The sequence below is a fragment of the Coturnix japonica genome, unplaced genomic scaffold (genome assembly GCF_054131305.1).
Source record: "Coturnix japonica strain WE unplaced genomic scaffold, WE-NBRP24 Scf045, whole genome shotgun sequence".
NCBI classification, from domain to species: domain Eukaryota; kingdom Metazoa; phylum Chordata; class Aves; order Galliformes; family Phasianidae; genus Coturnix; species Coturnix japonica.
This window is the reverse complement of record NW_028188948.1, coordinates 1,609,235-1,753,413: the sequence shown is the minus strand read 5'-3', so window position 1 is coordinate 1,753,413 and position 144,179 is coordinate 1,609,235. Positions and strand designations below refer to the sequence as shown.

Sequence of the window (144,179 nt, the reverse complement as noted above, 5' to 3'; positions counted from 1 at the left end):
TAGAGGATTCTAAGCCAAGCATTGAGTTTTCTAATCTTTGAGGTTTCTAAGCATTAAGGCCTCTATGCATTGAGGTTTGTAAGCATTTGGGATGCTAAGCAATGAGGTTTCAAACAATAAAATTTCTCAGCATTGAGGTTTGTAAGCATTGAGGATTCTAAGCATTGAGGATTCTAAGCTAAGCATAGAGCATACTAGGGATTGAGGATGCTAAGCATTGAGTATTCTAAGCATTGAGGATTCTAAGTTATGCATTGAGGATTCTAAACATTGAGGATGTTAAGCATTGAGGATTCTAAGCATTGAGGATTCTAAGCATTGAGTTTTCTAAGCTAAGCATTGAGGATGCTAAGCATTGAGGATTCTAAGCATTGAGGATTCTAAGCATTGAGGATTCTAAGCATTGAGGATTCTAATCTAGGCATTGAGGATTCTAAGCATTGAGGATTCTAAGCATTGAGGATTCTAAGCATTGAGGTTTCTAAGCTAAGCATGGAGGATTCTAAGCATTGAGGATGCTAAGTAATGAGGATGCAAAGCATTGAGGATGCTAAGCATTGAGGATGCTAAGCATTGAGGATTCTAAGCATTGAGGATTCTAAGCATTGAGGATTCTAAGCATTGAGGTTACTATGCAAAGCATTGAGGATTCTAAGCATTGAGGATGCTAAGCATTGAGGATGCTAAGCATTGAGGATGCTAAGCATTGAGGATGCTAAGCATTGAGGATGCTAAGCATTGAGGATTCTAAGACAAGCATTGAGTTTTCTAATCTTTGTTGTTTCTAAACATTAAGGCCTCTATGCAATGAGGTTTGTAAGCATTAGAATTGCTAAGCATTGAGATTTCAGAGCAATAAAATTTCTAAGCAATGAGGATTCTGCGCATTGAGGTTTCTAAGCAATGCATGGAGGATGCTAAGCATTGAGGTTCCTAAGCAGTGAGGATTCTGAGCTTTGAGGATTCTAAGCTAAGCAATGAGGATGCTAAGCAATGAGGATGCTAAGCAATGAGGATGCTAAGCATTGAGGATGGTAAGCATTGAGGATTCTAAGCATTCAGGTTTCTAAGCATTGAGGATTCTAACTATTGAGGATTCTAAGCAATGCATGGAGGATGCTAAGCATTGAGGATTCTAAGCATTGAGGATTCCAAGCTATGCATGGAGGATTCTAAGCATTGAGGATTCTAAGCATTGAGGATTCTAAGCCAAGCATTTAGTTTTCTAATCTTTGAGGTTTCTAAGCATTAAGGCCTCTATGCATTGAGGTTTGCAAGCATTTGGGATGCTAAGCAATGAGGTTTCAAACAATAAAATTTCTCAGCATTGAGGTTTGTAAGCATTGAGGATTCTAAGCATTGAGGATTCTAAGCTAAGCATAGAGCATACTAAGGATTGAGGATGCTAAGCATTGCGGATTCTAAGCATTGAGGATTCTAAGCTATGCATTGAGGATTCTAAGCATTGAGGATTCTAAGCATTGAGGATTCTAAGCATTGAGGATTCTAATCTAGGCATTGAGGATTCTAAGCATTGAGGTTTCTAAGCTAAGCATGGAGGATTCTAAGCATTGAGGATGCTAAGCATTGAGGATGCTAAGCATTGAGGATGCTAAGCATTGAGGATTCTAAGCATTGAGGATTCTAAGCATTGAGGATTCTAAGCTAGGCATTGAGGATTCTAAGCATTGAGGATTCTAAGCTTTGAGGTTTCTAAGCTAAGCATGGAGGATTCTAAGCATTGAGGATGCTAAGTATTGAGGATGCTAAGCACTGAGGATGCTAAGCATTGAGGATTCTTAGCATTGAGGATTCTAAGCATTGAGGATTCTAAGCATTGAGGATTCTAAGCATTTAGGATTCTAATCTAGGCATTGAGGATTCTAAGCATTGAGGATTCTAAGCCTTGAGGATTCTAAGCATTGAGGTTTCTATGCTGAGCATGGAGGATTCTAAGTATTGAGGATGCTAAGCATTGAGGATGCTAAGCATTGAGGATGCTAAGCATTGAGGATTCTAAGCATTGAGGATTCTAAGCATTGAGGATTCTAAGTATTGAGGATTCTAAGCTAGGCATTGAGGATTCTAAGCATTGAGGTTTCTAAGCAAAGCATTCAGGTTTCTAAGCATTGAGGATGCTAAGAATTGAGGATGCTAAGCATTGAGGATGCTAAGCATTGAGGATGCTAAGCAATGAGGATGCTATGCATTGAGGATGCTAAGCATTGAGGATTCTAAGCATTGAGGTTTCTAAACTAAGCATTGAGGATGCGAGGCAGTGAGGATTCTAACTATTGAGGATTCTAAGCAATGCATGGAGGATGCTAAGCATTGAGGATTCTAAGCATTGAGGATTCTAAGCTATGCATGGAAGATTCTAAGCATTGAGGATTCTAAGCATAGAGGATTCTAAGCCAAGCATTGAGTTTTCTAATCTTTGAGGTTTCTAAGCATTAAGGCCTCTATGTATTGAGGTTTGTAAGCATTTGGGATGCTAAGCAATGACGTTTCAAACAATAAAATTTCTCAGCATTGAGGTTTGTAAGCATTGAGGATTCTAAGCATTGAGGATTCTAAACTAAGCATAGAGCATACTAAGGATTGAGGATGCTAAGCATTGAGGATTCTAAGCATTGAGGATGCTAAGCATTGAGGATTCTAAGCATTGAGGATTCTAAGCATTGAGGATTCGAAGTTTTGAGGATTCTAAGCTAGGCATTGAGGATTCTAAGCATTGAGGTTTCTAAGCAAAGCATTCAGGTTTCTAAGCATTGAGGATGCTAAGCATTGAGGATGCTAAGCATTGAGGATGCTAAGCAATGAGGATTCTAAGCATTGAGGATTCTAAGCATTGAGGATTCTAAGTATTGAGGATTCTAAGCTAGGCATTGAGGATTCTAAGCGTTGAGGTTTCTAAGCAAAGCATTCAGGTTTCTAAGCATTGAGGATGCTAAGCATTGAGGATGCTAAGCATTGAGGATGCTAAGCATTGAGGATGCTAAGCAATGAGGATGCTATGCATTGAGGATGCTAAGCATTGAGGATTCTAAGCATTGAGGTTTCTAAACTAAGCATTGAGGATGTGAGGCAGTGTGGATTCTAACTATTGAGGATTCTAAGCAATGCATGGAGGATGCTAAGCATTGAGGATTCTAAGCATTGAGGATTCTAAGCTATGCATGGAAGATTCTAAGCATTGAGGATTCTAAGCATAGAGGATTCTAAGCCAAGCATTGAGTTTTCTAATCTTTGAGGTTTCTAAGCATTAAGGCCTCTATGTATTGAGGTTTGTAAGCATTTGGGATGCTAAGCAATGACGTTTCAAACAATAAAATTTCTCAGCATTGAGGTTTGTAAGCATTGAGGATTCTAAGCATTGAGGATTCTAAACTAAGCATAGAGCATACTAAGGATTGAGGATGCTAAGCATTGAGGATTCTAAGCATTGAGGATTCTAAGCTATGCATTGAGGATTCTAAACATTGAGGATGTTAAGCATTCAGGATTCTAAGGATTGAGTTTTCTAAGCTAAGCATTGAGGATGCTAAGCATTGAGGATTCTAAGCATTGAGGATTCTAAGCATTGAGGATTCTAAGCATTGCGGATTCTAAGCATTGAGGTTTCTAAGCTAAGCATGGAGGATTCTAAGCATTGTGGATGCTAAGTATTGAGAATGCTAAGCATTGAGGATGCTAAGCATTGAGGATGCTAAGCATTGAGGATTCTAAGCATTGAGGATTCTAAGCACTGAGGATTCTAAGCTAGGCATTGAGGATTCTAAGCATTGTGGATTCTAAGCATTGAGGTTTCTAAGCAAAGCATTGAGGATGCTAAGCATTGAGGATGCTAAGCATTGAGGATGCTAAGCATTGAGGATTCTAAGCATTGAGGATGCTAAGCATTGAGGATGCTAAGCATTGAGGATGGTAAGCATTGAGGATTCTAAGCTTTGAGGATGCTAAGCATTCAGGATGCTAAGCATTGAGGATGCTAAGCATTGAGGATGCTAAGCATTGAGGATTCTAAGCATTGAGGATTCTAAGCTATGTAATGAGGATGCTAAGCATTGAGGATTCTAAGTATTGAGTTTTCTATGCTAAGCATTGAGGATGCGAAGCATTGAGGATTCTAACTATTGAGGATTCTAAGCAATGCATGGAGGATTCTAAGCATTGAGGATTCTAGGCATTGAGGATTCTAAGCATTGAGGATTCTAAGCATTGAGGATGCTAAGCATTGAGGATGCTAAGCATTGAGGATGGTAAGCATTGAGGATGCTAAGCATTGAGGATTCTAAGCATAGAGCATACTAAGCATTGAGGATGCTAAGCATTGAGGATGCTAAGCATTGAGGATTCTAAGCATTGAGGATTCTAGGCATTGAAGATGCTAAGCATTGTAGATGCTAAGCATTGAGGATGCTAAGCATTGAGGATGCTAAGCATTGAGGATGCTAAGCATTGAGTATTCTAAGCCAAGCATTGAGTTTTCTAATCTTTGTTGTTTCTAAACATTAAGGCCTCTATGCAATGAGGTTTGTAAGCATTAGTGTTGCTAAGCATTGATGTTTCAGAGCAATAAAATTTCTAAGCAATGAGGATTCTGCGCATTGAGTTTTCTAAGCAATGCATGGTGGATGCTAAGCATTGAGGTTCCTAAGCAGTGAGGATTCTGAGCTTTGAGGATTCTAAGCTAAGCAATGAGGATGCTAAGCATTGAGGATGCTAAGCATTGAGGATGCTAAGCATTGAGGATGGTAAGCATTGAGGATTCTAAGCATAGAGCATACTAAGCATTGAGGATGCTAAGCATTGAGGATGCTAAGCATTGAGGATGCTAAGCAATGAGGATGCTAAGCATTGAGGATTCTAAGCATTGAGGATTCTAAGCATTGAGGATTCTAAGCTATGCATGGAGGATTCTAAGCATTGAGGATTCAAAGCATAGAGGATTCTAAGCCAAGCATTGAGTTTTCTAATCTTTGAGGTTTCTAAGCATTAAGGCCTCTATGCATTGAGGTTTGAAAGCATTTGGGATGCTAAGCAATGAGGTTTCAAACAATAAAATTTCTCAGCATTGAGGTTTGTAAGCATTGAGGATTGTAAGCATTGAGGATTCTAAGCTAAGCATAGAGCATACTAGGGATTGAGGATGCTAAGCATTGAGGATTCTAAGCATTGAGGATTCTAAGCTATGCATTGAGGATTCTAAACATTGAGGATGTTAAGCATTGAGGATTCTAAGCATTGAGGATTCTAAGCTAAGCATTGAGGATGCTAAGCATTGAGGATTCTAAGCATTGAGGATTCTAAGCATTGAGTTTTCTAAGCTAAGCATTGAGGATTCTAAGCATTGAGGATTCTAAGCATTGAGGATTCTAAGCTAGGCATTGAGGATTCTAAGCATTGAGGATTCTAAGCATTGAGGATTCTAAGCATTGAGGATTCTAATCTAAGCACTGAGGATTCTGAGCATTGAAGATTCTAAGCATTGAGGATTCTAAGCATTGAGGTTTCTAAGCTAAGCATGGAGGATTCTAAGCATTGAGGATGCTATGTAATGAGGATGCAAAGCATTGAGGATGCTAAGCATTGAGGATGCTAAGCATTGAGGATTCTAAGCATTGAGGATTCTAAGCATTGAGGATTATAAGCATTGAGGATTCTAAGCATTGAGGTTTCGAAGCAAAGCATTGAGGATTCTAAGCATTGAGGATGCTAAGCATTGAGGATGCTAAGCATTGAGGATGCTAAGCATTGAGGATTCTAAGCATTGAGGATGCTAAGCATTGAGGATTCTAAGCCAAGCATTGAGTTTTCTAATCTTTGTTGTTTCTAAACATTAAGGCCTCTATGCAATGAGGTTTGTAAGCATTAGGGTTGCTAAGCATTGAGGTTTCAGAGCAATAAAATTTCTAAGCAATGAGGATTCTGCGCATTGAGGTTTCTAAGCAATGAGGATGCTAAGCATTGAGGATGCTAAGCATTGAGGATGCTAAGCAATGAGGATGCTAAGCATTGAGGATGCTAAGCATTGAGGATTCTAAGTTATGCATGGAGGATTCTAAGCATTGAGGATTCTAAGCATAGAGTATTCTAAGCCAAGCATTGAGTTTTCTAATCTTTGAGGTTTCTAAGCATTAAGGCCTCTATGCATTGAGGTTTGTAAGCATTTGGGATGCTAAGCAATGAGGTTTCAAACAATAAAATTTCTCAGCATTGAGGTTTGTAAGCATTGAGGATTCTAAGCATTGAGGATTCTAAGCTAAGCATAGAGCATACTAGGGATTGAGGATGCTAAGCATTGAGGATTCTAAGCATTGAGGATTCTAAGCTATGCATTGAGGATTCTAAACATTGAGGATGTTAAGCATTGAGGATTCTAAGCATTGAGGATTCTAAGCATTGAGTTTTCTAAGCTAAGCATTGAGGATGCTAAGCATTGAGGATTCTAAGCATTGAGGATTCTAAGCATTGAGGATTCTAAGCATTGAGGATTCTAATCTAGGCATTGAGGATTCTAATCTAGGCATTGAGGATTCTAAGCATTGAGGATTCTAAGCATTGAGGTTTCTAAGCTAAGCATGGAGGATTCTAAGCATTGAGGATGCTAAGTAATGAGGATGCAAAGCATTGAGGATGCTAAGCATTGAGGATGCTAAGCATTGAGGATTCTAAGCATTGAGGATTCTAAGCATTGAGGATTATAAGCATTGAGGATTCTAAGCATTGAGGTTTCGAAGCAAAGCATTGACGATTCTAAGCATTGAGGATGCTAAGCATTGAGGATGCTAAGCATTGAGGATGCTAAGCATTGAGGATTCTAAGCATTGAGGATGCTAAGCATTGAGGATTCTAAGCCAAGCATTGAGTTTTCTAATCTTTGTTGTTTCTAAACATTAAGGCCTCTATGCAATGAGGTTTGTAAGCATTAGGGTTGCTAAGCATTGAGGTTTCAGAGCAATAAAATTTCTAAGCAATGAGGATTCTGCGCATTGAGGTTTCTAAGCAATGCATGGAGGATGCTAAGCATTGAGGTTCCTAAGCAGTGAGGATTCTGAGCTTTGAGGATTCTAAGCTAAGCAATGAGGATGCTAAGCAATGAGGATGCTAAGCAATGAGGATGCTAAGCATTGAGGATGCTAAGCATTGAGGATTCTAAGCATTGAGGTTTCTAAGCTAAGCATTGAGGATGCGAAGCATTGAGGATTCTAACTATTGAGGATTCTAAGCAATGCATGGAGGATGCTAAGCATTGAGGATTCTAAGGATTGAGGATTCTAAGCTATGCATGGAGGATTCTAAGCATTGAGGATTCTAAGCATTGAGGATTCGAAGCCAAGCATTGAGTTTTCTAATCTTTGAGGTTTCTAAGCATTAAGGCCTATATGCATTGAGGTTTGCAAGCATTTGGGATGCTAAGCAATGAGGTTTCAAACAATAAAATTTCTCAGCATTGAGGTTTGTAAGCATTGAGGATTCAAAGCATTGAGGATTGTAAGCTAAGCATAGAGCATACTAAGGATTGAGGATTCTAAGCATTGACGATTCTAAGCATTGAGGATTCTAAGCATTGAGGATTCTAATCTAGGCATTGAGGATTCTAAGCACTGAGGATTCTGAGCATTGAAGATTCTAAGCATTGAGGATTCTAATCATTGAGGTTTCTAAGCTAAGCATGGAGGATTCTAAGCATTGAGGATGCTAAGTATTGAGGATGCTAAGCATTGAGGATGCTAAGCATTGAGAATTCTAAGCATTGAGGATTCTAAGCATTGAGGATGCTAAGCTAGGCATTGAGGATTCTAAGCATTGAGGATTCTAAGCATTGAGGATTCTAAGCAAAGCATTGAGGTTTCTAAGCATTGAGGATGCTAAACATTGAGGATGCTAAGCATTGAGGATTCTAAGCACTGAGGATGCTAAGCATTGAGGATGCTAAGCATTGAGTATTCTAAGCTTTGAGGATGCTAAGCATTGAGGATGCTAAGCATTGAGGATTCTAAGCATTGAGGATTCTAAGCTATGTAATGAGGATGCTAAGCATTGAGGATTCTAAGTATTGAGATTTCTATGCTAAGCATTGAGGATGGTAAGCATTGAGGATTCTAACTATTGAGTATTCTAAGCAATGCATGGAGGATTCTAAGCATTGAGGATTCTAAGCATTGAGGATTCTAAGCATTGAGGATGCTAAGCATTGAGGATGCTAAGCATTGAGGATGGTAAGCATTGAGGATTCTAAGCATAGAGCATACTAAGCATTGAGGATGCTAAGCATTGAGGATGCTAAGCATTGAGGATGCTAAGCATTGAGGATGGTAAGCATTGAGTATTCTAAGCTTTGAGGATGCTAAGCATTGAGGATGCTAAGCATTGAGGATGCTAAGCATTGAGGATTCTAAGCATTGAGGATTCTAAGCTATGTAATGCGGATGCTAAGCATTGAGGATTCTATGTATTGAGGTTTCTATGCTAAGCATTGTGGATGGTAAGCATTGAGGATTCTAACTATTGAGGATTCTAAGCAATGCATGGAGGATTCTAAGCATTGAGGATTCTAAGCATTGAGGATTCTAAGCATTGAGGATTCTAAGCATTGAGGATGCTAAGCATTGAGGATGCTAAGCATTGAGGATGGTAAGCATTGAGGATTCTAAGCATAGAGCATACTAAGCATTGAGGATGCTAAGCATTGAGGATGCTAAGCATTGAGGATGCTATGCATTGAGGATTCTAAGATTTGAGGATGCTAAGCATTGAGGATTCTAAACATTGAGGATGCTAAGCATTGAGGATTCTAAGTATTGAGGTTTCTATGCTAAGCATTGAGGATGCGAAGCATTGAGGATTCTAACTATTGAAGATTCTAAGCAATGCAAGGAGGATTCTAAGCATTGAGGATTCTAAGCATTGAGGATTCTAAGCATTGAGGTTTCTAAGCTAATCATTGAGGATTCTAAGAATTGAGGATTCTAAGCGTTCAGGTTTCTAAGCAGTGAGGATTCTAAGCTAAGAACTTAGGATGCTAAGTATTGAGGTTTCTAAGCATTAAGGATTCTGTGCATTGAGGTTTCTAAGCATTGAGGATTCTAAGCATTGAGTTTTCTAAGCTAAGCATTGAGGATGCTAAGCACTTAGGATGCTAAGTATTGAGGTTTCTAAGCATTAAGGATTCTGTGCATTGAGGTTTCTAAGCATTGAGGATTCTAAGCATTGAGTTTTCTAAGCTAAGCATTGAGGATGCTAAGCATTGAGGATTCTAAGCATTGAGGATTCTAAGCATTGAGGATTCTAAGCATTGAGGATTCTAAACATTGAGGATTCTAATCAAGGCATTGAGGATTCTAAGCATTGAGGATTCTAAGCAGTGTGGATTCTAAGCATTGAGGTTTCTAAGCATTGAGGATTCTAAGCTATGCATTGAGGATTCTAAGCATTGAGGATTCTAAGCATTCAGGTTTCTAAGCAGTGAGGATTCTAAGCTAAGCACTGAGGATGCTAAGTATTGAGGTTTCAAGGACTCTGTGCATTGAGGTTTCTAAGCATTGAGGATTCTAAGCATTGAGGATTCTATGCTAGGCATTGAGGATTCTAAGCATTGAGGATTCTAAGCCAAGCATTGAGTTTTCTAATCTTTGTTGTTTCTAAACATTAAGGCCTCTATGCAATGAGGTTTGTAAGCATTAGGGTTGCTAAGCATTGAGGTTTCCGAGCAATAAAATTTCTAAGCAATGAGGATTCTGCGCATTGAGGTTTCTAAGCAATGCATGGAGGATGCTAAGCATTGAGGTTCCTAAGCAGTGAGGATTCTGAGCTTTGAGGATTCTAAGCTAAGCAATGAGCATGCTAAGCAATGAGGATGCTAAGCATGGAGGATTCTAAGAGAGGCATGGAGGATGCTAAGCATTGAGGATTCTAAGCATTGAGGATTCTAAGCAAAGCATTCAGGATGCTAAGCATTGAGGATGCTAAGCATTGAGGATGCTAACCATTAAGGATTCTAAGCATTGAGGATGCTAAGCATTGAGGATGCTAGGCATTGAGGATGCTAAGCGTTGAGGATGCTAAGCATTGAGCATTATAAGCATTGAGGATTATAAGCTTTGAGGATGCTAAGCACTGAGGATTCTAAGCATTGAGGATGCTAAGCATTGAGGATGCTAAGCATTGAGGATTCTAAGCATTGAGGATGCTAAGCATTGAGGATGCTAAGCATTGAGGTTTCTAAGCACCGAGGATTCTAAGCTAAGCAATGAGGATGCTAAGCATTGAGGATGCTAAGCATTGAGGATGCTAAGCATTGAGGATTCTAAGCATTGAGGATTCTAAGCTATGTAATGAGGATGCTAAGCATTGAGGATTCTAACTATTGAGGATTCTAAGCAATGAATGGAGGATTCTAAGCTTTGAGGATTCTAAGCATTGAGGATGCTAAGCATTGATGATGCTAAGCATTGAGGATTCTAAGCATTGAGGATGCTAAGCATTGAGGATGCTAAGCATTGAGGTTTCTAAGCACCGAGGATTCTAAGCTAAGCATTGATGATGCTAAGCATTGAGGATGCTAAGCATTGAGGATGCTAAGCATTGAGGATTCTAAGCATGGAGGATTCTAAGCTATGTAATGAGGATGCTAAGCATTGAGGATTCTAAGTATTGAGGTTTCTAAGCTAAGCACTGAGGATGCGAAGCATTGAGGATTCTAAGCTATGTAATGAGGATGCTAAGCATTGAGGATTCTAAGTATTGAGGTTTCTAAGCTAAGCATTGAGGATGCGAAGCATTTAGGATTCTAACTATTGAGGATTCTAAGCAATGCATGGAGGATGCTAAGCATTGAGGATTCTAAGCACTGAGGATTCTAAGCTATGCATGGAGGATTCTAAGCATTGAGGATTCTAAGCATTGAGGATTCTAAGATATGTAATGAGGATGCTAAGCATTGAGGATTCTAATCATTGAGGATTCTAAGCATTGAGGATGGTAAGCACCGAAGATTCTAATCTAAGCAATGAGGATGCTAAGCATTGAGGATTCTAAGCATTGAGGATTCTAAGCTATGTAATGAAGATGCGAAGCATTGAGGATTCTAACTATTGAGGATTCTAATCTAGGCATTGAGGATTCTAAGCATTGAGGATTCTAAGCATTGAGGATTCTAAGCCAAGCATTGAATTTTCTAATCTTTGAGGTTAATAAGCATTAAGGACTCTATGCATTGAGGTTTGTAAGCATTGAGGATTCTAAGCAATGAGGTTTCAAACAATGAAATTTCTGAGCATTGACGTTTGTAAGCATTGAGGATTCTAAGCATTGAGGATTCTTAGCTAAGCATAGAGCATACTAAGGATTGAGTATGCTAAGCATTGAGGTTTCTAAGCATTGGAAATTCTACGCGTTGAGGATGCTAAGCATTGAGGATTCTAAGCATTGAGGTTTCTAAGCAGTGAGGATTCTAAGCTAAGCACTGAGGATTCTAAGCATTGATGATGCTAAGCATTGAGGATGCTAAGCATTGAGGATTCTAAGCATTGAGGATTCTAAGCTATGCATTGAGGATTCTAAACATTGAGGATGTTAAGCATTGAGGATTCTAAGCATTGAGGTTTCTAAGCTTTCAGGTTTCTAAGCAGTGAGGATTCTAAGCTAAGCACTGAGGATACTAAGTATTGAGGTTTCTAAGCATTAAGGACTTTGTGCATTGAGGATTCTAAGCATTGAGGATTCTAAGCATTGAGGATTCTAAGCGTTGCGGATTCTAAGCATTGAGGATTCTAATCATTGAGGATGCTAAACATTGAGGTTTCTATGCACCGAGGATTCTGAGCTTTGAGGATTCTAAGCTAAGCAATGAGGATTCTAAGCAATGAGGATGCTAAGCATTGAGGATGGAAGCATTGAGGATTCTAAGCATTGAGGGTTCTAAGCATTCAGGTTTCTAAGCAGTGAGGATTCTAAGCTAAGCACTGAGGATACTAAGTATTGAGGTTTCTAAGCATTAAGGACTCTGTGCATTGACGTTTCTAAGCATTGAGGATCCTCAGCTTTGAGGATTCTAAGCTAAGCATTGAGGATGCTAAGCATTGAGGATTCTAAGCATTGAGGATGCTAAGCATTGAGGATTCTAAGCATTGAGGATTCTAAGCATTGAGGATTCTAAGAATTGAGGATTCTAAGCTATGCATTGAGGATTCTAAGCATTGAGGATGTTAAGCATTGAAAATTCTAAGCATTGAGGTTTCTAAGCTAAGCATTGAGGATTCTAAGCATTGAGGATTCTAAGCATTCAGGTTTCTAAGCAGTGAGGATTCTAAGCTAAGCAATGATGATGCTAAGTATTGAGGTTTCTAAGCATTATGACTCTGTGCATTGAGGTTTCTAAGCATTGAGGATTCTAAGCTTTGAGGATTCTAAGCATTGAGGATTCTAAGCATTGAGGATTCTAAGCCAAGCATTGAGTTTCCTAATCTTTGAGGTTTCTAAACATTAAGGCCTCTATGCACTGAGGTTTGTAAGCTTTAGGGATGCTAAGCATTGAGGTTTCAGAGCAATAAAATTTCTAAGCAATGGGGATTCTACGCATTGAGGTTTCTAAGCAATGCATGGAGGATGCTAAGCATTGAGGTTCCTAAGCAGTGAGGATTCTGAGCTTTGAGGATTCTAAGCTAAGTAATGAGGATGCTAAGCAATGAGTATGCTAAGCATTGAGGATGCTAAGCATTGAGGATTCTAAGCATTGAGGATTCTAAGCATTGAGGATTCTAAGCATTGAGGATTCTAAGCTAGGCATTGAGGATTCTAAGCATTGAGGATTCTAAGCATTGAGGATTCTAAGCATTGAGGTTTCTAAGCAAAGCATTGAGGATGCTAAGCATTGAGGATGCTAAGCATTGAGGATTCTAAGCATTGAGGATTCTAAGCATTGAGGATTCTAAGCTAAGCAATGAGGGTGCTAAGCAATGAGGATACTAAGCAATGAGGATGCTAAGCATTGAGGATGCTAAGCATTGAGGATTCTAAGCAATGCATGGAGGATGCTAAGCATTGAGGTTCCACAGCAGTGAGGATTCTGAGCTTTGAGGATTCTAAGCTAAGCAATGAGGATGCTAAGCATTGAGGATGCTAAGCATTGAGGATTCTAAGCATTGAGGATTCTAAGCATTGAGGATTCTAAGCTAGGCATTGAGGATTCTAAGCATTGAGGATTCTAAGCATTGAGGATTCTAAGCAAAGAAATAAGGATGCTAAGCATTGAGGATGCTAAGCATTGAGGATGCTAAGCATTGAGGATTCTAAGCATTTAGGATTCTAATATATGTAATGAGGATGCTAAGCATTGAGGATGCTAAGCATTGAGGAATCTAAGCATTGAGGATGCTAAGCATTGAGGATGCTAAGCATTGAGGTTTCTAAGCACCGAGGATTCTAAGCAAAGCAATGAGGATGCTAAGCATTGAGGATGCTAAGCATTGAGGATGCTAAGCATTGAGGATTCTAAGCATTGAGGATTCTAAGCTATGTAATGAGGATGCGAAGCATTGAGGATTCTAAGCATTGGGGATTCTACGCGTTGAGGATGCTAAGCACTGAGGATTTTAAGCATTGAGGTTTCTAAGCAGTGAGGATTCTAAGCTAAGCACTGAGGATGCTAACTATTGACGTTTCTAAGCATTAAGGACTCTATGCATTGACGTTTCTAAGCATTCAGGATCCTGAGCTTTGAGGATTCTAAGCTAAGCATTGAGGATTCTAAGCATTGAGGATTCTAAGCATTGAGGATTCTAAGCATTGAGGATTCTAAGCATTGAGGATTCAAAGCTATGCATTGAGGATTCTAAGCATTTAGGACTTTAAGCATTGAAGTTTCTAAGCAATAATGTTTCTCTGCATTGAGGATTCTAGGAAATGACCATTCTACACATTGAAGATTTTACGCGTTGAGGTTTCTAAGCTAAGCATTGAGGATGTGAAGCATTGAGGATTCTAACTATTGAGGATTCTAAGCAGTGAGGATTCTAAGCATTGAGGAGTCTAAGCATTGAAGATTCTAAGCTATGCATTGAGGATTCTAAGCATTTAGTACTTTAAGCATTCAGGTTTCTACGCAATAAGGTTTCTCAGCATTGATGATTCTAAGAAATGAGCATTCTACACATTGAAGATTTTACGCATTGAGGTTTCTAAGCATTGAGGATTCTAAGTTATGCATTGAGGATGCTACGCAATGAGGATGCTAAATATTGTGGTTTCTATGTATTGAGGATTCTAAGCATTAAAGACTCTATGCATTGAGGTTTCTAAGCATTGAGGATTCTAAGCCAAGCATTGAGTTTTCTAATCTTTGAGGTTTCTAAGCATTAAGGACTCTATGCATTGAGGTTTGTAAGCATTAGGGATGCTAAGCATTGAGGTTTCCAAGGAATAAAATTTCTCAGCGTTGAGGATTCTAAGCTATCAGGATTCTAGGCATTGAGGTTTCTAAGCATTGAGGATTCTAAGCTAAGCATAGAGCATACTAAGGTTTGAGGATGCTAAGCATTGAGGTTTCTAAGCATTGGGGATTCTACGCATTGAGGATACTAAGCACTGAGGATTATAAGCGTTGAGGTTTCTATGCAGTGAGGATTCTAAGCTAAGCTCTGAGGATGTTAAGTATTGAGGTTTATAAGCATTAAGGATTCTAAGCATCGAGGATTCTAAGCATTGAGGATTCTAAGCATTGAGGATTCTAAGCAGTGAGGATTCTAAGCATCGAGGATTCTAAGCATTGAGGATTCTAAGCATTGAGGATTCTAATCATTAAGGATTCTAAGCATTGAGGTTTCTAAGCGAAGCATTGAGGATGCTAAGCATTGAGGATGCTAAGCATTGAGGATGCTAAGCATTGAGGATTCTAAGCATTGAGGATTCTCAGCTATGCATTGAGGATTCTAAACATTGAGGGTGTTAAGCATTGAGGATTCTAAGCATTGAGTTTTCTAAGCTAAGCATTGAGGATGCTAAGCATTGAGGATGCTAAGCATTGAGGATGCTAAGCATTGAGGATTCTAACTATTGAGGATTCTAAGCAATGCATGGAGGATGCTAAGCATTGAGGATTCTAAGCTATGCATGGAGGATTCTAAGCATTGAGGATTCTATGCCAAGCATTGAGTTTTCTAATCTTTGAAGATTCTAAGCATTAAGGCCTCTATGCATTGAGGTTTGTAAGCATTTGGGATGCTAAGAAATGAGGTTTCAAACAATAAAATTTCTCAGCATTGAGGTTTGTAAGCATTGAGGATTCTAAGCATTGAGGATTCTAAGCTAAGCACTGAGGATGCTAAGTATTGAGGTTTGTAAGCATTAAGGACTCTGTGCATTGAGGTTTCTAAGCATTGAGGATTCTAAGCATTGAGGATTCTAAGCATTGAGGATTCTAAGCATTGAGGATTCTAAGCATTGAGGTTTCTAAGCTAAGCATTGAGGATTCTAAGCATTGAGGATTCTAAGCATTGAGGATTCTAAGCATTGAGGATTCTAAGCATTGAGGATTCTAAGCTAAGCATTGAGGATTCTAAGCATTGAGGATTGTTAGCATTGAGGATTCTAAGCATTGAGGATTCTAAGCATTGAGGATTCTAAGCATTGTGGATTCTAAGCTAGGCATTGAGGATTCTAAGCATTGAGGATGCTAAGCATTGAGGATTCTAAGCATTGAGGATTCTAAGCATTGAGGATTCTAAGCATTGAGGTTTCTAAGCTAAGCTTTGAGGATTCTAAGCATTGAGGATGCTAAGCATTGAGGATTCTAAGCATTGAGGATTCTAAGCATTGAGGATTCTAAGCTAAGCATTGAGCATTCTAAGCATTGAGGATTCTAAGCATTGAGGATTCTAAGCTAGGCATTGAGGATTCTAAGCATTGAGGATTCTAAGCATTGAGGATTCTAAGCATTGAGGATTCTAGGCAGTGAGGATTCTAAGCTAAGCATTGAGGATTCTAAGCATTGAGGATTGTTAGCATTGAGGATTCTAAGAATTGAGGATTCTAAGCATTGAGGATTCTAAGCTTTGAGGATTCTAAGCATTGAGGATTCTAAGCATTGAGGATTCTAAGCTAGGCATTGAGGATTCTAAGCATTGAGGTTTCTAAGCTAAGCATTGAGGATGCTAAGCATTGAGGATGCTAAGTATTGACGATTCTAAGCATTGAGGATGCTAAGCACTGAGGATTCTAAGCATTGAGGATTCTAAGCAATGAGGATTCTAAGCATTGAGGTTTCTAAGCTAAGCTTTGAGGGTGCTAAGCATTGAGGATTCTAAGCATTGCGGATTCTAAGCATTGAGGATTCTAAGCATTGAGGATTCTAAGCATTGAGGATGCTAAGCATTGAGGATTCTAAGCATTGAGGATTCTAAGCATTGAGGATTCTAAGCATTGAGGATTCTAAGCATTGAGGATTGTTAGCATTGAGGATGCTAAGTATTGAGGATGCTAAGCATTCAGGATTCTAAGCATTGAGGATTCTAAGCATTGAGGATGCTAAGCATTGAGGATGCTAAACATTGAGGATGCTAAGCATTGAGGATTCTAAGCTATGTAATGAGGATGATAAGCATTGAGGATGCTAAGCGTTGAGGATTCTATGCATTGAGGTTTCTAAGCATTGAGGATTCTAAGCATTGAGGATTCTAAGCATTGAGGATTCTAAGCATTGTGGATGCTCAGAAATGAGGATGCTAAGCATTGAGGATGCTAAGCATTGAGGATTCTAAGCATTGAGGATTCTAAGCACTGAGGTTTCTAAGCTAAGCATTGAGGATGCGAAGCATTTAGGATTCTAACTATTGAGGATTCTAAGCAATGCATGGAGGATGCTAAGCATTGAGGATTCTAAGCACTGAGGATTCTAAGCTATGCATGGAGGATTCTAAGCATTGAGGATTCTAAGCATTGAGGATTCTAAGCCAAGCATTGAGTTTTCTAATCTTTGAGGTTTCTAAACATTAAGGCCTCTATGCACTGAGGTTTGTAAGCATTAGGGATGCTAAGCATTGAGGTTTCAGAGCAATATAATTTCTAAGCAATGAGGATTCTACGCATTGAGGTTTCTATGCATGCATGGAGGATGCTAAGCATTGAGGTTCCTAAGCAGTGAGGATTCTGAGCTTTGAGGATTCTAAGCTAAGCAATGAGGATGCTAAGCAATGAGGATTCTAAGCATTGAGGATTCTAAGCCAAGCATTGAGTTTTCTAATCTTTGAGGTTTCTAAACATTAAGGCCTCTATGCATTGAGGTTTGTAAGCATTAGGGATGCTAAGCATTGAGGTTTCAGAGCAATAAAATTTATAAGCAATGAGGATTCTGCGCATTGAGGTTTCTAAGCAATTGATGGAGGATGCTAAGCATTAACGATTCTAAGCACTGAGGATTCTAAGCTATGTAATGAGGATGCTAAGCATTGAGGATGCTAAGCATTGAGGATTCTATCTATTGAAGATTCTAAGCAATGCACGGAGGATTCTAAGCATTGAGGATTCTAAGCTATGCATGGAGGATTCTAAGCATTGAGGATTCTAAGCATTGAGGTTTCTAAGCAGTGAGGATTCTAAGCTAAGCACTGAGGATGCTAAGTATTGAGGTTTCTAAGCATTAAGGACTCGGTTCATTGAGTTTTCTAAGCATTGAGGATCCTGTGCTTTGAGGATTCTAAGCATTGAGGATTCTAAGCATTGAGGATTCTAAGCTATGCATTGAGGATGCTAAGCATTGAGGATGCGAAGCATTGAGGTTTCTAAGCTAAGCATTGAGGATGCTAAGCTTTGAGGATTCTAAGCATTGAGGATTCTATGCATTCAGGTTTCTAAGCAGGGAGGATTCTAAGCTAAGCACTGAGGATGCTAAGTATTGAGGTTTCTAAGCATTAAGGACTCTGTGCATTGAGGTTTCTAAGCATTGAGGATCCTGAGCTTTGAGGACTCTAAGATATGCATTGAGGATGCTAAGCATTGAGGATGCTAAGCATTGAGGATTCTAAGCTATGCATTGAGGATTCTAAACATTGAGGATGTTAAGCATTGAGGATTCTTAGCATTGAGGTTTCTAAGCTAAGCACTGAGGATTCTAAGCATTGAGGATTCTAAGCATTGAGGATTCTAAGCATTGAGGTTTCTAAGCATTGAGGATTCTATGCATTGAGGATTCTAAGCTAAGCATAGGGCATACTAAGGATTGAGGATTCTAAGCATTGAGGATTCTATGCTATGCATTCAGGATTCTAAGCATTGAGGATTCTAAGAATTGAGGATTCTAAGCATTGAGGATTCTAAGCACTGAGGATTCTAAGCATTGAGGATTCTAAGCATTGAGGATTCTAAGCTAGGCATTGAGGATTCTAAGCATTGAGGATGCTAAGCATTGAGGATTCTAAGCATTGAGGATTCTAAGCATTGAGGTTTCTAAGCTAAGCATTGAGGATGCTAAGCATTGAGGATGCTAAGCATTGACGATTCTAAGCATTGAGGATGCTAAGCATTGAGGATTCTAAGCATTGAGGATTCTAAGCAATGAGGATTCTAAGCATTGAGGTTTCTAAGCTAAGCTTTGAGGATTCTAAGCATTGGGGATTCTAAGCTAAGCATAGAGCATACTAAGGTTTGAGGATGCTAAGCATTGAGGTTTCTAAGCATTGGGGATTCTACGCATTGAGGATACTAAGCACTGAGGATTATAAGCGTTGAGGTTTCTATGCAGTGAGGATTCTAAGCTAAGCTCTGAGGATGTTAAGTATTGAGGTTTCTAAGCATTAAGGACTCTGTGCATTGAGGATTCTAAGCATTGAGGATTCTAAGCATTGAGGATTCTAAGCAGTGAGGATTCTAAGCAGTGAGGATTCTAAGCAATGAGGATTCTAAGCATTGAGGATTCTAATAATTGAGGATTCTAAGCATTGAGGTTTCTAAGCGAAGCATTGAGGATGCTAAGCATTGAGGATGCTAAGCATTGAGGATGCTAAGCATTGAGGATTCTAAGCATTGAGGATTCTCAGCTATGCATTGAGGATTCTAAACATTGAGGATGTTAAGCATTGAGGATTCTAAGCATTGAGTTTTCTAAGCTAAGCATTGAGGATGCTAAGCATTGAGGATGTTAAGCATTGAGGATGCTAAGCATTGAGGATTCTAACTATTGAGGATTCTAAGCAATGCATGGAGGATGCTAAGCATTGAGGATTCTAAGCTATGCATGGAGGATTCTAAGCATTGAGGATTCTAAGCCAAGCATTGAGTTTTCTAATCTTCGAAGATTCTAAGCATTAAGGCCTCTATGCATTGAGGTTTGTAAGCATTTGGGATGCTAAGAAATGAGGTTTCAAACAATAAAATTTCTCAGCATTGAGGTTTGTAAGCATTGAGGATTCTAAGCATTGAGGATTCTAAGCTAAGCATAGAGCATACTAAGGATTGAGGATGCTAAGCATTGAGGTTTCTAAGCAGTGAGGATTCTAAGCTAAGCACTGAGGATGCTAAGTATTGAGGTTTGTAAGCATTAAGGACACTGTGCATTGAGGTTTCTAAGCATTGAGGATTCTAAGCATTGAGGATTCTAAGCATTGAGGATTCTAAGCATTGAGGATTCTAAGCATTGAGGTTTCTCAGCTAAGCATTGAGGATTCTAAGCATTGAGGATTCTAAGAATTGAGGATTCTAAGCATTGAGGATTCTAAGCTAAGCATTGAGGATTCTAAGCATTGAGGATTGTTAGCATTGAGGATTCTAAGCATTGAGGATTCTAAGCATTGAGGATTCTAAGCATTGAGGATTCTAAGCATTGAGGTTTCTAAGCTAAGCTTTGAGGATTCTAAGCATTGAGGATGCTAAGCATTGAGGATTCTAAGCATTGAGGATTCTAAGCATTGAGGATTCTAAGCTAAGCATTGAGGATTCTAAGCATTGAGGATTCTAAGCATTGAGGATTCTAAGCTAGGCATTGAGGATTCTAAGCATTGAGGATTCTAAGCATTGAGGATTCTAAGCATTGAGGATTCTAGGCAGTGAGGATTCTAAGCTAAGCATTGAGGATTCTAAGCATTGAGGATTGTTAGCATTGAGGATTCTAACAATTGAGGATTCTAAGCATTGAGGATTCTAAGCTTTGAGGATTCTAAGCATTGAGGATTCTAAGCATTGAGGATTCTAAGCTAGGCATTGAGGATTCTAAGCATTGAGGTTTCTAAGCTAAGCATTGAGGATGCTAAGCATTGAGGATGCTAAGTATTGACGATTCTAAGCATTGAGGATGCTAAGTACTGAGGATTCTAAGCATTGAGGATTCTAAGCAATGAGGATTCTAAGCATTGAGGTTTCTAAGCTAAGCTTTGAGGGTGCTAAGCATTGAGGATTCTAAGCATTGCGGATTCTAAGCATTGAGGATTCTAAGCATTGAGGATTCTAAGCATTGAGGATGCTAAGCATTGAGGATTCTAAGCATTGAGGATTCTAAGCATTGAGGATTCTAAGCATTGAGGATTCTAAGCATTGAGGATTGTTAGCATTGAGGATGCTAAGCATTGAGGATTCTAAGCATTGAGGATTCTAAGCATTGAGGTTTCTAAGCAAAGCATTGAGGATGCTAAGCATTGAGGATGCTAAGCATTGAGGATGCTAAGCTTTGAGGATTCTAAGCATTGCGTATTCTAAGCATTGCGGATTCTAAGCATTGAGGATTCTAAGCATTGAGGATTCTAAGCATTGAGGATTCTAAGCATTGAGGATGCTAAGCATTGAGGATGCTAAACATTGAGGATGCTAAGCATTGAGGATTCTAAGCTATGTAATGAGGATGATAAGCATTGAGGATGCTAAGCGTTGAGGATTCTATGCATTGAGGTTTCTAAGCATTGAGGATTCTAAGCATTGAGGATTCTAAGCATTGAGGATTCTAAGCATTGAGGATTCTAAGCTAAGCATTGAGGATTCTAAGCATTGAGGATTCTAAGCATTGAGGATGCTAAGAAATGAGGATGCTAAGCATTGAGGATGCTAAGCATTGAGGATTCTAAGCACTGAGGTTTCTAAGCTAAGCATTGAGGATGCGAAGCATTTAGGATTCTAACTATTGAGGATTCTAAGCAATGCATGGAGGATGCTAAGCATTGAGGATTCTAAGCACTGAGGATTCTAAGCTATGCATGGAGGATTCTAAGCATTGAGGATTCTAAGCATTGAGGATTCTAAGCCAAGCATTGAGTTTTCTAATCTTTGAGGTTTCTAAACATTAAGGCCTCTATGCACTGAGGTTTGTAAGCATTAGGGATGCTAAGCATTGAGGTTTCAGAGCAATATAATTTCTAAGCAATGAGGATTCTACGCATTGAGGTTTCTATGCATGCATGGAGGATGCTAAGCATTGAGGTTCCTAAGCAGTGAGGATTCTGAGCTTTGAGGATTCTAAGCTAAGCAATGAGGATGCTAAGCAATGAGGATTCTAAGCATTGAGGATTCTAAGCTAAGCATAGAGCATACTAAGGATTGAGGATGCTAAGCATTGAGGATTCTAAGCATTGAGGATTCTAAGCCAAGCATTGAGTTTTCTAATCTTTGAGGTTTCTAAACATTAAGGCCTCTATGCATTGAGGTTTGTAAGCATTAGGGATGCTAAGCATTGAGGTTTCAGAGCAATAAAATTTATAAGCAATGAGGATTCTGCGCATTGAGGTTTCTAAGCAATTGATGGAGGATGCTAAGCATTAACGATTCTAAGCACTGAGGATTCTAAGCTATGTAATGAGTATGCTAAGCATTGAGGATGCTAAGCATTGAGGATTCTATCTATTGAAGATTCTAAGCAATGCACGGAGGATTCTAAGCATTGAGGATTCTAAGCTATGCATGGAGGATTCTAAGCATTGAGGATTCTAAGCATTGAGGTTTCTAAGCAGTGAGGATTCTAAGCTAAGCACTGAGGATGCTAAGTATTGAGGTTTCTAAGCATTAAGGACTCGGTTCATTGAGTTTTCTAAGCATTGAGGATCCTGAGCTTTGAGGATTCTAAGCTAAGCATTGAGGATGCTAAGCATTGAGGATTCTAAGCATTGAGGATTCTAAGCATTGAGGATTCTAAGCTATGCATTGAGGATGCTAAGCATTGAGGATGCGAAGCATTGAGGTTTCTAAGCTAAGCATTGAGGATGCTAAGCTTTGAGGATTCTAAGCATTGAGGATTCTATGCATTCAGGTTTCTAAGCAGGGAGGATTCTAAGCTAAGCACTGAGGATGCTAAGTATTGAGGTTTCTAAGCATTAAGGACTCTGTGCATTGAGGTTTCTAAGCATTGAGGATCCTGAGCTTTGAGGACTCTAAGATATGCATTGAGGATGCTAAGCATTGAGGATGCTAAGCATTGAGGATTCTAAGCTATGCATTGAGGATTCTAAACATTGAGGATGTTAAGCATTGAGGATTCTTAGCATTGAGGTTTCTAAGCTAAGCACTGAGGATTCTAAGCATTGAGGATTCTAAGCATTGAGGATTCTAAGCATTGAGGTTTCTAAGCATTGAGGATTCTATGCATTGAGGATTCTAAGCTAAGCAATGAGCATACTAAGGATTGAGGATTCTAAGCATTGAGGATTCTATGCTATGCATTCAGGATTCTAAGCATTGAGGATTCTAAGCATTGAGGATTCCAAGCATTGAGGATTCTAACTATTGAGGATTCTAAGCTAAGCATTGAGGATTCTAAGCATTGAGGTTGCTAAGCATTGAGGATGCTAAGCATTGAGGATTCTAAGCATTGAGGATTCTAAGCTATGCATTGAGTATTCTAAACATTGAGCATGTTAAGCATATAGGATTCTAAGCATTGAGGTTTCTAAGCTATGCATTGAGGATTCTAAGCATTGAGGATTCTAATCATTCAGGTTTCTAAGCAGTGAGGATTCTAAGCTAAGCACTGAGGATGCTAAGTATTGAGGTTTCTAAGCATTAAGGACTCTGTGCATTGAGGTTTCTAAGCAATGAGGATCGTGAGCTTTGAGGATTCTAAGCTAAGCATTGAGGATTCTAAGCATTGAGGATTCTAAGCATTGAGGATTCTAAGTATTGAGGATTCTAATCATTGAGAATTCTATGTATTGAGGATTCTAAGCATTAAGGACTCTAAGCATTGAGGTTTCTAAGCCTTAAGGTCTCTATGCATTGGTGTTTCTAAGCATTGAGGATTCTAAGCCTAGCATTGAGTTTTCTAATCTTTGAGGTTTCTAAGCATTAAGGCCTTTATGAATTGAGGTTTGTAAGCATTAGGGATGCTAAGCATTGAGGTTTCAATGCAATAAAATTTCTCAGCGTTGAGGATTCTAATCAATGATGATTCTACGCATTGAGGTTTCTAAGCATTGCATGGAAGATGCTAAGCATTGAGGATTCTAAGCATTGAGGATTCTAAGCTAAGCATAGAGCATACTAAGGATTGAGGATGCTAAGCATTGAGGTTTCTAAGCATTGGGGATACTATGCATTGAGGATGCTAAGCACTGAGGATTCTAAGCATTGAGGTTTCTAAGCAGTGAGGATTCTAAGCTAAGCACTGAGGATGCTAAGTATTGAGGTTTGTAAGCATTAAGGACTCTGTGCATTGAGGTTTCTAAGCATTGAGGATCCTGAGCTTTGAGGATTCTAAGCATTGAGAATGCTAAGCATTGAGGATTCTAAGCATTGAGGATTCTGAGCATTGAGGATTCTAAGCATTGAAGATTCTAAGCTATGCATTGAGGATTCTAAGCATTGAAAATGCTAAGCATTGAGGATTCTAAGCATTGAGGATTCTAGGTATTGAGGATTCTAAGCTAGGCATTGAGGATTCTAAGCATTGAGGATTCTAAGCATTGAGGATTCTAAGCATTAAGGTTTCTAAGCTAAGCATTGAGGATTGTAAGCATTGAGGATTGTAAGCATTTATGATTCTTAGCATTGAGGATTCTAAGCATTGAGGATTCTAAGCATTCAGGTTTCTAAGCAGTGAGGATGCTAAGCATTGATGATGCTAAGCATTGAGGATGCTAAGCATTGAGGATGCTAAGCATTGAGGATTCTAAGCCAAGCATTGAGTTTTCTAATCTTTGAGGTTTCTAAACATTAAGGACTCTATGCCTTGAGATTTGTAAGCATTAGGGATGCTAAGCATTGAGGTTTCAGAGCAATAAAATTTCTAAGCAATGAGGATTCTGCGCATTGAGGTTTCTAAGCAATGCATGGAGGATGCTAAGCATTGAGGTTCCTAAGCAGTGAGGATTCTGAGTTTTGAGGATTCTAAGCTAAGCAGTGAGGATTCTAATCATTGAGGATGTTAAGCATTGAGGATTCTAAGCATTGTGGTTTCTAAGCTAAGCATTGCGGATTCTAAGCATTGAGGATTCTAACCATTCAGGTTTCTAAGCAGTGAGGATTCTAAGCAGTGAGGATTCTAAGCATTGAGGATTCTAAGCATTGAGGATTCTAAGCATTGAGGATTCTAAGTATTGAGGATTCTATGCCAAGCATTGAGTATTCTAATTTTTGAGTTTTCTAAACATTAAGGCCTCTATGCACTGAGGATTCTAGGCATTGGGGATGCCAAGCATTGAGGTTTCAGAGCAATAAAATTTCTAAGCAATGAGGATTCTGCGCATTGAGGTTTCTAAGCAATGCATGGAGGATGCTAAGCATTGAGGATTCTAAGCAGTGAGGATTCTGAGCTTTGAGAATTCGAAGCTAAGCAATGAGGATGCTAAGCAATGAGGATGCTAAGCAATGAGGATGCTAAGAATTGAGGATGCTAAGCATTGAGGATTCTAAGCATTGAGGATTCTATGCTATGTAATTAGGATGCTAAGCATTGAGGATGCTAAGCATTGAGGATGCTAAGCATTGAGGATTCTAAGCATTGAGGTTGCTAAGCATTGAGGATGCTAAGCATTGAGGATTCTAAGCATTGAGGTTTCTAAGCTAAGCACTGAGGATGCGAAGCATTGAGGATTCTAACCATTGAGGATTCTAAGCTATGCATTGAGGATTCTAAGCATTGAGGATTCTAAGCATTGAGAATTCTAAGCATTGAGGATTCTAAGCATTGAGGATTCTATGTATTGAGGATTCTAAGCATTAAGGACTCTAAGCATTGAGGTTTCTAAGCCTTAAGGTCTCTATGCATTGAGGTTCCTAAGCATTGAGGATTCTAAGCCTAGCATTGAGTTTTCTAATCTTTGACGTTTCTAAGCATTAAGGCCTTTATGCATTGAGGTTTGTAAGCATTAGGGATGCTAAGCAATGAGGTTTCTAAGCATTGGGGATTCTATGCATTGAGGATGCTAAGCACTGAGGATTCTAAGCATTGATGTTTCTAAGCAGTGAGGATTCTAAGCTAAGCACTGAGAATGCTAAGTATTGAGGTTTCTAAGCATTCAGGACTCTGTGCATTGAGGTTTCTAAACATTGAGGATGCTAAGCATTGAGGATTCTAAGCATTGAGGATTCTAAGCATTGAGGATTCTAAGCATTGAGTATTATAAGCATTGAGGATGCTAAGCATTGAGGATTCTAAGCACTGAGGATTCTAAGCATTGAGTATTATAAGCATTGAGGATGCTAAGCATTGAGGATTCTAAGCATTGAGGATTCTAAGCTAAGCATAGAGCATACTAAGGATTGAGGATGCTAAGCATTGAGTTTTCTAAGCATTGGGGATTCTACGCTTTGAGGATGCTAAGCACTGAGGATTCTAAGCATTCAGGTTTCTAAGCAGTGAGGATTCTAAGCTAAGCACTCAGGATGCTATGTATTGAGGTTTCTAAGCATTGGGGATTCTACACTTTGAGGATGCTAAGCAGTGAGGATTCTAAGGATTGAGGATTCTAAGCATTGAGGATTCTAAGCATTGAGGATTCTAAGCATTGAGGATTCTAAGCTAGGCATTGAGGATTCTAAGCATTGAGGGTTTTATGCATTGAGGAATCTAAGCATGGAGGATTCTAAGCTATGTAATGAGGATGCTAAGCATTGAGGATTCTATGTATTGAGGATTCTAAGCATTAAGGACTCTAAGCATTGAGGTTTCTAAGCTTTAAGGTCTCTATGCATTGAGGTTTCTAAGCATTGAGGATTCTAAGCCAAGCATTGAGTTTTCTAATCTTTGAGGTTTCTAAGCATTAAGGCCTTTATGCATTGAGGTTTGTAAGCATTAGGGATGTTAAGCATTGAGGTTTCAATGCAATAAAATTTCTCAGCGTTGAGGATTCTAAGCAATGAGGATTCTACGCATTGAGGTTTTCTAAGCAATGCATGGAGGATGCTAAGCATTGTGGATTCTAAGAATTGAGGATTCTAAGCTAAGCATAGAGCATACTAAGGAGTGAGGATTCTAAGCATTGAGGTTTCTAAGCAGTGAGGATTCTAAGCTAAGCACTGAGGATGCTAAGTATTGAGGTTTCTAAGCATTAAGGACTCTGTGCATTGAGGTTTCTAAGCATTGAGGATTCTAAGCATTGAGGATTCTAAGCATTGAGGATTCTAAGCATTGAGGATTCTAAGCATTGAGGATTCTAAGCATTGAGGTTTCTAAGCTAAGCATTAAGGATTCTAAGCATTGAGGATTCTAAGCATTGAGGATTCTAAGCATTGAGGATTCTAAGCAATGAGGATTCTAAGTATTGACGATTCTAAGCTCTGATGTGAGGATGCAACACGTTGAGGTTTCTAAGCATTTAGGGCTCTTATCATTGAGGATTCTAAGCATTGAAGATTCTACGTTGAGCATTCAGGTTTCTAAGCAATGAGGTTTCTAAGCATCGAGGATTCCAAGCATTGAGGTTTCTAAGCTTGGCATTGAGTATTCTAAGTATTGAGGTTTCTCAGTGTTGTGGATTCTAAGCAATGAGGATTGTATGCATTGAGGATTTTATGCATTTAGGGTTCTAAACTAAGCACTGAGGATTCTGAGCATTGAGGGTGCAAAGCGTTGAGGTTTGTAAGCATTGAGGTTACTAAAAATTAAGGTCTCTAAGCTATAAAGTTTCTAATCATTGAGGATACTAAGCATTGAGGTTACTAAAAATTAAGGACTCTATGCATTGAGTTTTTTATGCATTGTGGATGCTAAGCATTGAGGATTCTAAGCTTTGGGTATTATAAGCATTGTGGATTCTAAGCATCGAGGAATCTAAGCTAAGCATTGAGGATGCTAAGGATTGAGGTTTCTAAGCATTGAGTGTTCTAAGGTTTGAGGATTTCAAGCTAAGCATTGCGGTTGGTAAGCATTGAGGTTTCTAGGCATTGAGGATTCTTAGCATTGAGGATGCTAAGCATTGAGGATTCTAAGCATTGAGGATTCTAAGCATTGAGGATTCTAAGCTAGGCATTGAGGATTCTAAGCATTGAGGATGCTAATCATTGAGGATTCCCAGCATTGAGGATTCTAAGCTAAGCATGTAGGATTCTAAGTATTGAGGTTTCTCAGTGTTGAGGATTCTAAGCAATGAGGATTCTATGCATTGAGGATTTTATGCATTGAGGGTTCTAAACTAAGCACTGAGGATGCTGAGCATTGAGAGTGCAAAGCACTGAGGTTTCTAAGCATTTAGGTTACTAAAAATTAAGGTCTCTAAGCTATGAGGTTTCTAATCATTGAGGATACTAAGCATTGAGGTTTCTACGCATTAAGGACTCCATGCATTGAGTATTTTATGCATTGAGGATGCTAAGGATTGAGGTTTCTAAGCATTGAGTGTTCTAAGCTTTGAGGACTTTAAGCTAAGCATTGCGGTTGGTAAGCATTGAGGTTTCTAGGCATTGAGGATTCTATGCTTTGAGGATTCTTAGCATTGAGGATGCTATGCATTGAGGTTTCTGAGTATTTCAGATTCTGAGCATTGAGGATTCTAAGCTAAGCATTGAGGGTGCTAAGCAATGAGGATTCTCAGCATTGAGGATGCTAAGCACTGAGGATTCTCATCATTGAGGATTCTCAGCATTGAGGTTTCTAAGCATTAAGAACTTTAAGCATTGAGGATTCTAAGCATTGATCATTCTAAGCATTAAGGACTCTATGCATTGAGGTTTCTAAGCTTTAAGGGTGCTAAGCATTGAGGTTTCAAAGCAATAAGGTTTCTCAGCATTGAGGATTCTAAGCAATGAGGATTCTAAGCATTGAGGATTCTGCGCATTGAGGTTTCTAAGCTAAACATTGAGGATGCTGAGCATTGAGGATGCAAAGCATTGAGGATTCTAAGCATTGAAGTTTCTAAGCACTGAGGACTCTATGCTTTGAGGTTTCTAAGCATCGAGGTTTCTAAGCATTGAGGATTCTAAGCATTAAGGACTCTATGCATTGAGGTTTCTAAGCACTAAGGACTCTATGCTTTGAGGTTTCTAAGCATTTAGGTTTCAAAGCATTGAGGATTCTAATCATTGAGGATGCTAAGCTAAGCATTGAGGATGCTAAGCATTGAGGATTCTAGGCACTGAGGATTCTAAGCATTGGGGATACGAAGCTACGCAGTGAGGGTGATAAGCATTGAGGTTTCTAAGCATTAAGGACTCTATGCATTGAGATTTTTAAGCATTGATGATGCTAAGCATTGAGGATTTTATGCTTTGAGAATGCAAAGCAATGAGCTCTCTAAGCATTGAGGATTCTAAGCATTGACGATTCTAAGCACTGAGGATTCTAAGCATTGAAGATTCTAAACTAAGCATTGAGGTTTCTAAGCAATGGGGATTCTACGCGTTGAGGATGCTATGCACTGAGGATTCTAAGCATTGAGGTTTCTAAGCATTGAGGATTCTAAGCTAAGCACTGAGGATGCTAAGTATTGAGGTTTCTAAGCATTAAGGACTCTGTGCATTGAGGTTTCTAAGCATTGAGGTTTCTAAGCATTGAGGATTCTAAGCTAAGCATTGAGGATTCTAAGCATTGAGGATTCTAAGCTATGCATTGAGGATTCTAAGCATTGAGGATTCTATGCATTAAGGACTCTAAGCATTGAGGTTTCTAAGCTTTAAGGTCTCTATGCATTGAGGTTTCTAAGCATTGAGGATTCTAAGCCAAGTATTGAGTTTTCTAATCTTTGAGGTTTCTAAGCATTAAGGCCTCTATGCATTGAGGTTTCTAAGCATTAGGGATGCTAAGCATTGGGGTTTCAAAGCAATAAAATTTCTCAGCGTTGAGGATTCTATGCTATGAGGATTCTAGGCATTGAGGTTTCTAAGCAGTGCATGGAGGATGCTAAGCATTGAGGATTCTAAGCATTGAGGATTCTAAGCTAAGCATAGAGCATACTAAGGATTGAGGATGCTAAGCATTGAGGTTTCTAAGCATTGGGGATTCTACGCATTGAGGATGCTAAGCACTGAGGATTATAAGCGTTGAGGTTTCTAAGCAGTGAGGATTCTAAGCTAAGCTCTGAGGATGCTTAGTATTGAGGTGTCTAAGCATTAAGGACTCTATGCATAGAGTTTTCTAAGCATTGAGGATTCTAAGCTGTGCATTGAGGATGCTAAGCATTGATGTTTCTAAGCATTGAGGTTTCTAAGCATTGAGGTTTCTAAGCATTGAGGATTCTCTGTTAAGCATTGGAATTCTAAGCATTGAGGATTCTATGCATTGATTGTTCTAAGCCATTGAGGGATCTAAACATTGAGTGTTCTAAGCATTGAGGATTCTAAGTAAAGCATTGAGGCTTCTCATCATTGAGGATTCTTTGCAGACTTGTTTCCCTATCCTTCGCTATAGGTATGCTTTTGTTTCATCAGGTATTAGTTCACTTGGTTGTTTTTTAGTTGCATCATATGGAATATTAGTCAAATGTTTGTAGAATTTCCATCTGCCTTCAGAATTTGGGATTTTGGGATCTGCCCCAAAATGATTTATAGAACCTGACATTCTAATTTCTTGGAGTTAAGGGGCTGGGGGAATAACCCAGAAAAAGAATAACGAGAATATCCATCTTTAGTAGGATGTTAAACTGTACTATGTCTGGATGCTTTGTACATGTATTGGTCTCTGCAGTCATTTCTAATCATTCTGATTCATTGGTGAGTGAATTCATAAAACTCATCCACTAAGGGATGTTTCCAAGCAACTTGGAGCCTGGAATACCTTCACCCAGCTTTGATGGTAGAAAGCAGTTAACCAAGGTGATTTGTAACATTCACTTCTTTGCCATGAGGACCATTGATAACGCATATCGTGTAAGTGTATTTAAGGGAGGGTTATCTCTCTGATAATTCTGGAAAACAGCAGTGGGCCCTGTCAGACTAGGTAAGCTGCCTCTGCATTAAGATGTGTCTCTTTGAGTAGGATTTTGCCAAATGCAGGGTCAGGAAATAAGGAGGAGGTGGGGTAAATGGAGGAGCATAGTATTACATCGTGGAGTAACTGAAAATGTGACAACTTGGGGAAAGATTTTGGGTGGGGAGCGGAGGAAAGTGACCAACACAGGTTCTGCCTCAGAGCAGTCTCAAGTTTTCTGTGATCTCAGTATTTGAAGTTGTTTTTTTTTTTCCTTCTCCTTGAATATATTTGATGTACATCACACCATATCCTGTCTTTGTCAGACTTTGTTTAACTAGGCAGCCTTGGGCAGTTCAGATGTATCCAAGGCAGGATGCAGCCGTGATACACGCAGCAGAACTGCGTTTGATGCTCTTTTTTACACATCATTTGACTCTCAGAATATGCTGTAGAGGTCACACATAATGAAGTTGGGTGGGAATGTTGGCTTTCTTTGTTTATCTCTTATGTCCAGGGGGTAAACTTGAACCTTTGATCTGTGCAGCTCTCATGATAAAGTCATGTTGTATTTAGGAATAAGGGGGAGTGGAGGGAAGGCCTATGTTTTGTGGGCTCTGGCTTGGGGCTGATAGGATGAGAGGTATGCAGAGGCACAGCCAGAATCATTCCAGTCAAGACCTGGATCTAGGTTGAATTTGTCACACGCTCTTTATGATTCCCTTTGACTCCTAATGAAATCCCAGTCTTGTGTCATTTCAAAACCTTGTTCCCTTTCAAACGCTGTGGCCCAAATAGCAGCTTGACAATGCATAGAATTTTAACCCATGTCAGGGCATCTGGAAGTGCACTTCATTTCCCTTCTGTGCCTCTTTTTATGAGGCGAGACATTGATTTGTTAACGGGGTTTCATTCTTTTATTTCAGATTGATCTTTCCCCAACTGATGTCATGATTTCTAACTTCCAAATCAGATAAAATCAAGAGGAAGATCCCTGCAATAGGCAGGAGATTAAGCAACAAGTTAGCAGTACTGTAGGAACAAAGCTCTTATTTTCATGCATATATCCACAGTTAAAATGAATAAAGAGAAGGGAAGGTGGGAGGTGGTTGATACGTTAGATTTATTACTCAAAGGGTTTTTGCTCCATGTTTTGCAAGAGGCATCAGTGCCTTTAATCTCTCATCTCTGGTTTTGTTAGTGGCACGTTATATCCTGGCCATGTCAGAATGTAGCACAGAGTAATGAGACAAGATCTGTTGGATGGGGCTTTATGTAGCACGAAAAGGTTCCTCTGCTCACTCTTTTTATTATTTACATTCCCAGTGAAGGTTACGTGTCATGTGGGCTTTGCAGAGATAAATGGGTAACCTGAGCTTTCTGGCAGCTTCCCCAGGACTTGGGGAGGATTCAGTGTAAGGACTGACTTGGGGATTTTGAAGCATCAAACTCAGTTCTGGGCCCTGAAGGAAACATAGAAGAACATGTGTCTCGGTGTCCTGAGGAGGTGCAGTGTAGCACAAGGTGGTATCAAGGGGCTCTGGACCAAAATTACACTTCAGAACAGTAGGTGTGTCCCAGAGCAGATCAGCAGCACTGGGGTGGCTTCATCAGCACTGCTGTTATGGGGCATAGTGAATCAAGAATGAAGTGTAGCAGCTCAGCTAAGTGCAGAAATCTTGACTATTGCCGGCCAGTTGGTGCCCGGAGATGTGATTTTGGCATTGCAAATATACCTGTCAGGAGGGGAGTGAAGCTTAGAAAGGGAGTTTTAAGTGGAATAGAGATGTTTCCCCACCTGGATCCTATGGATCCACTATTTCCTGGGGTTTAAAATCAGGACTCTCTAGAAGCTTTTGTCACGTTGAATGTTAGACAGAGGTTTATCAGTCTTGAGGAGAGCAGAATTCACATCTCTGCCAGTCTCACAGTATCCTCAATTAGCTGAATTGTGGCAAACCTTCCATTTCTGAGATGTGAAGACCCTTTCTTGTGGTTTCGTTTTCTCATAGAGTAACTGAAGAAAGAATCGCTCAATTAACATGCTGCATGCCTTCCCAATGTATAGAAGAGACAGGAGTTAAAGCCGTTTTCATCAGTTGCAAGGGAGCATGTTTTATTTTGCTTTGTGCTATTTACAGCTGTTGTCCATTAGGAGTCCTCAAGAGCCTCATTCTCAACTACAACAACACAGTCCCATAAGTTTAGCTCAGCAATGAGCCTGCAAAACAGCACTAAATCATGATGATGGGAGAAAGAAGAAAATGTTTGGAAATAGCAAAATGCAACTGATGCCTTTGTGAAAAGTAGTTTTTGCTTGTTGCTGTTTTAAAGCATTACTAAGGTAGACTGTAATGCACAGCATCTAGCTGGAGCTGAATAGAGGTTGTTTTCTAATATATATATGTTTTTGTAATAAAAAGTAAGCAGAACTCCTAGTATGTCTCTATTGGCTGAAGGGATCTTTTACAGTCCATTAGCGCCTTGGGCACTAATGTATACACAGCAGTGAAAATATACTAATCTCAGGGTAAGGTGCAAGAATGATAAAGGAAAAATAAAGATTAGTACACGGCTATTGAATAGCAGAGTTCTGGTTGCTTTACTGGACCACAGTATGATTGCTCTGTATGAATTCGAGTGGAGACTCTGGTCATGCCCATCAAATGCCTATGAACGGGAAGGGGTGAATGTGGGATTGTTTCCAGACCTGTCTACATCCTTGCAGAGGAGTTGGACCAAGTGACCTTTAAGGATCCTTTCCAACTCAAAAGGTTCTGTGATTCCACCTCTGTGTTTCACATTAATTGAGTAATGATTTGTAAAGCTGTTAGAAAACTGAAGGACTTTAGTACAGCTTTGGGAGCTGAGGACATAGAAGCATAAGTTGCTAAATCAGCGTTTGCTTACAAGGATGCTCAGATGATACCTTTGATTGTTTTCTGTCCCTTTACTAGAGAGCCTGTGCTCTGACAGAGCTGCAAAAAACATCATGGCATCGTTGTGATTCCCTGTCAGATAGTGGCTTCCACTAAAGCAAATGTGTCAGGTTGATTTGTGACAGCAGCCTGAGATTGTGAACATTCACAGAAGGATAATTTTAAGACACATCATTGCTTTGTCCTTTTCTTTTATTCTCTATGCTTGGCAGGTGTCTACCTCTGTCTTCTTCCCTTGGCCCATCTGTGGATTTTGCTCAACACAGATGGGATTTTCAAACAATCTGCTGTCAAATTTGGTCTCTTCTGAGCATGTGTATACAGAGAGCTTTTGGAGACGTGTAACTAGGCCAAATGAGGGTGCTTTTTCATGGGAATGGCAAATAACGTATCTGATAGCAAGACAATTTTCTCTGCCAAATTGCTAGTCTGCTTTGCAACAGGGGTTCATTAGGCTCTGTCCATGAACTGTTTAGTAAGATTCTCTCTTAAAAAAAAAAGTTGGCATCGTATCTCTGCAGCTTCTGTGCATAACATCTCCATGCCTTTGCTTTGTTTTACAGACAGTCGTCCTTATGTCTTTCTGATGGCCCGTGTTCATCCTGGTGAAAGCAACGCCAGCTGGGTGATGAAGGGGACCCTGGAGTTCCTTGTGAGCAGTGATCCCATTGCTGATCTCCTGAGGAAATGTTTCATTTTCAAGATTGTCCCCATGCTCAACCCTGATGGAGTCATCAATGGCAAGTGCATTGTAGTAACATACTTATTGTGAATTTTCACTGGGTTTACCTGCAGGCTTTACTGCTGTATACTTAGCAGGCCTAGTCTTCAGTGTTTTGGGCCAGAATTCCTGTTGCCTTTTGCCTTGTGTTTTATTCATCCTGTGATCAGTCCTGTAAGGAGAATGTAAGTCCTGGATACAGCCCAGTGTGCTGTCTCGTGTGTGTCAGATATTCATGGTTCTGTACTGTGTGGGGCCGTAAGGTGTCCCAACTGACTGGGTGAAGTATTAGCGATAGCAGACAAACTGAATCTTACTTGCTGAATGGAAAGTTATCTATTCTGCCAAATCAGCAGGGCAAACTTTATCTGCAAGCTGATATATCTGGGAATAACTGGCTTTAATTAATGCTTTATATAACCTGAATGGGGGAAAGATGTAAGGATCTATTAAATGCTCGTATCTTTATGGAAATGTTTCCGTATAATGAAACTCCCTCCTTCTCCTATCTCCTTTACTCTGTTTCCTCCCACATGCTTCTGAAGAGATTCCAAGTCTTTCTGAGCTTATGAATATACCAGTTTCTTTTTGCATTCTTCAGAGCTGCCTTTACATTGCTCCTACCCACATCATCACTACAACCATTCATCTGGTTTCAGGTCAGGTTGTGCTGATCCGGTGCTGAAGAAACAGGGTAAAGACCTTAAGCAAATCTTGAGCTTATTTGGTCCTAATCTAATTCCTTTCTGTTGTGGTCTGGGCTTCAGCAGAGGGCAGCTTGGAGTGTTCTTAGCCTCTGGTCTGCGACTATGAGCATAGTTTTTTGTGTTCCTGTTCTCCCCAGGACATGAGTGTGTTGTAGTTTAGGCTGTTCAGGGGAGCTGGATGCTGCCCCCGAGTATTGGAAGCTTCTGCTGGCACCAAATGTTTCCTTGATTCTTCCAGACAGCAGAAGCAAAAATGAAAGATTGTGGCTTTCTGTTTTTCCTTTCACTCTGCTTAATTAAAGTTTCCAGCAGATGGAGGGCTGGAGGGAATGTCTGACCTTTTTTCTCCAGCTGTCAGGAGTGAGCATAGCAGAGGAAGGGTCCTCAGGAGGGACAGTGTGGCTTTTGGTGACACCTGGAATGAAGGGTACTGTCTGAGCTCATATCACACAGGAACGTGTGGAGCTTCCACTGTAGTTCAACCTGGTGATGAGTAGGAAAGTTTGGTGTGGGATAGGAGCAGAGGTCCAAGGACTTGGCTATGGCTCTGTAGCTAAGCATGAAGCCTGGGGAAGGGAGAGAACCATTCCATCATACTCCAATTTAAATGCTGTGCTGTGGGGCCTCCCATGGCTCTGTTGCTCTTGCTTCTTCCCATGTGCTTTTTCAGTGGACTGAGGTGTTCCTGCACAGAAAGAAAAGCTTCTTTTCTTGGCCTAGAGTTTATTGGCAGCTTTTTGGAGATGACTTTTAGTCCCTTGCTGCATGTGGAAGCACATGCAGGTTTCTTTGTCCATTAATGTTCTACTTCATCTAGGTTTAAGTGCTGTATTAAACTCTGTTGTCATTCAAATCACTGCCACAAAGGGAAGCTCTTTTTCCAGGAAAAGGGTCTGTAGGCCATTATTGACTGAGTAGCTGTAAACAGGTCCATACTACTTACTTTTAGGTCTCTGTAGCACATTTCAGGAAGCCACTTATTTGCCTTAAGATTTACAATCACGACTGAATGTGTCAAATCCACTGTTTATTTTGAATCATCACTCATTTCGAATCTTCATGCTTTGAAAGTGCATCTTCTGTACTACCCATCCATCCTTCTGTTATCTGGTATTAATCCTGCTCTAGTCTCGTTACCTCGGTATCTTTATATTTAAAAAAGGGTTGAATTCTTTTCTGTTGGCAGTTCTTTTGAAGCTCCTCACTCTCTCCCTCCTCCCCAGTCCTGTGTGCTGGGGTGTGCATAATGCTTCCCTGCCCGTCACAAAGATGAATGCCATCGCACGGTTACAAAGGATTTCTTCCAGCAGCCCAGCTGTGCCCCTTCCCCAGCTGACTCCCTGCTGCAGGCACAGCTCAGTGGAAGAGTGCTCATCCCAGCAGGATACCGTGCAATCACACTTCGAGAGCCTTGTGCAGCAACAAGACGATCAGGGCCTTGGTATTTGCTTTGGTTAATGTGATCTGAAAGTTGCATGCAGAGAATGTTCCTCTGTCACAGATATGATGGCAGTAATGTGATTATGCTCTGACTGTGTGTGGCTGAGCTAGGAAACAGCCTTCCCTTTCACTCCCTTTCACATCAGTCAGTACTATGAGGATTTATTCCTGTCTGTCAGTGATGGAGAGAGTTGAGTCCTGTTGCTGATGCTAAATGAATGATGCTAAATGCTGATGCTAGTGGTGATGCAAGCATGTCTGTATGAGTAAGGCTGTCATCACATAAAAATAAAAATCACTACCCAATATCACATATAATTTGAGTTTGTTCAATCCAGTCGCACAGAACACAACAGAGCAGTTGTGTTCTGTGCGACTGTTCTCATGGAATCATTAAGGTTGGAAAAGAAGTCTGTCATCTGGTCCAACCGTCCGCCTACAACCAGTATTGCCCAGTAAACCGTGTCCTGAAGTACCACATCTCCATGTTTCTTTAAGGTCTCCAATGGATGGTGACTCCACCTCCCTGGGCAGCCTTTGCTCTGTCCTGAATAGCAGTCAGATGTAGGGTTTGTCAAATAAATTTCAGCTGATCTGGTAGTGGCTATATATTTTAATGTTAGACACTACTTTTTATTAAGTGCATCCTGTGTGTTGTCACACAGTAGTGTTTGACCACTGCTGGAAATGGGATGCTGCCTCTGATAGATGTATGGTCTGACCTGATATAGTTATTTGTGTGTTTTTTTTCTTCTTTACAAGTAAAAGTAGTCTTAATCTCCAAGAACGGTGCTATAAGATGGTCCAAAGTGACAGGCATTAAATTACTAAAGGGAAAGTGTCCTTGTAGGCTGATTATCTTGCGAAGGCTGTTCTGTGAAAACCCAAGGTATTGGTTGGTGTTCAGCTGACTGTTTTCTCTCATCCCTTTATCGTCTTTTTAAATTAAATCACGGATTAACAGGAAAGCTAGAGAAGGAATTCCATTCTACACAGCGGTGGAGAATCCATGAAGGAGCACAGCACTTTGATTAGGAAACTGCTGAGTTATACTGGGTGAGTGAGAGACCCGTGCTTTGTTCCTGGCTCTGCTGTTGATGAAGTATGTGACCTTGAGCATTTCCCCCTCCTTTTTTTTTCTTTCCCCTGAGTTTTCTTCCTGGGAGGATGAAATAATGACACACCACAACCTTCACACAGCTTGAAATGAGTGAAATATGTGTACCAGGAGCATTTTCTCTTCAATCTAGTTCTTCTGATTCATCCACTAAAACCAGGGTCAGGAAAGGAACTTGTAAAAGCTTATGACAGCACAAACAGTTCTGTTACAAAGAAATACCCAGCACTGTTGGCTGTTCACACTGTTCCACATAAGCTCATTACCACACAGTGGAGCAACAAGTTGCCTGTGCACCAACACTTCTCCATGCAGTTGTGTACCATCTTGTGACCTGCTTTTAGGCTGTCTTCTCTGTGCACATGCTACATACCCTTCTGTCAACAGCTTGTGTATGCAGCCATTCCTCAGTGTCTGCTCACACCTGCATATCTTCTGCACCCACGTACCTGGTGCTCCCATGTGTATGTTAGCAGTCACAACGTGGTAGTCAGCATTTTGTGGGGATTTTTTTGGCTGGACTTCTTCAGAGTCTGCAGTTTCATATAAATATTGCTATTTATTACCCCTGAATTTAGGGTTATTAATTATATCAGTATAACCTAATTTATATCACCATAAACAGCAATAATAAATAGTGCCAAATGCTAACGCGCAGTGCTTGCCAACCGTGCCCGTGTTTAATGAGTGCTTCCCCCCCACTTCCCAGAAGTATTAAATTAAAAATGATTCGGCCTTGCGATATGATTGATCAAACAAGAGGTGGAACTCCTAGATAAGTGCTTTTGCTTTAAAGAATATTTCATCTTCAGACTGCCCATGCACTGTCTATTATGAGCATCCACAGGTCTTGAACTGCCCAATCTCTCTCTTCCAAGTTCATGTCTCTCTCCTCCATTGCCACCTTCTTCCTTTTTCTTTACTCCCTTTCATGTTTCCTCTTTCTTCCCTTCTGTCTGCCCTTTTCTCGCTTTCCTTTCCCTACTGTTGAATCAAAGAAGCTTTTCAATGAGAGGAACTTGATGTGTTTTTGTAAATGAATTGAACCAATCAGTGGAGATGGGAGCCGGTGAGTCTATTTTGGTAAAGGAAGATTAATTTTTTTGGAAGCAGTGTGACTTCTTCGAAGGCATGGGGTAACCATAGTAGCTGTTAGGAAGAGGAAATCCTGATTTGCATTTTGGATTATAGCCATGGACTATTCTTTATCTGGTTTAAAAACACCCTGTTCCCTTCTGCACCTGCCTTCCCACAACACAGGCTGAGTAAGCTTTGCTGCTGCTTATAGGTAAGGCAGGTGAGCTGGGCTTTTTGTTTGTTTCTCTTTATTGATATTCACTCTCACTTTAGTCAGGCTGTTTGTTCCATCCTGTTTTACTTACAGGGCTTTGTTTATTGCGCCCTGGAATCCAGCAGAGAAAAGCTTTAACTCTGACAATTACAGAAATGGAGAGATAGAAACGTCCTCTGAAAGCCCTTTCAGAACACATTTCTATTGCATGCTCTCAGAAGGGAAACTATTAACTATTAATGTTTCCCACTTACTTTTTGAAACAAAAAAGTTTTTTTGAAGGATACTTGTAGGAAGAACAGAAGCAAGCTAGTTCTTCTACCCAAAAGCATTATCTGTGTATATAACTTCTATTTCCTCCTATATTATTGTGCACTCTCCTGCACTGAGACATTTTGTTCTCCACGTAGTCAGAGGCAGAGCTGGACATAGACAGCAAACAAGCTAAGGGCCGCACTTGAGGACTCACTTGATGACCCAGAACTGCATCCTTGAGGATTAAATCTTGAAGTAGAGGCACACAAAGCCATGTGGCTGTAGACATCCCTCCTACTCTCCCTTCCCTTCTCTTGTTTGCTTCTCTCTGATCAGAGGGTTAAAGAGGAGTTGAATTCTCAGAATCTAGTCTTGCATATCTAAATGGATGCCATGCACTTTGCAAGCACAATTTAAGGGGTCTCTCCAGACTAGCTGATGTGTGATGCGTGCATTTCTTTAAGGATAGTGCCAACGGTAGTTGGGTAGATGCGTGTGGAAGAACATTTTTGCATAAGATTCAGTCCTTACTCATTTAGAATGGCTGTGCTCTGAGCTCTGTGTTATAAGGTGGTCTATTTGCAAGCGCTGACTCGGGACCTCAGAGCAGATGAAAATGCCATGTCTGAGGAATGCTTGTACTGCATCTGGAATGTGGCTCAGGGAAGTGCTATGAACTGTGGGTGAACTTTCTTTGAGTGCAGTAGATGGTTCTTATCTAAGTGCTGCTCTCTTGCCTCTGGTGTTGCCTCAGCTGTCCCCATAAAGAGGACAGTGATCTTGCACTGGTGGTGAGGCATAACTGGTGAAAATGTGCTTCTTGTTGGCCATCACGGTCTTCTCAGCAGGCCGTCCTGAGAATTTTGGGTGCTTGTTCTTTAGTTCTAGTGAAGAGGGTCTAAGACCACTTATACTTCTTCAAGGCAAGCAGCCTTATTGTTCCTGATAGTCTCAGCAGATTCCCTATAGCAGAAGCCCATGATTTGGAAGGTTAGATCTATAGGATGTGAGGTAATGGCCTCAATTTGCACCAGGGTAGGTTCAGGTTGGATATTAGGCAAAATTTCTTTTTAGAAGGAATGGTGGTGTGTTGGAACAGCTGCCCAGGGAGGTGGTGGAGTCACTGTCCCTTGAGGTGTGCAGGAACCGTGGAGATGTGGCGCTGAGGGATGTCACTGGGCATGGTGGGGATGGGCTGACAGCTTGGCTAAATGGTCTTTCCAACCTTAATGAGTCTATGATGCTATGAAATCTGGCTAGTACATGAACAACATAAGATAAAATATGGGTATGTGATTCTTTAAGTCTTTGCAGCTTCTCCCTTGGTGGACCCAGAACCAGAGTCTGATCCTCCACCAAACTCTTCTCAGTACATCAGTATGCTGTGGGAGATGACCCTATTTCAGACAAAGCCTTTGCCCTGTGCTAACATGGCAGTCCATCCTTGGCTCTCCTATGGTAAACCTCTGTTGGCACGCAGCTACACCCCAGGACTCCTGACAACACTTCTAATGCAGTATTGTTTATTCCTTCCTTTATCAGCTGGAGCTGTTGGGCTCCCCTGAGTTATTAGATCTATTCGCTCATTGTCAGTGTTTCCTCCTTTGTAAATATGTCCCCATATGTCTCTGCTCCTGAGGAATATGCTTTCTTTTCTATTTACTGCTTTTCCCAGGCACCCACCTCCTCATTGCTCTATCCACCCAGTGGCCCAATAACAGCCACAGAGATAAATAAGCAACATAACTCTTCCTAGCTATTGTTGTTATTGTTGTTGTTGCCGCCCTGCATAGTAATACATATAATAACAAGGAAACAAATCTTATTACTAAAGTAATTACAATAAATAAAAAGCTGAGAAGGGAGATGAAGGAAGGGTCTGTCAGGGGAGTGATTGCAGTAGGGGTTTTTAAAATTTAATTTACTCGAGATGTTCTTTGCTGCTTTATTGATACCCTGCTGAGGGGGCTGCGACTAATTAGCAACCAGCTGTTGTTCTAACACACCCTCACCTAATTTATTGTTTCGTCAAGTCTCTAAAATAGGAGTCTGTCTGCTATCGTTGTCTGTGGGACTCGGCACCAGTCTCATGTCAGCAGTTGGTTTTATTGCTTGGTGCTTCTGTTTTCTGAAAGCTGAGTAGCTGAGACTTTGGGTGCTTTGCTGCCTTTCCTTTTATTTTCCAGCACTTTCCATGCGCTTTCAGGAGGTCGGGCAGGAGAATACGCTCAGTCTCTTGAATTATAAGAGCTTGTCCCAGAGTCCAGAGGCCTGTTATTATAACAGGCCAACACAATGCTAGATTCTGGTAAATTGCCCAGAGGGCTGTGCCACTGTCTGTATGCCTTGGTAGAGACCAAAAAAGACCTCACAGAGGAGGTCTGGCATAGATAGGGCCAAGGGTTTCTTAATATGTAATGTCTATGATCTTGTTCTCTTGCTTGTCAATATCCTATGGAAGTGCTGTACTATTGTTTGCCTTTGGAGAAAACAGTATCATGTCTAAACATCCACAAAAACGAATTAGTTAATGGTCATTTTAAGAACAGGGGGGACCAAATGCATTGTCTCTTGTTTCTTTGGTCTTCCAGTCCCAAAAGCACGCACAGTGTTTGCTCTGAAACAGTAAAGGTTCCCCCCATGAGGTGCCTGCAGCTCCCTTGATGCTTTCATACCCAATCTGTTCAGATTAGTCAAGGTCACTTGGGAATTTCACTGCACTTGAAGATTACTTGATATGAGCTCAGTGATATTAATGTCTTGGACTACTAAACAATTCAGCTTTAAGCCTCAGAAATTATTCCATTTTATATGGCTACTACCTTGTATTTTCAAGGTAGCATGAATATTAGATATGAACACGATGTTCCGTGGGCTCAGAAAGGAATTATTTTTGTTCAGCATTCATGTCTAGTCTCCTGACTGACAACGGGAGTTCATAATCAGATGTCTGCGCTCCTTTGACAGTTCTAAGAGCCAGGAGGCTGATGTACAAAGCTAGCTTTTAGTAAAGTTAATGAGTTGATTGAATTATATTCTTATTTGCATTAGTTTGAGTGTGTATGATTATCTTTTGTTTGTTATTACGCTCATTTAAGTCCATTTGGTAATATATTATTCCCATAGCAATTGTGCCTGTGCTAGGCTCTGTGCAGACAGGCAAGGACCAGCTTGTCTCTTGTTAGGAGCTGATCCAATACTGGCACAGAGTGCTTTAGAATTGGCAAGAACAAAGAGGATACTGGGGTGCTGGCTAATGGATCTGTTGTGAAGGCTAATCCATTTTCTCATGATGTACTTTATGGAGGTGGAAGCTTTTGTAGTTACTGCTTTCCTTCACTGTTTCTTCTTAGGATGGGGGGGAGAATCTCACTGCCGTGACTTCTTCAGCCACCCAGGGAAGATTTGTGAGGTTCAGTATCATCAGTGAAGGGACTGGAGAACGCTGTAAGATGAGGGATTTCTTTATGCTTTCTTGAAATTGTCAGGATGCACCTGCAAACCCTGAACCCAGTTCACCCCATAGTTAAACACTACAATGAGATGTCACACAGATACTAACGAACTTGGATTTTGCATCTGATTCCTGGTTGTTGTAGGCATGGAGTACCGACATAAATGCTGAATGTACTGGGTAGAAGCTCATGTCATGAGTGCAAGGGCTAGTTTTGATCACTTATCTCAAGACCAACTCATCTTACCCAAGTTAATGCCTTTTGGAAGCTACAGATTCAGACTTGGAGTTGTTATTCATGGGATGGGAAAAAAGTCCACAAAATGAAATTGTAAAAACTTCACTTTTATAGATGCAATGAAGAATGTCCAATACTTTACTGCAATATCCACACTACCTGGAAAGCTGAAATTGCCTGGGAATGAAGGTTATTGTCTCTCATAATATACCTTCATATATTACTGTGTAATAAATCGAGCAGTATTTCTTTCACCCTGCAAACTGGACATCCCTGGAGTTCCAAGTGACATTTCAAATTTTATACGACCATTCAGTCCCTTTTAAGTATTAAAACACATCATTTTTTGTGATATATGCACAGAAGTTCTTTCTAAAAGCATATGAATAAAAAAACTTGGAGCTTAGTTATGCAAAGGTAGAGCTGCCTTACTGCGTGTTGGCTTTTAAATGTCTCTGTTTAGTTAGCTCGGTATTTTAGCTACTACTGTTCTTTAACATCTCTGTTTCTGTGTTTCTTTTCCACTCTTCCCTGCCCTCTGTTTCATTTGAATAACAGATTCAATTGAATAACAGCTGGCAAAGTACAGTGGTAGGAGAGCAGATATGTGACTGCCTTGGGTTGGAGAAATGGGCTGGCAATTGGAAAATGGTGTTTTAAAAAATGGGACAAAGAGGCATAACAACAAAAATAAGCTTCATCTGGAAGCCTGTATTTTCAAAATTGCTTGTTCAAAAATGCACCCACAGAGGACCAGCTGAGGTTGAATAGTTCACCTGTGTACATGGTTCATATGATTGCACATGCAATTAGGGTAATTACACGGGCAAATTTTACCCCAGTAGTTTGAGCAAATTGTCACCTTAATTTCTGAAACCAGCTGCATGTCCCAGGGAAGCAGCAAGAGAATGAAAAACAGAAAATTAAGTTGATGCTGGAATGACAAAGAGTGGGAAATCAAAACCTCTCCTGTGACCTGAAAGACAGCACTGCTGGGAGTCAGGGAAAAAAAAGTCAGCCACACTTCTAATGCTGTAAAGCGTTGGAGTCTTAAAGGGATAGAAAAATGAAGAGCTTTTTGAAGTCATCTGGCCCAGAATTTGAGCTGGAGGAAACAATATGAAACAAAAAGAAGAGGGTGAGATGGGCAGCAAAGGGGGCTTCAGTAATGATGACCTTGTGTCTGTATGCACTGTAGAACTACGAAGTTGGTATTTGAACACACCCCAGCTCGGTGATGTTGTGATCCTGTTAGGAACCTTCAGATTAGCACGGTGATACTTCATTGCATGGGAATAGTGATTATTTTGGCATTAAGTTGCTGTAGAGATCTTGCTGTGTTCAGAGCTCAGCCACTCTTCCTTGTACTGTTAGAACTGGCTTGTAAATTCCACAGGTGGATGTGTCCCTGTACGAGGTGCTTAAATATTCCATTACATTCGATAGAGCCTCTTCTGCGTTGTTTGCTTGAGGAAGTAGAGCACAGTGAGGAAGTGGTAGTGGACAATACAGTCTAGATCCTAAACCACCTTTTGGGTCGCTTTGATTTGTCTCCAAAAATGATAAGTACTTAAGGTATAGTTATTATAGTTGAAGAAGTCCTATTACTCCTACTCCTGTAAAGTTATTATGCAGTGACAACGTTCTGGGTGAGTACAGGGGTTCTTTCTATGTATATCACATGGCATCTCAGATGGTAATGTTTCTTTATCTCCCATATCTCTAATTTTTCTCCCCTACATGTTCAGAAGCTCAGCTTTTGATTAAAAAAAATCTATCCTCCATTTAAGGGGCACCTGGTCCCACTGAGCACCATCTAAAGCAAAACTTGCTTCCCAGGTCTATCTCTGGTCTGTGACGTTTCTACCAGTAGATAACAATGATAACAGTAATGTAAACTTTGAGGAACATTTTGCATATTCATTGTCTGGTAGTTTAAAGGCTTTTGTATTTTTTTTTAATGTAATTTAAAATATACATTAAAATTTTAAATTATATTAAAAAAAAAAAAAAAGATTTAAAAAAAAGTGTCTATTTTTCTGTCATCCCCCAAATGGTTATGACACATAAGAGGATGTAAAGTGCAGAGCAGCTGAACAATCATAAACTATTTTAATACCACTTAAAAATGAGAAGAAGCAGGAAAAGAGGTTTGGGTATTAATGAAGTTTATTGCACTCGTCTGTCACTTCTACAGAGCATGATTGGGGTTTTAAATCCTTGCTCCAGTGACGTGGAAAAAAACGTGGTGGTCTTTCATCCAAGTCCCTTATAGATGTTATTCTGTCACAGAAATCTCTAGTACCACATTTGAGCTCACGGAGAATTCTATGCTCCAGTGGATGTAATGTTAAGCAAAGCAGTTCTGGATTATATTTGTGGTAGCAGAGCTGTAAAGCAGAGCCTGAAAGTGAAGTCAAGAGTTATAGGAGATTATGGCTGTTACATTTTATTTGAACTTTTTTAGGTGATTCAAGGTAAGCTCCTTGGATTTAGGCTGAGATATCTGGGGAGTCAAGGCTGGAAAGACAGGCCATACTCTGTGGGTTAAACCATTTGCAAGGAATACCCAAACCTCTTTCTAGTTGACCTGTTTAGTGTCTCACTATAAACATATATTAACATTCAGTGTAGAAAGCTCACTGCTGAAGGCAGCAGAGGGGTGACTGTTCCCCACCCCCTCCAAAACATGTCAGGGAAGAAAGCTTGCTTTGGAAGACCTCCATGCCTGGGTGATGCATTGCATGTTTTTGTGTGTGTGCTAGTTTTCAAGTGAAGAGCACCAAAGAACTGCACTAACTGAATTAGCTGTAATTTGTCTCTTTCTGTGATGTGCAGGTGAGGGCACCCTTGAACTGTTCTAGTTCTCTGTCTATCTTTAGACTGATTCGAGCAGCACAGGATCTCATCAAGCATGTAGTCTGTTCAGAGGCAGTGGCTTTGAGCCTCCCAACTCATAATACTAATACAACTGGGAATCTAAATAAAAAGGAGAATGTTAAGAAAAAGTCTCTGTTGCTGTAAGCAGAAATAATCAGAATCAAGTCTATCTTTCCATTATGTGGTTTCTTACAGAAACAAAAGCCCAGCTCGGGGCTGTTACTTATAATGAACTGGTTTGGCCAGTGTTCGTGCCTTTCCCTTTTTTTTGTTGCCATGTGTCAATTCTGACTGTGTGTACTGCTATGACAGCAATTTAATTCTTATATCTTTTGTCCCAAAGGGTGTCAAAGAGCCATAACAAAACTGTATGTACTTTAATGTCAGGCATTGCTTAGTGTGCTACCTTTGGGCTGCTACAGAGTAGTTCTTTATAACCTCTGAACCTGTTGCCTATGAATACAGGACGTTGCTGGATTTAAGCCATCGGGCAAAAGTCACAGCAACTGGGTGTGCAGCAGTTATTGTGAGCTACAGAGTGACTGAAAGAAATCCCTTAGATGCAATCAGACAGTGTCCGTATTCTGTTTTTGTTTTCCCCCAGCATTTTATCCATCTTTGAGAAACACCTGGCAGCTCTGAAACCACAATTGTACTTGCATGATCTCAAGTGGAATGGCTGGTCCCTAAACAGCATGTGTCTACCAAGCACTATGTCTCCACAAACTACCTGCAGGGCATGGTTTCTTGCTTAAGCCTGATGTGAGCTTAAATAAGGAGTTTGCTTTGAGGTTTGCCAAGAAGCGTTCTTTGTGTGTAAATGTGTATGCAGCCATAGAGTAATGGAGACCATTTTGACACAGGCTATCAGGATTGAAAGGCTGCAGTTTTGCTTGGAGGTTACGTATACGTTTTTATATGCAATTAGTTAAGTTGGGGTTTAGGCATTTAAATGGCCATTTTTGCTCTCACTTTTGAATATTATGCTCATCCTTTGGGAATGAGCTTGTGCAAATTAGGCATGAAAATAAGCATACGTTTTGTGTGCTGTACTGTCAGCATTTTGCTGTATTTGGTAATAAACTCGTATTGATTTATCAGGTTTTTTTTTCCCTCTCTTGATATTTCTGCTGTAATCTGAAGAATGTGAGCTGGTGGCTACAAAGCAGCAGTACAGCAGTGTTTTCCTTTTCCTAGTGACTGACTCCTTTAATTGTTCCTGTAGCATAAGCTCGTATTTCCATCTAACTCTTATTTAGGATACTCTCATGGTGAGTTGGAATTCATCCCTGCTTTGCCTTGTGGTTGAGTAGTGACCAAGACTTGCCCCTAGCTGATTTATCCTTCTTTTATCTTCTTTCCCTTCATACCCACACAAAAAAAGTCTGTCTGTGTACCGAACTGTGAAATACATGGGAATACAGAATTGATATTGTTGGTTCAGAGCTCCATCCTGGAAGCTTCAGAGAAAAAACTGCTTACAGGGGGATGAAGGCCTTTGAAGGGCTTATTAGTGACTTGGCCTATGGGCTTCCTGGGGGCTTGCTAGACTCTGCTGTATCACAACTTTAATGTCTCCACATAAAGTTATCTACTGTGAATACTTAATAAGGGGGATGAAAAGATCAGATCAGTTGATGAAAAGAACAGTTCGAGCTGATGCTAAGTTGCTGCCCCAAAACCTTGAGGATACTGAAATTTGCAATGAAATTTGGAACCTTTGAGTCAGCTGACTTATGATCCATTGTAGCATAATAATATACACTGTTGTTTAATATACCTTCCATGATTCTACTGTTAGAGTAGGCATCAAGACATGAGAGCAGCATTGTGAGTGCCACAAAGGGTAAGAATTTTGTCAGTTAATGTTCATTGAGGAAGAAATTAATCTTTGGTTCTTTCACATTAATAATCCTATTAAGGGTTGGCTTAATGAAGTTTTACTGACTAATTTTCGAGCTGTAATTTGCCTGTGATTCTTTTGAAAATTTTTTAATGAAATGGAAATTTACATAGACTGCACAACAATAACCTAATGAAGTGGCAAATCATATTTTAAAATCACTTGTGATTCCAAATGGCATCTTAATTCTTGGAATTGAAGACCATTCACACTGAGAGGTTCTGAATCATTGAAAGTAAGATGGAGCTTTTTCTAACCCAGGAAATGCTAACGAGTACAAAATGAGTCTGTGAAATGGTTCATGCAAGCTTGGACCAGTTCTGTGTGTTGCTGAAAGAAAATGAAATAGAGAAGATCTGAAAGGAAGCCCTCATCTTCTTGAATGAATGCTATGGAGAGTCTGTGCTTGGGTAGCACAAACATGATACTGTCAGTGAATGCAGCCAGTACCGAGATGGGGCTGCATTCCTACAGACTAATGGCAAAAGAGCCTGGATGGATCATGGTCTGATTGTCATCTCTTAACACTTGAGAGGGAGCGCAAAGAGTGATGAATGTATGTGAGTGTTACAGAGAGCAGAGCTGAGGCCCCAGCAGTGGCTCCAGTCTCCTCTTATGTTTTCACAAATCACCTGGGAACTGACTCAGTGAAATTTTTCATTATAGAGTGATTTCTGATTACTGTAGGTAGCCCAAAACAGGGCCTACTGGGTAATCTCTAGAGGCTTTCCTGGGTGTTTTAACTCCATTCCTTGCCCTTGAAGAGCTGAGATATGCCTCCGTTAAGCAGCCGAGTTCAGGAGCTTATCTGCATTGCTTTAAGCTTTCTAGTTTCGCATCAGCCCATTAGAGAACCTCTTTCCTGGGTTGGAAAGGAGAAGGAATTCTTTAGATCTGCCAGTATTTTTCTAATACCTGATGCTCATAGGCTGCTCTTTTTACACTTTAAAATGTCACATTGGATTCCTGATGGAACTGGAGATTTTTATCTTCCTCTTTTCTGCCAGACCTGACATTTTTCTGGTTTTCTTCTACACTGAAGGCTTAATTTCTCACATGTGTGAGACAGAGTGAAAATTAAACAAACAAGCTGGCAGATAGATAGAATGGTTCTTCATGTCTGGAAAGCTGCAATGAGCTGTGACTTAGGAATTACAATGCTTCATATTCAAACTTTTCTTTTTGATGCATTGGGGTGGCACAAGAGCTGACAGTGACATATGGAGAAGGCCCTGTTAGGAGGATTGAGGCTGTTATGTGATAAATGACACAGTATGTCAAAGGACTTCTATTATCCATCATGCTGGCTTCCTCTGAACACGGTCTCATTGAAAAGAGAAGTAGCTGCACGTACAACTGGGGGATGCTGTAATAGGGTCAGTGGTATGCTCCAGAGAAAATAAGAAAGCTGGCAAGTACATGTTTGCGTGGGAATTGATGACTCTGGAGCTTTGAGTTCAGAATTTTCAAGTCAAATTTAATTCAAATATCTGAGGTATCCCCACTGTACATTTGTGTCAAGGATGAGCCCTACCTTCAAAAGAAGCTTTCTCAAAGCTCGCTCACGTATTCAGAAGGCTTCAAAAACCCACCAAGTTTTCAGTGTTGAGAAGCTAAGCTTTCTTAGGAAAAAAAAAGAAAGCTATTTATTATCAAGTTCTGGACTGATGGCATGATTCTGGCTGCTAATAAATCCCCAGAGTTCTCTTATTGCGTTTTTTTAACCTCTGTTGACTGCTTTGACTCTGAAATGCAGTGGAGTAAAAGTTGTGATCTGCGCTTTCCTATATGCAGGAGACATGTAAGTACTGTTGCCCTTATAAATACAAGGGATAAAAAGTACTGCTGACGGAACAAGACTTTGTCTCTCGTGACCTGATACAGAAATATCCTCTGTAAGGCGCCTTCCACCCTTCTTGACCATACAAGTTAAGAATCAGAGCAGGCTTTCACAGCTCTGTGCCTCACACTGGTGGAGAGTCTGTCAACATTTTCCTCTCTCTCATCACCCTTAACCCAACAGTGCCTCCTTGTTTGTATAATCTATGTCAGAATGACGCACGAACTGGGGGCTGTTCAAGAGAAGCGAGGAATGTATGGCACGGCACAGGCACTCATCCTTTTCAACCTCCTTTAGACCATCTCTTTTTGCAGTACCCATAATAGCTGTTTTTTTCCCTGCTTGATTAATGGACCCTCAATAGCTATGTAGTCTATAAACCCAGACAAGACAAGTAGCCTGTCTCTTTTGATCCCTGCACCCTAATAGCCTGATTTTGACTCCGCTTAAGTGGTGTTTATGTGCCCACATGAGCGGTAGTAATTGGTGCAGAATATCAAATGTCACTATTTGACATTTCATTCGTAACAGTAGTATTTAAAGTAAAGGCTTTAACTTGATGATTCATCAGTAGCCAGTGTCAAATGATCTGGGACGGTCGGTATTTTAAAAGTGTCAATCAACAGATGGATCACTCTGGAGATAATTTAATCAGAGCCCATCAGTGAACTGGCCTTAAAAAACAATCCTTCAGGATTATTGTCACAGCCGTATTGTTTAGAAGATGAGAGCGGTGCTTCCTTGGGAGCAGGCTTGGTAGCAGAGTGGCTCCTTCCATAGCTCCTCTAACAAGCCTGTTTCCTGAGAGGATGGAGTTGCAACTTCCTCAGTTGACTCTGCCCTGTAGTTAAATACAGGACTTCAGGCTCTGTTGCTGTTGAGCTGAAAGCTCTGCTTCTTCAGAACAAAATCTGCAAAACACAAACCAGCCTAAATATATAGATAACTTCACCCCCTCCAACTCCTAGCACTGCTGTGCTCTGTTTTATTTGACAGTACAGCTTTTTCTTCACCAACTCTTCATGTGATGAGACGCTTATTTCAGCTGTTGACCCCTATCAGTGACCCCTCACTGGGAGATCAGGTGTAGAGAACCGGGCTATTATCTACCTTCCACTCCTGTGTTTCTAATCAAAGCAGCCGATTTTGCTAATGCATACAGCTGAAGTCACAGTGAGGAAGACCTGGCTGAGTACAGAGAAAAGAAGTGCTTGGAACGGTAGAGCAAGGGGTAAGAAATCCTAAGAGTAAGAAAAATCAAGCTGGGAGAAAAGATGAACAAGCAAAGCAGGGAGAAATGTTAAATTCAGTTTCATATAGAATGTACAGCCATGGCAATCAGTTCGTGGAGTGAGGCAGAGCATCACCCTCCATGCACCTGTCCATCCATGTTCCTTTAGCTTTCATACTCACTGAGGTGTCAGCAGCACGCAAGCGTTGTATTAGATTTTCAGTTTATATATTTAAGATAAAGCAGGTTAAAAAATGAAATCCAGAGCGGATCTGAGAGGGTTTAGTCCAGGTGAAACACATACTGTGCTCTTCTGACCCAGGCATTGAATTCTTTGACATCTCAGATGCACAGAGTTCTGAGCCCCAATGCATTGGGTTCACAGAAGAGGAGATGGCAGGACTGTCACTTAGCATCTTCTGTTTCAGAACTTACGGTCCGTGCTACTACTGGCAATCACTGTTTACGGTTATTACCTGTAACCAGGTAAACCTTGTTAGAAAGGGCAGTGATGCTTGATAATGTATCAGGCATTGCTGCTGTTCCCTTCCTTGCAGTATTAGCATTGGTTCAATCATTTGAAACTCAGTTCCTTTTCACCATGATGTAGAGCTGTTACTGTTGTCACGTTTGAATGTTTTAACTGCACTTCAGTAATAGGCGAGTGATCCCAGTATCTTATAACCTGGCAGAGCAGGTTGTCAAAGGTTTACAATCAGAAATGATTGGCTGGCAGCCCAGGCTGGAAACTGACACTGCCTTTATCTGCCATGGTCTTTGATTTTCATTTTTTTTTTTCTGGTTTAAAGGTCCTGTAGTCTGTAATTGCTTTTTTTGGGCTGATAAGGTTGTATTGTTAGCCATGAATTTGAGACCAGCTGTTGTCTTCAGTAGTTGGATGTTTCACTGCCTGAGTTATAATTATAGTCCATAAATTGTGTTAGAATACTTGGTAGCAAGGAGCATACTGAAAATGAGATTCTTTTCAATATTTGTGTCACTTTGCAGAAGACAGAGAAAGAAGTATTGTCAAAGGACAAGTGTGTGCTGTTTTTCTTATCTTTCTGGGGCTTTGAGGTGAACGAGAGTTTGTCTGGCATTTTCTCTTGGATTGTACTTGGATAAGCATGTGGCACTACTTGGATTTACAGCATGAACTTTAAGCCAGAACCACCATGCTGCAGAAACTTCACAGCCATAGGAGTGCAGTGTGAATATCTTTTCCACTGAAAGACCCGATTCCTTGTTTGTAACCCTGCAGTGAAGCTGATGGAAGAAGCTCTAAGCAAAGTGCTGGCTCTCTATGTGTAAACAAAACAGCACTGAGAAATCCCCCAAGGTCCAAGCTGTTGGTTTTTCTTATGATTTATACCTTCTCAGTTATGTGAATAGAAACGTAAATATTTACCCTATCTTTGATTGTTTTCTTCACTATCTCAGCATACATTTTCTTTCCTTGAGGTGCCCCCAAAGGGAGTGAAATCCCAATTTCTTTGCAGTTCAGAGTCTCTTTTATTTTTGTCTTTTATTTCTTAGCAGAAGTCTTTCTTTCTGTTTGCACTTCAGCTTCTGCCCTTTGTGTGCTGCTTTCCTGCTCTTCCTTTTTTACTCATTTTTTGTTTTGCTAATCCACTGAGATTATTGAAGCATCACATGTCGTTACTGGTAGGTACTGTCCAGAACTCTTTCCAACCCTTTACTTTGTTCTTTGCCAAATATAGCTCGATATTGGCCTATGGTCACAGTTTTATCTCTATGGAATCCATCCATGCTGTCAACTATAGAATCTCTGTCCTAGTAGTTCTTTAATATTTGGAAAATAATTCATCTTCATTCCTATTCAATGCAATGGACTGTATCGTATTTCTTGAGTAGCTTTGTTCCCCATTGGCCTATTCTGTTACAATATTTTCCCTATTACTTATGTAGGACTGTTTTATATTAAATAATAGAGAGCGTTAAGTGGTTTTGTTATTAGTGTTCAGAAATCGTTAGTGTAGCTTATGCTCTCCTCAGACCCGAGTTTAGAAGATATAATCTGTAGTTTTCATTGCTGTGGCAGTTTCCCTTCATCAGCAAGGAAAAAACAAGTGGTGCTTGTAAATTCTCTGTCTAATAATTCAGTGATTACGATATTAGTAACATGTTGTGCAAAACAGGTGGTGGTGGGAGGAAGAACTAGAAGAGAAACTGTCAGTCTTGAAAACGGCAGTAGATTTCTTTGTTTCTCCTCCTTGAAACTCATTTGGTTAAGTGAAGTGGGATTGGGTTTGATCGCTTGTTTGAAAAATCACGTTAAATAATCCATTTATCTGCGGGATGTGTGGAAAGGCCTCTGGATTCCATGACTTACTGTAAAGAGCTGTGGGGTTTCACTCTTGGCAACTGCATTTGATGCCACTCATCCCAAATAGGTAAAACGTACCTCAGTGGGGTAGGAAAAGATCTTGATATCATTTAAAAGCCACACTGTGGGGTTTATTTAGATAAAATTAACCAGTATATGCCTTTTTTTTTTCCCCTCTTTCTTTCTATTTTTTCTTCCAGTCGTGCGATATGAATAAAACATTTGCCTGTGTGGAGCTGATTGTAACGCAGTGTTCCTATTGCTTCCAGTAGGGATTTGAGAAGGAAGTTGCTTTTCATATACAGTCCTATCTGGTGGTTAAAAAGATAAACGTCTGGTAGGGAAGATGAATTGTTTCCATATATTTTTCGGTTATATTTCTTAATGGGGCACATTTAAGAAAGAGATGATTGTGTTTATGTAGAATGATGTGTGTCCTATCTGTGGTACATCCAGGTGTTTGAAGGTCATTGATGGATCAACCCCCTAAATGTGAGGCTTCTCTTTGAGCAATACTTTTCACAGTCCATAAGCGTTTCTTCACTGTGGCTTTGAAGTGTACTGAAGATGGTTATTGTTGTTGGAAAGAAGGCATCTTTTCTTTAAAAACGTACAATGTAATGGAAGTTGAAAGGAAGGTAGAAAAGCACAGTGAGGAATTGACAGGCAGCTCTATCTATCACATGACAGTTGTACTCTAACAGGACAAAAGTTGACATTTGCTACAGTCATATTCAATAGGCGACACTGAGTGTCAATATGGAGCTCTGGGCAGTCGTTATAATGGCTATGAGTGGTAAGGGAGAATGACATTTTTGATCTGTTTACTGAGATCATCTTATATCCAGAAACTGAAGGAATAAGAATCTCTACGACTTGGCTCTAAGTAATTTATTTTCATTTGCTCCTCTTATTAATAGAAATCACTTCTTTTAACATGCACCATAATGCATTGAATGACAACAGTGATATCTTTGGCAGATTCTGAGCCTACAAATGTACTGGAAATGCGTGTTCTGCTGGAAAATCAGACAAAATAGGAAGATACTGAGTTGGTGAACTTTCTTGTTTGCGTTGTTACAGGAAATGATTAAGGAAAACCAACTGATGGCCTTTTGAGTCGCATTCTGTGAAGCATCTCTAGTGCCATCAGCATGATGGGGAAATTGGTCAATAAAGGGGCAGTGGCTTATGGTTGCATTCTGCTTCCCCTGCATTCTGCTGTAGATCTACCATTGCTCTGCTGTAGTAAGTGAAATTAGTTTGCAGGCTGGTAGCGTTACTGGTAGTGTAACCCAATTGTGGTGTGTAAATTCCCCCATTTCCTTTTTTATCTTCCTTAAGAAACTGTAAACTTTATTTGTCAACCAGTCAGAATCTCTCAGTGAAACATCTGGCTGAAACAACTGCTAGCAGATAAAACAAAAACTTCATCACTGCTAAAAACAAGTAGCAAATGTTGTGTATGTGAGGATAGTGATGATAAGGGACCATTTCCTTTGGGAACAACAGAAATGAGGGATGTACCGATGCTTTCTTGCCATTCCAACTTTTGCTAGGACCTGATGTGTACACAAGTGTGCTCTGTTAGAGGATATTAGAGGATATATATTTGCTGTTCAGGAAACCTTCTCTGATAATCTGGCTTAGCCCAAGCCTGGGGTGAGTTTCCCTGCTCCATTTTTTGTTTGTGCTGATGCTTTTTTGACTCAGGGTAAATGGCAGATGAACTGACCCTTCCACTCTATGGCACTATGGTTTTGGTTGTGCATGAGTCATCTACTGGTATTCAGTACTTGGTGGGATGTGACCAGAGTCCTTCCTTACAGTGCTAGCTGATTTTTAGCCCAGGTTAAGTATCCATTAAAATGTAGCCCATGATCTCATGCATAAATGCAAGGCACATCTTCTCCAAATGTAGTGTGGATATTTCTGTGTGGACATTCTGAGTGTAGTTTGAAACATAGATAAGTGATCAGGTTAATGGAGCAGCAAAGGGATATTTGCAGTTGCAAGCAGAGAGCTAGATAATAATAATAAATCAGTAAGAAACTAAAATTCAAACATCTCTCTTCTTTGATTGCCATTAAGGGATTGTGGCCATTCAATCAGTGGATATACTTTGCATTTGATGAAATCCTGGGATGTGCGTGTAAATAATACTTTGAAAACATAGTTGACTAAACTACAACTTAAAAGACACATGATTTGACTGTACTGATTTCTATTATTCCTTTGTTCAAATGGCATCTCCCATATTACTGCTGCAGCAAAGCTCTCTCTTCAGAGAGCTTGTCAGTGGTATCATTGCTTCGAGTGCCTCAAGGGTTCTTCTCCTTGCTCTTCCCTTTGCCAACTTTCAGTCACATCTATGACCTCAGCAGGAATGTTATTTGAAGCAATGGCAGTGCTTCAGTTCTTCTAACAACCCTCTGCTAAATCATTTCCCTGAACTCAAAATGGCAATGCATCTGAACCACCGATGGACTTAGTGAAGGGAAAGTATGGGAGAGTTGGGAAGGGCTCAGCCAGATGCCACAGTGAAGCAAAGCTATTGAATATGTGATCATGCAAAAGTATCTTAGCTTCTTCCACCTTTGCCAGCATCTTCAGATGGAATTATCTTAGACGTAAGCTAGATAAAGGAGGTGCATGCACCCTAAAGGGTATATTCAGAAGTATTTCTCATCAAGTATGACATAATATTGAGGAAGAAGACATAAGTCTGTACTTTTGCATGTAACTGTCAGGCTGTTAATTTGTCCCTAGTATCTGTGAACCATCCAACACAGCTACTCTTTTAGACAGCAATCAGTACTCAATGCCACATAGACAGGAAAACCCTAACAGATAAACAAGAGAAAAAGGCACCTGCTTGTTCTGTAATCATTGGAAACTTGCTCAAAGTTGGAGTCATGAGGATTTCCTCTGAGATGTGTCTACTCTGAAATTCAGCTATTATCTTTCTGTTTGAAACCATTATGCTTAGGAGGTCACCTCATCACCTCTTCCAGTGGCGTAAAACCACGTTCTTGTGATATCTTCCAAGCAAGTCCTATTCACCTGACTGAGCTGGGAAGCGCTAGAATGAAATAATGCTCAGCAATTTTGAACCATTCCAACACCCACAAAATTTGTGTTTTCCTAACGTTTGCACACAATTGCAGTTACTGCCTTTTTTGCGAGGCAGCAGCTGGGGGCTGAGAGCAGGCAGCTGCAGCCTGCCACAGCCACCGCTGGAGTGCCTGCACATATAAAAATGATGGAACATCCAGCCCCGCAGTTCCTTAATTGCAGCTGGGATTTTGCAGCTGTGGAGTCATACCATGAGAAATACATTCAGTGCTGCCATTCAATGAGCATAATTTTGGGGCCAACAGATTTGCTGTGTGAGAAACGAGCTCTATAAGGCCTAGTTCTTCCTCTTTCTTTTTACCTTGTTGCTATCTCTGTTAGCTTTCTGTTCCTGGTATTTTGCAGCACTCAGGGCTAGAGATAAGCGTCTATCACGCTATCCACCACTAAGGAACTGCTGCTCAGACTGTGAGGAGGTTAAAAAAGTGTTACACCTTAAGAAGAATTAAAGATATTTAGCATTTCACAGCACTATATAGCACTATTAATTATATATATTTGGAATTAAGTTGTTCAAGAAAGGTGGAAGGCTGAAGTTTTTTTCTAGGTCTTCTGCTTCAGGCAATCAATGACTTTGCTTACAAATACACTATAAAGATAAGAAGCTGAGAAAGCACTAATTTACCTAAATTCAAACAGTAACAGCTGAACTACGTTGTTTATATATATAGGAGAAAGATAACTTAGATCTTAAGGTCTTTCCTTTGTTGGTGTTTATTCCTCAGTGTTTTTACAGCCACGGTCAAAATAATTTGCAACATTTATTCCAGTTGATCAGAATGGCCTACTTGAATTTGCACATTGATTTTTGTAGAGGATATTTCTATGAGCTTATCGGTATTGATTAAATGTTATGCAGCTGAGTCTTTAATCTCTCCTGGGTCTGAGAGGGGCGGGATAGCTCAAAGTACAAGGAGTCCTGGAGAAATTCAGAAAAGAAAAACACTATCAGATAACATCAGAAATATTCCAGAGCCTCGTTAGCCTTCCTGCCTCTATTTATGATTCTAAGCACATGGCGTGTTTCTGTTTCAAATCCATCTTCAAACAGAGAATTTTATTCCCCTGTACTTCCCTTCCATGTCATTCTGTGGATAGAAATGCTATGGATGCCCTCCACTGAAAAATATGGTTGGAAGTTGCGTCTAAGGTTGTTTCTTTGCAGTGATGAAATATTGGTCTTTAGAAGGCAGTTTTGAAGCTCTTTTGGTTTAAAGTTGGTGCTTAGCACAATTTCTCCTTCGTGGCATAAGTAGTATTGCCCTGTATGATGCACTTAGCAATAAATCAGTACTGTTATTCACCTGTTAGGTCTGGAAGGTCCATCAAGAATTAAAACATAGAATCATGGGCAAACCCTGCTTTACCCATGAGGTGATGAAAACTGTTTCTCGTATTAGAGAGAAGAAAACTGTAGTGCTCGGTCGTTAACTTAAGTAAAGGTAGACAGTATGGTCCTACTCCTTGTTTAGTGACTGAGCATGTAGAGCAGCCAGCAGACACATGTTGTTTAGTGGCACTGTATCAGCTTTTAAACATGGACCTTTGAAGTAGAAGAGCTATAATGATCCAGTGGTCCTATTAGTGTTCTTATCTTGTACCCTTTTCTCCATGTCTAAATGAGAGAGCTTACTGTGCTGCCCTTTGCTATGTCGTGAGTTATTTCAGCTTTTGATCAGAACCTGAGGTTTTGACTCACTGACGCAGGACAGTGCTTCTAATCTGAAAGTTTTTTAAGTGCTTTATTACCAGAATTGGATGCCGATCATTGATTTTCTTCATAAGTGTCTTCAAACCCATTGATGCCCAAATATCCTTAATTCATTACCCTTCAAGAGATTTTTCCTCTACTTCAATACATTAAAAACAAGGGAAGGGAAGGAAGAGCTATGCAGAAACTCACCAAAATACTTGGAAAAGTTCTGTGTCCTCCATTCTAGAATATTGCTGATATATTCTGATACGTAAAGCTTCCTGATTCAATTGAAGAACAGAGATAAAAACGAATAGTAAGGACCATAAATTAGTTGCCCTGATCCAATATGTTTTAGGAAGCTAGTTAAGAATTTCCTGACTTTGGAAGATGCTGAGTGCTTGCAATTCTATTGAACTTCAATAGGCAGTGATGAGTAGCTCCATATTTTGAAAAATCAGGTCATTTATTTCAGAATTCAAGTAACTTCACTTTACAAATCTGTTTCAAGAGGGATTTTTTTTTGATCGTACGAGCCCCCAATTAAAATTTGCCAATTGCTATGGAAAAAAAAAAAAACAGCTTAGATTTCTGCTCACATAAGTATATAAGAACCGCTTACATTTGTTCCTATCTACTGTCCTAGTTTTTCTTTGACTTTTGTTTTTTTCCACTAGAATCTTCCAGCAAAACTGCTGCACTTAATGTGTTTGCCCTGGTTTCTAAGGCAGATCTCCCCTCAAATTCAAATCCTTTTTCTTAGGAGTCTTCATTTTTCTCTATGCGCCCTCACTTTTCTGTGCCAGCTTTACTTACCACTTGCGTGGCATCTCTTAAACACTTGGCCCAATCTCACCATTATGTGAGTTTCCCTGGAGAATTGGGTCTGTTTTGTTTTGTTTTATAGCGATTTTATCAGTTACTGCATTTTATATGGATATTTTAATTTATTTTTTTTTTTTCCTGAATGTTTTGCAGACATTTACAAGCCCATCAGGTTTCTCCAGTGAATACTTTATTTTAATAAGTGGGTATTGAATGCTTCGTTTAACTTTACTATTGTGCAGTGCCCAGAGACACTGTGCTTGGATGAGCAGTTACGTAAGTGCAATTTGTTTTAGTGCATCTTTTCGTATCAGAATTAGCATTCAGTTGAGCTTTGAAGTCATGTAGTGCATAAGCATAGGGGGAAAGTAAATAAAACAACTTAGTGCATCTGCAGATATAACCCCAAACTGATTTACTTATCTGTGCCTGCTCACTCTGCTCAGTGACAGATCAGTCCCTCAGATGCTTTTCTAGTGATGGTAGAGCAGCGGTTGCCTGATCTCTGAGGATGCATGGAATGCGTGTCTAGTTCAATAGAAGACATGCATTTCCCTTCAGAGTCAGGTGGAATGCATAACTTGAAAATAAGTCTTTTGTTGTTTTTTCAGTGTTTTGCTCTGGCTTTTTTTCCTATTTTGACATGGAAACTGTATTGCAAACAGACCTGATCTGTAACTATTGCTTATCTCTACAGAAAGGAACACTTATTGCAAAGAAATCAAATTGTTTCATAGGAATTCGTGACTGTTCAGTGGACTAGGCAGGCAGAGCTGGAAATTCTGTGTTCAGAAAGGGGAAAAGCTTGCATTCATGTATATGATTGCTGAGTAACCTGTGAGGAATTATTACTTCATTGCGGGGAGATTGTATTTGTCATGCAAGTAGCCTGTGAAGTTAGTAGGCATCGTCACACAACAGTGTATATATCCTGTTATAGCGGGCATTTCCAGTGGAGCTGTAGGCATCAGTAGCAATATGATCACAATCATATTGGTTTTAAGGCATGACTGTAAAAAGAAAGGGAGAAAAGTAGGAAGAAAGAAGGGAAAGCTCCTCCAATGTGAGTGATTAGCAAAGTCTAGTGTTACTTTCTTTAACTGTGCCTGCCATGGAGAGGGTGGTTGACAAACTGTGTTCTTGGGTTTGTGTTATTTCATAAGCTACCGCTCAGCATATTTCTGGTAATGGTGCTTTGTCAGTACTCTAATTTACTGACGGAGGAAGTATAGTATGTCTTCATATATGTCAACCTGCAGTCAGTTCCAGCATAAATCACATCACAGTCTCATGTACTGAGATCTCTGCTCGTGCTGCTGTCAGTTTGCTGAAACAAGTCTGATACACAGATCTTTGCAGGCCCCAAACTGAAAAGGGACTCTAGGTTTCCAAAATTGGTTTGTCTTCTGAGGTAGGCGCACAATGTCCTGATCAATGACTAGCAGGAAGCGGGATGTTACAAGCTGGACAAAACCTTTTAGATGATGCTGAACATGATTAGACCAGGATGATGTTAGTGATGGTCCAGAAGGGAACTGTATCATAATATCTTGGACCACAGTCCTTGTGCAGTGTTTGTTTCATTACTCTCATTACTAAAACAAAAGTGCAACGGTTCTTCAGCACTCACTGACAATGTTTTTGGATTACTCCAATTATTCTATAACTTATTAGCAGAATATTTCTGATTCGTAGCATCTGTTCTGAGGTCTTTTCCTCCCATTCTAATTAACATCTTCAGTTCGCTCTTGCCTGTAGGAATGAGTGCTACCTACTGGAATATGGGGCTGCATAAGGATCCTAGGAAAATTGAACAGATCTGAAGGTATCTCTGCACATTCTATTTATTTTTTATTCTTGGCCTCTACGCAAGGCTCTGCTTGTAGTTCTTATTATTGATCTATGATGCCACACTTTGCTCTTATGTGTCACTTAGTTGGGTTTAAATTTTAGAACAGTCATCTGGACAATGTATTTCTTAGTGTTCATTTGTATATGGAGATTGCACTGATATAACTACCCGATATTTAAATCAACTCAATTAATGCAATCCATATGTGAGCAATTAGCTTAAGTCAGTTAAGAACCTTTCTTCAGGTATATGAATGTAAACCATATTTAAATTAAGAAAGTGAACAATGCAAGACTTAGAAGCAGGCTGAAGGACATTACTTCAAAAGTAAAATGTTAGTTATTCAGTCCTTTGTCTTGAAACCTCTGGTTCTGGTCTTAATTTTTCACTGATTTTCTACCTTGTTGCATGAGTGTCTTCACTTTTCAATATTTGTGCCTGCAAAATTAGGATCTGCTGAAAGAGTTTGTAGGAGGATGAGGCTGTCTTAAAGAACTGTTTTCTCCCCATGGTAAACTTAAGCTTTTCAATGAGTAATAGTCAAAATTGGAGCCAAATCTTCCCATTTAAAAACATCATTTCCATTTGGAAATGTCATTGCAGTGCCATTTGGGAGTTGCTTGGCTGTCCCGTTGTCCTGGCTTCACCTGCCTCCCCTGCTGCATCTTAATTTGTGCATCTTACTGAATTAGTGTTGTCAGCACTTTAAGTTGTGTTGTAGGACACGTGGCCCAGACAAAGAGGCGCTTTGGCAGAGAAGAATGAGTACCTTAGAATCCTTAAGTGCACATATTCTGCCATATGCTGAGGGCATCTCTTAAACAGTTTAACATTCTGAACTGGCCAATTTGAAGTTTTGATGGAAAACTCCAAGTTTTGAAGAGAATGAGCTGAGGAAAAGCTATGATTTCCAGCAGGAAGCAGGTACTTGTTAAAAGAAAAATCTTGAGTTGAAAATTACTTTTTCCAGTCAGAACTAGTGACTAAAAATTCTGTTTTGGGCTTTCTTACCAGTGAGAAAGTATTTGAAGTTGTTGCAAAAAGGGTCTAAAGATGACTCAATCTCATGGTAGGTGTCAAGAAACTTTCAGTTTTTAGGTGCTTCCTGAATCCTTATTTACTCCTCCACAAAACAGTACAGATCATCATAACTTGCATTTTCCTCATAAATGACAGTGCAAAGTGTCACCAACTGCAGGTGAATTTGTTCTCATATTTGATAGTTACTGTTGTTGCAGCTAAAATAGTAGAAATCTGATGAGCGTCCTTTCATGTGGAACTGAGGAGGTAGTTTAGCTGTGATAAGGCTGTTAACTCACCTTTTCAGTAGGTCATGTGAACTTCTTGTCTCATTTGATTATGACATTGACAGTGTTAGCTGGGAATGATGCAGATCTCATTCTGTGTCTAACTGGTTTGTGACAAAGTGCGGCTTAATGAAATGTGTCCGCTGAGAGAAAAGGAACTCTCCTATCAGAACAAGGACAGAGACACAGTTACACGGACCAAAAGGAGAAAGCACAGACTAAATCATTTATCTTGGGAAGGAAGAATTGTCCACTGTAAAAAAAATCAGTCAGATGTAGAAGGTGAAACTCTGAAGGCTCGTTATGCTAATTAGCATCAATGCTCTGATGTGGGTAGGCAAGAAGAAGCTGATGGAGTGGTGCTTTAGAACACCATTTGCTCAAGAGGAAGTACAACACATCATGGATTCATTAATCTGTGCTGAAATGGAAAAGTCTTTGAGCAGCAGTGGTCTAAAGTGGTCAGGATCTTTCCAGTGGCCTTGTTCAGTTGGTTGGCAGCCAGATAGTACGAGTGTCATCTAAGAGATAAGCTATGATCAGTAGTGAATTGTTAGCTGCAGTAATGTGGATGGAAACTGCTTTGGTCATTGGTGCCTGTATATATGCCTTGCAGATATTCACCTATATTTCACTGTGAACAAATGAAAATCTGGTAACTTCAATCCCTGAACAAAGAAAGAACATTGCCCCCTTTGTTTCTTGAAGTAAATGGGGAAGGGATCACATTTCTTCAGTGAAACCCCGTGGCTTGCCAAGATGCCCAAGTGAGGTATCCCAGAGGGAACTTTAAGCAGCTCACTTAAATGATGGGAAAGAAGTTTCACTATGAAATTAATGATGCAGCCCAGAGCACAGTAGGAAAACACCTTGACCTCTTTTTCCCCATCTTTCATTCCAGCTGTAGAGTCCTGTAGTGCTTATCTGTATATTTATCTGCTATAAAATGAAATGGATTATATGAAGAGCTCTACGAAGCAGTACTCAGTACTTCAACATTTCTCTAATGCAATTAAGGCAGATATTTCAGAAAATGGAAGACTGTTAGTTGCCATAAGCTGGTGTTTCATTGGATTGCACACAGTTTAAAGCCTCCAATATTGCTGTTGTTGTGGGGGCTTCCTGTTTCTAGAATGACCATAGACATCGCAGGGCAATGCTGTAATGCAACGACTAGATGGCATTGGATGAGCATCTCCATGGAATAAATGTATGGTGAATGTAGTCAGTTCCAGCGCATGGACTTCAGGCTGTAAAAAAATAATTCTATTTCTGTCACATCTTCCTTTTAATTATGAGGGAGGGCTTTACTGGTTCTGCTGCTTTCCAACATCACTGCCTTGTTCTCTGAAAAGGTTAACAATCAAGAAAATTCACGATTCCACCTGCCCTCTCCACATGTACTCACATCTCAGGTTGATCTGAGCTTTCTTAATTGCAAGACCAAAACACCTTAATGCAAATATTCCTCTTGCTTCCATCCTGGGTAAGCAGTAGTTATTTATAAGTCCAGCATGCTGTGTCTGTCTGAGGCTGCCACATGCTGTTCAACGGCATCCTGATGTTTACTTGTGCCTACTTTCCTTTATAGATATTCTTATCCTGTGCTGGTACTGCTGTCTGCTTTTAAGATGCACAGTGAATGGTGATGTTGCTCTCTACATATCAAACACAATGCATCCCTTTAGATTTCATAGTTCACTGTGCCCCAGGTGCTGTTATTATCAGTCCTGACATCATTCATTTGATATGATGGGCCCTGTCTTTCCATTTATCTGTAATGGACAGGAGATTTTGAATCATTTTATCTTCCAAGCACAGCAACATCTTTTCTTTAAAAAGTGACTTTCCTCTCTTTCCACTTCTCGCTTTCTTCCTGGTCTAATATCTTGTGCATTACATTTATCCCCCCCATGTCTTTATTTCATATTTCCTTTTCCCTTTTGTTTTAGTGTTTTTTTTTTGTTTTGGTTTGTTTTGTTTTTTGGTGTTTGTTTTCTTTTTTCCCCTCTCCTCCCCATGTGTTCCCTTCTCTCTTTTTCCCCTCTCATTTTTCTTTCCATGCAGGGCATCGAACCAGTCTTACAGCAGCCAACTGAAGGGTTCTGTTGACAATATCAGCCTTGGGTTAGGACTAGTTCATGTCTCCCAGTCCAAAGACATTTCAGAATTCAGTACAGTTGGAAGCTGAGGCGCTCAGGGATCTTTTGCTTTGCTCTTAAACCAAGCAGACCTAAGGGTGAGAGAAAAAAAGAGGATGAATCTTCATTAAAACTTGATGTCAGACTTCGAGGTACAAGATTAAAAGCAAGGTCTTAAAATTGCAAACAGACTTAAAATATCATTCTGTTTTTAACTGAATAGGTCCGTGCTTTAGCAACTTAACCTCTTTCTCATTAACTCTCTGTGAGGTGTCCCTGCCTTCAGAGCAAGGTCTAATGCTTCTCTTAGAAGTGCATTTACTGCCTGTGTATTCAGAAGAGAAAACTCAACCTCATCTTTATGACTGTGGTGTATCAATTTGAGATTTTAAGGATCTGGCTTTTTTAGAGTAGTTCTCCCATTTGCAGTTCAGAATGACTACCTGCCTTTATACATCTTTAGAGGTGCGGCTTGCAGAGGTGCAGGAGTATTACTGATGATGTGTACTGATATTTGAAACCAATAGTCATCAACAAATTCACCTGTGGTTGAGTTTTCTTTGCTCACAGCCAGTCACAGGAGAGCTGAGCGTGTTCCATCAAATCTTTGCTTCAGGGTGTGGGCTTGACTACTTTCTGTTCATTTTCCAGGGCTGCATGGCACTAGTATATCTGAAAGGCAGACAACCCAAGCGTTTCTTTCCTCAGACAGTTGTGAGTGCTGGGTGCTTTGCTGTGGATCACTGTGGCAGTGTTTTCTGGCTACGTACGTTTTTAGAACACCTTAGTTATGCTTTGAGGGTCCCATCTTCTACCAGCTCTGTGGCTTTTCCTGAGTTATTCTAGAACTACTTACAGAAACGTTACAGCCCCAGAGTCTGCTTGGAGGAGAAGGTCAAAAGTGTTTGGTCTTGATTGGTGGGAGAGATGTGTGATATTTACACAAACTACTTCAAATTGTGGAACTGATCCTTTCTACAGTAGCACTAATGGATCGTGTATCTCAAAGGTTGTGGCCGAACGTTTAATGGAGCCACTTCAGTTCTTATGTAGAACAACGGAGCAAATAGTTTCCTTTTTTCTGTGCTCTGGTAGTCAAGCAGTACCCCAGGAGGCAGCTAACAGCTGTCCCACATGCTGACCCCCATCAAAGAACTGTTTAAAGGTAGAAAAGGAGGTAGAGCTATAACAGAAGTTCAATCCAAAGCATCAGACTTGTGAGCAAGAGAAATACAATTTAATTACGGGTAATCTGTTTAGAGGTAGAGGTGGGGTTTCCTTTACTCTATTGGAATTCCTTGTGGCAAACATTTTCATCACTTGGTTTGAGCTGCTGGGAGTCCCATCCAGGCTGTCACGTAGTCTCACTAATGCTGCAAAGGAGAGAAGACATAAAGCACTTAAAGCAAATACAGTAGCTTGGAACTACGTTGTGAGAAATGCCTTTGGTTTGAGAAGTGAATTTCATTAAATCTTGCCAAATGTAGAAAGCCAGTCTCAGCTTTCCAGTCTCTTTATTTGCTATCAGCACTTGAGATCAGCTTAATATTTTACCTTCACCCTTGGATGCAGAGCATAACGGACAAAACCATTATCTGCGAATGTCATCGCTATTAGGAGAGGAAGAGAAGGAGGAAAGGAGCAAGGGAACAGAGCTGGTGGGGATCTCCAAAAATAAACAGCCTATAACAGTATGGTCAGAGGGAGTGAGCGAGGTTGGAAAAATCAGTGTCTCATAATTTAATTAAAGTTCTGCATCTCCTTCAGAGCTATGGCTACAGGCTGCCAGGCAGAGGGCTAATATCTAAAGGTCATTCGAATGAGCGAAGATACTAATCACTGGAGGACAAAACTGAACTCTGCCTCCCAGTTCTTGCCTTCTTGGTGAGATTTTACCTTCCTTCCATTATAAATTAGCCTGTGAATGTCATGGGGCAATTGAACTGTCATAGAGTCTCCTCTAGGAAGAACCTCCTTTTGTATCAGAATGATGGAATTGGTAAATTGCAACATGGGCAGAGTAAAGACTGAAGAGTGAGGGTACTGTGACCTATGAACATGTCAGCATGCTGTGTACAAGATGTGCTTGTGAACCAGCCCTACATTCCAGACCACAGTCCATAGCAGAATCTAATGCTGCAATGAGAAACACTGCAATGCAACAGGATCGATTAGTTTTTCTTGCCTCCTTTTCTAAGAGAACATCTAATTTCTTCTTGTGTTCAGAAAGAAGAATAATTTATATATATATTTACAAACTGGCTTTTTGTTTAGTGACTTTTAGAATGGAGTTACGCCTGCTGGAAGGAAACTGCGTATGCACACAAGTTCTTGGCAGAAATACACTTGTAAATCTCAGCTGAGCATCTGTTCTCTTGCAGGTCAGGAAAGGTGAGCCTGCAGGTAACTTTGCCTGAAGGGCTATTAAGAAACATAACAGAAACGGTCATGTTTTTACATAGAATATTTGGTAGAAGCATTCAGTGACTTCTCATGCTTTTGTTACTGGCAATATTTTTCAGCTTTCAGAATGAGCAATGTAGCAGCTGTGGGTTATGAGGAAAAAAGGGAATTCAGGTAACACTGAAACTAGAGTAAAGTCAGAATGAGTCTTGTGATGTTGCCAGAAACCCCAAGATGGCATCAGAGACCTTGTTTTTCTCCATTAGAAACGTATGACATTTTTAGTGGATTTTATTGTTTCTTTGTTTTCCTTTCTTAACCAGTTCTCCATTGTATCTAGTATTTTTTGAAGTATTCCAGCCTTAAGACCTTTTTTCTGCAAGCATTATTTGCAAGGCTCACTGATAACGCTGGATGCAATGCACCCCAGTTGCAATGCGAGATTCTATCTTCAGACCGCCAGATTGTGTCCCCAGGAATACATCTGTACTTATTCTGTGACTAGGAGGCTGGAACAGCAAAGCTGGATGTAACTCTGTAGCTAGAAATTTGTCCAGTACTTACAATAATTAGGCTCTGCAGTGCACACAATCACTAATGAGGGAAATTAGTCAGATTCTGCAAAATTGTACAATGATGTGCTGCTCCTTACAATCAAATATCCTGCAGATTTTTTCACTGATCACTGAGTCAGGAGCAGAATATTTTCAATCCAACTAATGAAAACACTTTCTCAGTGCAAATCTAGGATCCTTATTTAGCTTTTTATCCAGTCTTTGCAGTGAATCTAGGTAATTGTTCCACATAATGATGTAGCATGCATCAAGATCTTCTTGATGTGCTTCAGATAGCTACATTTCTCATGAGCGGAGGAGCTTAAATGAGATATCCAGCTCATCTCATTTAAGTGCATACATATTTCAGGCTGGTCGAAGAGATTCAAGCACCTGTCTTCAATTAGAATGAGTAGGAGTTGGATGTACTTATTTGCTGTGGAGGTTTTGAGAAGCCTTTGCTGTGCACGTAAGCTGGGTGAGTTTTGTAGATAGCGCAGAATTTAGAGCGTTTCCGAAGGTAATTTTGTTTGTAAGTGGTCCTGATTGTGTATGTACTTAAGTAAAGGAAAATCTGCATTTATTTTCAGGGCTGTAACTGTCTGAATTCTGGAAGGAAAGGGGATGATAAAATCTGCATGGTGGTACGCACCTCTGAAATGTACCGACTGTTGATTCATTCCAACCCAGTGTTAAAAGTCTTTGATCTGTGTTTTAATTGGCATTCCCCATCTTTGTGCCAGGTCTTGCCAGAATCAGGAACTCTTTGGAATCAACTTTTGTTTGTGATGTGTTGCTTTGTGATTTCAGCCACCGTTGTTCCTTGAGTGGAGATGATCTGAACAGGCAGTGGCTGACTCCCAGTTCTCAGCTCCATCCAACAATTTACCACACCAAAGGTCTTCTGTATTATCTGCGCAGCATCAACCGGGCCCCTGTGGTGAGTAACTCCCTGTATCTTCTATGGGTTATTGCACGCAGATGGATTATTGCAGTTGTGTCAACAGCCCTGTTTTATGGTTAGAGATGTGGAAAGCATACTATACCGCTATACTTTCATCATTGTGGGGTGTTTTTGAAAGTCTTGGGTTATCTACTGAATCTTCTAACCAACTCCAAACTTCAGAGTCTTCGTGCACCTGCAGAGTGAATACAAATTCCTTACAGCTCCTTAGTATCCTCAAAGTACTTCAGCTAAACTAGATATTGTTAGTAAGTTATTGTTATCTTTCTGGCAATGACAGGAGAAATTCTGTGAAGACATAGTCTGAATGGATCATGCAAAAGCCCAAACTGGAGCAATCTGTGCAATCAGAGAAACACAAGTTAGCTTTCAAAATGGTTGAACTTTTCTGCTGCTTCAGTGAGAAGAAAATGACTTTTTGGGGGAACTACCGGAAGTTCATGAGGGGTGATACTACTGGCATATGTCTGGGATCTGTCCCCATCTGTTCAGTCTTGATGCCCAACAGAATGAATAGTTCTGAGACCTCAGGATAAAAAAAAAACACTGATGGTTTCAAATGTTGATGAACAGAATGGAAGTGGATGGAACAGCAAGTTGGCTTCTTATAGCCCCAGTTAGGCAGGAAATGTCCTAAGATGCACTGTTCACTCTGGTCTTGATGAGAAAATCCTCAGACAAGGTGAAAATGTCTGTGAGTTTCTTTAAGTGAATATTTGTGGAAATATGCTATTTTTGGCCTAAATGACAGCCCTGACATCGAGCTCTGCACTCCAAGGAATCTACTGGAAGTTCAGCTTGTATCTGAGAGTTTATTCCACCTACATTTTCTTTGGGTTTTGAGCTACATCTGATCAGTTTTGTTTTATTGTGCTAATCGTATTGGGCCTTTTTAATTTAAATTTATCACAACCATCCCTGTCACATCCAGATGCATGAAGTTGAACATGCGCCCAGTGGAAGTTTTCATCTTGCTGAGTGAAGTAAGACTATTGATCGTATCATGTCTCTCACTCACAGGCAGTATGTCAGACGTGGTAAACTGATTTTTTCTTTGCCTTTGAAGAGTACATTGATTTTGGTTTATACATGCTCGCAAATGTCTTTTCCCAACTCCAGAAGAAGCTGGATTTCTTCTGCCCTGCACTCACTGCCAAGATGCCATGAAGGCAATTTCACTGATAGCCAAATGATTTCTGTGGAGTGAATTAGTTTAATTTATCTTGGGGATGCGCAAGCAGTTTCTTCAAAGGAAAGGAAAGCTTCTTGAAAGTGAAAAGGAAATAACTTTAAAGTTAGCGGCCTTTCAAACCAAACCCATTTTAATTGGTAACTTCAGCCATAGAAAACAGCCATCTAAGTGCTTTATTTGTTTATTTATTTTTGCTTCTCTTGTTGGTTTTGGAAACCCTAGTAAAAGAAGGGGCTGGATACGCTGTAGTATTGCAACTCTCCACTGAGGGTGGTTTCTTTTCAACTGAGAGCAGCGGGAGTATCAGAGAGCTAAGCTTGGGAGCAGCTAGGACTGAAGGGGAAAGAGATGTTGCTTTTTCCCCTTGAGCATTCGTGGTGAGGAAATGTGCAGTTTGTGAATTACAGTTGACAGTGCACTTGCAGGATGCAACAGGAAAAGTGTAGCTCTTACAGAGGGATCAAGCTGCAGCAAAGAGCAAGTTACTTTTGGAGGGGACAGGAAGATGCTGTTAGGGACCAGGAGACACAAAGCGGTGTTTGCTTTTTGAGATATTCTATCAAGGTTGGAAACAGAATCTGACTGCAAGTACATAGCTTTTTGTGAGCAAAGCATCCTAAACGTGTCTACCTCAGCAGTCTGAGATTGGGTCCTCTCACGAAGCTACTAAGGAAAAAAAAGAGTATTTGCATCCATTTTCTGTCTTGCTTTTCCTTTGTTTTAAAAGCTTCCTGATTCTGTGAGTCATGAGGGGGATTGTTTTTGAGTTTGAAAGCAGTCCTTACCTTTGTGGTGCTCAGTGCTGGCACATTACTTTAAATAGATAAAAATTTGCATGTGTGTCTTGAGTCATACCCCAGTGAACACCAGACTTGGAATTTGACTGTGTGTTGGTGTCACAGCTGTACAAGAAGGATAGAGAGAAAAAAGGGGTGGGTAGGTCTCAAGTTTACCTTGTGGTTGCCCAGGCTTAACCCAAGGAAAGTTCTTCATTGGGTGCTGCAACTATAAAATACAGTTTTGTCTTGGCTGAGTGGTGAGGCTTGAGCTACTCTGTAGAATAAAAATAGAGCAGAAGAATGCATTGTAAAAACAAAAACAAAACGATTTGTCATAAACATTGAGAATAACTGCAGTGCTCAGTAAAATTAATTAAAATGTAGGTATATATGATACACAAATGGAATGGAAACATTTCCAGTAGTGTTGACTTCTCTGCTGTGGAGGTGGGTGGCAGTCATGGATTCATCCCATGGCATGAAATAGTGGTGTTACAGAGCCTGGCTTTTACAATGCTTTACTAATATGGAAGGCTTGTTCCAGACTTGTCACTTAAGGATTCACTCTTGAGATGCAGAATTATGGACCTCCTGCTTATCAGGCAGCACAGCTATCTGAGCAGCTGATCATCCCTGTGTGGTTTCTGATAAGTAATCTTTTAGGTAATAATATATGCATCTTGCATGTTAGTAATTCTGTAAATTGGCAGGTAATTGATACCTGGTTGAGCTGGGATCTCTGCCTCAAAATAGAACCACAGCTATAAAACCTTCTTTGATATTCATAGGAGTAAATTCTAGTTGGTACCTGTGGTTAAACTAATCTATGACTGTATTGCTGGAAGCATAGATGGAACGCTAACTGGAAAAATGCCTGTCATTAAAAGAACCAATAAATGCAGCTGTTTAGAAGGGGGCTTTATGGGATAATTCCCTGTTTTTCAGGCAGTTGCTTGAAGTGTAGGACTGCATAAGCCCCATGTGTTGGACTGGGTGATCCTTTTACAGGTCCTGTCCAACTCAGGATGTTCTGTGGCTATAGCAGTCCTGTTAACTAGGACTTGTGGGATGAATCTGCGTGTGAGTGTCTTAGCATCTCCAATCAACGTGCAGCTTGTCAGAGCAGCTGGAGGAATTTAAATGCTCAGTTCCTTAGGTAATTAAACTTCCTGACTGGCTGCAGCTAAACTGAGTTACTGTATAACTACTAAACAAGCATACTAGGGTAAAACTTGCCTTAACAGTTGGTGGAAGAAGTTGATCTATTCCATCTGTTTCTCTCCTCCTGTCTATGTTTATATAAGAATATGTATCTTTCTTCCTCATCTTTTTAATTGATCCACAGTGCTTCCCTACCTTATGACACCTGTCCCTTTGTCTCTGATAGATGCCTCAGAAAACTATTTAAATGATATCACGATGTTCCTTTCTAATCGGCAATGAATATTGCCTTAAAACAAACCAATTTCTTCTCTTTAGAAATCCTTGTCTTTTCACTGCTGGATTTCTGAATGTTTCTGATAAAGACATGGAGAATATATGTAACAGCAGTGTCTATATTGACTTCATATTCCGGAGGGCAATGAGATTGATTATTATTTAACACTTGGGTCAATATTTTCCTCTTGGGTCATTAAATCGTGATTTTCATTTTTATCAAAGTTGATATGTGCCTATGAAGGCAATCAAAACTTCCATTAAAACCTGGAATGTACCTTGTACCTAGTTTATATGATAGCTGACATGAGAGATGGATTAAATAGATACATTGCGTTGTGTGGAATCAGATTATTTGTCTGACAAAGATAATGTCCCGTGCTTTATGTCCAGGAATTCATGTAAGTATCTGACCACATACAATACATTTTTACACAACTGCACAATTACATTTTCCTAAACATTGTGTAGCACAGTTTTTGTGTTTAAAGAAGCCAAGGTGATTAATTGCTGGCAAAAGGTGCAGTTTTAAAATCTCCTGAGGCTAATGCTAGAGTTGAGAAGTCAGAGGAGCCCAACAAATTGCTCCGTTGTATCATAAGTTACCATGAACTCTCAGGTTCCTCGGTTGGCATGGAATCTTGCACAGATGTCATGTTTATTTCTGCTGTGGACAGAAATGCACCGGTGTTGACACTGGATTCATGAGATCATGTCAGTTCCAATAGGTAAAACGAGGTACGGCTGACTAACAAAGTTTGACACTGATTATAGGCTTGGCCCAGAGCTCTGCTCTGAGTTTGTCTGAAGAGCACTGACAAAGGTGTAATTCCTCACATACAATCCTCTAGTATTTATAGTGTCTGTTGTGAAGAACCACAAAGCTTACTTCAGTATTACAGATTTTGCCTTTCTTTCCTCCCTAGGTGTTCTGTGACTACCATGGACACTCCCAGAAAAAGAATGTGTTCCTCTATGGTTGCAGTATCAAAGAGACCTTGTGGCAAGCAGGTTGCGTGGTCGACACAGCAGTTATCACAGAAGATGTTGGCTACAGGGTAGGTCTGCTTTGTTCCTTTCTACAGTTGTTGGCATATATGTGCACCTACATCCCTCTTTAAGATGAGGTCAGATCACAAGTTCTGTTGGTAGGTGCAAACTTGTCTTGCAGCAGAGGAGTAGAGATCCAGAAAAGTTTAAATGATTCCTACTATCTTCATGCACCAGATATCTGCGAGAATATTGTCAATAGGTGGATCTCTAATTCATTTCATTAAGATGCTGTTTTGTTGTCACTGCCGCTGACTAATAGAAATGTTGTATTTTTGTGTTTTATAAGTTCCAAGTATACATGTGCTTCTCTCACCCTCAACTCACGAGAAGTCCCCGTGGAAACACTTGTTTCACAAGGAAAAGCAGGAAGAGTGCTTACAGTCAGAACATCGCTTGTTGTATTTGAAATCAGTGGGCTTGAAAAGGCTGAGGATAGTTCACTGTTACACAAACAGAATTCAAATGCTGCTTTCAGCATCTGGTGCCTGTCTTGAATCTGCAATGAAGAAACCAAGAGCAAGCCTCCAAGGGTGTCCAAGAATCTGCAGTGGCCTAGATGAAAGGCTTTGTGATTGCAAAATATGGGAAGTTTCTCTCCTTCCTCCCATGAGTAATTGGGGACGATCCTGCTCTCCATGTATTTACTTCCCAAAAACATGAGCAAAATACCTCAAGAAAATTGTGATTTTTGAACAGCCTTTGCTGTAGCCCTTGATTCGTGGGAGAAAGAGGCATTGTTACTTCCTAATACTTGGCCTCAGATGACATGCGTAGCATTGACATTGGAAAACCCAACTTCAGGATTTCTCCTTTTAATCACCATTCCAGGCCCCTTTGACAGTAATCTCTGAAGGGACCTCAGTAAAGAATCCTAATTCCATTCTGACCAAATGGGAACGGAGGTTTATGGACATGGGCAGCACCCCCGTTTTTGTGCATGCTAAATCCAGCTGTATGAGAGACAGGGAGCATGGTTAAAGTAATGTGTTGTCATAAAAGAATCCTTTGAAAAGATGCGTTTTCACCCTCCCAGAAATACAATTGAAATTAATGAGAAAAGCAGAGGGGAAAGAACTATTAGTGTGAAATCCAGTGAAAGCTGGTAAAATGAAAGGAATATTAAATTCAGATTTGATAATGCTTCTAAATGAGTCCTGACTACAGAGACATTACTGTTACCTGCCAGCGTTTTTATTTAATCAAATATAGAAGACTGATTATGCATATAATTTCAATTGTTTTAAAAACTAAACTGGATTAGAGATCTGATTATGGTACTTCATAGCATATATTTACAAAAATCTGTGTGCTGTTTCAGATAAGGACAGAATGAAAACTATCTGAACCTTCACACGCAGTTTAGCTGGATCTCATGATTGTGTTCAGGATTATAATTGTTTGGGTGACTGTGCTTTATTTTTAACCCAGCTCCAGGAAAACCTGGATGTGTTGCTCGGAATCATAATATTTTGCAGCAAATTGTACTTTGAGGGCAATTCAGAAGCAGTGGATGTTTAGTTCAGAGCAAGTAATCAATTTTAAAGATTCCTCTGTTCGGTATTCTCCCAGGAAAAGGAATGCTGTAGTTCTTAATAGCACACTGTAGATCTTGACTTAAGAGTTAGGCTCATGCTGGTCTCAGGTTTGAAATGTAATCTCTCACTTTGTTCCAGTTATCTGTTCACAAGGTTTTTTTCTGCTGATGAATGGACCTTATAGATCTTTATGTCTGTACCTTACAGAACTGGTAGGGTCCATTCATAGCTATAGATTGGATATGCTGAAAATAACATTTACTTTCTTATTACAGAGGTATGTATGATTATGATGTTTGCAGTGGATATTGCAGAACAGTTTAGGCCAAAGATTTTATCTTCTGCGTCAGTCATCCTTTAAGAGAAGACCAGCTATTAAATGTTATTTTCTCAATTTTGATGAAACCAAGCAGTCCTGTACAGAACTGTGATGTAAAGCTCAACAGAGTGGAACTAGAATTGCTTAGAATCAATCAGTTTCACTGATTGTTATTGGAAAGTGAAATTAGCTGGTTGGCTTTCACTGCCCAAACTGAATGAAATTTGAGGGTCAATGCCATTAGCAATGAGCAGAAACTCCTTCTGTATGATTCCATTCCATTCAGAAGTTTAAGAAAGCTGTCATCAAAGAAATAATGAACGTTCTTATTTTACAAGCTCTTCACTGGATGGTCTTTGGGCATGTACTGGGATGCAAGCACAAAGGTTTATATGCACATATGTGCTTTTGTATGTAAATGCCCAATTTCTACACCGAGTACACCTAGTGTTAAGGTATCTAGTATATACTTTTACAGTTAGCATGAAGAAGTGTTGCATCCACACTGATAGAAATATTTGATAGCGCTGTGTATTAGCAGTGTTTATAGGCTGCTGTTGAGAAAAATGATTTCTAGAATAAGAAAATCACTCAGAGCTAAGAGGTAATTTTACTGAATTTTCATATTTACTCTTTATTGCCGCTTTCTATACAGAGTGCATTCAATGTACCATTTGATCCCAGATGAGAATAGTTTGGTTTATTTCACAATGCAAGATAGTTAAATGCTAAGCTCTATTTTCCTATAATTATCTGTGACCTTCAGTGGGATTATGCATTCCCCTTCTTTGCTGTGTGCTGTGTTCAAACAAAATTCCTCCTATAGCTGAATCCCTTGTCAAATTGTGAGGAGGAGCTGGAAAGGAAAGAATGGAAACATTGTGTGCTGAGCTATGACTGCAGCCCTCTAGGCAGAACAGGAAAATGTAGTTAATGTTGAAGCAGCTTAAAAAATAAAGCTTCATAAGTGACTTCAGCAGTCCAAAACTATAGGATGTGCAAAGACATCATTTTGGATGGGATGTACCAAATGTACTTACAGCATTTTTGTCTGTGACTGGGGACAAAAAAACAAACAAACACAACAAAACATTAGAATATGAAGATTTCACTTGGGATGAAGATGAGTCCAGTTTGGCACTAACTGGAACTATCACAGTGACAGTTTCTACAGGTTGCTTTGGTGATACGCGCTTTAAACAGCATAGGCCTCTTGTAGATGTATTTGTGATATAAATGCATGTACATCTGTTTGATTCATTTTCTCATTGCTGATACTTTCTTATAGACTCTTCCTAAAATCCTGGACAAAGTGGCCCCTGCATTTGTCATGAACAGCTGCAGCTTCCTTGTAGAAAAGTCCCGCGAGTCAACAGCCCGGGTGGTGGTATGGCAAGAAATGGGTGTGCTGAGGAGCTACACCATGGAGAGCACGTACTGCGGCTGCAGCCATGGTCTCTACAAAGTAAGTACCTCTTCCAAAGAACTACATGGCACACTCCTTCTAATGTGTGTCTAATGAGCTTGGGAGAATAGAGAGTGCTGTTTTTATGCTGTTTGGTATTGCCAGCTTCCTTCTATAATATAAGTGTAGCCATTCTACTGAGTTTCTTCTCAGTTAAATCCTTCCACGATCCTTCACTTTTAATCTTCCATGCCAGGGAAGTAGGTTCCTTGCTACGAGGTTTCATTTGACAGTGAAATAAAAAGAAATTCCAGTCTAATGCCAAAAATATTGAGCTGAATGAAGGAGTGTTTTTGAGATGATACAGACTGTGTCTTTATAATGGTATTCACAGTAGATCTGAGGTAATTAACATGAATATTAGGAGTCGTACACTTCCTGTTGCAGTCTATCTGGGCATTTGCTTGGCTAAACTTAAGAGCCTGCACTGAGAATTCTGCACTTGGAGTTTGTTACTGACAGCCAAAGGTAGCTCATCTATGAGCTGAAGCCACAGCTTTAACTGTGAACTAAATGGAGCTAAATTTCTTACCAAATGATGTTCCAGATACTGTGGGAAGGGCTGTACTTGTGCTGAGTGCATCAGAGACAGGAGCCTCTTGGCACTTTTTAAGTACATGGTTTGAGCTCTGGTAATTGTATTTAGCTGTACATAATTCTCCACTTGCTCAGTTGGTGAATTCTTTTTGTTCCTTTCCCAAACCTGTTGCTTTCCATGGAAGGGATTCTGTGCTCCACCTTATTTCTCCCACTAGGGAGCAATCCTTATCTATACAGCATTAATATGTGGTTAAGGATCCGAAAAGACCCTTAAGGAAAAAGCCATTGTTACAAATAACAATTAATAAGACGTTCAAATTATTCTTTGCAAGTTCTATGTAAATCCTTTTACATTCCATAGAATGTGGCCAGCAAGTACTCAGCTACTGTTTTAACAGTGCTCTACTATACTCACATCATTTCTTAGATAGAAAAGGCAGAAGAAATATCTGAAGATGGTTTAAAGAAAGAGAATATAACTGCCCTGAGCATTACACCTAGTGCTCCCTACTCTGAGAAGTGCTGATGGGGTGCAATAGGTACCACAGGTTGTGGTGGGGTTTTAAATTTCCTTCAGACAGTGGGGAGAAATTCTACCTTGACTAATGTCAGTGGCAAAACTCCTAGTGATCTCCATGGAGAATTTAACTCATTTCCTAGATAATCTGAGTAACATCTAAAAGCAGTTGGACATCAGGTTATATCAGTGTCTAATGATTTGTTCTCTACTTCCTTCAGTATTTTCAACCCAAGTTTGCATAAGTTGTGCCAGCAGATCTAAAATGTTTTATGCAACGTTCTCCCAAGTGCACCACCACTCAGTAAGCTGGTGGTCAGGCTTCTAATGGTGTTGGTAGCAGTTCTGGATCCTGATCTTTGACTTTCTTCCTTCTTGAAAATGGTGAAAATAATGGTGAATGTAGCTGCTTTGCTGACTGTAAACTGAGATACAAACTTCTTGTGCTTGAAGTTGCACATATCTGATAGGGAGTTTGCAAAGGATTTAGGAAAAAACAGAGGAAGGCTTTGTAGAGACTGTAAGAAGCTTAAATATTAAATACACAGGGCTGTCAGGTAAGCCCCCTCTCACCACAGAGCAATGTTGTAGGAGGGCTGAGGTAACCTGTCTGATAGAGAGGCCCAGAAAAGAAGTTCCTAAAGTTTTTCGATTGCACGGTGTGTGGCATATCATGTATAGAAATGTGACTTTCATTTCTAAAGCAGTTTAGTGAGTGAAAAATAAGGCATGAATTTGTTACTAGTGATATGTAAATGAGAAACAGTTGTGACCCCAGCCTCGATTAAAAGTCATTTGATTTCAAATGGGTATGGGGGGAGGGCAGAAATGAGAGCAAAAGAAAAGATGACTTGTCTCTGTTGAATCTCCCTGTCTGTGTGATCAATGGAAATGCAATAAGCCATCTACCCTTAAGGAAGAGAAACATAAAACTAAAGAAACTATTGATCTTATCTAAGGTTTTATTCAACATAAAGAAGAAGAAAAGAAGGGGAAAAAAAATCCTGACTCTCTTTGATTTTGTCTGGATTGTCCAATTGAGTCTTAGAACAGCAGTGTCTCCATTTGAAAGCTGCCTAAAACAAAGCAGTCCATTTCAACAAGGAATTCTCCTTCCTACTTCTACCAGTTTACAATCTCACAATCAAAAAGTAATCAGAAACTGCCTATCATTTCTCTCCCAGTGTGAATGCAGTCTGTATTAACTCCCTCACTGGACCTATTGCCCTCCAGGTTTGTATTACTGTCCTCCTTTTGCAGGATTTTGTTGAGCCATCTTGTCTTATTTGGTTTGCAGAATACTGAATATAAGGCTGTGCCATAGAAAGCTCTATTCAGTACAATCGGGAGCAAATATTGGCCCAAAAGAATCAAATCTGCACTGACGCATATGGATATTCTCCTAAGTTTCTTCAGTGTGATTCATTTTTAAACTGGCATAGCTCTTTGTTTTACCATATCCTATTGTACTACACTTTATTCTTCTTGATTCTTGGCTGACTAGTTAAGACGCCTGTAGTAACGTACTGCACTGGGATGTTCAGATTACTAACTGTATTCACCATCCTACGAGTTTGATGTATTTTGAGCCATGTATACATTTGCGTTCCAAAACAGATATAGTAGAAACATGGCAAATCTCAAAACTCAGCTCCGTGCTCTCTCAGTACATGTGGTGTTGGAAAGGCATTTTCCTTGACATGTTGTGCCTGGTAGAGGAGATGAAGTACTGATGTAAATAGACTTCAGCTTCTTGCTTCAAAGGGATACACGCAACAAGGAGTAACAAATGAGTTTTTAAATTATTCCAGATATTTTGACAGTACCCTTTGAAGGAGATTTTACTGGTGACGTGGATCCCTTTTTGAAGAAAGTCTTTGGGAGAGTCAAGAGAAAAAATTAATTCTGTCCAGTCTAATGCTTCTGAATGAGGGGAATTGAATGCCCCAACTTTTATTATCCGACTTGATGAGAGGGAAAAGCCATCCATTTGCAGAGATGATGGAATCAGGGAGAGCAGCACCGAGCAGAGTGGCCATACGTTCATAAGAAATTGTTGATAGTTGTTCAAAACACCTTTGAAAGGAGGATTTGGGGAATTTCAGGAACGCTCTTCCATAGAACCCATCTTCATGTTGGAAAAGTTTTTCTTCTTTTGAGTCCAACTACTCAATTCACTGAACTGGTAAAGCAAGCTAGAGGTGAGGAAAAACTGATGTTGTTTTGTTGGTTGGTTGGTTGGTTTGATTTGATTTTGCTTGCATTCTCTCCAGTCATTTACAGTAGGAGAAATTAGAGGTAAAATTGTGCCTGATGTAACGGCAGCAATTGGCAGGTGGAGCCTGGCCAGAGTAACTGTCAAAAGTCATGGCCTGTCTAACAATTAGAAGCCCCCATCTCTACAAAACTCACCCCAGATAAATTGTGAGAGTGAATGTCCCTGAAGGTTCTGTGAGCCATCTTCGTGTGAGCGAGGATGTGACATTAGTCATGTAACGTGTGTTCCACAAATCATGTGCCATCTTGCTGAAGTCTGTCTCGTTCTGTTTAGAAGGTTAATAAATTGCATCTTTTTGTTTTTCCTATGCTATACTGGCATAAAACCAAGATAACTTTCTTGTTAGATAAGAGCCAATAGTTTGTATTTCGGAGATGGAAGTACTTAAATGCTGAGGGATAAAAGGACGGAGCTGCTGATAAACGGGTAGCAGAACTGGATGAAAAGATCTGCATCCTGGCCCCTTATACAGTAACTGCAGAGATGAGAGTCTAATAAATGGGAAGAGCTGCCATTATCCATCCCCTGTAACCTGGCTAGCATTTACTGAATTATTTTATACAAGTAATGAACCAGTGAATTGCCGTGAAAGTGTGGCAGAAATAAAGCAGTATGCCAAGATGAAAGCCTTTCCTCTTGCTACTCTTTCAGAGGTGGACTGCTCTGGTTTGACCCATTTCTGTCCAAAATAACCAAATTGTTACTAATACATCATTTGTCCCTGAAATTGCAGTTCTGTTTCTTTATAGTTATCTATAGGCAATGAAAGATTTTCTTTATCTTCCTTATTATTGCGTATCACATATTATATTTCTGTGGAATTTTTATGTATGCCTTATTCATAAGCAGTTTATTACAGTCGATAGTCAGAAATTGGGTTGTTTTGAGGGAGTTTGCAGTCGCATAACGTTGTCTTACTGGCATACAGAAGCAATGATATTCTTGTATATCATTCTTGTAATTGGATGCCTAGTGCACAAACTTGCAAATAATTTTAATTTGGACTCATGCCAGTATTCAGGCACCAACAGAAATGGTTGCAGCAATGTTCTTGCCACAGAGCGTATTTGATAAGTACTTGCAGAAGGGAAATGAAAAGAGATGGAGTTTATTCTGGGCTTTCTGATGAGCATTCCAGTAAATTGTTTACATCATCTTTGAAATCTGAGGCTTTTCCTATTTCTGGTTTCCATTGTCTCCCACGTTTTACACTTTTCCTAAGTATGAGTAAGTTTCACAAGCATCCAGAAGTTTCTATCCAAAAAATCATCTCTAAAACGTGCATCTAGTGAACCCTCTGAGGCCTGGGCACGTCATTCAAAAGCAGATGCTAAGAAATATAGAAGAATGTTTTTTTGTTTTTTTTTTTCTAAATAGTTCTGCTTCCAGTTCTGGTCCAAAGTGATTCAAATTGGAAGCAGCTGTAATTGTAAGAGAAGTATAAGAGAAAAACAAATAGTTATCTTGTAGTAATCTAAGGAGTGAAGGATTAAATTAAGGTTTTCTGCTCATTGTGTTTTCTTTAGTTGTTGCCCATTGCAAACGTTTGCATCCTGTTTTCCGTATTTTCATGCTCCTTTTGTGCCCACCAATCCTTTTCAGTAAATTGTGATTCAGTTTTCAAGATATTCTAATGGTACCTTTTAGTCTTGATGATTTCACTTAATGCAACGATATAAAGGTTAATGGCATTTAGGAAATGAGCAAAGGCACATGGGAAAGAGCAAACCAACCAGGAGACGGTGAGCATTCATCTTCCTTGGATGGCCAGAGCAACATAATGATTAGTCTGCAAGCACAGCACCAGGGCTTGTGGCTTGCAGCCACAAACCTGTATTTTCTGGTCCTCTTAGGCTGGATTGAGTCAGATGAGCAAAGTCTTGGATGAGAACTCTCCACGGACTTGGCAGAAAAAATGAGTGTTATATCCTAACTCGGATTTTGTTGATATAAACAAAAGGAGAAATGTATATGGCCTTGAACTACAGAGAAATGAAAAATCAGCTGACTTCTCAGCCTTTTGGAACCAATTTCAAAGCTGATCAAATAGGATCTCGACTTCTCCAACTCCTAAATAAACAGAGTAGCACAATCTGAGCCCTTTGGAAGTAATAGCATCTTAAATCAGTTCCTTTGTCTCTGTTGTTGATAGATTATCGAGGGCTGTCTGTCAGTGTAACTGGAGAACAGGTTCCCTCCCTTGTTGTGGTTTGTAATTGCTTTGTGTTTTGTTGTTAGTGGTGTTTTTTAGGTTTTGTTTTTTTTTTTTTTTCTTCAGCACAACAGAAAGTAATGATGGGATGAGGTCATTGTAGATCTGACTTTGCAGAGTTGGAAGCATCTAGTTCTGTGGAGGTACACTAGACATGGATGTATTTGGAACAGCAAAGCAGAGCCGTCATGTGCTCCCCTCTTTCTCTCAACTCTTTTCCACTACTGTATATAATCGATCAGTTGCTGTAGCTCTGATGTTTACCACTTCTGTTTGGGGCTTAGTCTTAAAGGGCTTGTTCCAACAAATCCCTGCGTTTCTTTCCTTTTACTTGCAAATGATGTGAGCATCTCCTAGTTAGCAGCTGGTTTATTTGTTAAACCAAGGAACACAGCAGATTCTGTGGGACCCAGGAAAGGAAAACAGATGTTACCTTGATTCTGTACATTTCTGAATGCTGATATTTCTCTTTTTTCCCCTTCCAATATACCATAAACAGCTGATACCTGTTTTGTTTGTTTGTTTTCTCCCTCAACTACTTCTAAACCTTTCTAGATGCTTGGTTGCAGCCCAGTCTTCCCATACTCTTGGGAAGAAAGGTGGTAGTAGGTACAGATTGGAAAGAGTTATCGAGCTGCTTCCCTAGAAGCTTTTTTTTTTATTTCCCTAGGAAATAAAAAGCCAGACTACATGGAATCAGAAATGCAAGTATTCAGTCATACCCATTTTCTGGGAGTTGTGGATGGGATTAGATCGAAGATTCCCAGGTGCTGACATTGCAAACCCAGACAACTTAGATGTTAGAATCAAAAAATTCATTTGCAATTAATTATTTTATGGTTGCATGGAAAAGATGCTGCACTTTGGATGAAATGTTACTCTTTCTGAAGCCCACTGAACAGTTCTGAACGGTGCAGCCTTGAATATAAGTGGGATTTAAGTCTGCTAATGAAAAGAACTCTTGGGAAGGATGTGAGACAGAAAAGCAAAATTCCTAATGAAAACTAGCTGTAGTATTCTGGCAGTGTCTCTTTAAAAGTCTAAATATCATTGCACATCATCCTTTCAAGTTTTCAGTGGAATTACAGCGGCTAGGTTTTTGATTTCTGATGTCTCTCTTGCTTGTTAATCTGGTCCCATGTGGATTTATTGTACAAATCTATTTGGCAGCTGAAAATTGCCCTTTGATGAAGCTCATAGTCTAATCATGAACTCCTCAGGCATGGCAAATAAGAATGGGAGGTTGCAAAAGCACAGGCTAGAGGAGCCACGTTTGTCTTTTACTCTGCATGGATTTTAGAAGCATCTAAATTTCAAAGTCTTTTATACACAGGATTTTCTGCGAAGATTGATTTTTACCCCTCTTAGCATCATAACATTTGCCATGGTGGATCAGACCATTGGTCCATATGATCAGGTATCCTGTCTCATACAGTGTTTGGTTCCTCGTGGCTCCTAAGAGAACAAAACCAGGCTGTAGTGCAACTGATTCAATTACACTAAGACATGGAAAAGAAGAAATAATCCTACCGGCCCACCTGACCTGCCTCCTTTCTGCTTCATATGCTGCAGCATGAGGCCTGATTATTTCGAGGGTGTGGTAATGATAATGAGCAACTTTCTCTGTTGATAATTATGGCACTTTTCTGTCCCCTTTCGTAATATTTTCCCACACGGGATTTCCTGCAGCAGTGAACTCCACTAGTTCATACTAGTGATATTAGTGGTATTGGATATGCTGTCCAATATTGAATGTAAACTATATATTGAAATTTAATCTCACTTCCTCCTCCATTCTGTCCCTCCACTGATTTCTGCACTGTACTTCTCACAGCTGCTGTAGCTCCCAGGTTCTTTAATCTGCTGTTCTCTGCCACATCCACTGTTGTCTTTATTCATGGATGATCTAATTGTAGGTCCCTTGGTCTTGTCAAAAAGAAATCAAACTAACTCTATTCATTCTTGCCAACTTTGAAATCTGTAGGTGCATCCTTTCTTCTTTTTTTTTCTCATCCAGTTCTTGTCTCTTTGGTCTTTCCTTTTTTATGTTCCCAATTGAGATTTATATTTTTTTTTCATATGTGCTAAGCTCCTGTACTGATAGCATTGTCTTTCCTCTTTCCCTTCTTCCACAACACTTATTTCAGCTTATGGTCCCAGAAAGAACCATCAGCTCTTCTGGTTTTGACCTCCTATACTACATAGGCAGCTTTGTACCAAACCCTCGTGTTTGTGTAAGATTTTTCATAGAAGAAAGAATTCAGACTGGATTTGAGAGCATCACATGATTGGAAATCCATCTGGTCCCCTGATATTTTGTTCCAGGGATCAGAAAGTGCTAAATATTATTTCCTTGTACGAATTTGAATTCGTCTGCCTGCTATTTTCAGATGTACTCTAGTTTTTTCTCTGTTGGTTTAAAGAGAGATTTAGTAACTTGCAGGTTCTTCTCTTAAAAATACTTACAATGCAACCAAGTTACCTTTCTGTTTTGATAATTAATTAAAACAGGCTGAATTCTATAATAGTTTGTATGAGAATGTGCAGGTAAGTACCTCTGAATTAGCTAAAGGAGCAAGTGGAAAGTCCTGTGCTAAACCACATTAAGCCACATGTCAACACTCTGAAGCAGAATTAAGGTGGCCTTAATTAAATTTGGCTTAACTCATTTCCAAGTAAATTAAACCAAACTGAATTGCAAACACTTTAATTCTGAATAACGGAGGAGAAATATGTGTTTCTGAATGTGATAAACTTACAGATGAAAGAGGTTGCTTGTGCTGGGTAATCTATGAGGCAGAGAAGGCAATATGTTTAGACATGATATTTCTGGAGCTTCATGGCTTATCTTTAGGTAAGAGGCTCTGTTGTATACCACATATGGATGACAAAGAGAAACCTGCTATATTCTAATTTTTGTCCAAGGAAGAAATTTTTGATGCATGTGATGCCAGATGGTGGCTATCTGCAAGTGAAGATGCATGGTCAGAAAAGAGAAATTACAGCACACAGCCTATGGAAATGCAGACATTAGGGACAATTAAAAAGTGATTCACATACATACTATAAGTGGGGACAGATGAGAGGTGAACGAGCTGAAGACAGTAGAGATCAAAGAAGTTGTTGGCTACTCATAGTTGTGAGAGAAGGAGAATTTGGAGACATCCAAGTGCTGATGTTTTGCAGTATTTCTTTTACTCTCAGACACTCAAGACAGGCAGCTTCTGGAGTATAGAATATTAATCTTTGATGAATAGCTGCTGAAGTGAGACAAGGAATCGTTAAAATATTTTCAACCAAGTAATTATCATAAGCGAGTTCCACTTAGAAAAATGGACAAAGGAATAAACAAGTGTAAGTGTGATTTGGCGTCACACTTTCTTCTTAAAGCAAACAAATATGATACCAAGAGGAGCTTAGATGATGCATGTGGAAATGAGTGCAGTTGTGTGTCATGGGATACGTACGGTTCTTGGTGAAAAGGAAAGATGTATTATTGTTATTATCTAACAACTTTTTAGAGCTGAAATTGAGAGAAGGAAGAAAAGATGGAAAGGTAATGGTTGTGTAAATGATGGATAAACCGAACTGCTTTCCAGTGGTCATAGAGGAGAGTGGTCATAGAGACTTCTGTCTAGGTGTTATGTACCTGAGATTTTGTGTAGGCAGCAGTAAATTCTATTACAGATTCCGAACATTACAGATGATTATTTTCTAGTACAAAAGATGTTGTATCCAATATAGCTCTATTCTGGACCACACTATGATAGGAAAGGGTGAAATAATCTTCGGTGTGAGAGTTGGTGGTTACCTAGACACCAGTGATCATGACCCAATTACGTTTAATAAGGGCAGAGCGCATCATTTCTATTAACATGTGTTCATGTATGTTTTTCCCTTAATATGGGATAATAGTCCAGGACTGAGGATGTATTATAAATAAAGCAGACCACAAGAGGAAGAAAAAAAAGATTACGGAGGTATTATAAATTTTAAAACCAATGTTTTTAAAATAGATTCTGTTACATATCCCAAAAAAAGCTTAATCAAGAATTGAGAACACATTTAGTTAAAACCCATCTTGGTATAATAGTAAAGAGAAGGTGATAATTAGAGCATAGAGGACAGTGAATCATAACACTGATGAAGAATCTATGTAATAGATGGATTGTCAAGAGGTGGATTTCACTTCTTTTAGTCTGTTTCCTTTTTGCCAGTACTAATTGTTTACTAGAGATTCTGACAGATACGAGTAAACAGTGGTAGAGGCCATTTACCTAATCATGATCAAGATATTCTGAGGTGAAAAATGCATAGGTTAATTCTCTGTGAACAAAAGAAAAAGGGGAAAAAGGGTATCAGCCAAAGTAATGTAGGAATTAGATGTGGGAAGCTAAGAAAGTAACTGAAAATTCATGGCAATTGCTACTAAAGACAGTAAAAAAGAATTCAATGCAATGACTGGAAAAGAAAAAGCTATTCTTCTTATGACGTCTGATCAGAAATGTAACCTAAAACCCAAGGAGTTCTTTCTGAGAAGAGCCGCCTGAAGCCTGGTGTACTTCACAATTAAGTTCTGCCTTGGATTAAATAAGTTTTTCCCAAAGTATTCCTAACCAAATCTCTTACTGCGTGCCACCTCTTCTTGGCTATTGCGAAAAGTTTCCTTTGGTGGTGCTGGAAGTAGCAGGTGAACTTACACAAGAATATTGAATCAGAGATTCACTCAGAAACAAAATGAGAAAGGCGATTTTCAATGAGTTTGAAAACGATATTGCAAATGAGTCTGTGAGAGGAGTACAGCTACATACAATGGGAATAAAAAGCCCTGAAACACTGTCCATTTTGCAGTAGCTTATTCCTGGTAGAGATGACTTCTTTTACTAAGTAGGGTTTTAAGTATGTGTATGTTTTTGCCACATGATCAGAAGGACGGTTAGCATCTCAGTGGGAAGTATTCCTTTAAAAGCTGATGGCCAGCAGGCTACAAGTGGAAAGACTTGTTCTGACTTGGAGATAAATATAAAATGCTGTTAGCTTGTGAGAGAGCTGAGAATTGAATTAAGTAGTTTATTTGATTTGAAATGCTAATTCTGTGTGAAAACAATGGAGGACCAGCACTTGTTAAGATATTTCCTCTGCCACTTTCTTTTTCTGTTATATTATGCCTTCAATTCCATTGTATTATTGTCTGTCTTGTGTTCTTTTTCCCAGCATTGAGAAGTAATAGAGTTGGATCTGACTTGTCATCTGGGTTGGGGAGAATGGGCTGTACAGCCATGTTGTGATGGCCCAGGGCATGCATGCATGCATCGCCAATTGGCAGTGATGGGAAAAAGGGAGACAGCTCTGTAACGCAGCATAAACACGCTTGAGCAACACAATACCTTGCTCACAACCTTCAGATGTCCTGCACCTGGGTGAACAGGCACCTAAAGTCAACACCGTGGCCAATACTACTGCTTTCCACCAAAGATGAAAGCACTGGATGAGCTATGTGATGGGCTTTATGTTCCCTGCAGTCTGATGGCGCATAGGAAGTTTGCAGCAGGCAGCTGGACACCATTTTCCCAGTGACCTTTTGCGAGCAGCCCTCTTGTCTTTTCTAGTGAGGGAGAATGAAGTAAATGGAGTCTGAAAACAGCTCAGACTGGCTCTGAAATAGTGACCGAAAGGTCGCTTTTCTGATCAAGCCATTGTCTTTGGTGATTGGAAGGGCTTCCAGAGGTCAAAGTGCTGAAGTTTTTCTAAATCAGGAATGCTTTCATGAGCCCCCGTGTGCACTGAAATGGCTGGAATTTCTGCTGGTTCATCAGTTGTAGGTAAATGTATTACATAGGCTGAATATCTGCAGCAAGCTACAGCACTGGTTCTGTGGTTTCATGTATTTGATCATCCCTCGCTCACATCAAATCCTTTAATTTGTGAAGCCTGATGTATGATTATGCTGGGGAGTGATATTAAATGTCAGCTTTGAAAATGGGCCTTGTCACGACTAATACGAAATTCACTCCTGTTGTTAATTTAATGAGATAGAGTGACATGCATCATACATTTATTAAATGACCATAATTATATTTATATTAATGCCAATCTCTGCCCAGGAGAGATTCAGGCCTGGCGTAATGGGACGTGTTCATAATGCAGAAGATCTCTGAATATAGATACAGTGAGAAACTCAGGACTGTAAAACCAAGGCCATGTTGTAGGCTGAGACCGAGTAGCTCTGAGATGCTTGGACAGCATTTTGGGTGGGTGAGGCTGTGAGCTTTGATGGAGGTACATGATTAGAGCTCGTGTCAGACCAACAGCTTTTTGGTTATTCCACATGCTGCAGGATTGGTTGAAATTCATTGAGGTATTGACTTGCTCTTAAATGTAATGCATTTGTATGTTCATTCCCTTTAAAAGGTCAACGAAGCAACTTGACAATTTTTAAAGGTAGCCTGCTGTGTCTGAAGTATATTTAGTTTCATGCTGTCTTCTCTGCAGGATATGATATCGAGTTGTTCTGGTGTTATACCGAGCATGTTGTGCATCGTTATGTAGACAAGATCATTGCTCAGACCTAGGAAACAAATAAGAATTGAATTTTTTTTCCGAATCTTTTTTTTTGTACAATTATGTTGTTTTAGGAAAATGGCCCTCGGTTATTGCTCTGGTTTCTTCTATCTGGTTGCATCAATTTCCTGGGAATAAACCAGATTTCTGGGACAGTGGCAGCTCTGCTTGTTGCAGGAGGCAAGAGCAGCCACTACTGAATTCAGTAGCTCCTGTCTGTTGCTTATGCTGATAGTGTCCACTTCTCCTACGCTGCATACTGATGTGTCCCCTGTCTTCACTCTTCTTGTCTGTCACTATAAACAGAGGGGAACAAAGTTGACAGTGTTGGATTGAAGGGCTGTAAGTGGTTATTGATTCCCAGCCTTCTCGCATGCATAGAGGTAGGGTATGTGTTAGAATACAGACACGAGCACACAAGTGGCAATGGCATGTTACTGCCACTGAGTTATGGGATGTGCATAATTGTTCTTTTCAATGCAGTAGCTAGGGGAACATCTGTATGCACACTAGAGGATGTGTTTGTGTGCTGCACTTGGAAGAAGTTGTGCCCAAAGATGTTTGTATGCATGCATTTATTTCTGGTTTTAGGCAGAACACAAAAGGTGTGCAACTGACATGCATATTTATTGCTTTAAATACATGTCTGTATTTTGTGCATCTATGCATAGCACATGTGGCTACCTTAAGGTCTATATTTTCTACGTACAGCTAGAATTATGTTGTGCTGTGTGTCATTCCTCTGTCGTATGACACTGTTTCATGGCTGTCAGTGGAAAGAGAAAAAGGAAGGGATGCATAACTCACCCTTTTGGCCAAACCATTCTTGCAAAGCACTTGTGGGAGCCTGGATTATCTCGTGAAGGGGAAAGGAAGTTCATTTCTAAATGAAAACTGAAAAGAAAAGGTACACAGCAATGATGAAGTTCAGGTTTCATTAGCTTTTGATGTCTGTTCACAGGAAAAAAATCATGTTTCCTTGGTGACCTTTTAATAAATGCAAAGCTAGGTGGGAAATCTGTCCTTCAGTTCCTTTGCATTTGTAACTAATTAAAGGTGTGGAGTGTGGTGTATAGGATTGCAATGAAGCCTGATGTCAGGCAGCACACTCGCAGTGCTGGGGTCTATGGATGTGTGCCTTGCTGTCCTGTGGGCTTCCACGTGCAGAGGAGATGGATGTCTTCTAAGGCTGTTTCGCATCTCCTCTTCTAGCTGAGATTGGAGCAGAAGGGTAAGGTGGGCTCCTCACACTGCGCAGCTCAGTTCTTATATGTATTGACACAAAGGGTGCTAAGGTGGTGGAAAGCAAAACAAAGCAGGCAATTGCTGTCAGTACAGGCTGTCTAAGCTGGTGTGACCTACTGCATTGTAAAGTGAGGGGAAGTGCCTTATTCCTTGTAAAGTATTTTCACTTCTGTTCATCCAGTGTTCATCAAGGTGTTGGAAGGAACGCAGCACATGTTCCTTGACTCTTCTACAGCTTTTTAGTAATATCTTTCTCAGCGTAGGTGTTGCAGAAATTAAACCAATCTGGTTACGTTTTGTGGCATAGGAAGACAGGATAAGCAAGGTTTGCCACAGCAGTGGGTGTTAGAGAAGCTGCTGACAGAAAGCAGAAAAGATAACAGACAGAAGTCAAGTCAGCTTCCATTTAAATACCTTCAACCTCTTGATTCAGAGATACAGTGTGTAAATGGTGAATTGTTTGTCATGTTTTTGATACTCACTGCTTCTGGACAGACATTTGATCTCAGGGTATTCAGGTAACGTTTTAGTGTCTGCCCTTAGTTGGTGTAGCATGAATGATGTCTTCTGTGAATTCATTGGTAGAGAGGAGGAGGAATATTAGCAGAATTTTCTGTGTCTTTTTGGAATAATCTTTAGTGATGCTCTCTGGAAGAGAAAACCTTAGATTTCTGAGTCTGTGTGAAAACATTCAGAGATGAGGGACAGCCCAAAGAGGTGTTGGTTTCATACTGATAAGATCTGGTGTGTTACATGCTGACATGCATCATAAGAATGAGTAGCACCTGACACTTCTGGGCTCACTCCAGATATATAAATGCAGTCCACTTAAGGCCAGGTTGCCTTTGCTTGAGATTCTGACTGGTTGGAATAAATGGGAGTGAAATTTTGTTTATTTCATGTACATTTAATAACACACATTTCAATCCCCAAGGTGCTTCATCAAGTACCCTACTCTTCTCAGTCAGTTCCCCTGATTTCACATGAGGATGTACAGCTGTGATAAGTTGAACTGAATGTGAGGTCTCATAACTCTACAATTTAAACAGTAAGAAGCTTCCAGAAAGGCCAAATCAGTCACTGAAGACCTTCTTTTTAAGACAACCAGAGCAGTCCCAATACAAATCATGTTTTACCCATATTATTTCTGTGTCCGTGTTACAGAGACTTGGCACAAGCCCCAAATACATCTCATTTATATATACACGCTTGACATTAACTGGAAGGGGGAGACTGTGGAAGTGGAGAAAAGACTCATAAAACCTTTAATTCTTGCAATGGCACGTTGGCACTTTTGTGTGCCACAGCTCAGCTACTTGTTGTATAGAGAGAACTCAGCCTATAGGACTGTGTAGGATTTGCATCCTGTTTAGAGGGGAAAGCCAGCAGCAGAGTGCATGGAGAGTACATGCCTATGGTTTTTGAATTACACATTAAATGAGTGTTTGTTCCGCTGGGCTGGGTTTGTGCAGTTAGTATTCGTGGGTGCAAACTACAGACTGTGGAAGACTACAATATAAACATGAATGTGGATACACGTGGGTGTGGAAGACAGTCCAATGCATGTTCAAGTGTGCACCAGTGTGTCTGATGAACGTGTAACTTTAATTGTGTCTTTATGGATGGTTGTTGTTTGTTGTAATGCTAGAGTCTTAGAAATGTGTCCCTGTACATCTGTGATCATGTAAATGTGTGTGTATGCACAGATCTATATAAATGCCTGATGAGAAGTGCTCAGGGTTTCCAAGTAGGAGATAACACAGTGTACCAAAATCAGCGGGAAACTCCAGTGCATTCACATTCAGCCATCATTTTGTTCTAAGAAAATGGGGATTTTCCTTCATGAAAGAAGAGGCACAAGTGCAAAAGGGCTTTTGTGGCACTGACTGTGCAGCTGATTGTCAATCTGAGACGGAGGACTTTCCATACGTGCCTTTTTCTTTCACTTACCCTCACAGATGTGACCTCTGGAAAGAAAAGCTAATAAAGCCTTTTTCCCCCCACAGAGAAACACACATAAGAGCTTGGCAGAAACTGCCATTTCTTCAAAGTCATGTCTAACAATTCTTCCACCAGCACCAGCTCTTCCTTTTAGTCTCTGAAAAGAAGGCTTGCCAGTAAAAGTCCAGAAATAACTTCTCTCACTAGAACCCGTGTTTGCCAACAATAGCTAAGGAAAGGGAATCTATTTTTGTATCTGGATTGTAGTGTGAGATAGTTCTGGTGGCCTAATCTAATTGTGGTTTAGGATGTTGTAATCTCTGTATTGAGGTATATGGGAGAAAAATAGTATGTTTTTCTTCTGAGAAAAGAATTAGGGTCAGTGCTAGCAGTAGGAGAAATTGAGATAATACCAGATAGTCTCTGTTTGGCAGCCAAGGCCAAGTCTCACTGTCTCCAAGCAAGGTAAGCAGACCAGGCTTCTGAAGAGTACTTGGATTCAGCCACGAGTCCACATTATTAGGCAAGTCCATGGTAGTGTAGCAGATCCAAAGTGAAAACACACGTTAGTAATTCAGGGTGATGTTTGTGGGATCAAACAGCTCAGAAACCACTTGGCAGGTCCACAGTGACAAGGTGATGCTGGGAAGTCAGTTCTGTGAGTCAGAGTCTCACCATAGGGTACACCATATACACACCATAGGGTGTGCTCAGGTAAAAGCATGTAAGCGTTGCTACAGGAGCTACAGACCTGCAGTTTTACAGCAGAGCCCTAAGCTGAAGTGGGGCTCTTAGAATAGGTAGAGGGTATGGGTAAAGGCCCCAGGCGGGTCTGGCTGAGGACCTTTATGGCCTGTTAGTGCTTTCAGAGCTCTGAAAGAATGATTCATTTCACCATCAGAGTATCATGTCTGGGTTGTCTCTGTTCTGTATCAGAACTGTGGAACAGCTGCTAAAAATAAACCTTAGAAAATCTATTCCAGACTTTATACGAGACCCTGTCTGTGTTGAGCAGGAGATCTGGGGTTCATTCAGACAAGTATCTGAAAACCTCACAACCAGCTGGGTGTACTCAACATGTGTGTTAGCTGTTCTGAGTTTTGTAACTTAAGCTATTAATTTAAGGCTTCTGTTCACTCTGACTAGCTAAGATCCTGACAGGGACTTTAATTCACAGGCATAAAGCTCTGACAGTCTCTGCTTCTAACTGCCATAATGGACAAACTTGATGGGCAAATGCGTTTGTTATTTTTCTTAGGAGACAAAAACTGATTCAGGTATTCAGTTGCTGTGATAATAGCTATTCTAATAGAAGCAGACGTCTCCTAGTGTTGTTTCTATCTCTTGCCAATCTTGAGCTTCACCACTCTCCTGAATGTGTAGCTTTTTAGTCCTTCTATTTACTGAAGGTCTGTAGTTGTACACTGCCTTTCTGAGAGAGCTCAGATTCCACTTGTCTGTCCCTAGTGGGCAGGATAGAAGGTACTCCCCTCCCATATGTTCAGGGGCACAACTGCATCTGCAGAGCTTTGAGGTTCTTTGTCAGAGAGTAGTGCTTGCTAGTTACTCTAGAAGCTGCAGGTGACCCAAAACACTGAGCAAGGGACTCCACACTCTCTACGAGTGTGGGATTGGCAGCACATCTGCCTGATAGAAGGTCTTTATCTCACAAGAAAAGAGAGAAGAGGGAAGCAACTGCTGCCGTGATCTCTGCAGCTGCCTGTCATCCTGCCTGAGTGAGTTTGATGTGGTGCTGTTGCTTCTTTACAGAAAAAGACGCAAGTTATTTTAAGACACTCTTATTATTTTTCTTATTTTTTGGAAATCTTAATCTTTTAAAATATGGCAGGATCTCGAATTAGATGCTTCAAACAATTTTGCTTCCAGCAGTGAGGGGTGAAGTGTAGGAGGTAAAGAGAACTGTGGGTTACCTCCCCATCTCTGCTGATGTCCTTCACTAGGTGCCCTTCACTAGGTCACTCCTCCTCTGATTCAGCATCCCTGTTGGCAGCTTGCAGTACTGCTCTCCTATCTCCCAGAGGATATCCTGCGATTAATTGAGGGATGTATCTAAATCGCTTTAGCATGCAAGCCAAAAGTCATCGGGGACAAAGCTGTTACTAGGGCAGGAATAAAGGTCAGACCCTTGCTGACATGGTTGTCTTGATTAATTACTACACTAATCTCTATAACTCCTTTTCAGCAATATAATTTGGCCTCATCCCTTGCTTGTTTGTTGGTTGTTGTGGTTTTTTTTCCTTCCATTTTCTGCAACTTAGTGGTGAGAGAATTACTGAATAAACCCACATGGAAAATGCTACTTCTCTCTTTCCCACCTCTTGGCCAAACCTATGCCTCATTCCCCCTTAGTGTCCTGGGGGAATGTGTCTTAGTGTCCTGGGCAGCCTTAGCTGGTGGGGGCAACCAGCCCATGGCAGACAGTTGGAACTCTGTGATCTTTAAGGACCCTTCCAACCTAAGCTAAGAATCTATAATTCCACGATTCTTAGGGATTTGAGGAGTGATAGACAATTACTTGAATTACTAGGAACATGATGCATGGAACTGGCAAAATCAGTTCATTTGATACTATTTTCCTGCAGCTTTTTTTATGTAGGAAAGTACGAGGTCGGTGCAAGAAATCCTTAGCGTCCCTGTTCTCTGGGTGAAGTGTATTGAAGGGCTGAGCAGCCAACCATGGCTGAGGGCAGGAGGTGCTGGTAGTTTGGATTCTGCGACTAATACAGCTCTGGGGCTCATTGTTTTGGGACAAACACTTTTGAACACAGAGACTGTGCAGAGTCCATTAAGGATCACCAGCAGCATCAGAAGAAGATACAGAGGGGCTTGGAGAGGAGCAGAAGGCAGACTGAGTGAACGTGTGTAGTGAAGGGTAGTGAACCGAACCTGCTTTGGATGAACAAGAGGGAAGATTCCCTCCAGGTTACTGCCCAGTGGGAAATCAAAGAAATGAAGAAAATCACTCCGTGTTTCCTATTCAGCTCCTCATTCGGATCTGTTGTATTTTCCACTCCTCTGTGATTACGTCCGTGTCTCAGTCAGGTATTGTTTTCTGCTTGAGTTGGGAATGTTCCCTAAAGCTGTTCCGAGTGCGCAATACTCTCTCATTCTCTTTCCCAGGCCAATTTTGGAGTGAATTTTGGCAGATTACACAAGTGCAGAGTGTTTACTGTCCTGTCTTACATCATCATTTTCCCGTATCGTTTATTTTTCCTTTGACAGATTTTTAACACTGCCAGTCTAATATGCATCAGAGATTGTCGAGTATTACACTGTAATGCAGTGTATTGTGGGTAATCCCATGCAAATTGTTCTGTGGAAAGTCATGCTAAATTATCTTCTTGGGGGGAGAAAGAAAAAGGCTTTTGCTTTCATTTATTTTAACCGTTTGTTCTTTGGATTTCAGAGCAGCTGCCAGTGGCAATGATTTAGAACAGTTGTTTGACACTCGGCACCATGTGAGGCGATGCTCCTCCTCAAAAGACATGGTGCTAAATGCATGGCGTTGTGTACTGTGCTAGGTTTATTGTATACGTGTCTCCAGTGTTCACATTTAAAACGTTGGTAGGTTGTCTAAGGAAAAATCTGAGTGTATGTTGGGTTGGCACAGTGAAGGTAGGCATTGCCAATTTTTCCAGCTCCATTGTATGAACATATTGAGGAAATACCAGTTCTTGTGAGCCTGAAGTGCATCAGATGTCTCTTGGAAGAGGCAGATCTGATCATACACGCTCTTGTTTTCTTTTTTTCTTTATTATCAAGGTCATTTGCTTGTAAACTGGCTGCTTTGTTCTTTCTGAGGTCCATATTACTTCCCCAAACCGAGACAGTAATCCTCCTTCTGGATGGAACACTTGATTGTAGTAGAAATGATTGCAGTGTCACAAACAGAGGATTATCGTTTTAAGTGGAAATCATAAAAACAGGTTGAAAAAGACTTCTAAGAAAGAGGCAGCTTGTTCTTATGCAAATTTTCTCAGGTAGTACAGCTGCAAGATAAGAAGTCTTGAAAGCCTATAATCTGGAGTCAGCATCTTCTCTGTTAATACAGGTTTGCCTGCGTCACACTGTGAACGGTCAGTAGGTCTCCAAAGACTCAGAGAAACTTAGTTTATTCTTCTGAGGCCTACATGTCTTTCTCTTTTTGCATGATGCTCTGGAGGTTGAGGCATTACTCAGCTGCTGTGCATTTGCTTCTGGCTGGTCTCCTCTGAAAAAGACAAAGTGGAAATATTCATTGCAGAACAAGAGGAAATATAAGCTGCTTTTGTGTGAGTCACATCAGTTATCCCACTTGATAGAGATAGTTGCCTCCCCCTCACCCTACTTCTGTCTCTCTGATCTTGTTTCCCTTTCTTCAGTCTGTTCCTTACAGCCTTCAAACACCTGATTTCTTTTTCTCTTTCTTTCCAAAAGCACAGTAAGTGGAGAAGTTAAAGTAAGCCTTTGCTGGTGGGATTATAAGAGCAGTAAAGGCTTATAGGTGGTTTGAAGAAGTTTGTGTCTAATTGACACTCATCCTTGGTAAACAAGTCCAAACGTCTGAGCTCATGCTGCTGGTAGGTTCCTTGTGGGCAAGCAACAGGGGCTCATATCTGCTGTAATAATGTAGAATATTCAGTTTTGATCTCTGTTGTTTTTGTTTGCTGGTTCCTTTCTTTTGATACTAATCGTATTCTCAGCCAAAAGAGTGGTTTAAAAAAACCCCATCAGCCATCAGACTACTTGTACCAGCGGACATCTGGGTTGGCAATAAAGTGAGCCTTTGGACTCCGCAGACCTATAAATCCTGGTTAGCAGCTGGTGGCAACTGTTTCACCTGGAGGAACTTATCTTGATGTCTGGCATCTGGTTGTGTGGTCTGTATTCCCAAGACCCTTCACAGGATGTCCCTCCTAACCCAACCTTCTTGTAAAAAGATCATTCTTTCTCCCTGGGCCTTTTGGTAAAATACGTCTGTTAAGGTAACTTTCTGACATATTCAAGCTGCAAGAAGCATCCTGTATCAGAATAATTATGCTAACACCCATTAGAACACAGCCAACAAGCCCCTTCTTTGTACTCCCATCCTTCACCTTCAAAGGGAGCAGTTACCAGGCTGGATTCCTCACCAAACAGTGTGTCTCTTTCCTCTCTGATCTGAACTGGGCACGTATGCCTTTTGTGCTTTCCTGTGTATCCTTGGCTTGGGAAATCAATGGTTCCTTTGTTGCTTTAGAAGTGCTAATACAATGAATTCTGGAATTGTAGTTGCTTACTGTCACTGATCACTTGGAAGTGTGTTAGGTGGGGAAACCAGCTTTGGCAGCTGGCTGAAGATAACCAAAGAGAACTTGTGAAATGAAAAAAGATAGAAAATTGACATGAGGAATCCTTCATAATATAGGGGAAAAGGCGCAGTGTAAGGGGACAGCCATACAATATATGTGAAATTTGAGAAACGAGAAAGGAAGGCTCAGAGCTGCAGATGGCTCTGTGCCCTTACCTCTCACTCATGAGTCTCTTTATGAAGACGTGTTTAAAGTAAATGTTTAAGGAGACCAACAAAGAGAAGGTCTTGGGCTGATCTGTGAATATGTGCATGGCAATTTAACTGCAGGAGCTGGCGTGTGGCGTGGCCCAGGCAAGGGGACTGCCATCGGGTAGAAGTTTTGCTCTGGTGCCAATGGAAGCAGGAGTCAGAGGAAATGAGGGATTTAGTATAGAACAGACTTAGATCTGGAAAAAAGAAGCATGCTCCAAGGCATAATCAAAAGGCTCTGGAAGGAAACAGTGGACCCTCAGGACTGGAATAATAAGGAATTGTGAAGGCTGAGATTTGGATGCATGCTGGAGCTATTTATGCTGTCCTGGGGCCACAGGCATGTTGGCAGAGCTGGTAGGCAGCCAGGACAGGCACAGAGCAGAATGCTGTGGGACCACTCTGGCTGTTTTATGCAGGAAGACAATGTCTGCACGTTATCTGTCGGTGTTATTTTATATTCAACCAAGGCTACAACACACAGAATCAGGTAAACCTCAGGTTTTATTGCTGTAAGAGTTATAAGGGAACAAAGGAACTGAAGATTCAAACTGGTAAAATCATTAATAATGGCCAGTGGGGTAGATAGCAGACATCTCAAACATGCTAAACAATGTGCTCATTCTGATTCCTTATGTTTTAAAATTTACTCCAGAGGTTGAGAACCACCAAAAAAAGAAAAAACCTACGAGAAACACAAGGGCAGGGAAGCACAGTGACTGAGTTAATTGCCTTGATGGCATGAGTGAAGGGAGATGCAGTATACAAAGTTTGTCATTTGTTAAGACTCATATTTAAGTGAGCAGCATTGGTGGACATCCTAGTTAAGTCAGAACTAAGGAGAAGAGAGTTTCCCTCACCCAAAAGAAATCCCAAAGGGATTGGAGTTTTGGGGTGAGGCACAAAAGGGTCATTTGTATAGTGAAAATCTACTTAAAAGTCTGGAAAAATAGGTGGGATGTATTAATCATCACTGGGGTGGGAAGAAATGGATAGTAAGGTGACTCCAGCTACCACTCTGTTTTGGTCTGTATTTCTTTAATGACTGAGAAATGAGGAGAACAGTAAAATGCTAAGATTTACTGTTTGCAGCTGATATGAATTATACAGTAGGAAGGAGGACAGCAAGACTGTGGTTACGGGAATGGAAGATAAAATACAGACGGTGGCGGGGTAAAGCATGTTTGAAGGAATAGTTTAAAGCATTCAAACACATGGTTGGGTTCTGAATTAGCTCTGACTGTTCAGGAAAACATAAGTAGCGATTAGAAAGACAGCTCAATAAAGATATCTGTGCCATGTGCAGCAGCAACAATAAAGAAGAAAGTGAGTAAGATGCTTGTGTATGTGAGAAAATGTAGGCTTGGAAGATGCTATAATATCCCTATAGACGTGAATGGTAGTACCTCCTTTGGACTGCTTTGTCTGTTATGAGTTATTTTCTTTGTAAGGCAAAAGAGATAATGAAAGGGGGGGCTAGAGGAAGCACACAGTGGCCTGGAAGGCAGATTCGATATGGGAGAGTATTAGAGATACTTGAGCTATTGAGAGAGAAAGGGAAAGAGTGCAGAGAGCTCAGCAGTAACACTCAGCACTGTGCTGGGGAGAGGCTTCACAGTGATGTGGATATTTGGTGGCAGCATAGCAGGAAGCAAACTCGCCACCCCATTAAATTCCACTCCATGTAACGTTGCTATCAGGCCAACATGCAGCTTTGCCGGTCTGCTTGTGTCTGTAATGTGCTAGCATGGGAACAGAGCACCAGAGATCCTGTGGGGCAGACAGCTATCAGGCTGGAGCATGCTGTGATGTCTGGGTCATGCTGTGCTGGCTTCTTTCTAAATGCACTCTAGTGCCTAAATCATTATGTTGGTGCAAAAGTGATACCATGATCCATCATGGGGTCTTATTTTGTATGGGGAAGAAAAGCGTACTAGTGTTGCTGTGTCATTTTGGTCAATACATATTTTCATCACCTCTGGGATGGGCAGAATGGCATATGTTTTATCAGAGTAAGAGGGAAAGGCTTCAAAGCTTTCTATATTGCAGATTATAGTATAGTGAATTTCAAAATAAAATCTACTTTGTAATTTCCCAGTAACTATAAATACTTGCTCTGCTTTAAAGCCACACAGAAAAATAACAAGGTGTTGTGTAACATAGAACAATATGGAGGGCATTTCATGAAAAGATACAATTGGTTCTTTATATAACACATAATTAACCAGGAGAACCTGATAGTGAATGACATTATGGAGACAAATACTGTACTAAGAATGTTCAAAACAGGTTAGACGCTTTCTGAATAGCATCTGTATTTACGTTAGCCAGAATAAACATCATAAATCTTTTTGTTGCCAAGCATGTGGTGATCACCAGCCAGGATTAGGAAGTTATTTAACTCCCACGGTGAAATATGGCCAAATGAGTTAAACTCATAGCTGAAAATGCTTGGGTGGGCCTGGAGTCTGCTCACTTTTCTGTATGCTGAAGTTATTCATACAAGCAGAGAAGTGGAAGTAGAGAGGGAGGAAAAGTGATCCAGGGATTAAACTGCCAATTTAGGACTTGCAAAAATTCAACTTCTTGCTTTCCCAGACTGCTTTTATGAGCTAATTCATTTGACACAGACTCTCAGATGTACTTAGAGCTCCACCTCACATTTAATCTTCAGGCACCTCAGGCTATAACCTGGCTGTGACTTGTTCCAGGTTCCATAGAGTTCACACAGCAGAAGGTGTACGAGTGAGAGAAAGCCGTGGGTAGACTACAGATGAATGTTGAAGGCACAGTCAGATGGGGTAACAGCAGTTAACCTGTTGCCAGTACTGGAACCTGCATTAAAGACAGAAATGTTCTTGAACAAAGCACTTGGTTGTCACCAGTGTAAAGTAGTTTTCTTTTCTTACACTGCCCCAGAATCACTGTATGACCTTGAACAGTTTCCCCATTTCTTCTTCTTGTCTGCCAAGTAGGAGAGTTAATTATCTGGAGCACTATTTGTTTTCTTTCAAGAATTAGCACTTATTTTTTCTATTTATTTTCTGTTTTGTTGTTGTTGTTGTTTTTCCTGACAAACAAACAATGACAACAACAAAAACATACTGACAATTCCCACTACTTTTGTTCTTTGCCCTCTGGACCTTCTTTATGGCTCATCTACGTTGGTTTTGCTTTCTATTTTTGTCCATCTTTTATTCCTGATTCAGCCACTTTTCACAGTTATGCCCCACATAAATGTATGCATTGGTCTCAGTGATACCCAAGAAGTGATCTGGCAAAACTGGACCTTCTGGTACCATGTACTACCTTCCATCTCAGGAAGCAATGCGAAAGAGGTGCACCAGCATCCAGCAAGTATGGAAGCATTCCATACCCAACCACTACTGCTCTGTGTGAGTGTGCAGTCTCTGGGGGAGGGTGATGAGAATATATCCCCATCTTTATGCTTACTTTGGTTGGCTATCTATGCTATCTGAATAAGTAGAACTTGACAACCAGTTTTACCATTTGCTAAATCCTCAGTTCTCTTACAAACAGGCCTTTCAGGCCTCTTTCTGCTCTCTGATCTGCTTTCCTCCATCCCTTGAACAATCTAGCCTGTAGCATCTTTAGCCAGGGAAAGAGTCCGTTTGAATGACAAATCAATAACCCATCTTGTGACGAAACAAAGAAGTTTGCTCAGTCCCAGCTGAATCAGAGCATCAGCTAAATTCAGCAGATTTTCAGGGAGGGTTGACAGCAAGCTGGGCCTTGTTTCCTCACCTAGTAGCCAAAGTACTGAGGAAAGCGAGGATGGGCATTCATAACGAAGCACACCTCTCCAACAGTGAGATGGGGATTGAGGTTTCCATTAGTTTTCCTCTTGTTATCATTCCTCCACATCAGCATCCACTGACCTCAACCACCCCTCCCTCTTTCTCATCCTTTTATCTCTCCAGTCCTTTTATCTTCTGTCTTTAACTCAACCCCTCTCATCTTTCTAGAAATTCAAGCTACCCAATTTTTTTTCTCCATCTTCAGCCTTTTCTGCTTGCTTAATCCCTTTGAAATCTTTTGGCCCAAATTTCTATCCCCTAAACTTTGTCTGTTTAGAATGTCATACCTACTGCTTAGGGATCTCTGGGCCATGAGAAAAACTGGCTTGTTCCCTACTGTCCTCATCTCAATAGCTGGTTCCCCATTGTGCATCAGCATGTTTTCTTTCACAGGGGTTTAAAGGACACTATCTTTTGGGGCTGGCCCAGGCTAAAATTTCATCTGCAGGCACCAAATGTTTCATTCAGCTGTGTGGTTTGTCCTGTGCAGCCTCGAAGTAGTTTCTATTAGTATTCCAATGGAGAGCTCACTGATGGAATTAGTGGGAAACCAGACTGCCAATTTATTTATACCCAGCCTTAGGGCATAACCATTGTGCATGTGTAAAGCTGTTGAGATGCAGAGTATACTCTGCATGTGTGTGTGTATGTGTTGACTGGAAGTAAGTTTGCAGGGAAAAATATTGCCTCAAGGATTGAACAGTGCCCAAAAGTGACCGTACTGTGTGCCAAAGATCCCTTTTCTCTGAACGCAAGAGAAAAATGATGGCTCTGAAATCTGTTGTCTACTTGTGTTTATTAATATCTTTCAACTCCAGTTTAACTGCAGCTCTTGTTACCCTGGTGGAGAGAGAAAATTCTAATTTAACTTCTGGAGTCCTTCCACCTTCAACAATATCTGTGTTATGAAACTATCGCTGCCTTTGGCTTGTGGGGTTGTTTAAAGCATATGAGTAATGAATAACGAAGTTTTCCCATTACATTGTCTCTTAGCCTGTGATGTGTTTTTAGGTAAATTGAGAGACGTTGGAAGCATTTAGTTGTGAATATATAGTTGATGCATCAGTGCTGAATGCGAATGAACTCTTTTTCCGGTATAATTTCATCAACTTTCATTAGGAGAATTTTTATTGCCATTATCTTGGCCAAATGATAAATCACGGAATAGCTTTCTTATTTTTCCCCCTCCTTCCGTGTTTCCTATTACTGTGACACAGTGTCATTTAGGAGATGCAGATGAACACCTCACTGCCCTGTTATGATAAAAACAGTTTGGGCAGAGAACAAATGTACTGGTTTAACTAGACCAAGAGCTAATAGGTTGTGTTCATTTAATTCATCTGATTAGCCATGTTGAGTTCCTCTGGAATGTTTCTTCCCACCAAATCATATATACAGATACATCCAGATATTAGAGCATGGTGATGTCTCTTACCATACTGTCTGCTGTGGTATGAAAAAATGAGAAGAGATTAGCAAATAATGTCTAGTTCCATTATTCTTTATAACAGCCAGGAAACTATAAACCTGTTATCCTTTAACATTATGTCTTCAAAAGACATGCATGAGGGGGCCCAGGGGACCAGTGGGCATATTTGTATTGCGCAGCAATGTGTGTATTGAGCCAATGCTGATCCAGACTGGCACTTTCATGTTATGAAGAGCAGAAACTATGCAAAGATATGAGCTGATCATCAAAGAAGAATACCTTTGTTAGCATATCCATGAGGCTAAACTAATTAAGACTGATGATCTTGTCTGCAGCTTTCTGGTACAGTTTTCTGATTCAGACTTTGCTTAGATTTTGCTGGCTTGGAAGACTGCACTGCACTCCGCTTCTCATACAGATGCCTCCAGAGGAGGATGGAGCCATGTAGGATTGTGATGGGGAAAGATAGGGTCTCTGAGAGTTCAGGACATTGCAGAGGACCTGATGGCAGGTAGAACAGCTTCCTCCTGCATGGTAGTGGCAAACGGGTTATATATTGTCACTGTGAGTAGAAACAATCCAGCTTGACTGCTGTGGAGCTTCTTAACCAAAATCAAAAGTTCACCACTTCTCTTTCTTTATCTCTTGTAGAATTTCAAGAATTTCAAGCAAGGCAGGAGGGGCTGGTTTCTACCCAGAGCACCAGCTCTTGGCACTGCTGGCAGATATCATTAATGCTGTTAGTTTGATGCATCAGTTCTGTCAGCATCTTCACTTTAATGGTAGTCACCAATGCAGCTCCAGCTCCTGCCTCTGCTGAGAGCTGAGGAAGAAGAGGGAGAGCATTGTCTGAGTTGGAAAATAAAAGACTGCCTGTGTTTGAAGTGAATTAAATGTGTTAACTTGTAATGTTCTAGCTGAGGTTTCCAGCTGTTATTCCCGAGCTGTCTGTTCTCGAAGCAATATGGGTCCATCATAAAGCAGCTAACTTCAGAGCATGAGCACTTACTGTCTGAGGCTTCTCAGGTGTATTATACTTTTATTATTATTATTTCTCTGTTCATAGTTTCCTAAGGCCTCTTCATATCCTGAATAAAACCCTGGGGAATTGTAAGCCCACAGGCTGAGTTTTAGCACTGTCACTATTCGCATCTCCTGGATTGATAGGTATTTAGTGTGCTGCCTGGATCCTGGAAACAGGACCCTAAGATACACCCCAGGGAAAGCCCCAAGATGTTCCTTGTATTTTTTACCCCTGAGAGAATAATTCCTTTGCTGTGGAAGTGACTTATTTTTGCTCAGAAATGTCACCATTTCCACCTGCCAATTGTAACTGCCACACTAAAATGTCTTCTGAAGTAAAATAATGGAAGTGAGGAATCTATGTAGAGCTGCTAGGCCCTCGTTGTTTTGTATTAATGACCATTGGTTCCTCTAAGCCTCTTCATCTATTTTCTTCCCATTATTAATAATTACTATAGTTCATTGCACCTGGCTCTTACTTAGCAAAGCTTGCAGTGATTAGGATGGGAGAAGAAATGGTGTTAGAGATTTGCTGACTGCTTTAAAGATATTTAAGAGACTTTCTGAGAGCAGAAGTCAGATCTCCAGAGTCCTTTGTCTACACCTGGCAGGGAGGCTCTGTTTTCTCATATTGTTTGTGTGCTCTTCTAGGCACGTCCTCTGCTTATCTAGCTGTCCAACCACTCAGTATATGTACAAGCTCAAAATAATGCATTATTTGTTCATTATTCATTATTATAATTACCTATTCATATTTATTCATATAGTTTGAGAAAACAAGCAGAATTTCAATGTGGTTACTATAGGAAAATGTGTTTGTTATCAGATAGGGCTGCTTTAATGTTAGATTTTATTTGTACATGCTGGACTTGCTGGAGTTGAAGTGAAGGCATTCGCCTTGTAAGACATTTTGTGGCCTCTAACAAACATGAACCAAAAAAAAGCATTACAAGGGAGCTGTAGATGGTCACTTGGGAAGCCTCTTTTTTCCATCCACCTCCATGCTGTTGGCTCCCAATTTCTCTCAGCTGTGCAGAAGATCCTAGAGAAATTATAAGTGCAACCTTACATAGGAAACATAAACAAATTAAAGAAGGCAAAACAAAACTAACTACTAAGAAACAGGAGACTGGAGCTCAGCCCCCTGTTATCAGTTACTGGTATATTATATATATATAATATATAATATATATAATATATGGGCTCTGTTACCTGTAAGATGTGCAGTAACAAACACCGAGTGAAGGGTCAAGAGCAGGCCATGCTGGTGTGGAGCACACACTGTGCTTGTGGCTGGTGCCAGGGCTGTGAGCACGGACTTATGGCAGTTGCTAAGGAAACAGTCTTGGAAATGGGATTGGAGTTCTTGTCAGAAGGTTGGCTGCAGAAATGGTTTGTGCTTCAAAAGCACACGGGGCTGATACTGACAAAGGCTGCAATTGTTCAGCAATTGATTCAACCCCTGGTGTGATAGCATTAAGGAGTAACACATGATGTGATCACTAAATGCCAAAGATGAGGGATTTTGCAGTTTCTTTGGGTTATTTTCGGTGACTCTTTTGTGGTTTTGGAGGTTTTTTTTGGTCTCTTGCCATCTCACTGCTTGTGAGAAACTACCAGTAATTACACCGGATTACTCCTATGTAGGCCCTTGATGTGTTACTTTTTTGTTGGGTCTTTATTTTTTTAAGTAGTGAAAAAGCATGCACAGACAATTCAAAGTCAGGGCTCTTCCATGTGAGGATCCACAGCTTGAAGGAGTCCTCTTGGAAAGGTGATGTTGATAATCCCAGTCCTGTTTTTGCATTTCTTTGCCTGCACGTCCCTACTAGAGACATAGGCTTTTAATACACTGAGAAATTCCTCAGAGTTATTTGTTATTTTGCAATTACTTTGTAATTGATTTTCTTAAAAAGCAATTCATAACTTGTTAAAGATGTTCCCTCCTTCCCCTCTTCACTGTTTTTTCTCTAATCTCTGCCACTGTCCAGTATTTACAGTCATAAAACCTATTTGTTTCCCATTGCTTAGGGAGATGACGCTTCTAGAGAGAGAAAAAAGATGAGACCTAATGATTTGTAAAAGTGTATTTAGTCAGATCCTCTTGGGGTATGAGTCTAATTTGTACAGTGACAACTTCAGTGTAAGTAACCAGAGCAGTTACACTACTTGCCTCTGTTGCCTCTGTAAAATAGAAGCTATTTTAGAATAGATCCTGTAGAACAAATGCTATCATTGAATTCATGATTGACTGTATGGGAACCTGAATGAGGTGATACTGTAATACTAAGAGCTGTCCTTCTGAAAAACAGTCTCCCAACACCTGCGCTTTGTACACTCAGCAATGAAACTTCCTCCTTTTTTCCACCAGGGCCTGCAGCTGGGAACTCAAGAGCTGGAGGAGATGGGAAGCAAGTTTTGCCTTGCTCTGCTCATTCTGCACCTCAAATCCTTGCCCTGCAGCAAGAAGGTGATGGCTCAGGCAGCGCTACTCCTAGATCTGGAGGAAGAGATAACAATAACAGACCGGGCACAAAGGTCAGTGACAGTTTCCTTACAAATTTCATTTTCCTCTCAAAATATTACTTGAGCATATGGATGGCACTGTCTCAGTGAATTCATCAACAGGAAACTGAAGTTTCAGGTGATACTCTGTCCACCTCAGATCTCCTCTGTGGAGTCAATCTCCTACAGGGAAGATGTTCTCTAGGTGAAGGACTTTGATGGTATGATTTAGAAACAGTATGCCTGATTCTGCAAGGATTCGCACAGTCATTCCTCTTTTCCTCACAGCATTGTATCCTACAGACATATGAAGCATAGGTTTGTGATTTTTGGTGCGTGTGATGAAGTCATTATCCAAACAACCATATGGGAGGTGTTTTTTCCTAATTGCAAAATTCATTTCTTAGCTTCCTGTGTTCAATGGGATGTATGCAAGTGAGGTTGCCTCATATGTGGGGAATTTGGCCTGGGTAAAGGTCAGAATATGGGATGCTTCAGCTGTGATGAAGCAGAAATGTATGTGCTCTTTCTAAACCATGCTATTCCTAGTTCTACATGCAAGCACTTACTCTTGCAATATTGTTTTTCCAAGACAAATGGAGGAAAAAATAACTGAGTGATGTGATATGATTTGAAGTTCCCAGTGGGTTTGTTATCAAAGAGTGCTTCCAGCTTCATCAATAAAAAGCCAATTTTTTCTGTTGCAGAAATGCCCCCATAATTTACAGCAAACTTCCAGTCTTCCCCCTGCAGGAATACTTAACTGACATTCGCACCACCTGTTCCTCATGCCTGAAACCATTCTTACAAGCTTGTTCGTGGTTTTTAATGTTTATGGGGAACAATGAAAAAAAGAGAACTAAAATATAGAGACATTCCTTTTGTATAGCTGTGCTCACTTGTACATATGAACACATAAATGAAGCAATTAACATGTATCCTAAATGGTTTCAGTACTGGGGACAGCCATCCGAGAAATCGTTGGTGTCTCATTAGAGAGAGCTACTGAAGCCTGGCCAGGTGGATGAATTTGAGATATAAATCAGATTTTCCAATTCTGAATTAGAGCTGGAGGAGTTTTTGCATGAAAGTAACTTCAGGGAAGGAAAATATTGAACTCTGACTTGTCCCAGACACTGAAAATAAGCCATCTGGTCATACCAACTCCATGAGCACTTTCTCTCATTTGTGTGGTTTTCCATTACCTTTTTCTTTGGTTGGTTTCATGTTAGTGAGCATTCATTTCATTTTTCCTGATGTTGTGTGGGCGATGAACCTTTACCAATATAGCAGCTCTCTAATGACAAATACTTTTAAAGAAGTTAAGAATTAAAGAAAAATCCCTTACCTTGTACAGCTCCCATGCCATTCCATATCTGTTTGTGGTGGTCAAAAGCAAAGCGCTCTGTCCCTTCAAGGTTCTGTGTCATCTGGGGATGGGATGTCACTGCTGAAGGCAGTGTGATGGTTACTTGTTCATTTTCACTCCAGTGGGTGGAATTGCAGATTTATGGAGTTCTGATGGGTTAGGTGCAATTAGTTGGCATTTGTAGTACAAGTAAACATTACATTGTTTGCTCCTGTCTAAAGATTTGCCATATTACAGGAGCTTTTTGCAAAAGATCAGGAAAAGGGAGATGTGGGGACCAAGGGGCTTGGCTTGTAAGTGTATTCTATTTTATGATAAATAATTCATTGAAAAGGATTGTGCAGCTTATTGATTCTGATTCAGAAAATTAATATTTTGCTTCTGGGTTTCTTTGAGTCTCGCCAAGAGAACTGCATAATTTGATTTTAGAGGGAATAAGAGGCCTAAAGCAACCAAAGGAAGAATGCAGAATAAAGAGAGCACACTGCTATGGGCAGGAGAGCAGCTGTATCCAGGCCTCTCCCCCAGCTCAGACTTTGAAATAAAATAATGCATAGACTATGAAATAAAAAACTGATTATCCATCAGAACTGGAGGTTGCAGTGTGGGGTTCCACTCGGTCTAATCTTACTCTGTAAAGATGAAATCCAGTCTTTCTCCATTTAGGTAGCACAGGGAGCTCAGCAGAGTCTTTCTGCTTACTGGTGGTGTGTCACTACATCAATGGTAATTATAGTCTACTTTTGCCAAGACTAGAGCTGTCTTTCATGGTTTAAGGAGCAGGAAGTGTTTATAGCTTAGAACCAGTGCTGTTATCTTCTGTAGTTACCACAAAAAACACTTGAACACTTTCTATGCTTTCCTCTTGTGAGGATAGAAATAACCGAAATTATTTTTGTACCTTTGCCAAAGCAGAGTTGAACTCGGGGCCTGCAGGTGCTACACAGGAGCGACCTAAATGGTTACACTGTGGGATGTCTTTCTTGTGTGCTTTACACTGTGAGCAGAGGTGGTTTAAACACCTTGCAGGCAATCCCTTTTCCAGACCTCTGTACTGTGTAATGAATAGTGGGTGTTTAAGTGGGAGCCAATGGGTCTGACTGCAGCTTAAGTTTGTTTTTGGTAGAGCGTGTTGCAGAAGACTGTCTTGACTGACTTTCTCACCTAGAGAAAGATACACATATGGATGTTTCCTATCAGAGCAGGATTAACAGTGTCAGAAGAAAACGATGACTGTCACTCGACCTTGATGAAAATACGATCTTTATTTAGTTGATAAGGTTCTATTTTGCAGAAAACATGCTGAAATTGCTCTGACCACTCCAGCTGTGATCAGTGAGATTAATTGCACAGTGCTTATGTTCAATACATCTATCTAATTTTCTAAATGTGCATTTCTGAGTGCCCGTCTCTATAGTACTCCGGGTGACAGGTCAAGCCATGGAAAGAGAAGTTAATCCAGTACTGGACAGATCTGACTTCCAGGTGATATGTCTCATGGCAAAGGTACATAGATCACAAGCCAGAGGTCTTTTATGTTACGAAACTCCTACGGTTCATGTTCTGCGTTTGTGTCTTTTTTTTTGTCATGGTGTCTGGTGTGCGTGGCATTGACTTGGCATCTCAGCATCTCCCTCCAACAGCGAACATTTTCACCTGTCAACGTTTATAACTGGATGTGTCTTTTAATTTTCCTCTTAGAGCTCTCTCTGCTCAGGGCATTTTGCAGCCTTACTTTTCCGCTACTGCTGTGAGGAGGATGAAGGAGCAGGCTGGACACTGGCTACTTCTCTAGAATAAACTATTTGCTCTGTCAGAGTCAGTGAGCGGTAGATCGAAGCAAGGTAATAGCTACTGGGGAAATGACTGGTCTAATGGAGGCATCTTGTGTGAATGGGGGATTTCTCCCACCTGATTTCATAGTGTTCAGTGTACAGTCTCCAGTGAGCCGAAGAAAGGTGTGCTAAACCTTTAGTGGTCCTAACAAAATGTATTTTGGAACACAGGCAAGAATTCCTTCTTGACCTCAGTCTAGCACATACAGTATATGAAGTCATTCAGGAGCATTAACTGTGTAGTAAGTTCCCAGCAGAGGCAGGGTAACAAAGTAGCTATATCTGAAAATAAGCAAAAAGGGAGTTGAATTTTTGTCTCTGGGGCTACATTACTAATAGAACAGTAGAGTATTTCCCCCAGAACCTGGAAATCCTTGGAGAACATGAAATTCACATAACAACTCTTCATCTCTGGTTCTCTAAGGGCAGCTGTCTTAAAGACCAACAGGTAACTACTGAGATTATTGCCATGAGATGCAGTGAGATCATAGGATTCTGGATTACCTGAAAGTGCTTGACTGTGTGGAAATAGTTTAACTCTGAAATCTCTACAGTACACTGCAAGTTCCTTACTCAGATATTCTCTCTCCACAAAAACCTCCTATTTACTTCCTACTCAATGCTCTACTCAATGCTGTACCTTTCTAAAACTGGGGAAAGTCTAGTAAGGGGACTTTTGTTTTAGCTCTGTTTAAATGGTATGTAAATGATGTGCTAGCAGAGTCCTGGAACCAGTACTCCAAAGGTTGTTGGTACCTAATATATTGCTTCCCATGATTATTAGTTGAAGACAAAAACAAGTGATTCTTTAAATGTTTCCAAAAAGAATATCATCCAGAGAACATCCTGCAAACTTCAGAAGCATAGATGCATCTGGGGATGGAACAAACTCTTGATCATCCTAATACAATTCTCATAACTGCCTGTCTAGTGGTTAAATTGTTCAAGGTATCAGCCAGCTTTTAGTTAGCATCCTGTGCCCCTGGGGCATTTCTCCTTAACTCTCACACTTGTTTAGGTGCCGTCACCCTCATATTGCACAAGACCTACTAAAGAACTTAGTAGTTTGTGGGTTTTTCTTTTCAGAAACTTTTTATAGGTGTTTTTCTGCATCAAAAGGCTATTCCTCTACCAGCAGGCCAGTTTTAAGGACCATTCTGCCAAGTCAAATGTCAAATATGTGGAGGGTTAACTGCATTTTGCAGCCATCTTCTGAAAAACAAGGTAATGTATCAGTTGATTGTAGAGGCATTTTACTCTCTTATCTCACAAAGATACAGTGCTGTAGATGTTGGCCTCACAACTCTGCTTTTGCTCAAGAAGAGCCACTAATTCTTGTATTTCCAGCCATGTCTTGCAGTCAGTTCAGGCATTCGGAAGCTGTCTTCTGGGAAAACAAAATGACAGCATGTACTTCAGACATCATGTTTTTTGATAATAAGTTTCATGCCTCATTTGCTATGAAACAATTGGGTTTTAAGTCAGTGCTGCCCAGGTAACTTCACATTTTTCATGACCACAAAGAGGATGAGAAGTGACTGCTCACTAAGAGCAGGTTTCAGAAAGCATTACCTTGTTAAGGGTGTTTTCCCCTTTTTCCTCATGTTTTGAACGGATGGCACTTCTGTTCATTCTCTTTTTGCATTTGTGCCTTTGAGTGTTTTGCAAACACTGCAGCAGTTGTAGCCCTTTGTTTGGGAGGTGTTTCTTACATACTGAGGCAGACCCTTGCAAAGTCATTAAGTGTTTTCTGCTGACTCAGATATTATTCATCTCTTGTGTTTCTTTATCATTTCTTATGTTTCTTGAACAGAGATAAATTTCTCTCCTCCCCAGATGGTAAATATACCTTACTGTGATATTAATCAGAAGCAGAATGTTTAATCACTACCATGGCCCTTTGTCCAGGTGCAATCTATTCATCTTCCATACAGTGAGCAGTTAAAATGGTCAGTGAGTGGATGGCAAATCCAATAATATACAAGAAGGATTTGTAGATCATTTGGAACTGTGCTTGCTCTTCTCCTATACTTCATTGATGCACCATCACAATCCTAGATAGTATTGAACTGTTGGATTTCCCATCTCTTCTCTGTAATGCATCCTCGCCTGATTATGGCTGTGCAAGCAATTCTGCTCATCTTTTAAGCTATGTGGCCAAAATGCCATTCAGATCAAAATAGAGTGAAGCAGACCCAAAGGTGGGAAGTTCAAAGAGCAAAAGAACAAAGAAGGAACGAGGCGTGTTGGTTTCAATTCATGCATCTTTAACACATATTTAAACAGCAGAATTACGACATGATAGTTCTGTGCAGTGATGGCAAATGGCTCCCTTGCTTCCTGGTTTGTGTCTTCCTCTGCTTACAGGTGAATGTGGGTTTCATTTGTTGTTACAGTTTTTTGTTTGTTCGTTTAAATTATATGAACTGGAACTAATTTTGGCTGAAGTGTTTGAGTGCAAGACAGTGCTTCACCCTCCCAAATGCCCCATCTCCTCATGGTTCCAACAGGCTGAGTACCTGATCCACTGGGGCAGTCTGTACGGTTGGACTCTGGGGAGTCCTCTGACACATGCATGGAGATGAAAGGGCTCTTTCATCATTTTGTGAATCTAATTCCCTGGAAAACATCAGCAGGAATCATCTGGTAGTTTTGATTCAGATTTCTGTTTGATTGAACGTTCATTTTTCTTTAAGTAAAGATTTGGAACATTTTTAACCTTGATCATCTGTAGACATTAAATATCTTGGGGCAGCTTTCAGAAGGAGAGGTTATTTATTGATTCCATTTTTTAGCTTGGTCACAGGTTATGTAGCTGTTAGAGGAATTTGAAGTTTCTACTGCTTTGTGAACATCTATGAATGTGATATTCCTGTGTTTGGATGCCTGAGCAAAAAGGGCATGGTGATGGTGATAGCTTATTAGGTAAATCCAAGTTTCGTGTTTGCCATACTGTGTCATGTTAGTGGTGTAGAACATGGAGCAAAAGGAGCTGCTAATGTATTTCATATAACTCTTCAAGGGCACCGCCTAACTTTTAACAGTAAAGGAGTGTGTCAGCTATGAGAGCAGCTGCAGAGTTCTGGGGTAGACTCACATTACTGTAAGGAGTCAGAATCAGTTTATGACTACCAGGAGGTATTGCTTAAATACATATATACTCTACAGTGCTCTTTCATACAGATGCTGCAAAAGGGGAGTATCTTCTTTCTGTCCAGGGTCTGACGTAAAACCTTGATGTGCCTGCTCATGAGAGGAAACACCTCCAACTTTGGATTTAGATCTATTACTGGATTCAGATTTTACTCTCAGTACATATATATTGATAATTGTGTTTTGTAAATAAGAACATGAACTTTCTTCCATCCCTCCCTCCCTTCATCCTTCTCATCCAGCACTCTTCAGCGTCTCTCCTTTGTTAGTGTGAGAATACAAGCCCAATGAATTCTGTGGAGGTTCAGCCGAGCAATGCAGTCTATAATTAATGTATTTGGTATTCAGAAGGCTTTTATGTAGCTGTGCACAGGTGAGCCACTGTAATTCAGCAACTTTTCATTAACACTTTCTGGAGCTGTCCCTGTTTTCTTCCTATTGATTTTTATTATTATTATGAAATAACCTTGGGAGCCACACAGATCTTGTTGACTGTTACCAAATACCAGTCCAAGCCTATCTCAGGCTGGGAACAATTATTCATGCTTACTTCAGAGGTAATTCATTTATCATTTAATAGCTAATAATAGCAATTTAAACAGCAGTAGGAAGGGATGAGATGAAAAGAGCAAATGGCAGAAAAAGGAATCACAGAAGGACTGCATGCTATCATATCGAAGGTTATTCAAATTACTGTACACGTACAGATCTGACTGGAGTACCGATAATGAACTTGTATATATCCAGCAGAACAAATGGGCTCTGCATTGCCCTTTCTGTGAGGCACATTGCTACTGCCTGGTATTAGACATTTTCGTATTGATTAGGAGCATCTGTATTTCTGTGGTACAGTCCTTTTCCCTTAAAATCGTACTTGAAATGTGGAAGTCATTGGGTCCCTTCACATGCTGGGATAAAAATTTACTTCTAAAGCAATCAACATTAATTTATGAAGTTATGAAATATCTCCCAAAAGACTGGATTATGAGGGATATGCACTTCCGTCTGAGGTGATCTTTATAGACCAGGATAGTGCTGACACTGGAACGGGATAGAGTCTTTCCTAGAAGTCACAAAGGATAATGAGAGGATTGATATGTTTAGACTTACAGTCATTTTGAATGCAGCCAGATGCGACAATTTTGGGTTGACCATGGATCAGGTGTTTAAGAGGCAGTGTTAGGACACTCCATATAACATTATTGCAGAGCTAGGTGGTGAAGGCTTTACCACACATCAGTCCTGCACAGCATTGATGGCGGCGGGGTTACGTGTGCTGCTACTGTTTAAAACATTAGTGTTTAAAATGGATGTCTTCTGTCGTGGGCAAAATATGATAGAAGGAGCTGCATCCTCAGTGAAACCATCAGTGGGATCCACGTTTTCCTCAGGTCAGAATTTTATATGTATTTAAGTTTCTCAGGCAATAAGAGCAAAGGAAAGCATTGTGGTTCTGATACAGTGATGCTCATCAGCACACTGTGTCCCCATCTCTCTGTTCTTTCTCTGCAGAGGGAACACATGAGATTTGTGCTTTCGAGGCAAACAGCTTATTGCAGGTTTTGGTCTGATGCCCAGCCTGCAAATGAGAGTCTGACCAGGCCACTTGTACTGTGGTGACAGTATACAGCTGCTATCTAGGAGCATATCAAAAATCTTAGCAAGACAAATGAGAGACTGAACAGTTATAGGGATAGAAAAAGACAGATAAATTCATAATTAAAGCTGTCGAGTTGCAGTAAAAGGAACATTTAACTTGGAACGAAAGTGGGTGGGCGAACAAAGTGTCGTATTTGGAGGTGAAAGTTGGCACTTGAACAGCATTTTTAAAGTACTCCAAAGCCACCTCCACTGACATCTCAGCTCTATTGTATATTCTGTCAGAGGCTCTGGCTGTGCAGTGTATTGTGGCTGTGACTCATGCGCAGCCCCTGCTGCTTGCTGCCATATGAGATATTAGAGAGACAGACATGGCAGGAGTATTGTGTGAGACTGAGGTAAATACGTGCAGGTTGGTGTTTTTAGACCCAGCACACACATGTACATGGACATATATGCATAGAGGCATAAACATGTAAGCCAGCTGCTGTAGCCTGTGGCGATTCATTATATCGTCTCAGAAACAGTGGGGGTTTATTAAGATGTATAAGCTAAATGAGATATTAGCAGGAAGAATTTGTGAGAATTTGGCTGGAGCTGGGCCTGCAAAGATGTGATGATAAGATCATGTGATGTTAATACTTCATACGGATCTTCACAGAGGGTTGGAACTTGATGATCCTTGAGGTCCCTTTCAACCTGAGTATGGTTCTGTGAATACTTAACATCTGAAGAACACACACACACAAAAATAAAGCCTAAAATCTCAAATCCAATTCCCATGAATACTGGGGGAGTTCACTCACAAGATGAAGACCTGTGCCATTTTGGCCACGGCCAGTCTGTAGATAACAGTAGTTCAGGCTGAGCAAAGACAACATGCCAAGCACTGGCCACCACCAGAGCAGGAAGGAGAAGCAGGGTCTGTACACTGTAAGAGGATAGAAGAAAAAACAGCTGTTTCCAGCTATTAGAGCGTGTTCTTTCCATGTTTCTCCCCTGATGCAGTCGGAGTCCCTTGCTGAATATGTCTCTCAATCCTGCATCCATTTCTTCTTGGTAAAACTTGTGTTTTTCGGATGGATGTGAAGCTAATTTCTGGAAGGATGAGTTTCATTTTTAAAGTAACAGAAGCAGGCTTTGTGTGGTTACGCTTTCAAGTACATCCTTAACCATTTAAAAGTGCATTACCAGCAGTGTTATTTATGGTATCTTATTACCTGTTAAACTATAATGGCTTCCTATTAAGCATTAACAATTAGTTACTACCTTAAATCCCTCTTTCAAAAAAGAGTTAGAGGAATTGGAGCTTGGAGGGAGAGTAAGCAATGGAAGAAACTAAATTCAAGAAGAGCTATCAGGGCAGTATCATTAGAAATAAGGAATAAAGGGAGGAATAGAAAGCATCTATTCCTGTCTATTCTGTCTATTCCTGTGTAATCTGTTTGTTCTGTCTGGGCTGCTCAACAAGTTTTTACATTACACTGTGTACTTCAGAATTGTTTCTGAAGATGCCATTCTACAGTATCTTCCATAAAGCATCAGCATCTCATTAAAAGATAAAAGTCCAAGGTATTCAAATAGCAAGCAAACTCCCAGTATCAAACAACAAAACAGTGTTTGATCTCCTTTGAACTGCAGGGGGCAGCCAAGAATTTGGGTATTGCTACCTGGATTTGTCTTGTCAGGCTTTCCATCGCATTAATACTTATTTTTCATTGTAACACACAACCTGTATTTTCATCTGTGAAGATGTGAATCATGAGACAGGATCCATTGTACGATGTTCAGCCAGTCAGGAGTCCTTCCTGACAGTGCCCAGCATTAGAGATTTCAGAGAGATGCAAGAAATTGCCATCGTGGACAATTACAAACTATTCCCACCATATGGGGGAATGCCTTTCTATCTTCAGACAGTTATTTATTTATACTTGGAAATGTGAGAAATTATAGCCTTTCCAAGTAATTATAATAACAATAATCCTTTCTAATGAAATGTTCCAATGTTCTTATTTTCTGTACGAGTGGTTAATGCTTTTTGAGTCTATCAGTTGAGTTTCATAGATCAGCTGTGTGTTGCTCAGAAAATGTTTCCTCTCTTCAGCTGCGCTTTCACCTTTGCAAATGCATTTTTGTCCTCTGCTGTAAGAGAGAATAATTGGGAGTGCCCAAATTGCCAGTTATTTTGTAAACAATGATTGTCTCTCTTGTGCATCTGGTCACGAAAGACACTCATATTTTTTAGCCTTCCTATTGCTCTAATGACTTTAATCACCTTCTCTGGAACCGTCCTTATTTATCTACTCAGACATACAATCTGATTTTTGGGTGGTCCAGTATGGACTCAGTAATCTCTATGGGTCCCTTCCAAATTGGGTTGTTCTGTGATTCTATGTGTTATCCTTTAACATGTAGGAAGACAGGAATTCAGGATGGCTTCGATAGAGAAAGCAGAGCATTTCTTAAAATAAGTTTTGTAATATTTTCCATCCTGTTGTCTGTAGGCCTTGCAGTTTATTGTTTTCAGGAAGGATGGAGGTTCCTGGATTAATCAGCCTTATCATCACCTGATTTGATGAATGTGTTGGAGAAACCATTTTATCTTTAAGTAATAATCTTGGAAGATTGCTGGCCACAAAGAGGGGTTGTGAAGGAAACCAGAGTCTCTCAGGTGGGAATGCATGCCCGTAAGAAATGATGTCACTTTTTATATTTAGATCTTTTAGATTTCAGCATTATGTCTGACTTGAAGACGGTTCTCACCTAATTAGTCCAGAAAGGATGAAATGGAAAAGAGAGAGTTGAGTGGATGAGGATGTCATGCTGGCAGCTGGTGGGCAGCACAGGAGCAGTGAATAAGATAGAGGGTCCCCATAAGAAGCTGGGACCTAAGATCCCTCCCTGCTTTCATGGAAGTGAAAAACTGCCTTAATTTCAAGAATTTTCTGTATATACATATATATATATATTATTTTTTCATGGAGATACAAAGAATGGATTAGGCTGAAAAATTAGTTGGGTCCTTTGACAATATGTCTGAGATGTCTTTGCCATTTTCAAGGAGCAGATTGGAGACATAAGATGCAGAAGCAAAGCTTGTGTTCACTTTTCTCTCTCTCTCTCTTTAAAATCATACCCAGGTTCTTTTTGTGCAAATGTACTACTCAGGATCAAAGCCTCTGCTCCAAGTGGAGGAAGTCCCTGGAGAGCAAGGCCTGAAAGCTAAGCCTCTAATACTGCTGCTGCTGGCCATACACCAGGTACTGCTTGGGAAATCTAGTCATGCATGACCCAGCACCTGGAGATAGAGAGAAACTGGGAGCAGTGTACTCAGCATCCCTGCATAACTTCTGATCTTTGTTCTCTTTGCTAGCTCATGTCCTTCTTTTGGTCGTGGTCCATCAGGAGTTTATTCCCAGCAGTGTCAGATATCTGAAAGACTCTTCTGTAATGCAGCATCCACTGATTCCTTAGGCTTCTCAGAAGTGTAGTTTCTGTCATATGGACTGGGGTTTATCAGAAAGTGGATAATGGATAGGCTCACTACAGGTCTCTGCTTATTTTGGTGTATTTTTCCTCATTTCTGGCATTTCCATCTCCTTACTGAGTGGCTCTAAGTTAACGGCTGTTGGGGAAGGATCAATAGAAAGATGCTCTCTGCAACATCTGAGATTATTTCCCCTGCAGGTATGACAGGAACAGCCTTGCAAGCAGGATACTTCTTTGCCTTGTGGTGCTTTCCTGCCTCTCTTGTGAGGTGCTGGGTTTGCATGCTAAGAAAGCCACAGTTAGCACAGCTTAAACAAGATGACTCTCAAGAAGCAGTGTCCTTGATCCCTCATTAAAAATGTCCTTGACACGTTGTGCCATCAGAAGGAAGGTTTGCGATGCTGATCACCGGCAGCGTTTCTTCTCCTATGGATGTTATACAGCCTCAGAACATTTTGTTTAATTCATGGGAGAAGGAAGCTCTTTGGGTTTTGCTTCTCTTTACTTTTCTTTTTCTTTTTTTAATGCTTCCCTGAAGGCTGCATGAGAGCTATGGGGGTAGGAACGCAATTGCGGGAAGGTAACCTTTCCCATCCCTCAGCCTCTCAAGAGATGCATGCAACAGCAAGATACATGTAAATCCATCAGAGCTGATAGTGTGGTTTAATGCTAACAGATGTAAAGCATTAAAGGAAATAAACAGCCTGGCCCTGAATGGGATCCAGAGGTATAAAGCTGCAGCCTTGTGCTCACTCCCCGTGTTATTCCAGGTAGTTATTAGTCGTTTAGCTTAACTAAGAAAATGTCAGCCTTACTGCTGCTTTCTGTCATGTCTGTACGCTGCTAACAGTAATGCAGGTTGATTTTGGTTTGTTGTTCTTTTATTAGTTTAAACAGCAGATTATGTTCGTTTTTCAGCAAAGAGGACTTCATTCTAAGACTTAGATGCTGAAAGAGTAACTGTTACCTCAGCAGACAGGTAAACAGGCCAAATTTCCTTCTATTTCCCAAGAGTGCTGGAGGCAGAGGTAGACAGAGAAGTCTGTGCATTCTCCAGTTAAGATCTTCTCTTCCACACCAGTAAAATATCTTTGGAAATATATGAGGGAGCCTTGGAACTTCAGGAATAACAAAACCCAGATCCCTGCTATGTTTCCCTCAACAGATTTTATCTTCTTGGTGTTTGGGCTTGGCTATTTATCTGATCCTTTACATCCGAATGACATTCCTATGCAGTGTGTAGCCTTGCTGTTCTTTCCTCTCTGTTAGATGTGTGGTTGATGTAACTGGGCAGAATTTTCAATTAATCGACAGCCTTTATTCCACCTTTTCTTACAGTAGTGGCATGATGTGCCTGCAGAATTTCCCTACTTCCTTCCACCTTACGTTGCTAGAAATCACTTGGCTCAGAAAATAAAAGCATGGAGCCATTTACCCTTGTTTAGTCCCCTACTGATGGGTCAGAAGTGGAGATTAATAGGGTAGGAAGTGTGTTTCTACTCTGCAGTCAGTAAAGGAAATTCACTGGAACTAAATTAATCATGAAACGGACACAAAGAGGAGAATAGATTAGCAGGGAATTAACTCATTAATTAGATTCATGCCGAAGTTCAGAAGAGGCTTTCCTTCAAGATAACAGCCGAGTTCAAAGATCAGCAAGGGCTGATCATGAGAGGCAGGCACACCGTTTTCCTTCTGAACTCTGTCAGGCTTTACCTTAGCCCAACATCTGGCTGGTTATTATAGGATATCAGACGTATGGCTGGCAGGAATTCAGCAGCTGGCAAAGCCTAACCACTTAGTGCCCAGCGATGGAGGCTATTATCAGCCCTTTCAGCTCCCTGGGCTCTGGATCCTGGTGTTGGCGTGAATGCAGGAGCTCTCTCTGTTGTGCCACTTGGCTATTTTTAGAGCTCCATCACAAGTCCTTGTGTGAGCAGCAACAGCTTGTTGGAGAATGGGTTTATTTCCAGCGTTAGGGTGAGCAGAAACCAATACAAGCTTAAGATAGGTAAAGTGCTAAAGCACTTCATTGTGGTAGGGTAGAATAGGTAAATCATTGCATGTTTCTAAGGAGATGGGGTTTGGTTGCCGTCTTCTTACTGTTCTAATGGGACACTTCTCTACAGGGAAACTTATGAGAGAAGCAAAGAACTGTCTCTGCAGTTACTTCTGTGCTGCACAAAGCCCCTGCCAGCTCCCTTCAGGCTCTGTATGACCCCTTGCTGCTCACATGCCAGAAGGCCCCATTACTGAGTAGTGCATTGTAATAAATGCCACGCTGTTGCACGATGGAGCTGGTGAGAAGCATGGAGAGACTGATTTCTAACACACTCTTAATGAACTAACAAACCAGTGCTAAACACCGAGAGCAGATCCATGTGAGAAGGGCCCCCTGCCTTCTGACTTAAGCTTTCCCTCCCTTTGCTTTTGCTGCCTCACAGCATGGATGCAATCAAACCATATTCAGGAACATCTGAGCTGTGTATTTGCCACTTAGGACTTTCTGGGTAGTGAAGTTTCCACATTGTTTATTTAGAGTTAAGTGTTCTGCTGGGTCTCTTATCACTTTCAGTAAATAACAACTGTCCTCTAAATTCTTCAGGCTGATTACTGAGACTGACAATCTGTGTGTTTTGAGTTGCTGAGCTGTATTAATCTCTAATATACCCTGGTCTGTGGATGGAAAGGGTAATGTATTGAGGATGTCACAAGAGGTATAAGCCAAAGGACTTGGTCTTCTTGGGAATGTGAAGTGCTTTGGTTGTGACATGAATAAATCTCCCAGCAGTAGCAGTGCTATTTCTGTTGGGAATAAAGATGTAAGAGGAGTCTGTCTTTTAATCCAACTTGTTAGAGATTTTATAGCACCAGAGCTAATTCATTTCTAGAAAAGAGATTGCAGACGTTATTTTTACCTGCCTGTAGTTTGCCCTGATATAGTTTATTCCACTTGCTTAATGGTGGAGTTGATAAGAATCCCAACCCCAAAAGAAAAATCGTACTGCAATTATAAGTTAAATAAGGTATCATACTGGGGAGTGGAGATGAGGGTGGAAGAGAAGGCATAGTTTATGGCTGTAATCTGTTCTTTGTATTGTAGAGTCTAACCTTCCTATCAGTATGAGACCTGGAAACGTGTCTATTGAAACCCTACTGAATGACACCTACCTGCAGCCTTTGCTAAAATGCAGGTAGGAAAGTGAAAGGAGATATCAGGTCCATGGACTATATAAAATGCAATCCAGAATTTATGCTGAGATAATTCAGTCCTCTGTAATCCATACCAGACTGATGAAATATTGACTTGTACTGTGAATGTGACCCAAGGCAACTGAAGACTTTACTGTGCTTTGGATCAGAACAGTTAAGAATGCAGAGTGCACATTCAGTCAACAAAACATTCCATCTTTGTGCTTTTAATACAGCAAAATGCTTTCCTGCTTCTTTTGTTTCCTTCCTTCAGTCACAACAAAGGAGTGTTATAAGTGGCCCCAGAGAAACAAAGCCTGGAATAGAAAAGGGATTTAGAGAGAAGAGATCAGATGAAATTGGTAAGAGAAAGAATTCCCAATACGATGTTCCCAGCTCAGCCTTCTGAAGGGAAGCCCTGTGCTCCTGATCTGTTATGATTCACTTGGCAGCTCTGCCCAGATGGCCTCTCCCCTTCATCTATACCTCTATAAACTAAGACCCAGCGATAACAGCCCTGCCAAACCTGGTTGCTGCTGATAAAATGTACACAGCTTTCAGTAATCTATTTGTTCCTAACGGCTCATCAATGAAAGCTCATTCTAATTCTGTTCATTTTGATCTTCTCTGGAGTTTCTGTGAGGAGGAGTGAGGTTGCAAGGAGTGACCTATAATCCTCCTAGGTTTAACAGTACCATAGGCAAGTTTTATTCAAGCTTTCATTTTATACTGCCTGATTCCATTGGTGCATATTGATACAGGATTATACTTTCTCATCTTTTTGTTTTCTGACCTTACAGTGATTTGGTTTTAAATACTGCTGTGTCCAATAGCGATTGATTTTCCAGTCTTGGGTATCTTACCAACACATCTCATTCCCAATCAAAGTTGTCCTGTGCTGTTCTAGCAGAAGTGTCCTCTAAATGTCCTGTTACTCCTTTGCCTTTTCTCTGCCAGTTAATGTTGGAATTATTGTTCCTACATATTAGTTGTGGTTGCATAAAATTAATGAAGCTAATGGCTGGCGGTGACCTCCACCAGCCATCTTTTTTCTTCAACTTAGCTGCATCATTTCTGATAGGTTAGTCTAAGTTTTCTGTAGAGATCTCTAATATTGGGATTACCAGACTCTGTAAGTAATCTGTTCCAGCTCATACAACTCTCATGTTTAGAACTGTCTGTCTGTCTTAAGTCCTATCTTGCCATAGGAAGTCCTTGCCATATATATTCTTTGTCTTACCTAGACTAGCCATAGGAAGAAGCTTATTTGCTTTTCAGTGATGTCCTCTGGACCTTTTTCAGTTGTGCCAAGTCTCCCTGTGAATTGCTTCCTGAGTCTGGAAACAGAATTCTAACAGAGAGATTAACAGTGCAGAGAGAACAGATTAATTTGTGTGTCCTGCCAGCGTACAGGTTTTTTTTAATACCCAGCCAGAATTGTATCTGCACTTTGGTACATGAGTGGCTGGCTCACATGCAGCTTGCAGTCTTCAGCAGTGCAGAATGTTGTCGTTTTCCAGTAGAAATGCTACCTTGTCATTGCTCCTCGTTCATGTGTCTGTAGCATTGATTATTCCTGCCTGACTGTAGTAGCTTGTAGTTGACCCTATTGAATTGCAGTTGTTTACTTCAGGCTGCTTTTCCAGTTTGTCAAAATGATTTTGAATTCCAATGCAAACTTGTCTTACATTGGTTTCATCCACAAATCAAATTAACATACTTTCTATTTCATCTAAATCTTTAATAAAAATATTGGATTGTACCAATTCTGTGACCAGGTCCTGCAGAAGATCATTTAGAACAGCTATGCATTTTGACAGCGAGACTGAGAGCTACTTTCAGAGTACTTTTTCTAAGCAATTTTTATAAGAGCTGCTCTGAAAGTAAAGCCTCCTATTTTATTATGTTGGTTGAGGATGTCAGAGGCAGATGTTGGTGGTATGGCAGTAGAGTTTGAACCTTCCCGCCAGGATCCCCTTCTGTTTTGTTGCTGTGTGATAAGTGGCAGCAGAGGCAAAATAGCGTCTGTCATGGAAGTGCACATGAAGCAAAGGAATGGAACTGAATTTCTCTGTGCAGAAAAAATGGCATCCATTGACGTTTGCTGGACATGTACAGTGACCAATCAGTGGATGTGAGTACAGTGAGGCAGTGAATGGTACATTTCAGCACTGGTGACAGTGATGTGAAAGACAAGCTGTGTTCCAGATGGCCATGCAGATTTTTTAAGTGCGACCTGCAGGCTCTTGTTCACTGCTGGTGAAAATGCATAGCTAATGCTAGCATCTGAGTTGAGAAATAGTGTTTAGTAGCTGAGAATTTACTCTATCAAGCAGTGTTATTGTGCTCTTTGTATCTACTGTGATGTCCGTGGAAATAAATAGGAGGCATTATTTTTGGAGCAACCTACAGATGTTCATCCTTCTATAGCTCATCTAAACCATGCTGCTTATCTGGCCTGAGAATTTAGTAAAGTTTTGGAAACTCTCTTGGCATCTCGTCCACTCTGTGTTGCTCTGACACCTTCTCACAGGGGTAAATTAGAATCATTAATAGTAATTTGTTCCTGACAAAGGTGTGTTGAATGATACCTATCTCTTCTAAGTTGTTCTAAACTGTTTCTTTCTTCTGAGGACCTGGAGTTAAGCTGACAGGTCTATCATTTTTCATCATCTCCCCCCCTTTTTTTTTTCCTCTCTTCAAAAGAAGTCTGTACATTGTATCAGTTATCTGGTTCATCACCAGGCTTTCCTAAGTTCTAAAAACATAATCGTTAACAGCTTTGAGATTGATTGAGTCAGTCCCTTAGAAATGCAGTAGGAATATAGCAGATTCAGCTCATTCGGAGAGATCTAAGCTATGTATCTTCTCTACCCTATTACTTTTGTATTCTAGGCCTTTTTTTTTTTTTTTACTTCTTTGTTAGTTCTTAACAACCTTAATTCATCACAGTTGACCTTTTTATGAAAACTGATGCAAAATCTCTCCTCACAACCTTATCAATAGGATTTGCTTCTCTGATGAGGAGCAAACTAGGACTTATTATGCAGCTTTTTGCTACTAATAAATTGAAAGAATTGCATCCTTTTCTGTGTGATATTTTTGCCAGACTCGTCTCACTTTGTGCCTTCATTTCTCCACCTTTATTCCTAGTTGTTCTTTCTGTACATTTGTACTCATTCATATTAATCTATTTAAATCTTTTTCTGCGTATTGATGACTGCGTTTACAGTCATCAAAGAGCTTGTGATATGATCGGGTTGGTCTCCTAACCCTTTGGATATATTTATTTGTAGTAACAGAATTAGTGTTTATATTCTTTATATATATATATATATTGACAGTTCTTAAGTCTCTTAGAAGAAAATTCTTAAGGATTCTTATTCATAAACCCACCCACCCCAATCTCCATTGAGTTGTGTGGAAGATTTTCATAAGGCCTTGCCCACTTGAACTTATGTTTTTGCATAAGTTTTGATGGAGCTCTTCCGTGGCATCACTTTTACTGGGGCCAAAATGGTTCCGAAATGTGTGTTGTCTTTCTCTTCCGACATTGCTTACAAGGAAAATACAAACTTGTTCTTTAATGCTAGCAAACTGCATGTCCTGTGCTGGGTTGACAGGGTCTTTAGAAGTAAGAAAAGCTGTTCGCTACCAGGGTTCACTGCTTCTAAAGGAAACAGAGTTCCTGCTAAGAGTCAGCTTTACGTGGAAATCATGCTTGTAGTCAAGCACATTACGACCACATTATTCTATCAAAATGTAGCTCAAACAAAAATTATGAATTTCATCACAGTTACGAAATGACAAGCAAAATCTTTTCTCATTTTTATCTAAAGACCTTGGCTTTATCTCTCAGCCTGCAAGTTCTGTTTCCCAAAGCATCATTTTCCTTTGAAGGTATTGACAGTAGATTTTGATCGAATGAAGGTATTAAAAGTAGATTGGAGATAAATTCCAGGTTGAAGCCTTCATTCATCCCATCCCTACTGAAGCTGCTGACCTGAGCCCACCAGACACCTCAGGCACCAGCCTGGACCCAATGTCTCTGCAGTGCAGCCCAGCCCAAGCACAGCCCGAGTGCCCCGACAGCAGCACCACCATGCAGGCTCAGGTCAGCATCACCGAGGAGAAGCTGAGCATCTCGCAGGGGGGCACAGAATCAGGACACGAGTCCCAGGCTCCGGGCAACAGCACAGGCTCTGAGCAGCTCTCATGATTACAAGAGAGGATGAGTCCCATCTTTCCTCCAGACCTCACACCCCCTCCTTTCTCCTATTGAATAAAGGCACGCTCGTGCTCAATCAACGCCTTGACTGAATTCCGAGTTTTCATTCGCAGAGATTGGGATGAGTGCAAGAAACATCAAGGCAGCTCAGCTTACAACACTCTGGCTGTGGGGTTTGTGCGGCCGAGCTCTGGGTGTGTTCCCATTTTGCCTGACTTTGGGATGCCTGCAGCGAGAGCTCTGCTGCCGTTGTGTATGGCAGCAAATAGTCTCTAGCATCCTGGATGCTGCTCATGAAAACCCCAAGCTTCCTGGCTGTGGCTCTGTGATGCTTTTCAGGGACTTTTGATGCTCTTTGTTGCCGTGGCTGCTCCCTAACACCTCTGTCCTCCCGCCGTGTCCATTCCTGGCTCTCACCTGTGAGCTGTCCCTGCAGATCATCTCCAGCCCTGCCATCATCGTGATGCGGCAGGAGGAGCTCGCCCTGACCAACATCAGGCAGTGCTGCCTGCCTCTCTCACTCTCTAGACCAAGTGTAACTACGCTGTCATGGAGACAAATGCTTTCTGTCACATCCTCCATCCCTGCAGACATTTACCGGTAGGTGGCTCTTGCAGAAGAAGATTCAAGCAGCAGAACCTTTTGCTCAGCTACAGCACACAAATGCTACAAAAGCAGGAACAACCCGCAAGCTCTGGGTCTGTTTGTCTTGCACAGGCATGCACTAACTGCGTTTGATGGTACCCCCCATCCTTGATTTCCTTCCCTGCTCCTTGTCTGATGGCGCTGCTGAGCCAGGAACAAGCTGCCCAGTGTGGCAGAGCATGGTGCAGAGCTGTGCTGGGACCTCCTCCCCTTCATCTGCTGCAGATCAGTGCCCCACACGTGCCATTGGGATGCTCTGGCACGGGATGTGCCTCCAACCCAAAGCTCCTTCCCACCTCCCAAGGAAAAACAAAGCAACCCAAGCATCTCCAGCAAAGCTGCCCAGCAGACAGCAGGGAATGCAAACAGCTTCTGGCTGCTCCCCTGCACTCCTGTCCTAAGTAATAGACCCCATGAGGACTGGCTGGGAAATCAGTGCATGACACATGTGAGTGTGCACAGGATTGTGCAAAGCAGTGGGGTTCCATGAGTTTGTGTGTGTGTGTATCTCGGCTGTTATGAAAGCATGGGAAGACTGCCTTACTGAGTCCCAGATAATTACTTATCCTCAAATGATTTTTCCTGGCCAAATTTAAAGCCTCTTACAGGTAATCGAGATCAACAGGCTGTTGTTGCACAATCAACAGGCACAATCTAGATGAATAGCTGAGGAAAATAAAGCATCATGCCAAGGGTACTAGATAAGTGAGCAGCTTGAGATCTGCACATTTATGTGATACTCATGGTCTTAGACAATATTTGCTTAGTGAGGTCACATAGAATGAAAGTAAAATAGAAGAAGTGCAATTGGTCTCAGTTCACACAGCTGGCTGGTTTGTCTCAGGCTAATCCTGAACTGCCTCAAGCGACTGCTTTGGGGCTCTACAGAACAGCAACTTCAGAGATCTCTTTCTATTACTAAGTGTTTGAAAGAGCAATTTGCTCTGTTAATTATCCATCATTTCTGTGCAGTCTGTTTTGTCAGACTTGTCTTTAGCTTCCAAGTTGTATGTGAAGAATTGTTTCCGTTGTAATGCACAATGTACTAAAAATTGAGAGATGAAAATGTGAAGAGTTTTTCCAGCTTTGATTTCATGTCTGGAATTTTGGAACCCACTACTTGCAGTTGTTAATCTGTCCAAACTGGTCTGGTTTGGGATGCCCTCATCCTTCTTGAATCGCTCTGCTGTTAAAGGCGGAGCAATTCCTACAAGTGCCATGGCCCCACTGTTGTTCTAATTCTTGTTTCTTTGTTTTCCACACACTGCTTTTCAAGCCTCCTTTTTCTTTACAGTCAAAGTGAGAACTGCACTGTGAGGTGTCTGAACCTTGTTGTGCCTCTACATAAAGAGAACAGCAGCAAAGCCAGACAGGTGACTGTGCTGACAGCTCTCGTAGCCAGTAACACGTAACTGTGCTAAATCCCTTGTGACGGCTTTGATTTCATTTTTGCCAGTGAAATCCTTGTAAAAGGAACTGCAGCAGTGTGATGAGCTAAGGTGAAGGTGCTGGTTTTAGTAGTGCTCTAAGCTGAGTGGAAGGGTAATTGAATGAGGGTTATATGCTTTCTCTGGGATAATAAGGCTTTATTTCCTGAGGGAAAGAGCCAGCTTTTCATGGGCTATATGTGGGCTTTGGCAAGGGCAGACAGCACAGTCTGTCAGGAAGCCATTTGAGGTGCTTCAGGTTTGTAAGCTTGTCTTTTTGTTTCTCAGGTGGATATTTGGAGCATGGGTGTAGTGCTGTATGCTCTGCTGTGTGGGTTTTCCCTTTGGATGATGACAATATGATGGCACTCTACAGGAGGATACCAGTGGGTATCAGTGGTGCTAGAATACACTGAGAAGGGAAATAGCTGAGCTTGACAAGAGGCCTTGCTTTTCGGATGGCAGAACATGCTGAGCTGTGGGTAGAAAGCCCTGTCTGCTGAATATTGTCCCTGTTTTTGCTGCTTTGTCTACCAGTATTTTGTGGATTTGGTTCTACGCTTGGTTGGCCTATGTGGCACTGTAGCCTGATTCTATACCATGATAGCATACAGAATTTAAGGAGAAGTATTTTCCTGCCAATGGGCTGGATTTTTTTGTATCTGGTTCTTCAACTGGCTGCTCCCTATACTATCTGTAGTAAAAATATAGACACATCATTTGATTTCCCTGAAATGAATGTTCCTAAATGCCAGCTCTTCTCATGTCTACAAAGGTCAAAGTTCTGCATTTGCTATTAGAATTTCCTCTTCCAGAATCAGGAGGTAATGTAGGACCCCACAGATTGCCTTCAGAATCCAACAGTTAGTTCTGTTTCCTTTCTGAGTGCATAACAACCTGAGCACATGAATTGAATGACGTGGCTTTTTAGTCTGGTACAAACTCTGCTGTACACTGGAACTTGGTCCATTTGTAAGCAGGACTTTGTCCATCTCTGCAGGACAGCAGAAAACCCTTTGTGCTAATCATGATGCCAAGAAGCAGAATGCGGCAAATGGCAGATGATCCAACTGCTTCAGGTGTTCATTGCCTTAAAACTGTGAATAGTTTTGGACTGAGAGTTTGTAAGCAGAACGGAGCTCTTAAAGCTGTCAGAGATTATTCCTGCACTGTTCAATTCTATCTGCCTGACATACACAGGATCTCAGAACTGCAACGCAGGCACCTAGGCACTGTTGTGTAACTGAATTTCACACATGATAGGTCCTGAAATATCCTGGAATCTAAAACTCTGACTTGTTTTAAGTCTGCTGCTTGAGTATAATCAGGGTCATAGTGTCTGTGTGCAGTGTTTCTTTCCCTGTAATGCTCCACATCATTTCATTTTGGGAATATTGAAGGAAATGGACTATGTGCCATAACTGTTGTTAGAACAAAGTATGTCTGGTGTGATCTTATGCATAGGTTCTGTAACTGCTCTTCACAGCTCAGGTGTTTGACCTTCCTTTTGGTGAAGTGATGAAATACTGCTGGTTTCTATTTGTGCTTCTAGGCACCTTGAAGCTCTTAGGAATAGAACAATTGTCTCCAGTTCTTTTCAATGATATCAGTAACAGCTCGAGTGCTGCTGCCCACTAGGTAGACCCAAAGAAGCAGATTACAGTGAAACAACACACGAGCTGGACCTGAATGAGGATCACTTTCAAGACAGTGGCTCTGTTGCTTGAAGCCTATTTGCTTCTTCCTGCCGCCACTCTATTACCAAGTATCAACAGCCTCTTTCATGATTCAACTTGCAAACGTTTGACACTAACCCTTGTGTTTCTATGCCTTCCTAGGTGATTCGAGCCCTTGTCAACCCCAAAGATCCAAACCAAGTAGTGATGTGCAGTGTGTTTCCATCAATGGAGAGTTCTTATTAAGCACGAATTGCTGCAATTCGGATGACAGCCTTCCACATGGTAACAGTGATGGACACAAGGGGCTCATCCACGTTCATGCTCTCATATCTCCTGGCTCTGCTGAAGATGCTGACCTGAGCCTGCCAGACACAGCAGTCACCTGCCTGGATTGTGACCCAGTGCCTTTGCAGTGCTGCCCATCCCAAGCACAGCCTGAGTGCCCCAGCAGCAGCACCACCATGCAGGAGCAGGTCAGCACCAGTGAGGTGAAGCTGAGCATCTTAGATGGGGACTTAGAGTCAGGCTGCCAGTCCCAGGCACCAGGCAGCAGCACCAGCTCTGAGCCACTCTCATCTTGACAAGAGGGGTCCCATCTTCACCCCTGACCTCTCAAGCCCTCCTGTCTTTTATTGAATAAAGTCACTCATGCTCAATTATCGCCTTGACTGCATTCTGAGTATTCATTCACAGTGATTGCAATGAATGCAACAAACAGCAAGGCAGCTCAGCTTGCAACACTCTGGCTGTGGGGTTCGTGCAGGCAGAGCTCTGGGTTCCCATTTTGCCTGGCTTTGGGATGTCTGCAGCAAGATCTCTACCATTTTGTATGGGAGCAAATAATCTCTAGCATCCAGGTTGCTGCTCATGATAATCCCAGTCTTCCTGGCTGTCGCTTTGTGATACCTTTCAAAGCCTTTTGATACTCTTTGATGCCTTGGCTGCTCCCTAACACCTCTGTCCTCCTGCCATGTTGACTCATGTCTCCCACTTTTAAGCTGGCTTTGCAGATCATCTCCAGCCCTGTCATCATCACGCTGCAGCAGGAGGTGCTCACCTGGCCCAATGTCTGGCAGTACTGCTTGTTCTGCAGATGAGCAGCTGCCTCCTCATCTCTTCAGCTACAGTAGTTTTTCTCAGGGCAGTTAGATGCAGTCATGCTCCTCTGGATTTGGTGTGAAATCCATGCTGCATGGCAGCAGTCAGTGCAATACAAAGGTGTTCTGTGTGCCATAGCATTTCTCCAGGGGCTGCCAAAGGTAGAAGCACAACACAGCACCATCCTTCTGACAGTAATGTCTGTGAGTGTTAGACATGTGAGCACTGCATCATCCCCAGCGTGTCAGTGCTTTTCCACACCAACCTGACTCTCACACTCTGCACTGAATGTAACTCTGCTCTTGTGGAGACAAATGCTTTCTGTCACATCCTCCATCCCTGCAACCATTTGCCGGTAGGCAGCTCTTGCAGAAGAATCAAGCAGCAGAACCTTTTGCTCACCCTACAGCATGCAAATGCTATGAAAGCAGAAATAACCTGGCATGCTCTGGGTCTGCAAGGCTGCACAGATGGGAGAGGTAGATTGTGTTTTTGCAGTGGAAGTTTCCAGTATTTTCAGTACATAGTGTAGGCCCTAACTGAATGTATAACCCTCTTGTAAAACAGCTGTATAAGTAGTTTTTCCACCAAGAAAGTTGCTGAACAGAGTTAAGTTCAGACTGGGGGCATTCTGACATGGGGAGAATTGAGACAAGCACAAGATAAATACAGGGTGGGTAGAGCCCAGCACAGGACAGAATGAATGTACTGACTTTTGGAAACATTGCCCTTCTCTCTCCGCAGAAAAGTACAAGGCAGACCTAAAAACAAGAGGTTGGTAATTGACCTTATATGGAAATGAAACCTAGCAACAGTCTGGAGGAGTCTGTGAGCCTGAGATGCTCAACCAATGAGAGCCATGAGAGCATCACCTGCATTGGGTTTAGGGCATAGAACAGAATTGATTTCACTGACTGGTGTGCAGTTTCTCCCTTGCCAACAGGGGATGTGCGCGCAGTATTGCAGTAATGAATAAGCACTGCTGCTATCGCTGCCATCTTTGCCTAACTAGAAATCTTTGACTTTGAGAGTTTCTCACACAAGGGGAGAGGGTAAGAAAGTAAAGAGGCACAGAAAACTAAGGGAAACTGCTCTTCTTTATCTTATCTATAAAAATTGATACGATGCTGTCGTGCATTTTTTAATTTATTTTTAATTTTTTGCTAATGTCAGTTAGATTGTTTTAAAATATCCACACACCAAAATCTGACTACCAAGCAAATGTAATGAAAATGAAATGAAGGTGAGTTAGCGGAAAGCACAAGGCCATATTATATTAGGCTCTAGCAAATTTACAGGCACTCACTGCACAAAGAGGTAGATCTGAGTTGCACATTATATGATTCCCACAAAGATTAAGGAAATCTGAAGCTTTCAATATATTTTTTTTATTCTTTTCTCATTTCATTTTTTAAACACCTGACCCAGACCCCAACCCTCACAGGAGCTGTAAAGATAACAGCAATAACCCGCAATGTAACTCTAATCCTAACCCTTACCCTGATTCTAAAATCGTCTCTAACTCCAAATGTAACAACAAAAATGATGCTAGAAGTTTGTAGCAAAAGGAACCTTTAACCTGATCATAATCCAAAAAACAATCATTATGGTAACAATAATCTTTACCTTAAAAGTAATATTAATCAGAGCCCAGATGATGCCTGCATCCAATCAGAAGCATGCTTTGCATTATTTAAGAGTTGTATTTTTTCCAATGAACTCTCTCTATTATCACTTTTATAAAGTAACAGAGTCTGTTCTTTTTCTCCTGACACTGTGCCTTACTCCTGACATCCCCTGGAAATGACCCAGATAGGGCACCATTAAAGTAATGCTAATAGTAATGTCAATCCTAAGGGTATCTCTAGCCTCAGTGTTAATGGGACGCTAACAACAATCCCAACAGCCTTAAACATTCTGGTGGTGTGACAGAGGTGCTGCCTTGCACATGCTGGGCAGTCCCATTGCCTGTTAAATGCAGGCGGCAGCGTAGAAACATGATGCCCGTGGTCAGAATGCCCTGTGGCAGATCCTGGCACCGGAGAACTGACCGGAGAACCATGAGAGAACTGACAACAAATCACTCGACATCAGAACCGACCCAGTGGTTATTTACAAGCCTTGGGTGACCCAGACAGGATCTCAGAGTGGTGAATGTAGGTACAGAAGTTGTTACTACTCTGTTTTCTTCTAAAAGCTGCTCAGCTGCTTTGCGTTTCAGACCATCCCTGGCTTCACTGTGTGCATCTGTCCAATTGATACCAGGTGTTTCTTCATCTCGGAAGTTGAGGGGGGCGGGGGAGAGTGGAAACAGAAATCAATTCAATTACTCATTTATTTATTGACAGACATTCACGTTTGCTACGTTTGGAGAAGTTTTTATTTGTTTGCTGTGGTTTGTTTTTTTCTTTTTTTCTTTTTTTTTTCCCCCTTCCCTCCTCTTCCATCTTTGTGTTCTTCCCCTATAATCAAAAGAGAACGGATCCCCAGGGTCTGTCCCGCAGAGGTTCTTTCCGTGGTCTCTGCTGCCACCTGCTGGCCAATACGCGGAACTGCCACTGTTGGGCGTTTGGTGCCGGAGGAAGCACAACGCAGATCTGAGTTCTGACCGGTCTACGCAGCAAATCCGCCAATCTTTATTGTGATAAGCCCTCCACATGGCATTGCGCATGCACTCGAACACGCAACAGGCATAGATTTCTCCAAACTCCGTGAGGAGCAGGCAAGCAGAACAACTGAGCGCACCACTGCTTGTGATTGGGCCACCCCCATCATAGAGATGTGTGTTAGATCTTTTACCCACCCCTGGACTGGCCTTGTTGTTTAATGATAACCTCTGAAATCTGAGTTACTGGTTCTACCACCTGTAGTGTAGAATAGGTAGCCAATAAATGCTTTTCAACTGTGATGTATCTTTATTCTGCTCCATGCCAAACCTGTGACCAAAACCTCATAGGGGTTCACAAAGAACTCTGGCTCTGCCAGAGCCCCCATCCAGACCCTTCTTGAGTTACATTCACATCTAGTTTGGCTGAAAAGGTTGGACTATAAATACTCAGTGCTTGGGCCTGTTTAACAGATATTTTTTCCTGATTATGCTGTCCATCGATCTTTTTAAACTGAACTCCTGCTCTAATCTGGTCTTTAAACATTGGTTGTCTCAAGACCCTAATGGGTCCAGACTGGATTACCTTAGGGGCTGGACGCCTAAGTCATGGCAGCAGATGGTTCTCTGACCTTTCCACCACCATTCAGAGCCTGCATCTGGCTGCAGGCACTCTTGTCTCCCCATCAATTGGGCAGCCTGTTGTATTACAGCATCTGAGGGCCACTGGGGGGTTCAGTATGGATAACATAGACCCATCCTGATGTAAAGGTGATGGCTGTAGGATGAGATCCCTCGTTCCTGATGAAAAATTTATTGACTGGGCTCTCAAAATCATCTTCATAGATTGCCTCTTTCATGCCTAATTCTCTAATATAATTTTGTTAGTCCTCCATAGAGGACCACAGGCTGGGATAACATAGACCCATCCTGATGTAAAGGTGATGGCTGTAGGATGAGATCCCTCGTTCCTGATGAAAAATTTATTGACTGGGCTCTCAAAATCATCTTCATAGATTGCCTCTTTCATGCCTAATTCTCTAATATAATTTTGTTAGTCCTCCATAGAGGACCACAGGCTGATATTTAATGGTATGTCATTCTTATTTGGCCATGTTATATGACACACAGCCATAAATCATTCACTGATCAAATGGCTATCCTCATTATGTTGGACAGAGCATACAGTCTTTGCCTGAGGGCAGGGTGAGTAGTAATGGGTGTCAGTTTTGAAATTTCCAGTCCATTCACCACAGCGTTTTCTGCCTCCATGTCCCATAACCAGAGCAGCTATGCTGGCATGCTCTCTTGGTTTCCGTCTAAACCACTGTACTATATCCATCAGTTCAGCTGCTGTATTATGGGCAGCAGGGTTTGGGGGGTTGGACACTGGTCAGGGCACTCCCACCAGCCTATCCTGCATTTTTTTTTTTTCATTTTAGGGTTACAATCAGTCAGATCTCAAATAGATCTAGTCCAAATGGAACCTCAAAATCTGACCTTTTAGTGCCTTCATTTACAGAGTCCATTTTATACAGATTCCCTTGTACAGGTTCCCCATGGTCTTCCAGAAAGATGTTCCTGATCTTCCATAGGAGAATGATTGAATTAGGTTTTTTCCCCATCAAAACTGCCACCTGTCTTTCCAGTTTTTCAACACTGTCATTCAATAGCTGATTTGCATCAGCCTGAGCCTCTTCAGTTATGTTCAGACAGTTCAAGGCCATCAGCAGTGGCCATGCCACCATGAACGCAGCTAACTGTCATTCTCAAGTTGTACGTATGTCTTTGCTAAGACCATGGAAATACTCAGTCAGGTGGGCCAGGGACTCATGGACCCTCCCTCCAATCCACACAGGGCCCCATTTTTCAGTGACAGAAGCAGTGCTGCATTTTGAGGATCCTAGGAATCCCAGGACATGCCCTGACAAAAGGTCATTCAAAGGGGTCGTCTTTCCTCATCCAAACAACTCCATGATATTCACAGAATCACAGAATTGTAGGGGTTGGAAGGGACCTCCAGAGACCACTGAGTCCAGCCCCCTGCCAAAGCAGGTTCCCTACACCACGTCGCACAGCTCGGCATCCAGGCAGGTCTTGAATATCTCCAGAGAAGGAGATTCCACAACCACCCTGGGCAGCCTGTTCCAGTGCTCTGTCACTCTCACCATAAAGAAGTTATTGCACACATTAGTGCAGAACTTCCTATGGTCCAGTTTCTGTCTGTTTCCCCTTGTCCCTCCTCCACACACTGCTGACAAGAGTCTGGCCTCACCACTTTGCCCCTCACACCTCAAATATTTATAGACCTGGATCAGGTCCCCTCTCAGCCTTCTTTTCTCAAGGCTAAACAGACCCAGTTCCCTCAGTCTCTCCTCATAGGGGAGATGCTCCAGGCCCTTCACCATCTTTGTGGCCCTCCGCTGGACTCTTTCCAAGAGATCCCTGTCTTTTTTGTACTGGGGAGCCCAGAACTGGACACAATATTCCAGATGAGGCCTCACCAGGGCAGAGTAGAGGGGGAGGATCACCTCCTTCGACCTGCTGGACACGCTCTTTTTAATGCACCCCAGGATGCCATTGGCTTTTTTGGCTACAAGGGGAAACTGCTGGCTCATGGTCAATCTGTCGTCCACCAGGACGCCCAGATCCCTCTCAGCAGAGCTCCTCTCCAGCAGCTCTTCCCCCAGCCTGTACTGGTGCATGCAATTATTTCTACCCAGGTGCAAGACTCTACACTTGCTTTTGTTAAACCTCATCCGGTTTCTTACTGCCCAGCTCTCCAGCCTGTCCAGGTCTCGCTGAATGGCAGCACAGCCTTCAGGTGTGTCAGCCAATCCTCCCAACTTCGTGTCATCAGCAAACTTGCTGAGGGTGGTCATTGATGAAGATGTTGAACAAGACCGGACCCAGCACAGACCCCTGGGGGACGCCGCTAGTTACAGCCCTGCAGCCAGACACTGCACCGCCAACGACAACCCTCTGCACTCTGCCAGTCAGCCAGTTCTCGACCCACTTCACTGTCCACTCACCTATCCCATACTTCCTCAACTTTGGTATAAGTATGTCATGGGAGACTGTATCAGTTATAGAGGTTATAGAGTTCAATTCCTGTAGTCAATTTGGCGGCCCAGGTGGGACCAGCTCTGTTCGCTGCAGGACCAGCTGAGAGGGAGACACTTTTGGCGCACCCTGAGATTTCTCTGAAGGACTCCCTTCCTCACCTGATCACTGCAGGGACAGACAAGGACCACCCATAGGTGGACCAGGTATGTGTATGGTAAGTGGAGCCCATATGTCTTGAGGAGACATCCTACACAGTTTACAGCCATACGTGCTGCTCCCAGGGAGGTGAGCTCATGGCTTTGGTTGCCAGCTGGGGTAGGAAGACTCCTTGGGTGAGTTCCTATGAAAGGGAACTGTATGTCATATGAATGGAAACAAGAACAAGTACTCTCTCCCAGGTAGTTGACAATAGGAGGGGCCTAGGTTGGTCTCTCCTACAGGTATGGGATATAGTGGATAGCCTGTCAAATGGTAGCCTGGGTTCTCCAAGTTGTAATCACGGGGCTTATAGGTTGTATGTTCAATATTATCATCTGCTTTAAGTGTTTGGTACCGTGTGTCAAGCCGACTCTGGGAAAAACATTAACGTTTGCAACTGGTCGACCAGAGTATGAGTGTTATTAAGATTCCAGCTAGAAAACATTGTCAGCATTGTGTAGTATGAATAACCCATGGTTTTTGATCTAAATGTCAGAGTGAGTGTGGTGTGAGTGAGACACAGAACAGCTGCAGGGTGAGTGCCGAGTCCCGATCCATGTTTCCTTCCTCCTGTGAGGGAAATGGCCAGACACGGACAAAGTGAAAGACTGTGTTGTCTGTCCACTCATATGTACTTTCTGCTTGTATGTAAGAAGACAGGAGTTTGTACTCTGTAGATTAGTAAGATTGTCCTGAGGAGAGGTGTACATTCCACCTGACCAATGAATGTCAACCCATTTATGTAATACTATGTACTTCTTGTGAGGAAGTGTGTGAGGGAGGTGGTTCAATCAGTGCTGGTTCTGTGGCACAGTGTTTATAACTGAAGAATACAGACTGTATTAAGGGAGTTTATGTGAACTGAAGAACTGTACTGTTTGACAAACTGTTTTGATGGTATAAGAAAGTGTAATTGTTAATGATGTTTGCCTTTTGGTACCATGGCAATCACCTAACAGACTATAACTAGTGATTGAAGGGAAAATGAAGGAAAAAGGGTTGATGGATAGGATGGCAGAAAGTCCTTAAATACACTGTCGGTCAGGTTGCACCTTCAGGAAATAAAAATGCAGAGAGGCTTTTATTGTAAAAGTGAGGCTGTAGGGATAATATAACAGAAACTATCAGTGCCTTGATTTGTTTCCTTTGTACTTGCTGTGCTGGAGTCATTTCTGAAAAAAAAAAAATGATGTCTTTTATTTTTATAGCATTCCCTTCCCTTGTAGCCTGGTGTAAAAGGTGCAGCCAACACCAAGGTCATCCCTTCCCCTTCTTGACCAGCAGGAGACAGGGTAGACTGTAACAAGATTAGTGTCTCAGCTGCTCTGTCATTTTGTAGTGTTGCAGGTCACCCCATCGGAGCTGGGGAATTTGTATTGCGGCAGAGTAGGAGTGTGTTTGGTAGAGCAGGCGTTGAAGGCCATTCTTGAAACGCAGTCCTGTAAATCCTGGCCTCTGGCAGCCCAAGCTGTTTAGTTATGTTTTATGAATCAGGTCATATCGTGTCTGTCACAGCTTCCAGATGCCGAACTCCTTCTGTGACAGCTTTGTCAAGTGTTTTGAAAGGGCAAAAAAAAAAAAAAACAGCTCGAGGGTCACCGTGGAGGGTAATGCAACGTGCAGGAATTGTTTTTCACAAAGAGCGACTGGCCAGGGGCAAAAGAAGAGTGAGAAATATGAAGAAAGAGGGGGCCTCGGTGGCTGTGGTGCCCTCACTATCCATCATCTCCCGTGTTTAGCACTAACAGACTGTGAATGAGCAATCCACGTAGTGACGTGGAGTCTCTGTACTAACATAGGTGGCGGGCCTGCAAGCAATGCAGAATGTGGATAGACTTGAAACAGCATCCCTGCTCTTAAGTGGTGACTTGCTGCTTAATTTCCTTTACATCTTCCCCTTGCAATCAGAACGCTCTCTGGGCCCACCTTCAAGCTTGTCAAGTGTCTTTCCCACCAGTTGGGATATTACTTGCAATGCAGATACTGTGACCTTATTTGTTAGCTTGTCAAGATATAACTTGAAATTGGGCTCAGCTAAGATACAATAATTGCTGTTTGCACAGGGGGTGATGCTGGCGAGATGCTCCCCATGAGGCCATCTGCTAACCTGTCTCAAATGTAATTTAATAGAAGTCAAATAAAATAAATCAAATTAAAGCATGCAGCTAATGCATGCAAGCTCTGAAATGAATTTGGATTACAAGCAGGCAGTGAGACTAAATAGTTGGTTTCTTCATCCATGAAGAAGGCATGCTGGATAAGACAGTAAACAGAAATAATTGAAGGAGACTCTCAGATTTTGAGGTTGATGGGATATTAGATGACAGGGAGAGATTACTGATATAAGAAGGTTTTTGTTACTAGTATATTCTTGTAGTTAGAAATCGTGAGTTAGAAGTCTTTACAAACAATGTGTTGATGTGCGAAGCTTTGTTAGATGTAGCAGGAAGATAAATCATCTTTGCAGTGCTTGCTGTTAGCTTGTCACGACTGTGATTTACAGGGATTTTCTTTTATTTAAATAAGTGTTTCCTTTAAAAGCATTCCGATAGTTTACAGAGCGGAAGATGAAGTGGCAGCGAATGCTCTGAAATAGAACTGTTTCATTGCAAGTGCTTCATTTCAAGTAAGGATTTGTTCAGACTGTGAAGAATGGCTGAGCTGCAGTGGAAGGATTCCTTGGCAACATAAATTGGAAGAGTTCTGCTAGGAAAATGTTGGGTTGAATATACAAGGAGGCACCAGAATTGGAGAAACATATCAGGCAGTATCAGCTTCACAAACATATAGTGTAAGTCTGCATTGTTTGTAGTAGGCATCAGAAATTCAAACTGATCAGCAGCCATCATTCATGCTGTTAAATTATTTGACAAAAAAGAACCTTCTGGAGATTGTATTCAAAACAGAATATCACTTATGAAGATAGGAATTAAAGAACAAACTGATCTCTTGTGTGAAAACTCCCACTTTAATGATACATAGCGTGTTATTAAGGAAAAGCAATTGGGTGCTGGACATTGTGTTCACTTCTGTTAGTTTTCCTTCTGGAGCTGATAAGACTGTTTCACAACCTGACTCCTTTATTCAGGTATACCTTTATTCCATGCTTTGTAGCAACTTCTGGGGCAAAAAATTATATATATATATATATATATTTCATTTGTCCAACCTTCCTACTAGTAGACCTAAGAGGAGACAGTTTTCCTCTGCCCAGTAGTCTTCCTGGCTTGATGTTCCACTCCCAATAGTGATTGATGTAGAAAGGTGTGATTCATCAGAAATCTCTTCACTGAATGGAAGATCTTCCTGATCTCATGGTGGCTGCACAGTGTCTTGGCATACACACACTGGTTGAAATTTCCTCATGCTATCTACTTTATTGCAATGGCGAATCTTGCTTTATCTATCTTTCTGCCAAGTATGCTGAGATTCTGATTATGCCATAGGATCTCAGTTGCCTGATCATCTTGATGATATGTAAGTATTGCTTAGTTCTGAGCTTGCCTGTGAGCTCCAAGGTTCATCCGTGTTCTCTTGGAAAACTGATGTTCTGTCCATGATCTAAACAGCTACTGAGGAGCCTTTGATTTGAGGGTTTGAACACAAGCTGTTAAAACACTGCAGTGTTTCCAAGTCGCTCTTTAGCCAGGGGAATACAGATTAGGAGCAGCCACTAACATTGAATTGACAGTTCTCCTAAACACTTTTTTTTTTTACGTGCGTGATCAAGTTCCATTAATCATGTTTTAGACACAAACACTGGCTCATTCCACTTAATTCTTTATCAAGACAACACTGTATATCTAGAAGTAAGCTTGTCCAGGCTGAAGGATACATCAGTCCTCACCATTGGAGGGTGGGCAGCAGGACTCCCTGAAAGACCTTCTACGTTATTCCCCTACTTTCAATTTCTTACTCAATTCTCTGAGTTCATCTGAGCTCTTGCTGTCAAGATAAGATTAATTGTTATGAACTGGGAGACAGTTCTTGCTTATTAGTCTCTTTATATGGGAAGAGAGAATTGCTTTTGGGATATTCTACAATATGGGGTAGGTAGACTTGGACAGCAGTGATTCCCCAATTGAGGTCCTTTATTGAGAAGCTCTTGGTGAAATGAAGTGTTAGAAGGTGTATTTTCTAGACTTTGTTTTCTTTCCTTTTTCTCTTTTCCTATGAGTTTTTTAGGTGTAACAAGACACACAAGTTCATACTCTCCCAGCTTGCTAACTGAGGAGAAATGCAGGATAATATTTTAAGAAACATTCCCTGTCAGAATATTTCTAGAGCGGTGGAGTGATAAATATCAAATCAACTGAAGACCAAGAATTTAATTTTTCCCATCTGAGCCAATCTACGATGCTTTTTATCTTGACAAAAAATTGATATTTTATCCCTTTGATAATGGGAGGCTCTGATTTCACTTCCTTTTAATATATCTCATTTCTTATGAGCCATTCCCTGAGGAAGACCTCAAGTCAGAGGCAGAGATGGATCTGTACCTCTTAAAGACACAACCCATGTTTAAGAATGAGCACTGCTTTATGCTGCTGGTGGGATTAGGTGGGTTTAAATTCTTCTCTTTACTACAGAATGTGTCTCACGTAGAGCAGAAGAGCTCGAGGGACTACACAACACAGCTTGTTTCCCTGTTAAATTTGGCTGGTAGTCCCAATGGTGAAAGAAATAGTGACAGGTGCTCTGTTTTCCACGCCCATCGTAGGGCCAACAGGTATCATTTCATGTCCCACGCTGATCTTAGCTTCATGGAGTAAAGAAACACTGGGCAAAACATTGAATCATTTGCACACCGTTCCTCACCTGCCCAGATTCCCACAAGGTGCTTTTCCAGAAAAAATAAGGGCTTCAGGGGTAGATCCATAGGAATGAGTAAGAAAACAAATGCCTGTCGGGTTATCTCTGTCTCCAGCCTCTGTGAGGCTGTTATGTACAGAATGGCTTCTAGTGCTCAGGGCAATGTATATTTAATGTTAACTTCTACTTCTCCACGGGGGAAACTCTTCCATATAATTCACTGATATTCAACTTCTGCAAAGTTTCGTCCTGTTAACCCTGGCTTCGCCATAGTTGAGTGTTCTAAGCAACTACTTTTGGTACTGTGCCTGTTCTCTGAGTGATGGCAATGAAGGGCAGGGGAATGCTGCACTGGGGTGAAGGCTGTCTCTCATAAGGAGAAGAAATGGGTTGAGGTGTAAGTCAGCGTGAGAGACGTTTACTCCTGGAGTGTGCCCTGGGTGCATCCTATTGTTTGTGATCGCTACTGCAGACTGTCCATCTGCTACCCTTGATTTCTACAGAGAAGCTATTAATGACATCCACAGAGCTGGGGATGTAGTAGTAGAAAATACATGCTAGTAGGAAATACTTGGATACCTGAAATTACCTGGTGCTGCAGGAAAAAAAATAATCTCAAGCCAATCTCAGGATCCAAGAGTTGGTTTCAGTGGTATAGAGGGCATTCTTGGACCTAATTTCTAAACCTGTAGCTAGGATGACCTATGTGATAATAGACTTAGGACTGATTCTACTCTGAGCTCTGTGGTGGAGTATCTTCATACAGAACTTTTATAGACAAAGACTAGCGGGAGGGTAGTGTAAATATGGAGGCACACATGAATGCAGTCAAGTTACTGTAGATAGGTTTAGCAGATAGACAATAACACTGTTGTTTCTTCTCTGTTCATCTTTCCTTTTCTAGCTTAAAATCCATTTTCCCTAATTTTCTTAATACATTGTTAACACCAAACATGTTATCGTTCCTTAATGGCTTTTTCACCAGTTTAAATTTTTAAACTTTGGTGGCCAGCAGTAGACACCATACTTAAGCAAGTTGTTTTTGTTCATTGGGTTGAACAAGGTGGGGAAAAAAAGACCAATAGAACAGCATTACTTGTGTTAGCTGAGACATTGATGTTAGTGTGTCCCAGAAGGAGAAATGTCATTTTTGGGAATTTATTTACATCATCAGCTCATCCAGTATAATCCCCAGTTGTTTTTGGCAGTAATCCTTGCTAGCCAGCTGTCCTCCGTCTTAATTTGATTCCGATGGAATTTGTCTCAATACTCTGTCTCTGGATATTGCCGCCAGGCTAGACTGAGAATGTGTGGCATACAATCGTGGATGGGAACGTTCTTACCCTACAGTAAATGCAAGGTTAGTTTGTGATGAGTACCTGTGAAGCTAACATTAGCAGCAATATAATAGGTATGCAGTTTAAATTTTGAAACTCAGTTGTATATGCATAGCTCAGAGGACTGGCAGAGTGAGATAAAGAATGCCAATGAATGTTGAGTTGCATATCTGGTTCAAAATGCAGTGGTTGTAATATCATGCTATACTAATGCAGATGCAACTGCTTAGATGGAGATGTTAGTTAAAAACTTAAACAGTATTCAAAGCATTGAGGACTTTAAGCACTGTGGTTTCTCAGCAATGAGGTTCCTAAGCATTGAGGTTTCTAACCAATGAGGATTCTAAGCTAAGCATTGAGGATTCTACGCATTGTGGTTTCTAAGCATTGAGGATTCTAAGTTAAGCATTGAGTATGCTGAGCATTGAGTATGCTAAGCATTGAGGATTCTAAGTATTGAGGTTTCTAAGTGTTGAGGATTCTAAGCTAAACATTGAGGAATCTAAGTACTGAGTATTCTAATCATTAAGGATTCTAAACATTGAGGATTCTAAGCTAAGCATAGAGAATACTAAGCGTTGAGGTTTCTAAGCATTGAGGATTTGAAGCTAAGCATTGAGGATGCTAAGCATTGAGGATGCAAAGCACTGAAGATTCTAAGCTAAGCATTGAGGATTCTAAGTATTCTGTATTCTAATCATTAAGGTTTCTAACCATTGAGGATTTTAACCACATAGGTTTCTAAGCAATGAGGTTCCTAAGCATTGAGAATTCTAAGCAAAGCATTGAAGATTTTAAGCATTGAGGTTTCTAAGCAATGAGGATTCTAAGCATTGAGGTTTCTAAGAATTAAGGTTTCTAAGCAAGGAGGATGCTAAGCATTAATGTTTGTAAGCATTGAGGATGCAAATCATTGAGGATGCAAAGCATTGCGGTTTCTAAGCAGGGAAGTTTCTAAGCATTGAGGTTTTTAAGCTAAGCAAACAGGTTGCTAAGCATTGATCTTTCTAAGCATCAAGGATTCTAAGCATTGAGGATCCCAACCTAAGCATTGAGGATGTTAAGCATTGAGGTTTCTAAGCGTTGAGTATTCTAAGCTAAGCATTGACGATACTAAGCATGGAGGTTTCTAAGCATGGAGGATTCTAAGCATTGTAGATTCTAAGCTAAGCATTGAGGATGTTAAGCATTGAGGATTCTAAGCATTGAGGATGCTAAGCATTAAGGCCTTTAAGCATTGAGGTTTCTAAGCATTAAGGATGCTAAGCATTGAGGATGCAAAGCATTGCGGTTTCTAAGCAGGGAAGTTTCTAAGCATTGAGGTTTTTTAGCTAAGAAAACAGGATGCTAAGCATTGAGCTTTCTAAGCATTAAGGATTCTAAGCATTGAGGATTCTAAGCTAAGCATTGAGGATGTTAAGCATTGAGGTTTCTAAACTTTGAGTATGCTAAGCATTGAGGATTCTAAGCACTGAGTAAGCAAGGAGATTTCTAAGCATGGAGGAATCTGAGCATTGTGGATTCTGAGCTAAGCAATGACGATTCTAGGCATTGAGGTTTCTAAGCATTGAGGAATCTAAGCATTCAGGTTTCTAAGCACTGAGGTTTCTAACCTTTAAGGACTTTATGCATTGAGATTTCTAAACATTAAGGACGCTAAGCATTGAGGATTCTAATCATCAAAGGTTTCTAAGCATTGATGTTTCTAAGCATTGAGGATGCTAAGCATTGAGGATTCTAAGCATTGAGGATGATAAGCAATAAGGACTCTATGCATTGAGGATTCTAAGCGTTCAGGTTTCTAAGCATTGAGGTTTCTAAAAATAAAGGACTATAAGCATTGAGGTTTCTATGCATTAAGGGCTCTACGCCTTGAGGATTCTACGCCCTGAGGATTCTACGCCCTGAGGATTCTACGCCTTGGGGATTCTACGCCTTGGGGATTCTACGCCTTGAGGATTCTACGCCTTGGGGATTCTACGCCTTGGGGATTCTACGCCCTGAGGATTCTACGCCCTGAGGATTCTACGCCTTGAGGATTCTACGCTAAGCATTGAGGACTCTAAGCATTGACGTTTCCAATCATTAAGGATACTAAGCATTGAGGTATCTAAGCCATGAGGATTCTAAGCATTGATGATTCTAATCTAAGCATTGAGGATGCTAAGCATTGAGGATGATAAGCAATAAGGACTCTATGCATTGAGGATTCTAAGCGTTCAGGTTTCTAAGCATTGAGGTTTCTAAAAATAAAGGACTATAAGCATTGAGGTTTCTATGCTTTAAGGGCTCTACGCCTTGAGGATTCTACGCCCTGAGGATTCTACGCCTTGGGGATTCTACGCCTTGAGGATTCTACGCCCTGAGGATTCTACGCCTTGGGGATTCTACGCCCTGAGGATTCTACGCCCTGAGGATTCTACGCCTTGAGGATTCTACGCTAAGCATTGAGGACTCTAAGCATTGACGTTTCCAATCATTAAGGATACTAAGCATTGAGGTATCTAAGCCATGAGGATTCTAAGCATTGATGATTCTAATCTAAGCATTGAGGATGCTAAGCATTGAGGATGATAAGCAATAAGGACTCTATGCATTGAGGATTCTAAGCGTTCAGGTTTCTAAGCATTGAGGTTTCTAAAAATAAAGGACTATAAGCATTGAGGTTTCTATGCTTTAAGGGCTCTACGCCTTGAGGATTCTACGCCCTGAGGATTCTACGCCTTGGGGATTCTACGCCTTGGGGATTCTACGCCTTGGGGATTCTACGCCTTGAGGATTCTACGCCTTGGGGATTCTACGCCTTGGAGATTCTACGCCTTGGGGATTCTACGCCCTGAGGATTCTACGCCCTGAGGATTCTACGCCTTGAGGATTCTACGCTAAGCATTGAGGACTCTAAGCATTGACGTTTCCAATCATTAAGGATACTAAGCATTGAGGTATCTAAGCCATGAGGATTCTAAGCATTGATGATTCTAATCTAAGCATTGAGGATGCTAAGTTTTGAGGTTTCTAAGTTTTAAGGACTCTGTGCATTGAGGTTGCTAAGCACCGAGGATTCTAAGCATTGAGTATTCTAAGCTAAGCATTGAGGATGCTAAGCATTGAGGATGCTAAGGATTGAGTGGTTTAAGCATTGAGGATTGTAAGCAAAGCATTGAGGATTCAAAGCTTTAAGGTTTCTAAGCATTGAGGATTCTACCCAAAGCATTGAGGATGCTAAACATTGAGGATGCTAAGGATTAAGGATTCTAAGCATTGAGGTTTCTAAGCATTGAGGATTCTAATCTAAGCTTTGTGGATGCTAAGCATTGAGGATGCTAAGCATTGCGGATTCTAAGCATTGAGGATGCTAAGTATTGAGGCTGCTGAGCTTTGAGAATGGAAAGCAATGAAGATTCTAAGCATTGAGGGTTCTAAGCATTGATGATTCTATGCTATGCATTGAGCATGCTATGCCATGAGGTTTCTAAGCATTGAGGTTTCTAAGCTGAGCATTGAGGATTCTAAGCATTGAGGTTTCTATGCATTAACGACTCTATGCATTGAGCTTTCTAAGCAGTGAGGTT

At 40.8% G+C, this 144,179-nt stretch overlaps 1 protein-coding gene and 1 long non-coding RNA gene across 2 annotated transcripts; one reads left to right on the top strand and one right to left on the bottom strand.

The window, feature by feature from the left end:
• Window positions 1-33,731: 33,731 nt before the first annotated feature.
• On the top strand, window positions 33,732-128,151 carry LOC146752445 (cytosolic carboxypeptidase 4-like). The gene is made up of 6 exons (XM_085531863.1): window positions 33,732-33,930; window positions 67,331-67,460; window positions 71,819-71,950; window positions 75,088-75,264; window positions 104,742-104,908; window positions 127,651-128,151. The coding sequence occupies exons 1-6, from the start codon at window positions 33,773-33,775 to the stop codon at window positions 127,652-127,654; spliced, it is 768 nt and encodes a 255-aa protein (XP_085387989.1). The 5' UTR covers window positions 33,732-33,772; the 3' UTR covers window positions 127,655-128,151.
• Window positions 99,744-103,875, bottom strand: LOC146752446 (uncharacterized). Its single transcript, XR_014940628.1, has 3 exons — window positions 103,583-103,875; window positions 103,321-103,412; window positions 99,744-102,170 (listed from the first exon to the last, which is right to left on the bottom strand). It is a non-coding gene; the product is annotated as an uncharacterized LOC146752446 (long non-coding RNA).
• Window positions 128,152-144,179: the final 16,028 nt, after the last annotated feature.

What these genes read in the sequence shown, in the direction of transcription:
- LOC146752445 (XM_085531863.1), top strand. Translation starts at nt 33,773, where the DNA reads ATGGCCCGTGTTCATCCTGGTGAAAGCAACGCCAGCTGGGTGATGAAG. An exon ending in GCATCAACCGGGCCCCTGTG is followed by an intron (nt 67,461 to 71,818) that starts GTGAGTAACTCC and finishes TTTCCTCCCTAG; the next exon opens with GTGTTCTGTGACTACCATGG. An exon ending in CAGAAGATGTTGGCTACAGG is followed by an intron (nt 71,951 to 75,087) that starts GTAGGTCTGCTT and finishes ACTTTCTTATAG; the next exon opens with ACTCTTCCTAAAATCCTGGA.